This window comes from Oncorhynchus mykiss, chromosome 28 (assembly GCF_057628025.1).
Source record: "Oncorhynchus mykiss isolate SJ-2025 chromosome 28, ASM5762802v1, whole genome shotgun sequence".
Taxonomy (NCBI): Eukaryota; Metazoa; Chordata; class Actinopteri; order Salmoniformes; family Salmonidae; genus Oncorhynchus; species Oncorhynchus mykiss.
In genome coordinates, this window is record NC_143049.1 from 33,693,572 (window position 1) to 33,837,750 (window position 144,179).

The following is a 144,179-nucleotide window of genomic DNA, read 5'->3' on the forward strand; positions in this document are numbered from 1 at the left end:
CTCCACTATGAACGCTAAAGAGGGGTCCGGATGCGCCAACACTGGCGCATTGGTGAACAGCTCCTTCAGACGACTGAAAGCTCTACCCGCCTCTGCTGACCAACGCAAGCACATCCTTCTTCTTCACAAAAAAGAAGCTTGAGGAGATGGGTGATGCGGAGGGCCAAATGTACCCCTGTCCCAGCGATTCAGCAACTTATATATCTCCATAGCTACTGTCTCCTCCTGGGACAATGAATACACGTGACTCCTAGGAAGTGCAGTGTTCTCCAAGAGGTCTATCGCCAGTCCCCTCGACGATGGGGTGGTAATTGGGTCGCCCTCTTTTTACTGACGGCGATAGCCAAATCGGCATATTCAGAGGGAATGCGCACGGTGGAAACCTGGTCTGGACTCTCCACCGTAGTCGCACCAACGGCAACTCCTATACACCTGCCTGAACACTCCTCCAACCACCCATTAAGAGCCCCCTGTCACCAGGAAATCACCGGGTTGTGCTGAGCTAGATAGGGAATTATCAAAGCCACTGGAAATGCAGGTGACTCGATAAGGAACAGACTAATCTGCTCCTTATGACTCCCCTGCGTTACCATGTCCAGTGGCACCGTGGCCTCCCTTACCACTCCCGACCCTAATGGTCGGCTATCTAAGGAGTGCACGGGGAAAGGTAGGTCTAACGACACAAGGGGAATCCCTAGCTTTAACGTGAGCCCCCGATCCATGAAATTCCCAGCTGCGCTTGAATCGACTAGCGCCTTAAGCTGTAGAGAGGGAGAAAACCCAGGGAAAGAGGTTAACACATACATATGACCGACAGGAAGCTCTGGGTGAGTCTGGTGCTGACTCACCTGGGGTGATCGAGTAGTGCTCCGCCTGCCCTACCGACTCCCAGACGAGTTCCTCCAGCACCGGTCGGCCGTGTATCCGACCACAACTGGTGCAGGAGGACACTCCTCCTCCGGTCCCCCTCGAAGCCGCCCCTCCTAACTCCATAGGGATAGGAGCAGGTGGGCTGGGAGGTGAAAACGACAGGACCTGTTCCGAACGCCCACGGGCAGCCAGCAGGTTGTCGAGACGGATGGCCATCTTGATGAGCTCCTCCAGCATAAGGGTGGTGTCCCGACACGCTAGCTCCCTGCGGACGTCCTCCCTGAGGCTGCCTCAGAAATGGTCTATCAAGGCCCTGTAGTTCCACCCTGCTCCTGCGGCCAAGGTCCTGAACTCCAGGGCAAAGTCCTGCGCGCTCCTCGTCTCTTGACGCAGGTGGAACAGCCGTTGACCCACCGCACGACCCTCTGGTGGATGGTCAAACACAGCTCGGAATCGGCGGGTGAACTCGGGGTAATGATCCCTCGCCGAGTCTGGACCATTCCACACTGCGTTGGCCCACTCTAGGGCTCATCCAGTCAGACGAGGGCGCTCACGCTCTCCTCTCCGGAGGGAGTAGGACGAACGGTCGCCAGGTAAAGTTCCAGTTGTAGGAGGAAACCCTGACACCGTTCCATCATACTCCCGTGGGAGCGCCAGCCGAAGAGCCCCGAAGCCGGATGCGGTAGCAGGAACAGGAGTGCTGGAGATGAGGTGGGAAGGCCACTCCTCTCCCATCGATCCATCCTCTCCATCATTTGATCCATTGCAGAACCAATCCTGTGGAGAACACTGGTATGATGGAGGACCCTTTTCTCCATCGATGGGAGAGGAGGTGCGGCTGCTCCTGCTGATTCCATACAGGGTGCGGGATTCTCTCACGCGAGACTAGGTGGGTGAAGGAATCAGACGCAGAGAGTTCCACTGGGGAAAAGTGCTCTTTACTTCGGCACACAAAATGATAAGCCCAACAATACAGGGCGCAGACATACAACGTGACAACCCAAAAACACAGGGTGCCAAGTTAAGAAAATAAATCCACCTCTACCTAAAATGCACACACGTAACATAAAGACAATCCCGCACAAAACAAGGGCAGGTCTACCTACTAAATATAGGGAAGCTCATTAAACCAAACAACAGAAACACAGGTGAAACTAATATGACAAAACAAACAGACAAACAAAAAAGGGATCGGTGGTGGCTAGTAGGACGGTTAAGACGACCGCCGAGCACCGCCCGAACAGGCAGGGGAGCCAACTTTAGCGGAAGTTGTGACAAAAAAGCTAAATTTTAGTCTCATCCATGACCATATGTTTGGGGAGTCTCCCACATGCCTTGTGTTTGCTTATTTTGTTCGGGCCAGTCTTCCATAAAGCCCAGCTCTGTGGAGTGTACGGCTTAAGGAGCTTTGCAGCTCCTTCAGATTTATCTTTGGTCTCTTTGTTTCCTCTCCTTGCCTGGTCCGTGAGTTTTTGTGGGCAGCCCTCTCTTAGCAGGTTTGTTGTGGTGCCATATTCTTTCCATGTTTAAATAATGGATATATTAGGATATGTTTTTATTTACTTTATTTAACTAGGCAAGTCAGTTAAGAACACATTCTTATTTTCAATGACGGCCTAGGAACAAAGGCCTGCCTTGTTCAGGGGCAGAACGACAGATTTGTACCTTGTCAGCTCTGGGGTTTGAACTTGCAACCTTCCGGTTACTAGTCCAACGCTCTAACCACTAGGCTAACCCAACTCTGATCATTACTTCTCCACAACTTTGTCCCTGACCTGTTTGTAGAGCTCCTTGGTCTTCATGGTGCCACTTGCTTGGTGGTGTTGCAGACTCTGGGGCCTTTCAGAACAGGTGTATATATACTGAGATCATGTGACAGATCATGTGACACTTAGATTGCACACAGGTGGCTTTATTTAACTAATTATGTGACTTCTGAAGGTAATTGGTTGCACCAGATCTTATTCAGGGGTTTCACAGCAAAGGGGGTGAATACATATGTACGTACCACATTTCCATTTTTTATGTGTTATAAGTTTTTTAAACAAGTCATTTTTTTCCATTTCACTTCACCAATTTGGACTATTTTGTGTATGTCCATTACACGACGTCCAAATAAAATCCATTTAAATTACAGGTTGAAATCCAACAAAATATGAAAAACACCAAGGGGAATGAATACTTTTGCAAGGCACTGTATTTCTGATCAATTTGATGTTATTTTAATGGACAAAAAAAAAAGTGCTTTTCTTTCAAAAACAAGGACATTTCTAAGTGACCTCAAACTTTTGAACGGTAGTGTATATATTTTGAACAATGTGCGGGATGTGGTATCCACTCGGCTCACTTCCTCTCAGATGGGTCCAATCTGCTTCGTTCATGGAGTGTGGTCTCCCTGAGATCCCAAGTTTGAGGGATCCCTCATGTACTACTTACCCAGGTCATCAGGAGCGGTCACCAAGTGAAGATTCATATCCCATCCTCGTCGCCAAATATGGTGGTTATTTCTTTATTATCAAATGACGAGAGACAGACTTATCACACAAGTCAGAGTTATACTTAAACTAAATCTTTATTAACTTATTAATAAAGAAAGCAGGTCACAATACACACACAAGTGAATGATGTGAGTGCTCTGCAATAACAAGGCTGGTCAACTCAACACTCTTACTGTTGGGTTGAGAGCCTCAACACAAAGAATACAAAGATATTTTATAGCAAAGATACATGAGTCTACATGACAAACAACAGATGTATGGAATGGGTCACAAAGTGAGACTTGATATATAAGAAAGGAGTATCCCCCAGCCAGATAGCATTTGCTATGAAGACTGCTCTTATTGTACAGAGTTTGGCCCCTAAGACAAGGCTCTCATCTCATCCCTGGTATCTCACAGTACAGAAACACTAACTCATTCTATTGCATAAATCAATTGTCAGCTCCAGATAACCATATCTTAAGCAAAATCCATGTGCTTGACCACACACCTAGACTAGCTGCAGGGAGCTGGAGTAGAACCCATCCCTTTGCAAAAACACAGCCTTAGTAATGTTTTACTGTTTGTTATGTATATATAATTGTTAACTATTATTATTAAACAAATCAGGTAAATACATGATTTGCCTCTCACAGAGCTCAATGAGGGGAGTGAGCCTCTGGGCCATGCACTATCCCAGGATAGGTGCAACATCAGAGATGATGTACAATGGTTCCAGACACTACCCCACACATCCTGTCTCAGACCTTATCTCCCCCAAGGTCGAAGGAGGGAGTGACTGGAGCACAGACATTGTGGAGACAAGTAATTGGTTCCCCATTAATCACACCATCCCTTCACATGGTTTAGAATAGGTAAAGACACATTGACATATGAAGACAATTGTTCCCTCCTGTCCTCTTCCCTTTCTGATATTCTGCATAGCAAAAGGGACATGTGATGGACAAGCCTGACTTCTCCCCTCTCTGGGCCCCAGTGGGGCCCATATGAGGGAGGAAGTGCAACTGCAAACACCAGAGTCTGAAGGGATACATTCTAATAACAAGAGTTCAACAGTTCAATCACACAAGTATGTTATGCAGATAAGACATCTTAATTATCTATGTTACCGAGCTAATTCTGATTCTTCCGCCACACACTTGCTGACAGAGTGAGGGGTTGGAGGTAATTAGTGCTCCTCCGTATATAAGCCCTGGAGTCCAAGTCCCGAATTTCCATTGATTTCACCCCTATCTATTTTACACACAGAAATTTGTTACAATCTCATTCCTGGTCCTTTTTGATTGACGGGGAAGCTCAATTGCCTCTCCATCAATTCCTGCTTCAGCTCCTCTTCCATCGTTGTTTTCCCTCAGCTGATGATGATGCAGTACCCTCCCAAACTGGCTTGGTAATACACAAGCTGATGAAGGCTATGATTCAAACAATGGTGCTGTTCCAATACTCCAGAAACACATCCGTCCTTCCTACCCAAGTAATAGGGTGGTTACCATGCTTACAGCTATCAAATCCATGTTAGACCTGTGATTACCTTAAGAAAACAAGGACGGACAGATGCATTTTGAACACGGACAATATGTGGTGCCTGTCTGGGGAGGAAATGTGTTGGGAGCTGGATTTAATTTGTCTTTATCACTGGGTAGTAGTGATGTGGAAAATGTACCATCCTTAGAAATCGACAGATAGAGATATTATTTATTTGGTTGTCTTATATAATTTATCCTCCCATCTGATTGTTTACTGCGATCTGTTCATTTGAAATTAAAGATGTCTGTTAGATTCCCCTCCAAATGTGATCTTCCTTGCCTCCCCATATGATGTTCTCATGAAAAGCCAGACAAAAATGAAGTGGGTTTTAGAAATGAGAGTGTATGAGCTCAGCAGACAAACAAGCATTACCTCGTAAGTAAATATGCAACGGGATGTGATTCTACGATTCAATGTTATGTTGTTCGTGATTTTGAAAAAAGGAAGAGCACAAAAGTGAATTGAAGAGAGTGACACCAGTTTTCATAATATATATTCATAAATAAAAGGCCAGGGTGTCGTACCCTGACCTTAGAGAGCCCTTTTATTTCTCTATTTGGTTAGGTCGGGGTGTGATTTGGGTGGGCATTCTAGTTTTTCTATTTCTTTGTTGGCCGGGTATGGTTCCCAATCAGAGGCAGCTGTCTATCGTGGTCTCTGATTAGGGATCATACTTAGGTAGCCATTTTTCCCACTTCAGATTGTGGGATCTTGTTTTTGCATAGTTGCTGTTTAGCCCTGCTGAACTTTACGTTCGGTTTTGTATCTACACATAATAACAACAACAGATGGACTACAACTAATAACAACAGATAAGACTACAACTAACAACAACAGATGGACTACAACTAATAACAACAGATGGACTACAACTAATAACAGATACTACAACTAATAACAACAGATAAGACTACAACTAATAACAACAGATGGACTACAACTAATAACAACAGATGGACTACAACTAATAACAGATACTACAACTAATAACAACAGATAAGACTACAACTAATGACAACAGATGGACTACAACTAATAACAACAACAGATGGGCTACAACTAATAACAGATAAGACTACAACTAATAACAGATGGACTACAATTAATAACAACAACAGATGGACTACAACTAATAACAACAACAGATGGACCACAACTAATAACGATTGCTCAGTTTGGCCAGGCGGCCAACTCTAAGAAGAGTCTTGATGGTTCCAAACTTCTTCCATTTAAGAATGATGGAGGCCACTGTGTTTTTGGGGACTGCAGATATTTTTTGGTACCCTTCCCCAGATCTGTGCCTCGATACAATCCTGTCTCGGAGCTTTACTGACAATTCCTTCAACCTCATGGCTTGGATTTTGCTCTGACATGCACTGTCAACTGTGGGACCATATATAGACAGGTGTGTTCTTTTCCAAATCATGTCCAATCAATTGAATTTGCCACAGCTGAACTCCAATCAAATTGTAGAAACATCTCAAGGATGATCAATGGAAACAGGATGCACCTGAGCACAATTTCGAGTGTCATAGCATAGGGTCTGAATAATTCTATAAGTAAGCTATTTATGTTTTTTTTTTTTTTTATGCATTTGCTAAAATTCTATAAGCTTGTTTTTACTTTGTCATTTTGGGGAATTGTGTGTAAATTGATGAGGATTTTAAAAAATGTAATCCTTCAGAGTAAGGCTGCAACGTAACAAAATGTGGAAAAAGGGAAGGGGTCTGAATACTTTCTGAATGCTCTGTATCTCACCACGGATCCAAAAGACTTCAGTCTAATTTGTTGTGTTGATTCTGACTGATGGTTGTGACGAGTGCTGTGTCTGTGACCTCCAGTGAGCCAAGCTGTGACGTGAACGGTGTATCCCCCTGGCCCTGTCTGGAGCCCCGGAGCCTGGGAACCAGAGGAGGGGCCATGGGAACATCCTATCTGCCTGAATATCTGCATTTCTACCTGGGGAAATGACATGAACACAGCAGCACCTCCGGGACAAATACTTCCTCTGACTGAAACACTAAAGCCACGGATTTGGAGAAAGCGCATCCAATTAACCCTGAGACGGACCTGAGGATGATACCACGGAGAACGACTCGTACGTGCCTATCAAAGCTGAAAGCCCATTGTGCCGTGCCCAATGGCACCCTATCTCTACATAGTGCACTACTGTGGGCCATGGTGAAAAGTAGTGCACTATATAGGGAATAGGGCTCTGGTCTAAAGTAGTGCACTATATAGGGAATAGGGCTCTGGTCTAAAGTAGTGCTCTATATAGGGAATAGGGTGCCATTTGGGATGCATGCCATCTATGAAGAATGGGGAAGGGGAGATAAAGCTTTTCACCACTCTCAAAGCCTTATTGTACAAAATTCTTCTTTCCACAGATATTTCGAAATGTAAGATACACCACAACAATTACTCTTGGAGGATTAGATTTCTGTTAGATTTCTGTCTATCGTACGTGATACAAATGAGATGTTATGAGATGTTATGAGATGCTATGAGATGTTATGAGATGTTATTCTCAGCCTCTGTATGAGTACATTAGAATGCTGCATTAGCAGCCATACTATACAAATATTCCTGATCTCCCTCTGTAGAGGTGGGTGATGGGACCCTGTAGAGGTGGGTGATGGGACTCTGTAGAGGTGAGTGATGGGACCCTGTAGAGGTGGGTGATGGGACCCTGTAGAGGTGGGTGATGGGACTCTGTAGAGGTGGGTGATGGGACTCTGTAGAGGTGGGTGATGGGACTCTGTAGAGGTGGGTGATGGGACTCTGTAGAGGTGGGTGATGGGACTCTGTAGAGGTGGGTGATGGGACCCTGTAGAGGTGGGTGATGGGACTCTGTAGAGGTGGGTGATGGGACTCTGTAGAGGTGGGTGATGGGACCCTGTAGAGGTGGGTGATGGGACCCTGTAGAGGTGGGTGATGGGACTCTGTAGAGGTGGGTGATGGGACCCTGTAGAGGTGGGTGATGGGACTCTGTAGAGGTGGGTGATGGGACCCTGTAGAGGTGGGTGATGGGACCCTGTAGAGGTGGGTGATGGGACTCTGTAGAGGTGGGTGATGGGACCCTGTAGAGGTGGGTGATGGGACTCTGTAGAGGTGGGTGATGGGAGAGGGAATGGGACTCTGTAGAGGTGGGTGATGGGAGGGAGAATGGGACCCTGTAGAGGTGGGTGATGGGACTCTGTAGAGGTGGGTGATGGGACTCTGTAGAGGTGGGTGATGGGACTCTGTAGAGGTGGGTGATGGGACTCTGTAGAGGTGGGTGATGGGACCCTGTAGAGGTGGGTGATGGGACCCTGTAGAGGTGGGTGATGGGACTCTGTAGAGGTGGGTGATGGGACTCTGTAGAGGTGGGTGATGGGACTCTGTAGAGGTGGGTGATGGGACTCTGTAGAGGTGGGTGATGGGACTCTGTAGAGGTGGGTGATGGGACCCTGTAGAGGTGGGTGATGGGACCCTGTAGAGGTGGGTGATGGGACTCTGTAGAGGTGGGTGATGGGACTCTGTAGAGGTGGGTGATGGGACCCTGTAGAGGTGGGTGATGGGACCCTGTAGAGGTGGGTGATGGGACTCTGTAGAGGTGGGTGATGGGACCCTGTAGAGGTGGGTGATGGGACCCTGTAGAGGTGGGTGATGGGACCCTGTAGAGGTGGGTGATGGGACCCTGTAGAGGTGGGTGATGGGACTCTGTAGAGGTGGGTGATGGGAGGGAGAATGGGACCCTGTAGAGGTGGGTGATGGGACTCTGTAGAGGTGGGTGATGGGAGGGAGAATGGGACCCTGTAGAGGTGGGTGATGGGACTCTGTAGAGGTGGGTGATGGGAGGGAGAATGGGACCCTGTAGAGGTGGGTGATGGGACCCTGTAGAGGTGGGTGATGGGACCCTGTAGAGGTGGGTGATGGGACCCTGTAGAGGTGGGTGATGGGACTCTGTAGAGGTGGGTGATGGGACTGTAGACGTGGGGGTGAGGGAATGGGACTCTGTAGAGGTGGGTGAAGGGACTCCGTAGAGGTGGGTGATGGGACCCTGTAGAGGTGGATGATGGGACCCTGTAGAGGTGGGTGATGGGACCCTGTAGAGGTGGGTGATGGGACTGTAGACGTGGGGGTGAGGAAATGGGACCTAGAGGTGGATGATTGGAGAGGGAATGGGACTCTACAGGTCCCATCACCCATGTCTACAGAGTCCCATCACCCACCTCTACAGGGTCCCATCACCCACTTCTACAGGGTCCCATCACCCACTTCTACAGGGTCCCATCACCCACCTCTACAGAGTCCCATTCCCTCTCCCATCACCCACCTGCCTCTACGATCGTTCATGGCTCAAAGGTCAAAGCTATCTAATCAATTGTGGAGGGAGAACGGTCCTGAAACTGTCAGTCTGGTTATGTGTTTGATATTCATCATAGGTTTGATGTACCCTACAAACACAAGCGAGGAGGATTTTTCACACCAGAAGCGCACATGATCCCACTATTGAAACAAGGTGACAGTTGGAGTGGAATAGGTGAGCCATTCTTTTTTTTTTTTTCCCGTAACAAAATGAATATGCAGACTATGCAGTCGAGCAAGGAACAGGAAGGATGTCCTCCTGTTGAGGAGGGAATTTTTAATACCAGCAACTGTACGATTGTGTGCGTAACCATAACTACCAACCATGTGGAATAGATGGAGCAGAGATATACTGGAGATAACGGATGGTGTGACTATAGTCAGTTTACTGTGCATAGCAAATGGGTGCCTGTTGCCGTTGACAGGCATTCTCCTCTACAGTGTACCTTAATGATTCTCCCGCATTCTCAAACAAAGTTACATCAGATGTCAAATGACACGCTCAAACGTGATAAAAACCACGGCAGATTAATTTTAATACGTTCATCTGGAGAAAAAACCCAGTAAACAAGTGACATTTCCCGTGTGTCACGTATCAGGCTGAGCAGTAGGGTCTCTACCCATGAGAATAGCTGCCAATAACATGCCTACTTGAATCTTAATTCAACATGATAAGACACAGCATCAACATACAGAGTAGCATTACATACACAATCCTTAGTTTGTTTCATGACAGAAACGACAGACCCACCACTTGGTTCGGTAAAAAGCTGAGAAATTGTGCTGGGGAATTGAAACTACTCTCAAAATGTATAGATGGAGCTAATCAACGGAGTACCTTGTATTTTGGGGTATGATAGGGGAAGAAACATTTCTAAGCCCATGAGGCATTAACCTATATTATTCAAGAAGCAATGGGTATAAATCATTAATATCCCAGATTGTGCCTTTAAAACTGTCACTCCATCCTAACTGGAAAAAAGCAATTCTCCATGGACCAATTACAATGTGCTGCAGGAACCTTTCTGGGTCACGGCTCATAGATATCCTGTTCCTTTTCTTTAAAGGGACACCGGGCTTTAGCTTTTGTGTTTGCCCCGATCCCAGCAGCTTCATTAATTTGAGTCGTAAATCCGACTCGGAGCCCATTAAAACAGTGTCTGTGAACTAGAGGGAGAGCATACACATGTTAAACGTTAGATAAACACACCAGGGACCTCTTTAAAGGAAGCAGGCACCAGCTGGCTCCTTCTCTTGTTTTTCTGTTTTACGTTGTTGGCTTCTAACTAGAAATATACTTATTCCTGTCACTATATAAAATAACTTGTTGATGACTTATTTCACCTTTTATTTAAACTAGGCAAGTCAGTTACGTTACACATATGATAACGGTTTATGTTCTGTGTCAATGAAGGTTCAATAAGGAATGCGTACGGAGAGTTACTAAGGAAGGCGAAGGGCAACAGTTAGTCTCTGATAAGGCAGGCCAGCAGCGGAACTACGGAGGAGCGAGGAATTCAACAGTCTAGATAGTCTCTGATAAGGCAGGCCAGCTGAGGAACTAGGGAGGAGTGAGGAATTCAACAGTCTAGATAGTCTCTGATAAGGCAGGCCAGCTGAGGAACTAGGGAGGAGCGAGGAATTCAACAGTCTAGTTAGTCTCTGATAAGGCAGGCCAGCTGAGGAACTAGGGAGGAGTGAGGAATTCAACAGTCTAGTTAGTCTCTGATAAGGCAGGCCAGCTGAGGAACTAGGGAGGAGTGAGGAATTCAACAGTCTAGTTAGTCTCTGATAAGGCAGGCCAGCTGAGGAACTAGGGAGGAGTGAGGAATTCAACAGTCTAGTTAGTCTCTGATAAGGCAGGCCAGCTGAGGAACTAGGGAGGAGTGAGGAATTCAACAGTCTAGTTAGTCTCTGATAAGGCAGGCCAGCTGAGGAACTAGGGAGGAGTCTAGTTAGTCTCTGATAAGGCAGGCCAGCTGAGGAACTACGGAGGAGCGAGGAATTTGGCTTGAGGTCAAGTCAAAAGTTGAAGTGAGAAGAAACCTCTGGGAGGGGGGCCAGAGGGGCCCACCCCAAAGACCCTACTACTACAGTCCTCTCACACAGAGGGGCCCACCCCAAAGACCCTCCTACTACAGTCCTATCTCACACACACTTCCACGCCCACGAAAGTTCTAGAATCAGGAAGGGCCATGACTTCACCAGTGAGAGGAGCCAACTATGTTCCTGCCTAGCAACAGAGATGTATTGGCTGTCTAAATGTGTAAGGAATTGACCCTGCCTAGTAGGTTATAAATAAACAGACTGTTCAAAAGTTTGGGGTCACTTAAAAAGCACATTTTTTGTCCATTAAAATAAGAAATATAGTGTAGACTTTGTTAATGCTGTAAATGATTATTGTAGCTGGAAACTGCAGATTTATTATGAAATATCTACATAGGCGTATAGAGGCCCATTATCAGCAACCATCTCTCCTGTGTTCCAATGGCACGTTGTGTTAGCTAATCCAAGTTTATCATTTTAAAAGGATAATTAATCATTAGAAAACCCTTTTGCAATTATGTTAGCACAGCTGAAAACTGATTTAAAGAAGAAATAAAACTGGCCTTCTTTTGACTAGTTGAGTATCTGGAGCATCAGCATTTGAGGGTTTGATTACAGGCTCAAAATGGCCAGAAACAAAGACCTTTGACACCATTAAAGACATGACACCATTAAAACACCCCTTTGACAGTCATGTACCTGCAGTTTTAAGGCTTACCACATGCTGGTCAAATTAACCGCCTTGAAAGCTAATCAAGTCTTGCTAATCAGTCCAGAGGGGTATTGGTATTCCTGGCCCTTCACTGTTGACATTGACAACATTAGGAAATCAGAAACTCCTGTGATGGGTCTGTTTCAGTAGACAAATAAACATACAATAAAATCATGACTGATATCCTTAAAAGGTCAGCTCAGCTAAATTACAAGTTGATGGCTTTGGGGGCCATAAAGAAAATGGAGTTGATCATGAGGGGGCACAGTGGTCCTGGGACTGTACCCACATCCATACCCCCCCCCCCCCCCCCCCCCGCCCCACACACACATTTTGCTATGGGGTAGATTTAGCAGTTTTATAACTAATTTCCTGCAATTCAACACATTTTGCCGTAGGGTGGAATCAAATGTTTTTAATAGGATAACTGATGACCATGTCGGTAATTTGAGTCCCCCAACCCAACAATTTTTTAAAATATATTTATTTTGTATTATATATATTTTTTAAATCAGGCCTAGAAGTTCCGGCTTCAGTTGGGACAGAGAGGAGGAGTCAGATATGAGACACCACTCAACAGTGTCATCATTGCTGTATCCGCCTCTTCCCCAGCTAAATATCAGCACAATTCCAGATCATATTTCATGCCCCGCCTACCAAAACACGTGATTTGTTGGGGAGTGTTGTCTGTTTTTCCTTTTTGAAATGTCCAAGAGAATCTGACATCCATTCCTCTGTCCAAGAGAATCTGACATCCATTCCTCTGTCCAAGAGAATCTGACATCCATTTCTCTGTCCAAGAGAATCTGACATCCATTCCTCTGTCCAAGAGATTCTGACATCCATTCCTCTGTCCAAGAGAATCTGACATCCATTCCTCTGTCCAAGAGAATCTGACATCCATTTCTCTGTCCAAGAGAATCTGACATCCATTCCTCTGTCCAAGAGATTCTGACATCCATTCCTCTGTCCAAGAGAATCTGACATCCATTCCTCTGTCCAAGAGAATCTGACATCCATTCCTCTGTCCAAGAGAATCTGACATCCATTCCTCTGTCCAAGAGAATCTGACATCCATTCCTCTGTCCAAGAGATTCTGACATCCATTCCTCTGTCCAAGAGAATCTGACATCCATTCCTCTGTCCAAGATAATCTGACATCCATTCCTCTGTCCAAGAGAATCTGACATCCATTCCTCTGTCCAAGAGAATCTGACATCCATTGCCGTAGCTCCATCATTGCTCCAAGGTGTGTTACATTTTACATGTAACATCTTGAACAATGTAATGTGGGCATTTTGCATGCCAAGTAGGGTCATCATCATCATATTGGAGGGACATATGGTGCCCAGTTAACATAAATGTCACACGCACACAAAGACACACTAAATCAAATCGTATTGGTCACACACATATTTAGCAGATGTTATTGCGGGTGTAGAGAAACGCTTGTGTTCCTAGCTCCAACAGTGCAGTAGTATATAACAATTCAAAACAATACACACAAATCTAAAAGTAAAATAATGGAATTAAGAAATATGTAAATATTAGGACTAGCAATGTCGGAGTGGCATTGACTAAAATACAGTAGAATAGAAAACAGTGTGTATATATATATATATGGGATGAGTAAAGCAGTATGTAAACGTTATTAAAGTGACTAGTGTTCCATTATTAAAGTGGCCAGTGATTCCATGTGTATATACAGTATATAGGGCAGCAGCCTCTAAAAGCTAGTGATGGCTAATTAACAGTCTGATGGCCTTGAGATAGAAGCTGTTTTTCAGTCTCTCGGGTCCCAGCTTTGATGCACCTGTACTGACCTCGCCTTCTGGACGATAATAGGGTGAACAGGCAGTGGCTCGGGCGGTTGATGTCCTTAATGATCTTTTTGGCCTTCCTGTGACATCGGGTGCTGTAAGTGTCCTGAAGGGCAGTGTGCCCAGGTGATGCGTTGGGCAGACCGCACCACCCTCTGGAGAGCCCTGTGATTGCGGGCGGTGATAGGGATGCCGTCTAGGCCAAGGAGGAGGTATAAAAACAAGAAGGGAGAGAGAAGAGGATTTACATATGACTATGGCCACACTCAGACGCATGAACACGGATTAAATCGTGTTTGACAAGTAAAAAGACGGACGACTGTTTGTGCGTGCGCTGTCGAACAATCATCATCCATCACCATCCATTGTCATTCATCTGGCAACGGATGACTCCCATTGAAAGGGAAGACATCCAGGGGAGTATTCACTAGGAGTCAAATCAAAGGAAATTGTAGAAACGAGGCGGGATTAACCTCAACTTGTCCAATAAGAAATGCTTATTTTTATGGCAAAACTGTTTCCTGATAAACGGTTTGCTACGGTATGCACTAATGAATACACCCCTGCTTTAGTGGGTAGCACAGCCCTTTATAAAGCCAACACCTTCCTTCACCTGCTCAACTCCTACAATCCAAGCACAAAGCCACAACGACAAATCCAAGCTTGATGGATGGATAGTAAAGAGCTATCCATCCAGGACCAAGACACCTACTACTACACACCTGGTACCACTGTTAGTTCTATCTAAGCCTATATCAGTTGGGTATGCACGGGTATACCCTAGCTCAAGACCAACGATGTGAAGTAGGCCACAACAAGAGAAATAGACTCAAAGCATTCCAATCCCTTTTAGGCAGCAGTGTGCCGATTGCTTTGAATTTGATGACTGCATTTGAACTTGGTCTTGTAAACCTTGTTGTAGTCTGATAGGGGTTAATTCCTTGGGAATTGGGAGGTAGCGAGCCCTCCTTTTTGGTGACCATTCAAAGCCAAAAGCTGTTTTATTGCTATTACAAATATATGTTGTAATAGCTGTAAGCTTAATTGTTATTTTCATGTATTCGTCCCAGTAGGCTAGTGTAATGTTGGTTTCATGTAGGCCTATTGGTATGAAAATAAACAACTTGCCATTTAGAGCATTTCCCACAAGTACATGTCCTGTTTTTGGCTTCAAAGACAATAACAATTGTAGGCTATAACAAATGTGCATTGTCATGCAGTGACCGAATGATAATTGAGATAATGCAAATCATTAATGATTACTTAGTTGGGCCTTTTTACTTCTTGCTGTTAAAACTGTTTTGTTAATTTAAAAAAAATGTAACCTTTATTAAACTAAGCAAGTCAGTTCAAATTCTTATTTTCAATGACGGCCTAGGAACAGTGGGTTAACTGCCTTGTTCAGGGGTAGAACGACAGATTTTTACCTTGCCAGCTCAGGGATTCGATCTTGCAACCTTTCAGTTACTAGTACAACGCTCTAACCACTAGGCTACCTACCAGATCTAATGTGTTATATTCACTTTTGTCGGTCCCAAGCCCGGATAAAGGAGGAGGGTTGGAATTGTGACATAAAAAAAAAAAAGAATCGACAGAAGAAAGTTAATTTGTCATTCTAAACATATTTAGGGTGTTTTTTTACTCACTTTTTGTCTCTCCTACGAAGTTATTCCTCTCTCCTTCAGCGTCCATCATGCACATTGCCAATTATGCAAATGTATAGACGTCACTTAGCGACTTTTCAGACAGGCAAAAGCTACTTTCCTTACTGAGGAGTTGGCAACACTGATCTGAATGCAGAGCAACAATTTTGGTGGGAATCACACGAGAGGACACTGTCATAGTACACTGTATGCGCCGTTCCACGAGGGTGGCTTCATACAGCCAATAGCAGGCGGTGGGTAACCTTTTCCATGTGAGTGCCAATTTACAATTGAATTTTTACATTTTTTATTTCACCTTTATTTAACCAGGTAGGCAAGTTGAGAACAAGTATTCATTTACAACTGCGACCTGGCCAAGATAAAGCAAAGCAGTTCGACACATACAACGACACAGAGTTACACATGGAGTAAAACAAACAGTCAATAATACAGTATAAACAAGTCTATATACGATGTGAGCAAAGTTTACCATGGTGGCAAAGTAAATACAATATAGCAAGTAAAACACTGGAATGGTAGATTTGCAATGGAAGAATGTGCAAAGTAGAAATACAAATAATTGATCCTAACATCTCTAAAGATCTGCGTGCCGGTTATGACTTGCATATAAGCATTGTAGGCTACTTACTCAACCGTGCCCCAAAAATGTCTAACTGGCCACAAACTGAATAATTGTAGCTACTAGACATAGACGCTGTCCATTCAGCCACACGCCACGGAGCTCCTCTAATGTCTACCTGTACGGAGGCAGCACGCGAGGCCTTAATGTGTAGATTTTCCTTTTGTATTTTACGATTTTCTCAATTCTTTGGTCGTTTGTGTCTTCATACGTCCTTGTCAATTGTAGGCCTAAGTAAATCCTTTAATGTATGCCTGTTATTTCAATGCATGTGTTGTAGTTATCTAGCATAGTTTATATTCGCAGTCCACGGTTTAATGCTCTGGTTACTTTCACATTGATATCGGTTTTTGAATTCGGCCTTGAGACGTGATAACATATGTATTATATGCGTCCATTTCATGTTGCACTGCTCGCGCAGTTTCACAAGTAAAGTAGTATGTTTAAGGTTCAGTAGTACATTGTACACGACATTCCAGACATTTAAACCTAATATTGCGGTGATAATTCACGTGTGGGGTCATTTGTTTATTGCTGTTCTCCAAAATAGCGTTTTAGAGTTTGTAAAATGATGTAGGCTAGAGCTACATTAAAGCTCTGGGTGTGGTAAACACCCCCACTTTACCACACCCAGAGTTTAGCTGACTGACGTCACTGATCTGCTGCATCCGCACCACCCTTCAGGTGAGCAAGACATCTTGTCTGGCCAGCTCCACTCCTGGACTTTACCTGGCCAATGTTATGCGTTAATGTTGTAACTTACCTCTGTGCTGCTGGGGGTTGTTTTTGAAACTTGTTTCTAAATTATGACTCAACATTCCTACCTATTTATAAAAATGTATCATCTGACCAAAGATGGTCACAAACTGTGGCACTGCCAGTGATGAGATCAGATATTCAATTTCAACAACTCCACCCCCCCCTCCCAGTCAATCAATCTTGATTTGGTCAGTTCACCTTCACGTCCCATAATAACATAACCACAGTGTGTGGCTGGTCATTTATTACACCAGTGTCATCTACATTCTTGCACATGGAAGCTCTTAGAATGGTGCTGCAATGTATAGCAGCCATTTTACGGGCTCCAGACCAATTCGGCAATTGTTTTTAGTTTTTTTTCTCTCAATGTTCTCTGTATTGTTGGGAAGGCCCTGTAAGTAAACATTTCACTGTTCGTCTACCTACGCCTGTTGTTTTTACCAAGCATGTGACTAACACAATTCGAGTTGACGGAAGACTAGCGTTTCATTTTGGACAACTGCATGACGCCCCTTAAAGTTTGTCTGCTTTCTTCCGTTTGGCATCTAATGAATAGGACCCAGAGACATGGTTCTGAATTTACAGGAAGTCTGATCTGCTCAGTTCTCCTTCGTCGACACTACTACCTGGATGTGTTCCAGTATAAGTGGGCAAGGTTCCCTTTCAGGGTGCTGTACATTTTGGGGCGGCAGGTAGTCTAGTGGTTAGATCATTGGGCCAGTAACCGAAATGTTGCTAGATCGAATCCCTGAACTGACAAGGTAAAAATCTGTCATTCTGCCCCTGAACAAGGCAGTTAACCCACTGTTCCTAGGCCGTCATTGTAAATGAGAATGTCCTTAACTGACTTGCCTAGTTACAAAAAAAAGTAGTCTGACTCATTGGGCAACAATTGGTTGACTCACCATGTCTTTTTCACACCACATTTTAGACACTGGCACAGGAGTTGTTGTTGTTCTAAAGTAGCTGATATGCTGAGGTATTTTATTTTACAAAGCTAGCTGATTACACACCCATTTTTAATAAACTTAAGACTATTCTTCAAATCCACTGTTCCATTTACCAACAGTAAATGTCAGTAAGACAGGTAATATTATGTTACTACTGTATTGTGTTAAGTTCAGTTTTCATAACTATATGTAGCCAGGACAAAAATGGGCCCTAGTGGGGTTCAGATCATGTGGGCAGGAAAAACCCATCTCTGCATGGTAAAGGTAGAAGTAAACAGCAACACAATCAAGACGTTCCTCTACCAGCTTTATGATCTATTTGCACTGTGAACACATAACATAACGCAATGTTCGTCATCATTCCTTTCATTTGCACAGCACAAAAAAAAACACTTTTGAGCCAAGGCTGGAATTGACACATCAATCCCACTGAATCATAAAGATCTTTGATATGCATCAATAAGAGAATAGCTTTTTTGATTTTCTTCAAAGTCTGTTTTCGGAAAGTTTGGCTCTTATATCATATATACATTTGGATCGCATGGGACATCAGTCAGATGCTATAGGGCTGCATCATAGTGCCCCAAAAGAAGAGCCATTGAGGACCTCCACCATTTTCAAGTAGTCAACTTGGTGGGACTTCCTATGTCTTAAGGATTGCAAAATCCATCCAGGTCACCAGAAGGGATCAGCAAATTAATTTAGCTGGTGAGCAAACATTCCATAACTGCAGGTGGCAGTAAATCAACCTTCGCCTTGTTCAAACATCAGACTCCAGGTGACACGGCGTACCCTTTGTTTCCCAACTCAGAAGTAGTAGATGAAGAAAATTCACGACTTCAAAAATGGAGATGTCATCAATGGCGCTGCCTGTGCACTTTGACACCATAACAACAGAAACAAAGAGAGCCCTCTATAATTCTCTATGGGCTGCCTACCTACACTTTGTCAAACTGGGTTTCTGTCACAAATGGCACCATATTCCATTCGTAGTGCACTACCTTTGACTGGGGCCCTGTGTTTAGACACTGGGTAGACAAAGTAGTGTGCTGTATATGGAGTAGGGTGCCATTTGAGAGGCAGCTTGGGGGGTTCCTTTAAGAAAATAAAAACACAGGAAAATGAATCTGACAGAGGTCTCATATCCTTTATGGTTAGCAATGATTTTAATTTGCACCACCCAGATTTTCCGAAGGGCTTCTTAGCCAGCTCATGTTTCACATGGAATGTACAGGATTCATTTCACAAAGGAAATAGTAGGAGAAGAGGTTTCTTCTCTCACCTCCATCTATCCATCCCCCCTCGTCCACTCTCTCTCTCCATCTCGCTCTCTCTTCAACCTCGGTCTCCACAGTAAGATGCTCTGATGTTAGAAAATAGTTTTGATATAGTTGTTTTTCATTTTTTTACATTAGAACTTGAAAAAACATTGGAAGCTCCAACTTCCCCTCCCCATGTCCAGAGTGACATACTGCATCTGCTGCTTGTAACTATGGAGACCAGGTAGAAGGTATTTTCCTGAAGGACTATCTGAACACGGGGCTTTTTCTTGGAGCCCAAAGTGCTAGTAGGGTACCCAGTCTCTTCTAGAGGTAGTCCTGGCAGGGAGGAGGAAGGGGGGGCTAGGTTTGCGGCAGGGGGTTTATAAATGCCTTGACGGGACCTGTGGAGGAAGGAGGCCACGGTCCAGGCTCAGAACCTCAGGTGGGACTTGTGTTTCACCATGTATCTGTAGGTGGTAACAGGACGAGAACACCTGGTCAGTAGGAGCTCATGCATTCTACAATGTCATCTTATTCAAATATACTGTACATCCCAACCGTGTCAGAGAACAGAGAACATTTACAGAGATTATTTAGCTCCATGTACACGAGTGCTAACATGTACAATAACCCATCTACACAGAAACCTTCCACTTTTTCCCCCCTCTTAAATAATTTTCCACAGACATTTTATTGAAAATACATCCCAGATTAGAGGGAGCGGAGGGTACATGACAGAGGTGGGTTTAATATCAACCCCATTGTGTCACGAGCATACATGTGCACAAATGTGCTTTCAAGAACACACCTGTCGAGGGTCTCCCAAAACTTCAGAAACATGGGCCGGTCGAGATGGCGCTTGTGGTGGCTCAGCTCCAACACGGTGACATCCCACTTCTGAACGTTGGGATCCATCTTCTGCTCGTCATACTTCAGATGAAAGGCTCTTACTGCAGGCGACCACAACCACACAGTCGATTAGGTAGGACCAATACTAGTTGAGACTTGGGTTGTACAGGTTAGCTTGCAAATATGCATTCACCTAAGTCCAATTCATTCAACAGGTATAACAGGTTAGGAGCCAAAGACCCGTATGAGTGGCAATTTAACTGGGTAACCATACTAATTACCAGTAGTTACCTGCAACAAGAAATTCAATTACCTTGTCAAAAATGCTACCCATGTGTATAACAGCAAGAGAAATGGGAGGAAACTCACTTTTAGCAAAAATGTCCACAGGAGATCCGTCAGGCAACAGCCAAGGCCAACCTTTGAACTGCCAGGCAGGGCCCTGCACGAACACAGCCACCACACGATCCCTGCACAACACAAAGTTAATATCAACTTTCTAGCCCTGGCAGAAATTCTGATTGCAGATTGCGGGTGAATTTTTCATGGGCGGTGGACAGCCAGTGACCGCAAGGTTGCAGGTTCGCAGACCCGAGCTGACTAGGTGAAAAATCTGTCGATGGGCTCGAGCAAGGCACTTAAACCATAATTGATCCAGGGTCGTAGTTGGTAACGGCAGACCCTGGCCATGACCCAACTCTCCAAAAAGGCGACTCAGAGGGAGTTGAAATATGCAAAACAAACTAAAAACATATCCAATTCACACATGCGAAGTAACACACATTTTAAACTAAAATTAAACTGTGGTTTGAGTCCTGAATACTGATCGGCTGACAGCCATGGTATATCAGACCGTATACCATGGGCATGAAAAAAAACATTTATTTTTACTGCTCTAATTACATTGATATCCAGTTAATTATAGCAATAAGGCACCTCTGGGTTATATTTAATCAATAAGGCCTGGGGAGGTGTAATATATGGCCAATATACCACGGCTAAGGGCCATGTTCAGGCACTCTGCGTTGCATCGTGCGTAAGAATAGCCCTTGGCCGTGGTATATTGGCCATATACCACACCTCTTCGGGCCTTATTGCTTAATTAAACACAAACCCAATAGACAAATAATACAACATGTCACTGTACTGAATGTGTATAGTCCAGTAAAATGGCAGTATGCATTGTAAGCCAGATTTAGATAGTCATTTTGTAAACTTTTGAGGGGCTGGTTGCTAAAGTGGGGTAGCAGTATGTGGATGTAGGGTACTTTCATGTACAGCCAAGAATTACAACAATATTGTCAGGTACTGTCGATCATATAAACTCCCTTTTCAGGACCCTGTCTTTCAAAGATAATTCATAAAAATCCAATTAACTTCACAGATCTTCATTGTAAAACACTGTTTCCCATACTTGTTCAATTAACCATAAACAATTCATGAACATGCACCTGTGGAACGGTCATTAATAAGACTAACAGCTTACAGACGGTAGGCAATTAAGGTCACAGTTATGAAAACGTAGGACACTAAAGAGACCTTTCTACAGACTCTGAAAAACACCAAAAGAAAGATGCCCAGGGTCCCTGCTCATCTGTGTGAACGTGCCTTAGGCATGCTGCAAGGAGGCATGAGGACTGCAGATGTGGCCAGGGCAATAAATTGCAATGTCCGTACTATGAGACGGCTAAGACAGCGCTACAGGGAGACAGGAAAGACAGCTGAACTTCCTCGCAGTGGCCGATCACACGTAACACCTGCACAGGATCGGTACAGCTGAACATCACACCTGCGGGACAGGTACAGGATGGCAACCACTGCCCGAGTCACACCAGGAACGTACAATCCCTCCATCAGTGCTCAAACTGTCCGCAATAGGCTGAGAGATGTTGGACTGAGGGCTTGTTGGCCTGTTGTAAGGCAGGTCCTCACCAGACATCACCGGCAACAACGTCGCCTATGGGCAGAAATCCACCGTTGCTGGACCAGACAGGACTAGCAAAAAGTGCTCTTCACTGACGAGTCGCGGTTGTGTCTCACCAGGGGTGATGGTCGGATTCGCGTTTATCATCGAAGGAATGAGCGTTACACCGAGGCCTGTACTCTGGAGCGGGATCGATTTGGAATTGGAGGGTCCGTCACGGTCTGTGGCGGTGTGTCACAGCATCATCGGACTGAGCTTGTCATTGCAGGCAATCTAAACACTGTGCATTAAAGGGAAGACATCCTCCTCCCTCATGTGGTACCCTTCCTGCAGGCTCATCCTGACATGACCCTCCAGCATGACAATGCCACCAGCCATACTGATCTTTCTGTGCGTGATTTCCTGCAAGACAGGAATGTCAGTGTTCTGCCATGGCCAGCAAAGAGCCCAGATCAATGCCATTGAGCACGTCTGGGATCTGCTGGATCGGAGGGTGAGGGCTAGGGCCATTCCCCCCAGAAATGTCCGGGAACTTGCAGGCGCCTTGGTGGAAGAGTGGGCTAACATCTCAAAGCAAGAACAGGCAAATCTGGTGCAGTCCACGAGAAGGAGATGCACTGCAGTACTTTTGATTTTTGGGGGACTAAGACAACCATGGGTCGCATTAAAATTGGCACAGGCCACATCTGGCCCAGGGGTCTTAGGTTTGAGACTCCCGGTGCACGGCTACTCAAACAAGACAGGCTGCCTACCGCGGCTGCTTGCTTCCAGTTCCTGGACCAGAAGACACCAAGCCCCTCAAGCAGCACAGCACACAGCTCGTCCATGCTGTTTATTTTCTCAGCATGCTGTCGAATTCATGCACTCAACATATTCTTCCAAAAACAAAAAACGATGCTGCTTTCCACGTTGCTTCTAAATATAAGTCAACATGTTCTCTATTATAGTATTAGTTTGTGCATCTTGCTCTATGCAAAACCCAGGTTAGTTAACGGAAGCTGGTATGTGCCTAAAATAATGTTAAATCGCTAACTAAATGCCATTTAGCTAGGGCAAAGCAAACTTTAGCTCTAATACAGGTTGGTACCAGTGGTGTAGATGAGCATGTTTATGCAACGGCAGTTCTGAATCTTTTATTCAAATGTGATTAGGGTCCCCTGGGAAACACTGACCAACACTTTGGTTCCTACCCTGACATAACTCCTACCTGGCTTTTTCCATTTCTTGTCATGCCAAATACCAACCATAGAAATATAATGATTATTCTATGACTCAAACAGTTCACAAGTCAAAAAGCAATATTTGGTAGAAAAATTGCAATTAGATTTTTTGCTCAAATCGTGCAACCCTACTAACAACCTGGTATCATTACCAGTATATGCAAACATTTGGTGGGTATGGCACAGAAAGTAAAAGTAAAATGGATACCTTCTTCAAAATATGTGCTTTAAAACTAAGTATGATTCATATAGGCCCAAAGTAGGCAATATCTCAATCAACTAGAAACATGTATTTTTCTGGTGCTCCTACATTTGTGTGGTGCTCACAGATTTTATTTTTAGCCCAGTCTGAATGGTTTCCACTTGGCCGTCATGTCCTGGTGACGATACAGAGTGGAACATATATATGGAAGATGACAAATGATCATGTCTGGTGGTGGTGACTCACCAGTCCTGCGGTGCTAGTTTGAGGGGCTGGTCAATAACCCTGTAGGGCACGGTGACGCTGAGCGTTGCCCCCCCGGGCTGAATCTGGTCCTTACGTCTCTGGAGCAGCACCTCGTTGTCCCGCTGGATGCCCTGCTTCTTCTTCTCCTCTGACGTCACAAACCTGACAGACGGCGGGAGAGCAAGAAAAAAATAAACACGTTGGTTAATATCAATTCAGTATGAGAGGACGCCAGAAAGCAGGAATCACGGATTCCTGAGAATTCTTATCACTGACGCATTACGGTTATCAACGGTTCTTCAGAAAGGGGGGCAAAGCTAAAAATACGTTTTTTTGGGACGATGAAGGTGACTTATAGCTTTATGGATATATGCAAATCTCAAAGGCATTATAAATCTAATAATGAGGTTTGGATTTTGGAATTTATTTTATACATATGAATAATTGGTAGTAGTGGTCCCAAGAGGACAAATGTTGACAACTTGGGTGTGATAAGATCAAGTTACTAAGTAATGAAGTCTTATTATTCATTTCCAGCACAGATTTTATTTTTAGCCCAGTCTGAATGGTTTCCACTTGGCCGTCATTTGTTCCAGCCTCTGCCTTCAAAGCCCTCCATTGTCTCCCTAGTACGCCAACTACAAAAAAACAAGTCCCATCTTCTCCCAGTCACACTAAAAAGACATCCCCCATAGGGTTTAGTTTTTTGTCTGTTAAAACTTAGCAACTGCTAGCCTCTCCATACACAAAACAAGGTGTATTGTGAGGTCCCTGGCAATTCGCAGCCCTAGTAGTTAATGTATAAAAAATGTCAGTAAGTAATTTGACCAAATGGGCAGCTCCCGCTCTTACGTTTTGTAGGACAGTATTGGAGAACCAGTTTCTTGACCTAATTATGTTTATTCTCTTTGACAATAAAGGCCAATAATAAGCACTCATTTTCTTTTACCAAAAGTAATTCCCGACCCCTATTAAAACACCCTGTTTTTAAATGTACCCGGACACTATGACCTCAGGCAACAGGCTGGCTTAGGAGCCAACAGCTATGTGCAGCTATGGTAGCAATATTTAGAAGGAGCTGTCATGTATTCGCAGAGCAGGGGGCGTTAATAAAGAGCTGTCATGTATTCACAGAGCAGGGGGTGGGTAGTTAGACCCTGTGTTCTGCCATCAGGGCTCTCCCTGGTTATAGCTCTACCTCCATGCTGCTCATCCACACAGCCGGAGCCACCGCCATCTTATGACGTCCAGTGATTTATGACGCCAATTAAACTGCAAAATAGCAATTACTCCACTCATGTGCGTCTGTGTGTGTGTGTGTACGCACCTTCAATGAACACGCCGGTGTATTTCACCTTCGTGAGGTGTGGAGGTGGCGAACAATGGCATTGCAGAGGGTTTTCATTGTTTAAGCCTCAGTCGTGAAGTACTGTTATTAATCAAATAAGAATGTGTATTTTTCTTGGATAAAACTAGACTTAAATGTCATGTACCTTACACTTTTACCACTTAAGACAAATGCTTGTGCACATTTCAACGGATAGGGGTTTGGCTCAGTCAAACACCGGCTTCCTATTTAGCACTTTATGCTCAATGTTATTTGCAGAAGCAGAAGACAATTAAAATGGGTGATAATTACCAACACCCAGCACCACAAATAGTGGCATAAATACTGTGCGTGTATTGATGACGATGACTTACCAGGGTTGAACACCAAAAGGATTTATCAACGTTTTTTCCCCTGTAGACACACACACAATACTTACTTGAGGTCCTGCAGGAGGTCCTTGGCATTGAGCATGGTGATGAGGGACGTGGTGGCCGCTGGGATGATGACGATGGGAGTCCTAGAGCCTGCAATGAAACAGGACCACAATATGCATTAGTTCATATATTCCCATCAAACACACACACACACACACACACAGCAGTACTTACCCTTCTTTTGATTTGGTGGGGGTCTGGCTTGGGAAACTGCAGGGAGAAGGAGACAACATATGAAACGTGTTAAGAGGCCACAGCTCTGGCTTCTATTCAGCTTTCAACAGAAAGCCATAGACCAGGTAAAGCCAATGCACTGTTTGTGATCCAATTTCTAAAAGAAAATGTAAAAAAACTTAATGAGTTGGCTTACTGAAGACACGTATTATCAAACCAACGTACTGCTGTTCCGTTTACCGATTTCAGTTTCACTTGTTCGTTCCGAGACACGACCTATAGATATTGTCTCCATGTGTCTAGAGGCTTGGATACAATGAGTAGCGGGCAGCTTTAGTATGCTTCCTGTATTTCACTATAGTAAAGCAGCTCTTACTATGGTTTATTTTATAGTTAAAGGGCCCGTATTCACAAAGAGTCTCAGATTATGAGTGCTGATCTAGGATCAGGTCACCACTGTTCATATAATTAAATTCATTATTCTCCGAAAAGGCTAAACTGATCCTATATAAGTGCTCCAACTCAGACTCTGAATATAGGCCCAGATCTCATCCAACAGAGCCATGTGTGTCATCGGAGGCTTCCAAAAATAGATTGTTCACTTAGGTTTTAAAAGCTTGCATCTCTTTTCCACCAAGAACAGACAAAACAGCATTGATTCTGCCCGAGATACATTTATGCTGGTTATTGCCTTGATTATTAATATTTTGTGACAGGAGAGATGACACTGTTGCATTAATGCAAAAAAAAAAAGCAAAAAAAGGGCATTGAAATGTGGGGTTCAGAGGTCAAATTAAAAGTCAAGTTGTCATTAAAAAGGGACATAACACTCAAGTCAACATGTTTCCGATCATTAGACTGTACAGTCACATTGAATTCCGTCCTGTTTTCAGACCAGAAAAAGTAACAACCCTTTTAAACTAATGTGTTGTGTACTGTGTGTGGCGAGTTCCTTAAAGCTGAATTTCAGCATTCCTTCCTCCTGGCCAGTGTTTGTGACATCTGCTACTTTATCAAACTGAGCTCATCTATTAATCTACATCAGCGGTACGGTTGAAAATGTGTCACATTCTGGCTGTCAGGCTATCGCTCACAACGTGGACGGATGTCACACACCGAACGTGACTTTTCCTCTACACAGCCACGCCGAATGTCAGAACTGGATAACAGAACAAACTTGCGATTCAAGGGCCTGAGCGGTGACCTCCAGCTTCGGACCTCACGTCCGCTCTGCACTTCCCCGATAAATGATTTGGGTGGAAACAATGACGGACGCTCGATGACAGCTGCCAAACACTGATCTGACGGCGCAACCTTGAAGCAATTGACAGTTTTTTTTGAAAAGGTTTTGAAAAGAGTATGCAGAGACAGGATTTATTTTGATTTAACCACTAAGACTGAAACTTATGTTGATCTCAGATCGATTGTCTGGGGCCCAAGTTAACCTCCCCTTTCATGTAAGAAAGTCATGACCATCATGCTTTTAGGGAAAGAGGATCATTTTGTACATGTATTAAACTGCAAGTTTGACCAATTTCAGTCCCCTTGTTTAGGGGTTCAGGTCCGGGGTCCTTACCCGGGATAATTTTTACATAGGAGGACTGGTGACTTTTTATAAAGGACATTCTACTCTAATTAAATTAAAATTATGCTGACAATTTCCAGCCAACAGAAATGGGCCAAATAACATCAGTAAAAAAAGTTTACATTATTTTTAACATACTGGAAATAGCCTACCCATGGTCTAAATGATCAGATGTGATATTAGCAATAAGCATCAACACCTGTATCCCAACTGATTAAGCAGTGGCTATAAAATGTACAAAACCCCATTGGACACAATTGTTATGATTTTCAAATGATTAGTATATAAATCAATGATCCACTCAAACATGTATTTCAAAGTCAAATATTTTGTAGAACAGACATTTGTATTAGGCTATGCCCCCCGCCCGCCACCGCCAATTGATTTGCTCTCTGGGCCCACCGGGAAGGCGGCGGTTGTACCTTCAGACATTAAATGGTTCAAATAGTAACAGCTGGCTTACTCGGCACGCAAGGCAGCTGCCAGAGACCCCCAAAAAAATGAAAACGGCTTTATCGTTATTTATTTTTTTTTATGTTTGGCAATCGACTAGGAATGCAATCGACCGGTTTGTGACCACTACTCTAGAAAGTTGAGAAACTCGTGTTTCTCTCCGTGGGCTGATATATTTCTTCTGCGAGGCAGTCCCAGGGGAGGCTACTGCTTAGAGGGAACATTGAGTACAGGGCATGCAGTCCAGCCCATTAACAACGTTCTCCATTCAACCAATAAAGAGAGGGCCTTGAATCACACACCATGTTACGAGTCCAGCATGACACGGTGTGCAGGGTTTCATTCCAGCCCAGCACCAAAACGAACTTTCTGTACCAGGGTTGGTGGTGACCACTGATATAGGAGTTTTAAAATGACTTGTAAAGCCGTCTCTACGAAGGCCTACTTTAAACACGTCGTTTCCATTTGATCTACTTTGGTGCTGCTAGATACAGACCTGGTCTGGGGACGGGCTGCAGGGCTGGTGTCTGGGCCTTCCTGGCAGACGCTCCCTCCTGAAACACAAACACACTGGTCAAGCTGCAGCTAGGGCTGGCACAGTATAACCAACGGTTACGGATGAAGACCGTCATGAAAATAAAATAAACATGAAATCTGTCCCGGTACCCCCTGTATATAGCCTCGTTATGGTTATTAAATTGTGTAACAAAAACTAGATAAAGTTTTTTTTGCAACATACCCAAATCTAACTACCTGTAGCTCAGGACCTGAAGCAAGGATATGCATATTATTGATACTATTTGAAAAGGAAACACTGAAGTTTGTGGAAATCTGAAATTAATGTAGGAAAATATAACACAGATGTGGTAAAAGATAAAACAAAAAAAACATGCATTCTTTATTTTTTATTCCATTATCTTTGAAATGCAAGAAAAGCCATACTTTCAGATAGGAGTCTAGGTGTCCTATAGATTTTGGCCAACAGATGGCAGCAGTGTGTGCAAAGTTTCAGACTGATCCAGTGAAGAATTACATTACTGCACAATATTTTGTATCAAGTCTGCCAGGAGTTTTTCCAAATGTGCATACTTGTTCAATTGATACAATTAAGTACATAACTATGGAGAAAATACTAAAATGATATGGTAATAAAAAATGTAAGTAGACACACTCCCAGGAATGTCATACATGATGGATCATTAGTTTATACACTAACTTTCACACATCTAGAAAACTATGCTACATTTTATCTCTGGGACCCTCAGGATGACAAATCAGAGCAAAATTACTAAATGTAAGTACATTATTTACCTTCAGAGGTGAATGTATCAAATCAAATTATTAGTCACATGCGCCAAATACAACTGGTGTAGACCTTAGTGAAAGCCTTACTTATGAGCCCCTAACCAAAAATACAGTAAAAAATAATAATATGGACAGCAATAAGAAATATAAGTAACAAGTAAATAAAAGAGCAGCAGTAAAATAACAAAAGCGAGACTATATACATGGGGGGGGGGGTACCGGTACAGAGTCAGTGTGGGGCACCGGTTAGTTGAGGTAATATGCAGGTAGAGTTATTAAGGTGACTATGCATAGATAACAGAGCAGCAGTGGTGTAAAAGAGGAGGGGGCAAGGCAAATAGTCTGGATAGCCATTTGATTAGATGTTCAGGATTCTTATGGCTTGGGGGTAGAAGCTGTTTAGAAACCTCTTGGACATAGACTTGGTGCTCAGGTACCACTTGCCATGCGGTAGCAGAGAGATCAGTCTATGACTAGGGTGGCTGGAGTCTGGCAATTCTTAAGTCCTTCCTCTGACACCGCCTGGTATCGAGGTCCTGGATGGCAGGAAGCTTGCCCCAGTGATGTACTGGGCCGTTCGCACTACCCTCTGTAGTGCCGTGCGGTCGGAGGCCGAGCAGTTGCCATACCAGGCAGTGATGCAACCAGTCAGGATGCACTCGATGGTGTAGCTGTAGAAACTTTTGATGATCTGAGGACCCATGCCAAATCTTCAGTCTTCTGGGGAAAAGGCTTTGTCGTGCCCTTTTCAAGACTGTCTTGGTGTGCTTGGACCATGTTTGCTTGTTGGTGATGTGGACACCAAGGAATTTGAAGCTCTCAACCTGCTCCACTACAGCCCCGTCAATAAGAATGGGGGCATTCTTGGTCCTTCTCCTGTAGTCCACAATCATCTCCTTTGTCTTGATCACGTTGAGGGAGAAGTTGTTGTCCTGGCACAACACGGTAAGGTTTCTGACCTCCCTATAGGCGGTCTCATCGTTGTCGGTGATCAGGCCTAGCACCATTGTGTCATCTGCAAACTTAATGGTGAACAGGGAGTACAAGAGGGGACTGAACACGCACCCCTGAGAGGCCTCTGTGTTGAGGATCAGCGTGGTGGATGTGTTGTTACCTACCCTTACCACCTGGGGGCAGCCCGTCAGGAAGTCCAAGATCCAGTTGCAGAGGGAGGTGTTTAGACCCAGGATCCTCAGCTTATTGATGAGCTTGGAGGGCACTATGGTGTTGAATGCTGAGCTGTACTCAATAAAATAGCATTCTCACATAGGTGTTCCTTTTGTCCAGGTGGAAAAGGGCAGTGTGGAGTACAATATAGATTGCATCTGTGGATCTGTTGGGGCGGTATGCAAATTTGAGTGGGTCTAGGATTTCTAGGATAATGGTGTTGATGTGAGTCATGCCCAGCCTTGGTAGTCATTTAGGCAGGTTACCTTAGTGTCCTTGGGCACAGGCACTATGTTGGTATTACAGACTCGGACGGGTTGAAAATGTCAGACACTTGCCAACTGGTCGGCACATGCTCGCATTACACATCCTGGTAATCCATCTGGCCCTGCGGCCTAGTGAATGTTAACCTGTTTAAAGGTCTTACTCACATCGGCTGCAGAGAGTGATCACAGTCTTCTGAAACAGCTGGTGCTCTCATGCATGTTTCAGTGTTCTTTGCCTCCAAGCGAGAATAAAATAAGTTTAGCTTGTCTGGTAGGCTCATGTCACTGGGCAGCTCTCAGCTGTACTTCCCTTTGCAGTCTAATGGTTTGCCAGCCCTGCCACATCCGACGAGCGTCAGAGCCGGTGTAGTACAATTCGATCTTAGTGCTGTATTGACGCTTTTCCTGTTTGATGGTTCGTCGGAGGGCATAGCGGGATTCCTTATAAGCTTCTGGGTTAGAGTCCCGCTCCTTGAAAGCGGCAGCTCTAGCCTTTAGCTTAGTGAGGATGTTGCCTGTAATCCATGGCTTCTGGTTGGGGTATGTACGTACAGTCACTGTGGGAACAACGTCATCAATGCACTTATTGATGAAGCCAAAAACTGATGTGGTGTACTCCTCAATGCGGTCTGAGAAATCCTGGAACATATTCCAATCTGTGCTGGCAAAACGGTCCTGCAGCTTAGTGTCTGCTTCATCTGACCACTTTCTTATTGACCCGAGTCACTGGTGCTTCCTGCTTTAATTTTGGCTTGTAAGCAGGAATCAGAAGGATATAATTATGGTCAGATTTGCCAAATGGAGGGTGAGCTTTGTTTGCGTGGAGTAAAGGTGTTCCAGAGTCCCCCCCCCCCCCCCCCCCCCAGTTGCACAGGTGACATGCTGATAGAAATTTGGTAAAACAGATTTAAGTTTCCATGCATTAACCTCTGATGATCTTCAGATGGCACTCATAGGACTTCATGTTACACAATACATGTATGTTTTGTTCGAGAAAGTTCATATTTATATCCAAAAATGTAAGTTTACATTGGCGCGTTATGGTCAGAAATGCATCTCAAACAAACATCCGGTGAAAGTGCAGGGAGCCACATCAAATAACAGAAATACTCATGAACGATACAAGTGTTAGCAAAAAAAAAAAAAAACAGGGAAAATGCAGCACGGAAAATAAAATAAAAATGATATAAAAATCTAACTTTCATTAAATCACACATGTAAGATACTCAATTAAAGCTACACTCATTGTGAATCCAGCCAACATGTCAGATTTTAAAAAGGCTTTTCCGCAAAAGCATAAGAAGCTACTATCTGAAGATAACACAAGTGTCAACAAAGAGGGTAGCATATTTCAACCCTGCAGGCGCTACACAAAAACGCAAAACATGCATTACCTTTGACGAGCTTCTTTTGTTGGCACTCCAATATGTCCCATAAACATCACAATTGGTCCTTTTGTTCGATTAATTCCGTCCATATATATCCAAATGTCAATTTATAAAGCGCGTTTGATCCAGAAAAAAAAGCTTCCAAAATGCCCAACGTGACTACAAAATATTTCAAAGGTTGCCTATAAACTTTGCCAAAATATTTCAAACTACTTTTGTAATACAACTTTAGGTATTTTTAAACGTTAATAATCGATCAAATTGTAGACGGGTCTGTGTTCAATACAGGAAGACAACAAACCAAGCTACTTTTCACATCTTGCGCACTCTCAACAGTGTTACCCAGTTCCAAGATGGCCGTACTTCTTCATTGCACAAATGAATAACCTCAACCAAATTCCAAAGACTGTTGAAATCCAGTGGAAGTGGTAAGAACTGAAACCAGTTCCTAAGAAATATCATTTGCCAACGAGAACTCACTGAACAGACAGACCTAAAAAAAAACTCACAGACATGATTCAAACAGTTTTAGAAACTTCAGTGTTTTCTATCCAAATCTACTAATAATTTGCATATCTGATATATTCTTGGCATGAGTAGCAGGAAGTTGAAATTGAGCACGCTATTTATCCAAAAGTGAAAATGCTGCCCCCTATCCCAAAGAGGTTAATAACCTCTATGGGATGGGTGTCCCTAAACCAGGATGGTTGTTGCTAACGTGCGCTAATGTGACTAGAACGGTGTTATATACAACAGCCAACTTTCCGGGACCAAGACATGTCTTATATGGACAGAAAGCGTAAATTCTTGTTAATCTATCTGCAGTTTCCAATTAACAGTAGCTATTACAGTGGAAAAAATGCCATACAATTGTTTGATTGCACAACAAACTTATCACAGCAACTGGTTTGATAACAGCTCACCCAGAGGCGGCGCTCATAGTAGCCGGGGACTAACTTCCCTAGGGTAGGGGGCAGTTTTCTGAATTTTGGATGAAAAGCGGGCCCAAATTAAACTGCCTGCTACTCAGGCCCAGAATATAGGATATGCGTATAATTAGTAGATTTGGATTGAAAACACTAAAGTTTCCAAAACTGTTAAAATAATGTCTGTGAATATAACAGAACTGATATGGCAGGCGAAAACCTGAGGAAAATCCAACCCGGAAGTACTATTATTTTTGAAAGGCTGTTTTTCCATTGAAAGCCTATCCACCATACAAGACTTAGGACCCAGTTCACAAGCTCTGTGGCTTCCTCAACATGTGACCAGTCTTTAGGCATTGTTTCAGGCGTTTACTCTGAAAAATTAGGGAGATGCAGCACTTTAAATCAGTGGCTAGTGGAAATTTCAATTCATCAGCCATGCGCCCTGATCGTGAATGCGCCTCGTTTCTCCTTTCCTATCGACAAAGCTTTTGTCCGGTTGAAATATTGATTATTACATCAACCAAAGGATTGATTTTAAACATTGTTTGGCATGTTCCTACTGACTTTTATTGTACTTTTAAAAAACTTTGTCTGGAATTAGTGAAAGTGTGCTTTCGCTGTAAAACATTTTTGAAATCTGACTCAGCGGTTGTATTAAGGAGAAGTTTATCTATAATTGCATGCTTAAGGGCTTGTAAGTAAGCATTTCACATGAAGGTCTCCACCGGTTGTATTCGGGGCATGTGACAAAAAAAAAAAAGAAGTTAAAAACAGTTGACTGATGGGATGGCCTGACATTCCTGCAGTTGAGTGTTTCTGCAGTTATATGGACCATTAACACCCCCCCCCCCCCCTCACAACATGATGTCTTGGAGCTCAGCCAAGACTCGACAGAAACGGACCGGTCCTTCTTAAGATAACTGGAGACAGAGTAAAGGTTATATCCTGCACAACAGTGATAAAGCTGCTGTTCTGTTCGGAGAAAAGGTTCATCCTGTGTGTGTGTGTGTGTGTGTGTGTGTGTGTGGGGCCAGTAGAACCATACAGCATCTGAGCCGACAATCAAAAGCACTTTTGATTTGACCAACTTCGGGGAACCGTTGAGCTACTGATAGAGGAAGTGTGAAGTTTGCGACAGACTGAGGCAACCTTTTCTCCCCTCACACAAACATACTTAGGGTCACGTGTTTTGCAGATGCTTGCATGGGGTAGCCTGACTATATAAATTATCCTGTACTCTTTGTACAGCAGGCTCTTGCTCCACCTGCGTGCTCTCGCTCCACCTGCGTAAAATATGACCAGCCTCATTGTAATCATTTTTTACAATTAAGGTAATACATTGATTGAATATTTCTCTTCATTATTAGTTAAGGTAGAATTTCCACCACACTTCCGTCCTGCTTCCTATTGGGTATCAAGGGCGTGTTGCTGGCGGTAGCTAACGTGGCAATTTTTTCCACTTCTCATATGATTTTATTTAAATTAGGACAGCAGCCTAAACAAATAAATAATATTGATAACCATCTAGATGTCACCTTGATACATACAGTCTACTAGTCATGGGCATGAACGGCAACACCAGGACACAGTGCCCTTCGCTCCCGCTTGACAAGCACTTACTGTCCAGCAACTACGTGGGAAGTAGCTACCTAGTAGCCAATAGTCAGTTAGTAGACGCATACGATGCATAAAGCAACAGTACACCCAATTATGTGTAAAACTAAGGCCGGACAAAGTCGAATTACGGTTTAACGGATGCCCCGCCTTAACTCCACACCCCGCAAAATAAATATAGATTTTTTAAAATATTTATGCGGTGGCAATATATGCAGAGCTTTGTTTATAATGCACTGTCCGCTCACCCTTGAGGCTTTCCCCAAGTTGATGCGCAAGAGACCAAAACAGCCTCAGTTCATGTTCCAGCCTCGGATTGGACAGTGAAACACACACGTTCACACCTGCAGGAGAAAAAAAAAAAAACTATAGTTTTTTAACCTCTTGAAACTAGGGGGCACCTTTTTAATTTTTTGAAAAATAACGTTCCCAAAGTAAACGGGCTATTTTTCAGGACCAGATAATAGAATATGCATATAATTGACAGCTTAGGATAGAAAACACTCAAGTTTCCAAAACTGTAAAAATATTGTCTGTGAGTATAACAGAACTGATATTGCAGGCGAAAGCCTGAGAAAAATTAAATCAGGAAGTGACTCTTATGTAGAAACCTCTGCGTTCCTATGCATCCCTATTGAGCAGTGAAAGGGATATCAACCAGATTCCTTTTTCTATGGCTTCCCTAATGTGTCACAAGACAGTTTCAGGCTTTTATTTTGAAAAATGAGCGTGAGCGACAACATTGCGTAAATGGTCACCTGGTGGCTCCCAGAGTGATTTGTGCGTAATAGACAAATGCGGCCATTGTTTCTCTCGCTCCTTACTAAGAAGCCAACTGACCCGGTTGATATATTATCGAATAGATATTTGAAAAACACCTTGAGGATTGATTATAAAAAACGTTTTCCATGTTTGTCGATATTATGGATCTAATTTGGAATATTTTTCGGCGTTGTCGTGACCACAATTTCTGGTCGATTTCTCAGCCAAAAATAATCTTTATGGAAAAAAGTTACATTTGCTATCTAACTGGGAGTCTCGTGAGTGAAAAGATCCGAAGCTCAAAGGTAAACAATTTAATTTGATTGCTTTTCGTGACCAAGCTGCCTGCTGCTAGCTAGGCATACTGCTATGCTATCGATAAATTTACACAAATGCTTGTCTTGCTTTGGCTGTAAAGCATAATTTCAAAATCTGAGATGACAGGGTGATTAACAAAAGGCTAAGCTGTTTCAATACATTTCACTTGTGATTTCATGAATATTTTTTAGTAATATTTTTTGTCCGTTGCGTTATGCTAATTCGTGTCAGTTGATGACAATTCTCCCAGATCCCGGAGCGGTAGTTCCAAGATTAACAAACTTGTGGAGGGGTTGAAAAAACAAGTTCTAATGACTCCAACCTAAGTGTATGTAAAATTACGACTTCAACTGTACATATACATAATTTTGCTCGCTCGCTTCACTTTTCTGGGGGGGGGGGAAATCCATCAAACAGTGAATCAATTTTGTCTGGCCTAACACGGTTGTGCTAGGTAGTTGAGTCAGTCTGACTGCAAAGTAATAAACGAAAGGGAAACAGCACTTGAAAACCCATCCTGTTTGCCATATTGGGCTGCAGCTATACACTTCTCCAAACAATGGCTGTCTGGTATTGTGATGCAGTAATTTCCATGGTAATATGGTTCATTCAAATGATAACAAATAAGGCTCATGCAATGAAATGTAATTTTTTGTAATGTTAGTCGAGTTGAAAATCAACTAAAAACATTGGACAGACTTCCTGCTTTGCTCCTATGGGTACAAGATCCAACTCGACATACTGGCAGAAAGTTAAGTTCCATCCAACTCATGGTCTCTAACATATTCATTAGGGATGTGCAGCTTTCCCATTCAAGAAGATTGAATTACCCATCTAGATACATGGGCTCCAATACCTTTAAATTTGAAACGATTCAGTTTGAGGAAAGAATCAATGCACTAACATTTGTTGCATAAAACCATTCATTTTCCATTCTAAATTCAAATCTGCTGCTGGGCTTCTACGAGCTGGATCTGTTTGAGCTGACGTGTGTGCTATTTTAATAGTGCTATTTTAGCCTCTCAACACCACAACCGGACCCTCCAAATTCCACCCCACTAGAAGCTTCTCACATCCCTCTCGCACACAAAAAGCTGAAGGGGAAAGAATTGAGAGATAAAGCCAGGATGGCAGGGTGACATAGCATTTTGTTGTGCTCCAGCGAGAACACGCTACAGTTACACTCTGGTAAAGGGAAAAAAAGGCATTTAGCTTAAGGTTTGGAGTCCCTGCAAATGCTCTGGAGAAGATCAGCTATTGAGAGATTGACTACATTTTATGTAACTAGGCAAGTCAGTTAAGAACATATTTACGACGAGAGACACCACAACACTATAGAAAACATGCCTTGGGAGTGGAGCACTAACCCTCCCCTCAAATTCTTTCGTCCTCCATCGGGGTGTGAGAATTAATAGTTCAGAAACCCTCCCCCTCTTAGAGCCATGGGTAGTGTGTGAGATGTGGAGCATATTAATCACCAAGCCTGCAGCTGTCTATCAGACCGTACAGAGAAAATAGCCCTGCCCCCTCAGTACCACCCACCAGAGAGAGAGGGAAAGCGGAAGCGTGAGGGCAGGAAAGATAAGAGCAGATGCAGAGTGCCTGAGAGAACCAGAGACGTACAGAGGAAAGAACACGCAAGGGAGCGACTGGAGTGGAGTGCACGGGACAACTTTGCCCCGCTCAACAGCAGTACCGGTGATCTGCTGGATCTGTTAGCAGCAGCACTGAGCAGCATGAGACTGCATTGCTGGTGTGCCAACAGTGTTCCCCATGTGAGTAATATTGAACTGAAACCAAGGGAGGGACGGTTCTGCGTGTGGTGAAAACATAGCAGAGGAACGACGGCGTTCCAAACCTGAAGACCGGATCCATAGACAGTGGCCGCGTGATTCAGCCAACCACCCAGTGGGAGAAGAGCAGCGTGAAGTGTAACTGTGCGACGGAGATGAGAGCCAAGGTGTGTTGTGGGAAGGGAGAAGAGGATATACCTTTCAATCTAGGGGCAGCACTGGGCAGAGGCATGGGGAGGTTGTTTTACTCAGAGATGTGCAGAGCAATCCCTCCGTCCTCCTCCGAAACGACTTGCACTGGGAATAGGTATGTCTTCCTTTCCGGCGTGCTCAATTCCAGCACCAACACAGCTGAGATATATTTTTTTACCTTTATTTAACTAGGCAAGTCAGAACAAATTCTTATTTTCAATGACGGCCTAGGAACAGTGGGGTTAACTGCCTGGGCAGAACGACAGACCGTGTCAGCTCGGGGGTTTGAACTTGCGACCTTCCAGTTACTAGTCCAACGCTTTAACCACTAGGCTACCCTGCTGCCGATATACTCTCACACGTCACTCTTCAACATCATAGTTGTAGTAAAAACTGCCAAGTACACAGTTTCTGGCTTGTTTTTGTTTAGAACATATTGGTGTGTAAGTGTTTCTTTGTGTTCCTGAGGATGTGTCCATGAGGGCTTAACATTGGGCTTTTCAGCACCTCTTGTGCACGCACAAAACAACCCTTTGTCTGTGTCTGAAGAGGGCGGCATGTACTCCAGTCGAATCGGAGAGAACCCACACCACTCCTGGGGGCTACTGGCACAAAAAGGGCAAATGGAGCATTGCTTTTACAGCAATCTAAACCAAACCTACTTAATGCCGGAGCAAAGTTTTCCTAAAAATGTCAGTCAGCTTGAGTTGTGCCAAATGTGACCACTTCCCATCTCAGTATGAATTCCTCCAATTGTCAGAGAAGCTCACCATCTAGTCCACCCACCTATGTGTTCACCTTTAAAAAAAAGTTTTTTTAAATAAGATGTTTCACAAGGAGATACGCAAATAACCCTAAATGACACGTAAATGTATACAAAGCAATATAAAAAATGAGTCCTTTTCTCCTCATCTCCAAACAAACAAATACTTTTCCTAAGCAGCTTTATCAATGCCTCCAGTGTACATGGTATACAGCAGATCAGAATAGTCTCTAAGGGAATAGTCGTTGACTGGTCTGACTCAAATGACAGATGAGTTCTTTACACGAAAGTCGTTAGTCATCTCTGACCTGACCAGAGCTCTGCTCAGAATGATAAACACGTAGCCATCTCCCCACTGCTCTTTTCTTCATCACTAAAAATGATTGATGCCAACTTGTCAGTAAGTGACAAAAATCAGTCGCAGTGTAGAGTTTCATACAATATACAATTCAACCACAGCAGGAGGTGGAAAAACAACTGTAATGGATCTCCAACTCGGTCAAAGACCCGACAGTGTTAGCGCCACACCCAGCCCGTTTGACACTTGGCCAGTTTTACATAGTGTGAAAGACATTTCCCTGCTTTCTGAGAGAGCTGTTGGTGAGACTCATTAGCCAGTCTAATCTCTAAAATGACATGCTGAAGAGCCGATTACACTTCTCACAATTCATAATTCAGTATTAGATTAATAGTGTTTTGGTCGAGACACACCAATACAAATCGCTCAGGTCACCCCACACCAAGCGTTTGATGGTTTCAGCTTGGGTGTTAACAATCAGTTACAATTATACAGCAAATAGAAATCAGAAGTAGAGGATGGCCAGGTCTAAAAACAAAATATAAACTGAAGTCAAATACATTGTGTATGTAAAATGTATATAGTATGTCAAATGTATATAGCATGTAAAATGTATATAGTATGTATAAGCTGGAAGTAGAAGCCTAAGTGTTGTTAGTTTACTCCAATTAGGGGAGAGGTGGTAGTGTTTGCGGGAAATTATAAAAGGAAAATATATTTTAAATTAACGTACACTACCGTTCAAAAGTTTGGGGTCACTTAGAAATGTCCTTGTTTACCATGAAAAACGCATGAAATGAGTTGCAAAATGAATAGGAAATAGTCAAGATGTTGACAGGGTTACAAATAATGATTTTTATTCAAATAAATGGGTCCTTCAAACTTGGCTTTCGGCGAAGAACCCTCCATTTGCAGCAATTACAGCTTTGTAGACCTTTAGCATTCTAGTTGTCAATTTGTTGAGGTAATCTGAAGAGATTTCACCCCATGCTTCCTGAAGCACCTCCCATAAATTGGATTGGCTTGATGGGCACTTCTTACGTACCATACGGTCAAGCTGCTCCCACAACAGCGCAATAGGGTTGAGATCCGGTGACTAATGGGGTGACCAGCACATAGACCGTATGGTAAATAGTTCTTGCATAGTTTGGAGCTGTGCTTTGGGTCATTGTACTGTTGTAGGAGGAAATTGGCTCCAATTAAGCGCCGTCCGCAGGGTACTGGATGGAGTTGCAAAATTAAGTGATAGCCTTCCTTCACCAAGATCCCTTTTACCCTGTACAAATCTCCCACTTTACCACCACCAAAGCACCCCCAGACCATCACATTGCCTCCACCATGCTTGACAGATGGCGTTAAGCACTCCTCCAGCAAATTTTCAGTTTTTCTGCATCTCACGAATGTTCTTCTTTGTGATTCGAAGACAAACTTAGATTTATCTGTCCATAACTTTTTTTATTTTATACAATCTTCCTCTGTCCAGTGTCTGTTCTTTTGCACATCTTAATATTTTCTTTATATTGGCCGGTCAATTTGCAACTCTGCCTAGAAGGCCAGCATCCTGGAGTCGCCTCTTCACTGTTGACGTTGAGACTGGTATTTTGCAGGTACTACATAATAAAGCTGCCAGTTGAGGACTGGTTTGAGAAACAGATGCCTCACAAGACACTAATGTACGTGTCCTCTTGCTCAGTTGTGCTGGTTAGAGCCAGTTAGAGCTGTTCTGTGAAGGGGATAGTACACAGCGTTGTACGAGATGTTCAGTTTCTCGCATGGAATAGCCTTAATTTCGCAGAACATGAATCTTCTGAAACTCGTCAGTCTAAAGTACTTTATTTCTGTCCATTTTGAGCCTGTAATCAAACCCCCAAATGCTGATGCTCCAGATACTCAACTAGTCTAAAAAAGGTACGTTTTAACAGTTTTCAGCTGTTCTAACAATTGCGAAAGGGGTTTCTAATGATCAGTTGGCCTTTTAAAATGTAAACTTGGATTAGCTAACAACGTGCCATTGGAACACAGGAGTGATGGTTGCTCATAATGGGCCTCTTGACTTCAACTGTACAGTTTACATACACCTTAGTCAAATACATTTAAACTCAGTATCACAATTCCTGACGTTTAATCCAAGTAAAAATTCCCTGTCTTAGGTCAGTTAAAGATCACCACTTTATTTTAAGAACTTAAAATGTCAGAATAGTAGAGAGAATGATTTATTTAATATTTTATTTATTTCCCAGTGGGTCAGAAGTTTACATACACTCAATTAGTATTTGGTAGCATTGCCTTTAAATTGTTTAACTTGGGTCAAACGTTTTGGGTAGCTTCCCACAATAAGTTGTGTGAACGTTGCCCATTCCTCCTGACAGAGTTGGTGTAACTGAGTCAGGTTTGTAGGCCTCCTTGCTCGCACACGCAAAGTACATTCATCTCTAGGAGACGGAACGCATCTCCTTCCTGAGTAGTATGACAGCTGCGTGGTCCCGCGATGTTTATACTTGCGTACTATTGTTTGTACAGATGAATGTGGTACCTTCAGGCGTTTGGAAATTGCTCCCAAGGATGAACCAGACTTGTGGAGGTGTACAAATAGAGGTTTTGGCTGATTTCTTTTGATTTTCCCATGTCATCAAGCAAAGAGGCACTGAGTTTGAAGGTAGGCCTTGAAATACATTCACAGGTACACCTCCAATTGTCAATGAGCCTATCAGAAGCTTCTAAAACCATGACAACCTTTTCTGGAAATTGCCAAGCTGTTTAAAAGGCACAGTCAACTTAGTGTATGTAAACTTCTGACCCACTGGAATTGTGATACAGTGAATTAAGTGAAATGATCTGTCTGTAAACGATTGTTGGAAAAATGACTTGTGTTATGCACAAAGTAGATGTCCTAACCAACTTGCCAAAACTATAGTTTGTTAACTAGAAATAAGTGTATGTAAACTTCCGACTTCAACTGTAGATATACCATTAAAAAAAAAATCAGCCGTTTCCAGCTACAATAGTCATTTACAGCATTAACAACTTCTACGCTGTATTTCTGATCAATTTGATGTTATTTTAAAATGGACAAAAAGTGCATTTCTTTCAAAAACAAGGACATTTCTAACTGAATCCAAACTTTTGAACGGTAGTGTATGTATAAAAATATATTTATTTACCAGAAAAATTATATGGGGGATTGGAATTGCTGACAATTACATTGATGAAGCTACAATCTGCAATATTAAAGCTGATCTACCTAATATAGAGATATATTTAGATAGATAGATATCTATCTATCTCTATATATATATATATATTTATTTATTTATTTATATATAAATAACTTGTTTTTCTCCTAGATAAAGCCTCTGTTGAAGACTGCACTTCGTCTCAGAGCATGAAGCTGGTTGTAACATAGAGGCAGGACTGACATCTGACCAGCAATTTAAAGTGACTTGAATGGAAGTACAGCATGCACCAGCCCAGGTGTAGTTCCCTCAGGAACTCCCGACACGTCGCCACTGTCATTGGCAATAAAGGTTTGTTCGCACACGACAAGCACCTGACCAGGTGTCACCGCTGCCCAAGTGAGGTGGTGCACACAGCCACCATGCAGTGGAGGAGGCGCTACTGCTGCACGCACGTCGCCAGGCTCCTGTCTCTCCTCTCCTTGCTGGTGGTCCTGGTCATCTTGCGTCATCAGGACTGGCTGCCGGGCATCAAGGGCCCAACATTGCGGAGGGAGAACCCAGTGGCTTACACAGAGGGAGGACTACACTCCATAGACAAAGGAAATCACAGCTCCTCACAGATTCAATTGAGGGATGCACCGGTTCCCCCTGCACCTCCGAAAATGAATGCCAACCTCAGTTCCCCTCAGGCGGACTCCTCTCCGCAGCGGGTTACGGGACTGGAGAGCTCGCTGGCGACTAACGCTAGCTTGAGCGGAGAGGTCGGGCTAGGGGGCCTGCTGACATTGGAACCCTACACTTACATCATCAACGAGCCCAACAAGTGCCGGGAGGACGACCCAGAACCCTTACTGGTGCTGCTGATAGCCACGGAGGCCCAGCAGGTGGAGGCCAGGGAGGCCATCCGGCAAACATGGGGAAACGAGAGCGTGGTCCCAGGCCTTGTCCGGCTTTTCTTGCTGGGTGTGAAGGAGGGCGAGGTGGGCCGCCTGCAGCAGAGCAGCCTGGAGGCAGAGAGCAGGAGGCACCATGACATCCTCCAGCAGGACTTCATGGACACGTACAACAACCTGACCATCAAAACCCTGATGGGCATGCACTGGGTGGCCGCGCACTGCTCGGGCGCCAATTACGTCATGAAGACAGACAGTGACATGTTTGTCAACACCGAGTATCTCGTCCACAAGCTGCTCCAGCCCAAAAATCAGCCAAAACGTGACTATTTCACAGGCTACCTGATGAAGGGCTATGCGCCCAACAGGAATAAGAACAGCAAGTGGTACATGTCCCATGAGCTGTATCCCAGCGAGAGGTACCCCACCTTCTGCTCAGGAACTGGTTACGTGTTCTCGGGGGACCTGGCGGGGAAGATCTACAGGGCCTCTCTAGGCATTCGCAGGCTGCATCTGGAGGACGTCTACACGGGCATCTGCCTGGCAAAGCTGCGGATCGAACCCACACCGCCACCCAATGAGTTCCTGTTCAACCACTGGCGGGTGTCCTACTCCAGCTGCAAGTACAGCCACCTTATCACCTCCCACCAGTTTCACCCCAACGAACTGCTCAAGTACTGGCACCACCTGCAGCGCAACAAGCACAACGCCTGCATCAACACATTCAACGACTAGATGGGCAGGTTTCACCAGAGGAGACTGCATGGGTACAGCCTATTTGGTGACAGAGGATCAAGGGTGATGTTAGATCATGGCCTGTGCAGAGTCACTGGCTAGATGTAACCGAGTAAAGCACGTTTTTGGACAAACTAATGGTTGAGGACAGCCATTTTTTTTTACTGGCTCTCCAGTTCATATTTTTTTTGTTTAATATATTAATTGGGGGAAAAATGTATGCATCGGTAGAGAGGAAGACCTGAATTAAAGCCGCTACACAAACAGCGCAATGGAACGTCACATACAGGCCGTTCCAACATTTAAGCCACACAAAAGTACAATGAACAACATTGTGAAAATAATGCTCCATCGCCGTGTTTGCGTGAAGGGCCCATTATATTTCAACAATGGATACTGATAAATGTTAGACTGTATTGGTGGACTGTCAAGGTCTGGTATCCATTTTTCTCAACTTGGATTTAAATCATGTCCCGTTTTTTATATATATTTTTTTTTAAATGTTGGGGCAGCAGGGTAGCCTAGTGGTTAGAGCGTTGGGACTCGTAACCGGAAGGTTGCAAGTTCAAATCTGTCATTCTGCCCCTGAACAGGAAGTTACCCCACTGTTCCTAGGCCGTCATTGAAAATAAGAATTTGTTCTTAACTGACTTGCCTAGTTAAATAAAGGTTTACAAAAAAAAATAAGAAAAGGAGCCTTCAAGGGTACTTCAATTATTCACCAAAAAGATCTTTGGGCATACTTGAGCATATAAACCACTTCTAGTGCCATATAAAAAATGTGAAGTATCAAAAACCAAAAGGAACATTGAATGACAAGTAGCAGTTGACATGGAGGAAGAATGAAAGACCGGATATATGCAAGAGTAGAGAATGTGGTTGAGAGAGGAAACAGATCTGGGTGGAACACAGAGCATAAAATGAACACCTGTCAAATGAGAGTAGATTGAGGTATTGGCAGGTAAGAATGTCTTTCACCAGCCACATTAGTAGGTGGTCAATTTGCTGGGCTCTACAGTGCGAGCATTACATATGCGAACAACAAGTATAAGCACATGTGCAAGTTAGAAAAAAATACTGCAGTATCTGTTTACAAAGTATTTCTGGTGTTTTGTTTGATAGCTACTAATAGATAATGCTACACCCCACCTCACACAGCAACATCGTCTGGCAGGGGAGCTGAGCTCACAGTGAAATACTGAAATTCATTTTTGGAGGTGCTGCGAACAGGCATTTACTTAAAATTCTACAAAGTGAGACTTTGTCCTTGTGTTTCTTCACTATTTACATTGTTTTGTTTACAAGCTTGGTTGTTTTTCCAACATTAGTTCGAGTCTGCTGCGTCAACAAAGCGAAGAGCCGTTGGTCAGATCCCAAATCTAACAGAAACACGTGACAGGAGTCGAGTGTCCCCGTTACCACGGTAACCTCTGGTCTCTGATCATTTGAATTAAATTGAGCAATATACCACATTACTTCTTACTAATTCATGTATTGTTTTAGAAACATTACAAAGCATGGTCATCCATATTTTTTAAATTGTATTTTTATGTAATTACGGCCCCCCCAATAAAATTAAAATTAATTTTAAAAGAGACATTATTTTATGTGGAGGTGCTGACTAACAGAGAATAAACTATAAAAATAGAGTCACACACTATATAAACTCCCAGTAATTTATTGGGTAAATCACCAATGTTTCGGCATCACTGTGCCTGCTTCAGGGTCACCCTTCAACGATGGGGTTGTTCGATTCATGCATGGACGAAACATCCTGAATATATGTTCAACTACAAACCGACTAGGGTAGCAGAAGACGAAAGGATGATCTTACCGTCACAGACTTCAGGGTCATGCCGTGGTATGTTCCCATGGTGTCAATCTTGAAACCCTCCGTTTCTAAGGACACAATTAGTTAATCAATAATGTATCTTACTTTTCATTAAAAAAAATGTGTTTGTTTTTTGTGCATCTTCATTTGTTCATTACTGTGTAAGGAACTGAAATGGATAACACTAAAATATATATTTACTTTACAAAGTAAAGCACCGTCTATGAACATACAGTGGGGCAAAAAAGTATTTAGTCAGCCACCAATAAGTTCTCCCACTTAAAAAGATGAGGCCTGTAATTTCGATCATAGGTACACTTCAACTATGACAGACAAAATTAGAAAAAAAAATCCAGAAAATCACATTGTAGGATTTTGTATGAATTACATTACATGCGTACGTGACTAGAGACAAACTTTAATTCAGGTCGGCTGAAACTAATGCACACACACACCAAATGTTACTATTCATGGCCATATTTACAAAGCAGCACACGTCACATGACAATATGTGCCCTGGTCCCACTCACTAGAGCTGGGAGGATATGGGCAAAAATCCATATCACGATAAATGGCCTGCATTGATGCAACAACAATAAATAGAAATTTCAATTTTATAACATTCACGTGCACCAAACTTCTCTTGAAGCGACTAACTAGTTTGATTGTAGCCATCAATTGTCCCATTAACAATCACCTATAGTAGCAAACTTACTTAATTTAAAAACATCACATTTCTCTAGTATAGGCTACTTATCATAATGAACGATAATCAGCAAAATGCCTGCGATAAGTGATAATTTTCATTTTATCACCCCAGCTCTACCACTCACCCTCTTTTCCTTTGAATCTCTCCTGATCGTATCGGTTATAAGCAGCTGGGACAGGCTGTTTGTTCCTTATGGACTGGTCCTTGAGGGGAGATAAGAGGTTACACTTAAAACACAGGTCATTTCCAATGAATGATCTAAAGAGAGACGACTATAAACAGAGAGTTCAGTGGTAATACTACGATCAACCCTGCTTCGACAGGTTAAATACTCATTGATCTTTTTCTGGAGAAACTCCCAGTTCATTTCAAGCTCCATTTCTTAAGACAAATTAGAACAGGGAGGTATTTATTTTTATGGAACTCCTGAGCAAGAGCCTTTACTGATTATGGAAGTCATTCTCAATTATGCATTTATTACATCACAATGGCAAAAATTAAATCACACGGCTGGATTCCTAGGATGCAAAAGTGTGTATCCAAAATAAAAAATAAATTAAAAAAAAGGTACATTACATCAGTTTATATCCAAAATCAAACATGGGCTGTTCCTTACCACCTGAGTGGTGTTCTGTGCTGGTCTCTGCTCAGGGGCGCGTCCCTCTTCCCTGGCCTTCACCGACTGCAGGATGGCAAAGATGTTTTTGGAGAAGTTCTGCAAGAGCATAAGATTTATCAGCACAGTGTAAAAAAAAAAAAAAAAAAGGTAGACGAGATTTCTACTGTTCTGTTGAATAAGAGAACAGCAGATATCACCACCAAACCAATACATTTCCCCTTGAGGTGATGCTGCCACCTGCAGGCATTAAAAGAACACTGACGTGTGAAAACAGAAAAGCCAAAGATTGTTGATCTGCTACGGATATGGACCATCGCCGCCACCCTTCAAGGCTAGGACTGGGGAAGCTGATCCGAACACGGTAATATCTACATGGAGTGAATACATGCGTGTTCTTCCCATGTGGCCAGGTTCCTCCTAATAATAATGTTCAGATGGACTAAGGTAATGAGATGGACATCTCATTACCATAACCCATCACAGTCTAAGCCGGGAGGAGGAGCTATATGGAATTGTTTTAAGGTCATTCCAAGGATCATTTATCTATTTGATTGAAACATTTTTACAACCCCTTGAAGTATATATAAAAAATTATATGAAAAGGTATTTTTGGCCTTACTGCTATTAGCCCATACAAATGCATTGAATAACAGAGCCACTACATAGAACAGATAGTCCCCCAAAAATATCAAAAGGAAGTTTGTTCTGAAGTCTCCTCTATATAGTATATTTCTAAACATGCATTTAACCCCATATTTTTTTGCATTAAAAACAGTGTATAACTACATGTTTTCAACCGGTACCGGGAGACCTTCAGACAAGTCTTGTGAGGCCCGTGGGTGTCCCAGAGCAAAACAGACATGTACAGTACCAGTACCATATATATATTATTTTTACATTGTAGAATAATAGTGAACAGGGACGCAAACTGGTGAGGGACCAAAAAGGTGACACTAGGGGGAAATGCAGGTTAACTAATTAAACAAAGAATATGATCTACATGATCAGTCTCTGTGTGTAAAATACATTTTAAGTGGTTCATGTCAACCTAACGCATTCTATTTTTGCTCTATTATAGTGGCCACTAAAGTAGACGTCGATCGAGTGCACAAGGCTACATGTGTGCAAAAACGTTCAATGTGTAAAAAATTAAATAATCCCAACTCACTCACACGTGTTACTGTCAAGTTCAACGCAACTAAAGCAATATCTTTGGGCTACACTGCACATAACTACATTGTACACTTTCTGCCTGTTCTACAATATGCCAGCAGAACATGATATCAATTATGCCAACCAAGGGTCTATTTCAGGCAGAGAGTACACCTGGAATATCCATTTTAATCTACTGTATTGAAAACATGAGAAAGTGTGTGGTGTTCCTTTCACCTCAATAGTGGATTCCAACTTAAACCAGGCCCAGCTCCACTTCATTCCTGAATCCACTTGTTTAACAAGCAATGCCTCATTTTCACTTAATTCTCTCATTCTGAATATTAACCACATACTGTACATGCTGCATTCTGTTATGTGAACGACTGGCTAAGCCTTGGATACAGCCAGTATTGCTCCAAATGCCATCACTCGTTTGCATACAGCCAGTAGTCATCCAAAGCCCCCACCCAAACTTTTCTCATAGGATCAACACTTATCAATCTATTTTAGATTAAAAACAGCGATTTTCACCGAAAGGTGACTAGTTTGAGTCGGAGTGAAAACATCAAAACTATGAAATAACACATTTGGGATCACGTAGTAACCAAAAAAGTGTTAAACAAATAAAAATGCATTAGAGATTCTTCAAAGTAGCCACCATTTGCCTTGATGACAGCTTTGCAATCTTGGCATTCTCTCAACCAACTTCATGGGGTAGTCACCTGGAACGCATTTCAATTAACAGGTGTGCTTTTTGTGGAATTGATTTCCTTCTTAATGCATTTGAGACAATCAGTTGTGACACGGTAGGGGTGGTATACAGAAGATAGCCCTATTTGGTAAAAGACCAAGTCCATATTATGGCAAGAACAGTTCAAATAAGCAAAGAGAAACAACAGTCCATCATTACTTTAAAAACACTGAAAAAGTTTATTCAAGTGCAGTTGCAAAATCCATCAAGCGCTATGATGAAACTGGCTCTCATGAGGACCGCCACAGGAAAGGAAGACCCAGAGTTACCTCTGCTGCAGAGGATAAGTTCATTAGAGTTACCAGCCTCAGAAATGGGCAATTAACTGCACCTCAGATTGCAGCCCAAATAAATGATTTCGAGTTCAAGTAACAGACACTGAAGCAGACTGAAGCAGACCTTCATGGTCTAATTGCTGCAAAGAAACCACTACTAAAAGGATACCAATAAGACTTATAATAATATGACTTGCTTGATCCAAGAAACACAAGCAATGAACATTAGACCGGTGACAATCTGTCCTTTGGTCTGATAAATCCACAAATCCCCTGTGTCTTTATGAGACGCAGAGTAGGTGAACGGATGATCGCCACATGTGTGGTTCCCATCGTGACTACCTCGAAGCTGGTTGAGAGAATGCCAAGAGTGTGCAAAGCCGTCATCAAGGCAAAGGGTGGCTAGTTTGAAGAATCTCAAATATATTTTGATGTGTAACACTTCATTGGTTACTACACGATTTCACGTGTTATTTCATAGTTTTTGATGACTTCACTATTATTCTACAATGTAGAAAATAGTTAAAATAAAGAAAAACCCTTGAATGAGTAGGTGTCCAAACTTTGACTGGTATTGTACATGTTCGTGAGACAGTCACCATTGCACAGGGGGGTTCTGGTAGAGTGTAGCTCAAATGGGGCCGACGCTATAGACAGAAGTTGGCAGATCAGTTGTACCAACTTCAGGCGAGTCTCCTGACACTTGAGATCATAGAGCCTCAGAGGGCTCAATAGTTTGTAGGCCAAACCGTTTGAACGCTACATACGATTTTGTGAAAACACCCATTTTTGGGATGTCTCATTGTCTGACAAACACTGCTCTAGTAGCGCTGTCACCTTTCAAGTTCAACATAGGCGGATGAGGTGGATTGTGACGCATCCACAGGAGCATGGAAATTAACCTTAGGGGGTTAATGACAGCATGACCCTCGCACCCTCCAGTCAGACACTCTAGTCTAGGGGGTGACCTCTGACCTTTCCAGTGCTCTGTAGGATGGTGGTCCTGGTCCTCCACACCCGCTCCCTGCTGACTATGTCCCTGGTCACGTCCACCTCGGCGTCCACAAAGCTCCTCTGCTTCAGTGTGATATCCTCATCCAGGTCTGTCTTGATGGTGGAGCGCTTCTTGGCCATAATCTTGGCTTTGATGGCGGCGATCTTCTCCACGGACATGGCCTCGGACAGTGACCTGGGGGCAGAGGTGATCTCCATTATCCCTTATTCCACCAGCTACGCTGACAGAACACATGAATAATTAGATGGGTGCCTACATTTGTCCTATTTTACACATGTACAAGTGTATATTATATGCATGTGTGATTTGGAAATGTTTTGTTTTTTTTGCATTTCCCACTCCCCTGAGATGATAATTTAGTGGGGAGGGGAAAAAAATATAGAATAAAAACTAATTAAAAAACTACGCTGCCTGGAGTAGAAATTAATGTTCGGGGTTGATTGAGAAGCGAATTTAAATAATGCAGTGTTTAGTGAATAAGGCAAGGTTCCTGGTTTTTATTTATGTCAGCCTGCTCTCATTGGGATACCTTAGCATCTTAAAACCTGTGTAGCAACGGTGAATGGCTTCATGATAATGGCCTACATTTTGTAACATGGTACTGTCATTGAACGTCCTTTCATACCCATCCTAACGCTAGTCATAAGACTGCTCTGCTCAAGGCGACAGCAGATTAAACATTACTAGGTACTTTCATCCATTGCTTAGGACCTATATTTTTGGTTTATTGTGTTTTGGTATTTTTTAACAAATCTATACTCTCAATTCAGCTTGATGCTGCCAGTTGCATTATGTTGTTGAACCGTAAAAATAAATAATAAAAGCGACTGGATGATGGAAGGGTGTAGGCACCTCATACCTGATCTGGTCAGTTTGCACTATGCCCTCTTTGTGGCCCTCCAGTCTAGCAGCCAGACGCTCCTTGTCCAGTCGCACTCGTTCCTCATCCTAGATAACAGAATGTGTTAGAATGGTAAAATGCTCCATATGATGAAAGATAATCATGTATTCAATTTCTGCAGGGATCATATTCTCAAAATGTATGAATTCACTGTACTGTAAATTGCTTTGGATAAAATTGTCTTTAACAGGCAAGTTATCTGGCATCTTGTTAAACAGGATACCTATAGAGAATTCCTTTAGAGCTGAGGAGAACGTTCTATAAAGAACTGAGGAGAACGTTCGATAAAGAACTGAGCTGAGGAGAACGTTCTATAAAGAACTGAGCTGAGGAGAACGTTCTATAAAGAACTGAGCTGAGGAGTCTGAATGGCGCCGGTCAAAGATATTACGTACCTCAATCCTGGGTTTTTTGGCTTCAGATGACACCTCATCTGCTGCTCGTTTGACTGATGCAATAAAGGATTAATTAGCCAACTTGTGCAATACCTTTCCAATCTGCACAATATCTAAAATGACTCTCACCAAGCTGATTGCATGTGCAACACAGGCCAATGGTGAACAAAATAGTATATTAGGCCTTACAGCATGGACTGTTGATATATCTGTTTCAAGGGAACACATTTTCTAATATATATGAATTAAATCATTCAAATCAATGGAAGAGTTGTCATATTCAAAATGCTAAAACTACCTTGCGTTGGCCTTTGCAAACCAATCTCTATGGGGGCACTTCTGTCGATACTTGTCGAAGTAGCTGTGAAGAGAAATCAAAATGGAAATTGCTTTAGTACAATAATTTCAATGGAATCAACGCGTGTGCATTAATTTCACGGTGTTAAATCTGATTTGGTTTCAATTAATACTTACAACTTTCCCCATTGAGATAGGACAGCAAGCCCTTTCTATCAGGTCTTCTGACAACCGGAATGTTCTCTGTCTTAGGGGGTGATCAGAATACTTATGTAAATCACAATGAAATACAACACAATTTACCAAGGTCACAACAACGCCTCTGGCAATGACAATCAATAGACCACTGGCAACACTAAGACAGAACATCCATGACACATGGCAGCTGTATTCAACTAACTCTATACAACTCTCACTTGCAGTGAGGACATTAAGTCTACTTACTGCAGCCCTTCGCACGTAGGATGGATGAGGGAGATGCACATTGTTGAGCAGGAACAAAATGGAGTCCAGGGTGTAGTACTCCTTGGGCTGACCCTCCTTTCCAGTTCTGAAAATCATTACATTCAGCTTTAGCGTTGCAAAATTCAACTAACTTTCCCAAAATTCCTAGGTTTTCCAGAAATGTTTGTTAGAAGATTCACGGAATAAACATGAATTCGGAATCCTTCAACCAGGATTTCTGGAAAAGCAGGGAATGTTGGGAAAGTTAAAAGAATTTTGCAACACTAGTCAGCGTTGACTAGTAGTTTTGCCCATTGTCTACAGTTCTTTCAGTAAAATCCAGATGCCCTCTTGTGGAACTAATCTGGAATTTAGTCACACTGCATGCATTAATAGTGAAGGCTTAGATAAATAGTTTAAATCCTGTATTTTGTTAATTACGTTACACACAAACAGTGACCAGCTGTGACGACTATGTCACGGCTTTTCAATGACACGTCCAACTGGTCCAACTTGTCGGGTTAAAATGAGATTGTCCAACTATTTCATGTCATACGGCCTGAACGACTGCTTGTTCTGCAAAAAACAGGAAATACTTAGCTAGCTAGCTGACACAGAACATCAAAGTAATGTCTAGCTGTCAAGCTAGAAATGTAAAAACATGGTGACAGGTACGGTCACCTGAGGAAATCAATAATAGCTAACGTTAGTTGCAATACTGTAACTTAACTACCGCGGGTTTGCAAGCATGACAGCTGGCTTATGACAACGTTACCTGGGTAGTGGCTTTTAAACAAAGCAATTAACGTTAGATAGTTAGCTAGCGTACTAGTTAAACCCCCCCAAACTAACAATAAAATGATAACTGTATTTGCTATCATTCGGTGCAAATAGTAGCTAGCACCTTTTAAACGCGGCAAGAAAAGTTTGGGCATCAACAACCTTATCTCGCTAACATTAACGTTAGCTATTAACGTTACTAGCTAGCCTAGCTACAACAGGCCGATTGAAGCGAGTAATTTACCCATTTATAAGCAAATTTAACATACCCCCAAATGACATAGTTAGTCTTGACATTTTTGGGCCAAGAGAACTCTCCAAAGATAACTTCGTCTCCTTTGGCGACGATTTCTTTTTTCTGGATGTTGTATTGGCGAAGAACACTCAACACGTCCGCCATCTTCACTTGTCTTCATGAAACTAGCGAGCGTGAGTGCAAGGCCCCCAGTCACCTATCAACAGAATGCAATGTGGTCTCACAGAATGCCTGATCCCAATTTCCAGTTGTATTTGTGTTCAGTGTGTCAATGGATAGGTCTATTCTGAACACAAATGGCAGTACATGTCAGTTTTTATTTGATTATAATCTCTGTTCTCCATATATAAAATGCATACATGTATCATGATTCATTCATGGCCATTATGACTCAAAACAATTTGAATTCCCTTCTATAGCCATAAAATACTTGCTTGCCTTCTCTGTAAAAGGTTCATTTTGTAAAGTAAATACACACATAAAGAAATGTCCATGAAACACTTTATTAAGGTTTGTATTGACACTATGGCTAACGTAAATGGCATGCAACATGAACTGAAATCACCTTTCAGTTGAAAGAGAAAATGGATTAGTCATGGGACAGTAAGGCCTACATTTATAATTGATTCAGTTCAACTTTCTCTATCAATATGGACTGTGGCCATTCTATCTCCACCTGTCAATGTGCCCCACTGTATTCTCTACTATAGCAACTGACTCCAAAGTATTGTTACCTCAGAATGTATGCATTATTAGAGTCTAGAGCATTTTCAAATGTAGCATGTTTTGTTAACTACGTTCGAACCGATGTCCTCAAAGATGGTCTTCTATCTCAACTCATGGGGTTGGGACCAACTCGAGAACTGGTGGGGCCTTTTAATAGACTGACATATTTTGTGCCATACTTTTATATTGGATCAGATGAAATCAACACAAAGTAAAAAGGTTTTTAGAAATCAGTTACCAGGTCTGAATTTGTTTTGTCTAAATTAGGGTTGATCTGAAATGACAGAAGACAGAAAATAACAATTCAATAAACCAGTTAATACTTTCCACTTCCTCTATTTCAGCGTCAGCCATCATTCCCCCATTGAATTGACTGCTAAAAGGTAAAGCATCTTCAGTATTATCCCATTTTATTTATTCAATATTTGAAGAATAAAGCATTTTAAAAATCTACAGTGTTACACAAGTATGACAAAAAGGTACATTCAGTGGGATCTATTACAAAGGAAAAGTAGCTGGTGAGTTTCTATGGAACATTAGTGAGTATTTGTATAACTGACATTCTATCATTAGTGCTTGTTTATCACAAACCTCCGACACTGGAATACTTTAAATGTGCGTCTAGCAGCTTCAGTCTTCACACTACTAAATGGCCTTGTTTTGACCTTCAACAACATGATACAGCAATAGAAAAAAACCATTGGTAATGCATAAAATCAATAGATTCCAGGGTCGTGATCATTACGTAACAAATAGAAAAGCAATTGAAACGTTCATTTTTAATTTTCCATTGTACAAGATTTTAAAACCTTTTCGAACGTCTGCCCTAATGAACATGACCCAGGGAATAAACCAATTTTGCAGGTTTGCCAAAAACTACCAGTGACAATGACGACAGTCACTCCCTTATCTCTTGGCGTCAAATACTTCCTTGTTTTGACTTGTGACAAAGCAAAATAAACTAAATGGATTCGCATGTTACATGTTTAAGTGCACCAAGTCTATTCTATTATGAGTTTGACCTAATAAAAAAAACAAAAAAATATATACTGCAATCAAACAAAATAAGTTGGTTAGTCTTCTATATAGTGATTAGACCAAATGAAGAAGACAAAAGGGACAAGGGGAGGCAGGTTGCCTAGCGGTTAAGCACATTGGGCTAGTAACCAAAAAGTCACTGGTTTGAATCCCTGAACAGACTAAGAGAAATATCTGTTGATTTGCTCCTGTAAGTCACACAGGATAAGTGAGTTTGCTAAATGATGAAAAATGGACAGATTATAAAAAGGGCTCCATGTTCACATCAAACTTGCTATAACATAGCAAAGGAGATTGGTGGCACCTTCATTGGGGTGGACAGGCGTGTAGTAATAACTGGAGTGTAAACAGTGAAATGGTATCAAACGGTGTTCCAGCCATTATTTTTGAGCCATCCTCCAGTGGTAATTGTGTACAGGGATTCCTTCTTACATAAGCTAAAACTTTGAATTTTGTCTCAATACTCCAGTATTTTGGATTTGAGCTCAAATGTTAGATATGAGGTGTGAGTATTTATTTGATTTATTTAACTGGGTAAGTCAGTTAAGAACAAATTCTTATTTGCAACGAGGGCCTACACCGGCCAAACTCTAACCCAGACGACGCTGGGACAATTGTGTACCGCCCTATGGGACTCGCAATCACAGCCGATTGTGATACAGCCTGGAATCTAACCAGGGTCTGTAGTGACACCTCTAGCACGGAGAGGCTGTGCCACTCGGGAGCCTAAAAAGTACAGATGTCACTTTTTATTTTAGAGTATTTTCCTCTGTTTTACTGGTTAGAAATGAAAGCACATTATGCATCAGACCCCCAAGATATGCTAACCTCTCAACATGACCAATAGGGAGACCGTATCATTTTTGTTGTGGTCCTGATATTTATGATAAATTGAAGAAATCGTTATTGTAAATATCAACTTTAAAAAATAAAATTAAAATCCGCTCTCTGCGTCGTTTCAAGCCACATCCATTTCAAGGTATTTCCACCAATTCTCTCCATATTTTTCTTTCTCGTCTTTGCACTGTCCAGAATCTGTTCTCAGATCAGGTCCAGGGCTAGGTTACGGATGACCTCTATGGCTCCCAGGTCAAAGCCGCAGAGGTCCAGCATGCCCCTGTCCTCGGCGGGGTCAGCGATGGATAGGCCGTTGGAGGTCAACCCACACACCATAAGTTTGGAGAAGATACCCATTTTCTAGCAAAAACAAAACAAAACACAATCGAGACTCTTTTATATTCATATACTGTGCATACTGTCTATTCAAACCATTATATATACACACAGTGTCTTTGGAAAGTATTCAGACCCCTTGGCTTTTTCCACATTTTGATACGTTACAGCCTTATACTAAAATGTATTAAATTAAATATTTTCCTCAATCTACACGGCACTCCATAATGACAAAGCAAAAACAGATTTAGAAATGTATTACACACACAAAAAAACACTGTGTTTACATAAGTATTCAGACATTTTGCTATGAGACTCAAAATTGAGCTCAGGTGCATCCAGTTTCCATTGATCATCCTTGAGATGGACTCCAATCAAGTTGAAGAAACACATGTGGTAAATTCACACCTGCATATACAGTGCCTTGCAAAAGTATTCACCCCCTTGGCGTTTTTCCTATTTTGTAATTTAAATGGATTTTTATTTGTATTTCATGTAATGGACATACACAAAATACCTGTGGATAAATTTCAAGACATAGCATCAAAATAGCTGTGAAGACTTAAGGCTGTAATCAGTGCCAGAGGTGCGTCAACAAAGTACTGAGTAAAGGGTCTGAATACTTAGGTAAATATGATATTTAGAATAAATTAGCAAACATTCCTACAAACATGTTTTGCTTTGTCATTATGGGGTATTATGTGTAGATTGAGGGCAAAAAAAACAATTTAATCAATTTTAGATTACCGCAAGGCTGTGACTTAACAAAATGTGGAAAAAGTCTAATAATATTGAACATCAAAACTATGAAATAACAAACATGGAATCGTGTAGTAACCAAAAAAAAAAAAGGTGTTAAACAAATCAAAATATATTGTAGATTCTTCAAAGTAGCCACCCTTTGACTTGATGACAGCTTTGCACACTCTTAACTAGCTTCATGAGTTCGCCACCTGGAATGCATTTAACAGGTGTGCAAGGTTAAATGTTAATTTGTGGAATTTCTATCCTTCTTAACGCATTTGAGCCAATCAGCTGTGTTGTGACAAGGTATGGTTGGTATACAGAAGATATAACCTACTTGGCAAAAGACCAAGTCCTTATTATGGCAAGAACAGCTCAAATAAACTAAGAGAAATGACAGTCCATCATTACTTTAAGACATGAAGGTCAGTCAAAATGGAACATTTCAAGAACTTTGAAAGTTTCTTCAAGTGCAGTCGCAAAAACCATCAAGCGCTATGATGAAACTGTCTCTCATGAGGACCGCCACAGGAAAGGAAGACCCAGAGTTACATCTGCTGCAGAGGATAAGTTCATTAGAATTTGCAGCCCAAATAAATGCTTCAGCGTTCAAGTAACAGACACATCTCAACTTCAACTGTTCAGAGGAAACTGCGTGAATTAGGCCTTCATGGTCGAATTGCTGCAAAGAAACCATTACTAAAGGACACCAATAAAAAGAAGAGACTTGCCTGGGCCAAGAAACACGAGCAATGGACATTAGATCGGTGAAAATCTGTCCTTTCGTCTGACAAGTCCAAAATTTAGATTTTTGGTTCCAACTGCCGTGTCTTTCTGAGATGCAGAGGAGGTGAACGCATGATCTCCGCATGTGTGGTTCCCACCGGGAAGCATGGAGGTGGTGGTGTGATGGTGCTTTGCTGGTGACACGGTCTGATTTATTTAGAATTCAAGGCACACTTAACCAGCATGGCTACCACAGCATTCTGCAGCGATATGCCATCCCATCTGGTTTGCACTTAGTGGGACTATAATTTGTTTTTCAACAGGACAATAATGCAAAACACAACTCCAGGCTGTGTAAGAGCTATCGCACCAGAAGGAGAGTGATGGAGCGCGGCATCAGATGACCTGGCCTCCACAATCACCCGACCTCAACCCAATTGAGATGATTTGGGATGAGTTGGACTGCAGAGTGAAGGAAAAGTAGCCAACAAGTGCTCAGCATACGTGGGAACTCCTTCAAGACTGTTGGATTAGCATTCCAGGTGAAGCTGGTTGAGCGAATGCCAAGAGTGTGAAAAAGCTGTTAACAAGGCAAAGGGTGGCTACTTTGAAGAATCTAAAATATACTTAGATTTGTTTAACACTTTTTTGTTTATTTCATAGTTTGTCTTCACTATTTTTCTACAATGTAGAAAATAGTAAAAATAAAAACCCTTGAATGAGTAGGTGTCCAAACTTTTGACTGGTACATATATTTACATTCCAGACTCTGACTAGGCTTGGGCAATATACCATTCATGTTATTTTTTATTTCACCTTTTTTTAACCAGGTAGCCTAGTTGAGAACAAGTTCTCATTTACAAATGCAACCTGGCCAAGATAAAAACAAAGCAGTTCAACACATACAACAACAAAGAGTTACACATGGAATAAACAAACATAGTCAATAATACAATAGAAAAAGTCTATTTACAGTGTGTGCAAATGAGGTATGATAAGGGAGGTAAGGCAATAAATAGGCCATGGTGGCGAAGTAATTACAATATAGCAATTAAACACTGGAATGGTAGATGTGCAGAAGATGAATGTGCAAGTAGAGTTACTGGGGTGCAAAGGAGCAAGATAAATAAATAAATATAGTATGGGGATGAGGTAGTTGGATGGGCTATGTACAGGTGCAGTGATCTGTGAGCTGCTCTGACAGCTGGTGCTTAAAGCTAGTGAGAGAGATATGAGTCTCCAGCTTCAGTGATTTTCGTTCCAGTCATTGGCAGCAGAGAACTGGAAGGAAAGGCGGCCAAAGGAAGAATTAGCTTTGGGGGTGACCAGTGAGATATACCTGCTGCTACGGGTGGGTGCTGCTATGGTGACCAGTGAGCTGAGATAAGGCGGGGCTTTACCTAGCAGAGACTTGTAGATGACTTGGAGCCAGTGGGTTTGGCGGCGAGTGTGAAGCAAGGGCCAGCCAACGAGAGCGTACAGGTTGTAGTGGTGGGTAGTATATGGGGCTTTGGTGACAAAACGGATTACACTGTGATAGACTACATCCAGTTTGCTGAGTAGTGTTGGAGGTTATGACATTGCCGAAGCCGATTCTAGATTTCATTTTGGATTGGAGATGCTTAATGTGAGTCTGGAAGGAGAGTTTACAGTCTAACCAGACACCTAGGTATTTGTAGTTGTCCACACATTCTAAGTCAGAACCGTCCAGAATAGTGATGCTGGACGGCCGGGCAGGTGCGGGCAGCGATCGGTTGAAGAGCATGCATTTAGTTTTACTTGCATTTAAGAGCAGTTGGAGGTCACGGAAGGAGAGTTGTATGGCATTGAAGCTTGTCTGGAGGTTAGTTAACACAGTGTCCAAAGAAGGGCCAGAGGTCCGGACAACAGGCCCTCCAATTTGACACACTGAACTCTGTCTGAGAAGTAGTTGGTGAACCAGGCGAGGCAGTCATTTGAGAAACCAAGGCTGTTGAGTCTGCCGATAAGAATGTGGTGATTGACAGAGTTGAAGCCCTTGGCCAGGTCGATGAATACGGCTGCACAGTAATGTCTCATATCGATGGCGGTTATGATATCGTTTAGGACCTTGAGAGTGGCTGAGGTGCACCCATGACCAGCTCGGAAACCAGATTGCATAGCGGAGAAGGTACGGTGGGATTCGAAATGGTCTGTAATCTGTTTGTTAAATTGGCTTTCGAAGACCTTAGAAAGGCAGAGTAGGATAGATATAGGTCTGTAGCAGTTTGGGTCTAGAGTCTCTCCCCCTTTGAAGAGGGGGATGACCGCGGCAGCTTTCCAATCTTTGGGAATCTCAGACGATACAAAAGATAGGTTGAACAGGCTACTTAATTTGACATGATTAAGAACGATCAGAGCATACAATATTTGCGGATGTGTCATGCCATGTTCGCCACTACAGTGTTGTAGTTCCACGTAACGACATACAATATAATGATGTAATAATGAGTCTGTATATCTATGCAACCAAACAAATAAGGAGTTAAGAGGGGAGGGACAGTGGTACACTACAGAAGTGTCTTACATGTCTGTACATCCTCAGACACTCCGTTGGATTGGCCTCGCCGTGCCAGCAGGCACTGTTGGTGAATATGATGAACATGTCCACAGTGATCCTCTTCTCCGAGGCCCACAGGATGGGGAGAGCGCAGTCTGTATAACCACTGGGGATCTGTGAACAGGTGGTTGACACAGGGGGTCAGCTATGAACACGACACACAGTCATTAAAATTTTACAACCTCATATTTTATCTGAGAAATTGATCATGTTCAGTAGGGCCCAGCGTAACAAAACGGAAATGAGCTTTTCTTATTGCCTTTCAGTGAACTTTTTGAACTTTGGCAAGATAATACATTTTTTCCCAAGTAAGGTTTCTGTTAAAAAAAAGTTTATCATTCAGAGGTGCATAGTTTGCAGAGCGACACTTCTTGTTTCCATACCTTGACCAGCTCGGTTGCTACTTGTCGAAGAGACATGCCTTCAGTGATGGTGCAAGGAACTATAGCTCCTTCAGAGTAGGCCATAACCTGTGTCTCTGCCTCCGTCCGCGCAAAAACCTGTAACATAGATACAACTAACTTAGAACACAATGCTGAAATAGTCCCTCTCTAAGATGCCAGGAATTATTATCATTCAAATGTAAAAATGACAAGTCCTCATTACAAAGCACGCATGCAATGCCTGTGCTCTCTTGAGATGGGGGGAAACATGGCCGGAATCCATAGAACCTGTCAACAGACCCTTTTCCTTGACTATACCTTCCTCCAGAGACCCGTCTTCCAATTGTTAGAGACACCGCTTTGAAACACAGCTGCAAACTACTACCGTAGTCATTTAGCCTTGTGTAGGAGTACCCGCTCATAGTGTGTTGACTCACCATGGTCATGGCTGCAGCCGCTACAGCTGTGCTGACGGAGGTCCCCTTAACGATGCTGCTCAGTGATGTGCTAATGTCCACCGCCACCACAAAGCGCTTCCCCGCCGGCTCCACGTTCTCAGGAAAGGAACACAAGTAAAGTGGCAGGTTGATTAACGCTTAACAGTGCTGGTCCAGTAACCCGAAAAAGGTTGCTGGTTCAATCCAGAGCCGGCTAGGTGAAAAATCTGTTAATGTGCCCTTGAGCAAGGCACTTAACCCTAATTACTTCTGTAAGTCGCTCTGGATAAGAGCATCTGCTAAATGACTAAAATGTAATGAAAAAAACAAAACATGCAACAGTAAACATGTCGTCCCTCAAGAATGATGCATCCCAATTAAGATATTGTGTGTCACTAACACGTTTCAGTTCATTACTATAGCTCCCACCTTGGGCCAATCAGTGTCATTTTGAAAAACACGGATCTCTATGGCACTACGCATCGTTCACCCAAGTTTCGTAAAAATTGGGCCAGTGCCGTCAGATATCGTGTGCGACAAACGTATCCATTTCATCGTGGGGGACAATTAACGTTTCGCATTTGTGAACACGACTCAGAACAGTGGGATGCTCTGTGAGTAGTGCTGTTACGGTGACCGTTTTACAGCCACACCGTCGGTGACGAGTAACGACCGCAGTCAAATTCCATGTGACCATTTAGTCACGGTAACTAAGGTTCTCCAAGCTCTGATGCTGTTAATGGTCATTAGTAGCCGACTCAGCACTCTATTGTCCCTCTAATCACTGTGACATCAATGCAAAAGTGATCGAAAATCAAACACTTCATGAGACCCCATAGCCCCATAGGCAATTGCATGAGAAAACAGTTGATGGCCTCTAATAAAAAGAGGAGGATCCCATCAGCTTTCTAAAGGCTAGGCCTACTATATTTATTTCTCAACTTTCCTAACACTAAACACATCGTTTCGCTTTACAACAAGAGTATAGCATACCTGGCTGGCATTGAAAATTAAACACTGGAAAAACGTCCACCGTTTGCAAATTAAGTGCATAGATGACACATTTCCCCCCCCCCCCCCCCCAGCATCTGTTACCGAGACAGGTGCATGATAACGGTCACTTCTAAAACGAAACAATTTTCACACAGAGTGCATTCGAAAGTATTCAGACCCCTTGACTTTTTCATATTTCGTTATGTTACGGCCTTATTCTAATATTGATTAAATTGTTTACCCTCCTTAAAACTACACACAATACCCCATAATGACAAAGCACATTTTATTTTATTTTTCTGCAAAAATATAAATGTACATACAGTTGAAGTCGAACGTTTACATACACCTTAGCCAAAGACATTTAAACTCAGTTTTTCACAATTCCTGACATTTGATCAGAGTAAAAAGTCCCTGTCTTAGGTCAGTTAGGATCACCACTTTAATTTAAGAATGTGAAATGTCAGAATAATAGTAGGGAGAATAATTTATTTCAGCTTTAATTTCTTTCATCACATTCCCAGTGGGTCAGAGTTTTACATATACTCAATTAGTATTTGGTAGAATTGCCTTTAAATTGTTTAACTTGGGTCAAACATTTTGGGTAGCCTTCCACAAGCTTCACACAATAAGTTGGGTGAATTTTGGCCCATTCCTCCTGACAGAGCTGGTGTAACTGAGTCATGTTTGTAGGCCTCCTTGCTCTCACACGCTTTTTCAGTTCTGCCCACAAATATTCTATGGGATTGAGGTCAGGGCTTTGTGATGGCCACCAATACCTTGACTTTGTTGTCCTTAAGCCATTTTGCCACAACTTTGGAAGTATGCTTGGGGTCATTATCCATTTGGAAGACCCATTTGCGACCAAGCTTTAACTTCCTGACTGATGTGTTGAGATGTTGCTTCAATATATCCACATAATTCTCCTCCCTCATGATGCCATCTATTTTGTGAAGTGCATGATGCTGCCACCCCCGTGCTTCACGGTTGGGATGGTGTTCTTCGGCTTGCAAGCCTCCCCCTTTTTCCTCCAAACATAAAGATGGTCATTATGGCCAAACAGTTCCATTTCTGTTTCATCAGAACAGAGGACATTTCTCCAAAAAGTACTATCTTTGTCCCTATGTGCAGTTGCATGCCATAGTTTGGCTTTTTTAATGGCGGTTTTTGGAGCAGTGGATTCTTCCTTGCTGAGCAGCCTTTCAGGTTATGTCGAAATAGGATTCGTTTTACTGCAGATTTTAGATGCTTTTGTACCCGTTTCCTCCAGCATCTTCACACGGTCCTTTGCTGTTGTTCTGAGCTCAAATTCGAGTCTCATAGCAAAGGGTCTGAATGCTTATGTAAATAAGGTATTGTTTTTTTATTTGTAATACATTTGCAAAAATTTCTAAAAACCTGTTCTCGCTTTGTCATTATGGGGTATTGTGTGTAGATTGAGGAATTGTTTTGAAATAAATATTTGAATAAGGCTGTAATGAAACAAAATGTGGAAAAAGTCAAGGGGTCACGCAGCTGGGAATTATTATTATATTCCCACACAAGGGGGATGCCGCTGGGAAATTCCAGGCACTATAAAGTCCTTGTAAAATTGTGAAAGAGAGACTGATGAAGTGTTATGCTACATATGTTTATGTTAATTAACAATTGCTTGACAATGACTGGCTGACAACATTTCATGACCGCCCATAGCCCTCCCTATCTGTGAGTATCTGTATATGCGACGCTCGACTTACTGTGAAACATTTGTAGAAAGCAGAGTCCAGCGCTTTTATGATGTCAACGTTTGGTTCCCATTTCACTTTTCCCCGGTTGCCTTGGCCCCTTTTGTAGTTTTCCGAGGCTGTCAAGACGCTGAAAGGGTGGAGTTTTGCCTAAGACAACAATAAAACAGTTAGATAGATCCCTGGGAAAGCAGTATGTGAATGAATTCCAGTTGTCAGAAGGTGAGAGGTAGGTAGGTACACCTCACCTTCTTTAAAGCCGCCTCACTCTGGATCCTCTCGCACACCTCTGCCACGTCTGAGCTTCCTGGTTCCAGGACTTGGTCTGCGGTCATCTTACCCAGGGTCCTTAGCATTGACTCCATGGGCATCTCCTTTAACAATGCCTTCCATACCTGCAGTGGAGAAAAGGCATCATACATGACCAAAAAACAACCTACTAAAGTAATAAGGTTGTCTTAAGACCCTACACATGAAAAAGTGATAATTCCATTATGATAATTATATGGTGCTAATATTTCCCATTAATATGGCATTGAGACATAGAGCTGGATGTAAAAAAAAACGCTAGGAGTGTGGCTTAGAGTAGGCTAGTGGTCTAAGAGTAGGCTAGTGGTCTAAGAGTAGGCTAGTGGTCTAAGAGTAGGCTAGTGGGCTTAGAGTAGGCCTGTGGGCTTAGAGTAGACTAGTGGTCTAAGAGTAGGCTAGTGGTCTAAGAGTAGGCTAGTGGTCTAAGAGTAGTCTAGTGGGCTTAGAGTAGGCTAGTGGTCTAAGAGTAGGCTAGTGGGCTTAGAGTAGGCTAGTGGTCTAAGAGTAGGCTAGTGGGCTTAGAGTAGGCTAGTGGTCTTAGAGTAGGCTAGTGGTCTAAGAGTAGGCTAGTGGTCTAAGAGTAGGCTAGTGGTCTAAGAGTAGGCTAGTGGGCTTAGAGTAGGCTAGTGGTCTAAGAGTAGGCTAGTGGTCTAAGAGTAGGCTAGTGGTCTAAGAGTAGGCTAGTGGGCTTAGAGTAGACTAGTGGTCTAAGAGTAGGCTAGTGGTCTAAGAGTAGGCTAGTGTTCTAAGCCGCAGGTCCCAGCCTACATATACTCCCGCGCAATGGATTTGAATCTGTCACACTGCTATATTTCAGCACACACTCTCCTCTATCTATCCTATCTATCACAGTTAATAAACCAAAAATGTGAGGAGTGGGACTACACTCTTTAAAATAAAAAGCTAGCAGTGGCGAGGACATCTCAACATCTGACCAACTTTAATTTGAGCGAAGTACACCTTTAAAAGAGTTGGTTAAAAACACAAGTTGGTCGCTGCTCACCACTTTGGACCTCAGGTGGTCTGTCAGAAGTTGTTCCCGCTCCAGACTATGCTCCTCTATTAGATGGCTGACCTCCATCTCGTCTGCACTGTGTTTGACCTTCTCAACCGCTTCCAGGTATGAGAGGACTTTGATCACCTCCTCCGAGTTCTCCTTGTCGGCGTACGCCCCCTGGACCTCCTTCCATCCTTTCATAACGTATTTACTGATCAACACGATCGCTGCAAGCACAGCAGAGTTGTCAGAGCATAATTCAGACAGAAAAAAAAAAGCATTCAACCACGTCTCCTGATACCACCAATCACTTGTTACTTTAAAGGCTTTACTGAGATACTATTTTATTACTGATTTCATCCATGAGGATAACCCTTTTATTAAAAAAATGTCATCAACACACAAAAAAAAACATTCTCCGTAGTCTAAATCTTGCACCATGTCCCTTGTATATTCATAATAGTGTTTGAGAGTGTGTACATTGTAAACCTCTTGCAGCTCACCTTCATTAGCAGGCTTGGCATGGGAGAGTCTGAGTAGATCCTGATGCGACCAGCCCTCTCTCGTTTTATACTTGGTCACCGCCAGAGCCAGACCCATGGCGTCCTGTTTGTTGTACCAATCCGACACCGCTTTCCTCAGGGCCCGTCCCCATATCCCGCACCGCATCCTCTCTTTCACCTCCTTCTTGTATTGGATGAAGGTGAAGAGGTGCTCGGGGGCCCGGCACACGTCACTCAGGGCTCGGAACGCCCCCTGTCTGGTTTTCAGGTCCAAATGTTGGGAGCACACAGCTAAGGCAAACAGGGAAGGGTTGGCCCTGACTGGCCTGCCCTCCAGAGCCAGCCTTTTGACCTCCTCCACCACCTCGCAACCCCTGCCCTCCTGTAGCAGGGAGAGCAGAGCCAGGGCACTCTCCATGCCCAGCCGGTGCTCCTTGGTGTCATAGATGGCCATTTCTGAGCCGTAGCAGATGAAGCGGCGGAGCCTGGTCATGTCTGTTACCTCCCATGGGTGCTCACCGTCGCCAACTGAGTTTTGGCCGTGGTCGTTGGCATCCTGTCCCGATGGCTCCATGTGATAGCTCCTCTAAACTGTCAGATGAATGGACAGGTAGAGACACAGATGTTTCAGCTGAAAGTAACACACTTTTTTTGAATGAACAATTGCACTGGTTTGATAGGGTGATCAGCAAACCAAGGTGAAGTTGATTTTATATTCACACAGACATTCGCCAAAGCCATTTAAAAATCTATAACTAATTCACCATTTGTCACAGAATCATCAACCTAGATATGATTAATTCTATAAATGTCTAGCATACTTTTACAACCTATTGTTTTGCAGACAAATTCCAGTTTTGATTTGATAGAAATAATTACATTTGAAATATTGCATTTAAAGATGATTAAATCAGTGATTGTCACAGAAAAAAGTGAAAATATGCATTTATTTGCAAGAAATTTTCATTTCAAGTGCAATTTGTTCTGTATGAAGTTACACAATGTTTACATAAAGTTGTATGTTTACAATCTTCAATTGTATGCCAAATCAATGTTGCATTTTTAGTGCAACAGTTCCACATTTTAAAGTAGTTACAAGGCACAACAGTCATTTATTTACATGTCTCTAATTTAACAGCAAATAGGCCCCTTCCAATCATTTCCTATTTTGGCTTTGTTAAAAGTCCTCCTTTGTCATCCCCAGACAAGCTGAATGGTACCATCTCCTGGGGGTAATAGATTGAACTGTTCAACACTTACAGCCAAATGTTTAATACCCCGGGTATTCTCAGAACACATTCTGGAAATTCTATAGATACAGTGGTCATTTTATTAGGTACAACGAATTTAAAACTGTTGATGAAACTGGGGAAGGAGATAAGACTGTTCCAAGTTTATAAGTCCATTTGGAGTTTATTACAGTCAGTACAAGAAAACCAGTTTTGAAACTTTTCTGAGTTACAAAAGACCATCAGACTGTGCTGTCATTTTGCACATTCTAAAGTTCAACCAAACAGTAACAGAATACCTGAATACTTCTCTGCAAGCTTTAGTGTCTAGCAAGCCAAGACCACGGGACTTGGTGTATGTAGGAGCAGTTTATTTTTGTGAATAGGGTGGTGAACCTAATAAAGTGGCAACTGATCGTCGATATCACAAACAACTCATTTTTGAGCAGTGTCTGTCTGTTATATGTTTCATCAATGAGTATAATGGTCAATCTGATCCCCAAGGACCTCATAAGCTCACTTGGATATATAGAGTTGGAGGAAAAGACAAAAATATGAAACTAGGACATTTAAAAACACTGGCAGAATTATTTCATCCACATCCATTCACATACAATATGTATTTTAAAGTATAAATACCACTGTCTTTCTGGACAGTTCTTTCTGCAAGGAATGTGAGTTGAAAGGGATATGGTAATACTTATGTAGGTGACGTAGTTTCTCCACTGGTATAATGGGTATAATGTGGGGTAGTTGCATACCTCCCTGCTGAATTATGTAGAGCTGATTTGAGTCAGTTGATATTTTTTTGTTATAAACCACATATTCACGTAAGCTTTGTGATAGCAGTTTGAGAGAGAAAGAGACCAAATAGCCTGTTGAAGTACTAGGTTTTAATGGTTCGTGCCAGTAGATTGCAGAGGGGTTCACATACAGTTCTGAGGCAAATCATAACGTAAACATTTAGCCTAAAAACAAAACGTGTACCGTCCACTTCTTACACTAGCGTTTTATATTGTTATCCACCCTCTGGTATATACATACACTACCGTTCAAAAGATTGGGGTCACTTAGAAATGTCCATGTTTTTTTAAGAAAAGCACATCGTTGTTCATTAAAATAACATCAATGATCCTTCATCAATGACTATTGTAGCTGGAAACGACTGATTTGTAATATCTACATTGGCCCATTATCAACAACCATCACTCCTGTGTTCCAATGGCACGTTGTGTTAGCTAATCCAAGTTTATCATTTTAAAAGGCTAATTGATCATTAGAAAACTATTTTGCAATTATGTTAGCACAGCTGAAAACTGTTGTCCTGATTAAAGAAGCAATAAAACTGGCCTTCTTTAAACTAGTTGAGTATCTGGAGCATCAGCATCTGTGGGTTCGATTACAGGATCAAAATAGCCAGAAACAAAGACCTTTCTTCTGAAACTCGTCAGTCTATTCTTGTTCTGAGAAATTAAGGCTATTCCATGCAAGAAATTGCCAAAAAACTGAAGATCTCGTACAACGCTGTGTACTACTCCCTTCACAGAACAGCGCAAACTGGCTCTAACCAGAATAGAAAGAGGAGTGGGAGGCCCCGGTGCACAACTGAGCAAGAGGACAAGTACATTAGAGTGTCTAGTTTTAATCCTCAACTGGCAGCTTCAATAAATAGTGCCTGCAAAACACCAGTCTCAACATCAACAGTGAATGGACGACTCCGGGATGCTGGCCTTCTAGGCAGAGTTGCAAAGAATAAGCCATATCTCTGTCCAGTGTCTGTTCTTTGCCCATCTTAATATTTTATTTTTATTGGCCAGTCTGAGAAATGGCTTTTTCTTTGCAACTCTGTGTAGAAGGCCAGCATCCAGGAATCACTTCTTCACTGTTGAAAACAAGGACATTTCTAAGTGACCCCAAACTTTTGAACAGTAGTGGTGTTTGTTTTGGTTCACTCTTAGTTTTCCTTATCTCCACTGTGGAATGCCCATGTTGATCCTCTTGGTTGTCTTGGTCCTCTTGATCCATCCACCTGTCTTCTTTGTTAGTCAGGCCTGACCCCTTCATCCCGTCCTTTTTCCTGTAATCTAATTTAATATGACTGAAGATGCAGAATGTTATACCAGGCCCCTTCTAATAGGGTAGAAGACTCGTTAGAACTTTGACCACAAATCAAAAACTGTTTTTTTTTACTCAAAACAAAAAGGTTGTAAAAGTATGCTAGACATTTATAGAATAAATCATATCTAGGTTGATGATTCGGTGACAAATGGTGAATTAGTTATTGATTAAAAAAATAAAAATGTAAATGGATTTTGGCGAATGTCTGTTGCACGCCATTGTTTGTTGTTACTACGCAAAAGCCTATTAGCTGACTTAGTGTAGACCTTGTATGGCTAGTCAGCTAATAACAGTCATACCGCTGTGAAACTAGCTACTGTAGACAACAACCAAATGCTATGCACGGCAGCTGCTTAATTTGGTCATGTCAGCTTATGTTGGCTAACACGTTAGTCAGTTACTACACTGTAGCCAGCCAGCTAACAATCATCACACCAACTAGCTGGCTGGCCACATTCCTAATAGATAACTACAAGCATCCATGGGGCATGACAACGATTTAAATGATCATTACAAAACAAAAAACCATAAAAGCACTGCCGATCCAACTCGAGTCCCAGTCAGAGCGGTTCTGGATTAGTTTTGCTACTCTTCTTGTAGCGCTGGTCCAGACGCTGGCCAGCAGATCCGACAACACTTTCATGTTTATATTATTAAATCACTGCAGACACCGCGCAAATTATGGCTTCGGGAAACGTACCTCAAACCAGGGGTGAGAAATGAGTTGTACTCCCCAGTTGTACCATTACTGTTAAACCAATAGGTTTAAAATAAATTCCCGTAATTGTTTTAACTTCTAGTTTTAACAGTGGAGATAACGGGACAATTCGGAGTACAACACATTTCTCATCCCTGGATGGAGGTAGTTTCCGAGCCGAGACACCGGCTCCGCGGGTCTTAACGAGCAACAGTCTGGAGGAAAACAAAATGCTCAATAACGTTTACCGGTATTTCTGGGGAAACGACAAAAAAAAAGTTGTCAGCACTCCAGTAACATAGCTAGTGACTTTGGTGAGTAACGAAAAGAAAAATGTATGCCAGTCACTAAACAAAATTGGGGAAAATAGAAAGAGCAAACCGCACGTAACAACATTGACCAGAGTTAGTGATGTGGCTGCGATGATAGCTAGCTGTAGTTAGCCACACTGTTTGCACAGTATTATCTGGCCTAGCGATACGGACACATTTAGAATATTTTTTTTCTTCCGTTTCTATTTTGAAGACAAAAACAACACATAGATTAGTTATTCCACTTACCACACACCCTGTGACTAGTTAATAACGTAGCTAATAGTTGATTTGCAGGTCGTATGGGCGTCACTGGGGGAACCCTACAGACCGATGAATAGTACCGTTCTCCTAGTATCAGGATGTTATGCAGGCAGCAAGGATCCCTTTTTGGGTGCGTTCGTAAATTCACTCTGGATATCTAATCCGAATTTAGAGCGCTGTCGTCTGAGTGTGACAGGGTGCCGAATAACTGATGAATTTCTGAACGCGCAACACCCGTTGAATATGATCCGTGTCAGTAAACGTCGGCAAAAAAAACAAACTATTCAATTGTTGCCAGCTGCACAGTTATAGTCACCAACACTCTATATAACAAGAACACAGCCTAAACAGCGCTGCTAGTGCGAGAACAATGGTCAGAGTGAGGTGTTCTCTCATTTATGTCTGGAAGTAGCTGGCAAGGTAGCCAACTTTAACCAGTTAACTTGGGTGCTTGACTGCCGTTGTGAGGTCAGAACGCTCGGACAAACCCTCCTCCTCGGCCAGAGCGTCCAGTGTGTGCTCTGAATTTATGAACGGACAATGAATGTACACACTCTGGCACGCCAGTGTGAATTTACGAACACACGCTTTATTTTCTCCTTCAAAATAAGAGTCCTTCTGCAAAGACACGCTAAAGTTTTGGAAAATCGTTATTTTTTTCCCACAGCATTGTAATACATGGATAATTTGACTTATATTTATATAAATACGTTTAATAAAATACAAATATATGCTGTTGGAATTACTCAATTTGACAAACTTAAATGCGAGCAGCATCCCACTCTGCATCAATCCAAGATCACAATAATACAAGAGACAACTGTGACATCATTAATAACAATATTATTAACAAAAAACAACATTAACAATTTGATATAATAAGCACAAAAAGCAACAGTAATTTGTTGCTTCTGAAAGCTAAGCAGCGTTGGCCCTGGATGGAAGACCAGATGCTGCTGGAAGTAGTGTTGGAGGGCCAGTAGGAGGCACTCTTTGCTCTAGTCTAAAAAAAATATCACAATGCCCCAGGGCATTAATTGGGAACATTGCCCTGTATAGGGTGCCGTCTTTCGGATGAGAAGTTAAATGGGTGTCCTGACTCTCTGTGGTCTCTAAAAAACCCATGGCATTTATCGTAAAAGTAGGGTTGTCAACCCTGGTGTCCTTGCTAAATTCCTAATCTGGCCTTCATACCATCATGGCCACCTAATCATCCCCAGTTTACAATTGGCTCATTCATCCCCCTCCTCTCCCCTGTAACTATTCCCCAGATCGTTGCTGTAAATGAGAAGGTGTTTTCAGTCAACTTACCTGGTAAAATAAGGGTAAAATAAATAAATGGGTCTCGTGCTGAGCAACGGGTTGAATACAGAATACTGATGACTCCTTACTCCACGCACACTATTCACTGCAATGCAAGACACTGCACATTAATGACATATTAGCTTATAGAGAAACTAACTATATTTGGTTAGTAGAGACCCTACTGAGTATTTCCCAGCCCACTTTAGCTGCGACAGGTAGAAAGGTTTTCGCTCTACAAGCCAATATGTTTCCTTCTTACAATCTATTGTATTGCATTGGGGGCTATGGAGGGGGTGAAGAACAAAGTACTGCTGGGTATGTACGACACAGTCCCCCTCCACAACTACACATATAAGGTTAGTAGAGACCCTACTGAGTATTTCCCACCCCACTTTAGCTGAGACAGGTAGAAATGTTCTCTTTACAGGCCAATATTCTTAACATATCAGTGTCAAACATTATATTTTTTCATTACTGATCTAAAAAAAAATGTTTTTAGAACCATATATTTGTTTTCATAAATTACTGTTCTGTATTTTGTTGTTGGCACCATAAAAGTGGCAATTGATTACACATGAATATTATTTGAATGAGTTAGGCAATGTTTTGAAATGCAGGCTTTTATTTTTGAAGGTTTTATCATTACCATACTAATTGACGTCGTTGTCTGTGCTGCTGGCAGAATACGATTTATTCAAGGCTAGTCTCGGACTACTATTCTGCTAGCGGCACTAACGATGACGTCACCCTTTTTATGTAATGAGAAACCTTCAAAATAAAAGTCCAGATTTCAAGACATTGCAGAGTGAAGACCTTGTTCAAAAGAAATTAAATGGTAATCAATGTCGATTTTAATAGGCTCATAAGCAAATGTAATAATTAATTTATAAAAAATAAAATAAGATGAACATTATTTTGCTTGCTTCAAGGCAAGCAACACTGAGGCATGCACGAGAGCATCAGCTGTTCCGGATGACTGTGTGATCACGCTCTCCGTAGCCGACGTGAGTAAGACCTTTAAACAGGTCAACATACACAAGGCTATGGGGCCAGACGGATTACCAGGACGTGTGCTCCGGGCATGTGCTTACCAACTGGCAGGTGTCTTCACTGACATTTTCAACATGTCCCTGATTGAGTCTGTAATACCAACATGTTTCAAGCAGACCAACATAGTTCCTGTGCCCAAGAACACAAAGGCAACCTGCCTAAATGACTACAGACCCATAGCACTCATGTCCGTAGCCATTAAGTGCTTTGAAAAGTTGGTAATGGCTCACATCAACACCATTGTCCCAGAAACCCTAGACCCCGCCCAAACAGATCCACAGATGATGCAATCTCTATTGCACTCCACACTTTAACACCTGGACAAAAGGAACACTTATGTGAGAATGCTATTCATTGACTACAGCTCAGCGTTCAACACCATAATACCCTCAAAGCTCATCACTAAGCTAAGGGTCCTGGGACTAAACACCTCCCTCTGCAACTGGATCCTGGACTTCCTGATGGGCCGCCGCCAGGTGGTGAGGGTAGGTAGCAACACATCTGCCACGCTGATCCTCAACACTGGAGCTCCCTAGGGGTGCGTGCTCAGTCCCCTCCTGTACTCCCTGTTCACCCGCTACTGCATGGCCAGGCACGACTCCAACACCATCATTAAGTTTGCCGATGACACAACAGTGGTAGGCCTGAACACCGACAACAATGAGACAGCCTATAGGGAGGAGGTCAGAGACCTGACCGTGTGATGCATGGACAACAACCTCTCCCTCAACATGATCAAAGACAAAGGAGATTATTGTGGACTACAGGAAAAGGAGGACCGAGCACGCCATGAGGTCGAAGGAATTGTCCGTAGAGCTCTGAGACAGGATTGTGTCGAGGCCAGATCTGGGGAAGGGTACTCAAAAATGTCTGCAACGTTGAAGGTCCCCAAGAACACAGTGGCCTCCATCATCCTTAAATGGAAGAAGTTTGGAACCACCAAGACTATTCCTAGAGCTGGCCGCCCGGCCAAACTGAACAATCGAGGGAGAAGATCCTCGGTCAGGGAGGTGACCAAGAACCTGATTGTCACTCTGACAGAGCTCCAGAGTTCCTCTGTGGAGATGGGAGAACCTTCCAGAAGGACAACCATCTCTGCAGCCCTCCACCAATCAATTCTTTATGGTACAATGGACTGTCGGAAGCCACTCCTCAGTAAAAGGCACATGACAGTCCGCTCCTAAAGGACTCTCAGACCATGAGAAAGAAGAATCTCTAGCCTGAAGAAACCAAGAATGAACTCTTTGGCCTGAATGCCAAGGAGGCAACCTGGCACAATCCCTACAGTGAAGAATGGTGGTGGCAGCATCATAACCTTTGCGCAGTCAGTCTATGGTTTTAGCCGTTTGTTCCTGCTTAGATCCTGTTTATTGTTGTGCCTGTTTTCCTCTCCGCTACAGTTCTGTCCACTCTGACTCTATCTCCAGTCCCATGTCTCATCAGTCCTGCTACCCTGTCCTGGACCGCCCACTCTACTGCTTCCTTGGATTCCTCTCCGGACCTGCATACCCAGCCCCAACTCCCCTCGCTCCAGCCTCAGCACCTGGCTCCATGCAACCTGCCCAAGCTTTCCCTGCCCTGCACCCCATCTTCCCCCTGTTTTTCAATAAATACCTTGGTTACCTTATCCCAGTCTCCTCGTCTGAGTCTGCTCTTGGGTTCACCCGCTCTGCGTAACAGGGTTAAATGCATGTATAATAATAAAAAATCCTGATATTTCTTACTGTATATCTCTCAGCCATAGGACAGACATTTCAGAAGAATTTCTTTTGAAAAAATTTAGGGGGACTATCTGTTCCATGTAATGAATCTGTTATTCAATGTGATTGTATCGGCTAATAGCAGTAAGCCCCCCCCCCCCCCCCCCCCCCCACACAAAAACCGTGTTCTTTTTTTTATACTTCAAGGGGTCTTTAAATTCTAAATCAAATAGCAAAAGGATCCTTGGTTTGACCTTCTTAAAACAATTCCATATAGCTTAGTAGAACCCCTCTTATGGGTCAATTTCGCATACCACCAGAGGACAATGTTGACTAAAATATGGAAGGCAAACTGATTACCTGAACAACGTGTTGTTATCTTCAAACTGCCATCAGGCCTACTATATTCTTATAAATTTGATGTTTTAAGGAGAGTGGATTTTCCTCTCTCCTTACACAATGGGTTTTAAAGACAGGAAGAGGAAACAGGAAGAGGACACACAGAGAGGACAGTTTTAGGACCGAAGGGGGACAATTACTTTTTTTTTTTGTGCAAATGTTCTTACTTTTTAACTCTGCATTGTTGGGAAAGGGCTAGTAAGTAAGCATTTCACGGTAAAGTCTACCCCTATGTATTCACCGCATGTGACAAATAAAATTATATTTGATTTCAGACTGCAACCGGACTGCAAATTGTTGTATATTTCATACATAGGCTACTACTTACAAATATACTGTACAAAACCTCTTGGTCCTTAAACAATGATTATTTAGCACAGTGATCTGATTATTATCTGCTGCTTGATTTAAAATGTGTGCAATTAAAATGAATTGATACTGTAATGACTACTTAGTCAGCAAGCATGAATTGGTATTCGGTACTGCTAATACATACAAGAATAATACCATGGCATTTGCTTCATAATCAATAATCATTGTTTAAGGACCAAGAGGTTTTGTACAGTACATTTGTATGTAGTAGCCTATGGTAACACAATAAAATATATGTGGTATGTCCTCTTGTGATATTCCTCTATAAATTATCTTTGATCCAAAAGCATTTACATATGCCGACTGGGAAGGTTGCAATTTAGTTATCAGTAATGGTCTTATGTCACTTTTGGGTGTGATAAATCTCTGAATAAGCCATGCTTTTGTCACTTCAAGATTAGACAACTGCAACTCTCTACTCTCCAGCTACCCGGATAAAGCACTAAATAAACTTGCGCTAGTGCTAAATCCGTCTGCTAGAATCTTGACTAGAACCCAAACATTTGATCCTACTACTCCAGTGTTAGCCTTTCCATCTAGCTTCCTGTTAAGGCAAGGGCTGATTTCAAGCTTTTACTGTTAACCTACAAAGCATTACATAAACTTGCTCCTACCTATCTTTACGATGTGGTCCTGCCTTACACACCTACACGTACGCTACAGTCACAAGACGCAGGCCTTCTCATTGTGCCTATAATTTCTAAGCAAACAGCTGAAGGCAGGGCTTTCTCCTATAGAGCTCAATTTTTAGGGAATGGTCTGCCGATCCATGTGAGAGACGCAGACTCGCTCTCAACCTTTAAGTCTTCACTGAATACTCATCTCTTCAGTAGGTCCTATGGTTGAGTGTAGTCTGGAACAAGGGGTGTGAAGATGAACGGCAAGGCAGTGGAGTGACCCCTCCACTGGGATTCTCTGCCTCTGACCCTATTACGGGGGCTGAGTCACTGGCTTGTTAGTGCTCTCTCATGTTGTCCCTAGGAGGTGTGCATCACATCTTGCAAGGCTTTTTCTCTCGCTATACTCGTCTTGAGTGGGTTGAGACACTGACGTGATCTTCCTGTCTGGTTTGGTGCCCCCTTGGGCTCGTGCAGTGGGGGAGATCTTTGTGGGCTAGGCTCCGCCTTGTCTCAGGCTAGTAAGTTGGTGAGCTGTTCAAATCAAATCAAATTGTATTGGTCACATACAAATATTTAGCAGATGTTATTGCGGGTGGAGCAAAATGCTTGTGTTTCTAGCTCAAACAGTGCAGTAGTATTTAACAACTCACACCAATACACACAAATCTAAAAGTAAAAAAAATGCAATTAAGGAATATATACATTTTAGGATGAGCATTGTCGGAAAGGCATTGACTAAAATACAGTAGAATACAGTATATACATATATGTAAATATAGTGTATATACACAGTATATACAGTATGTAAACATTACAGTGACTAGTGTTCCATTATTAAATTGACCAGTGATTCCATGTCCATGTACATAAGGCAACAGCCTCTAAAGTGCAGGGTTGAGTAACCGGGTGGTAGCCGGCTAGTGATGGCTAATTAACAGTCTGATGGCCCTGAGATAGAAGCTGTTTTTCAGTCTCTCCGTCCCAGCTTTGATGCACATGTACTGACCTCGCCTTCTGGATGATAGCATGGTGAACAGGCCGTGGCTCAGGTGGTTGATGTCATTGATGATCTTTTTTGGCCTTCTTGTGACATTGGGTATTGTAAGTGTCCTGGAGGGCAGATAGTGTGCCCCCGGTGATGTGTTGGGCAGACCGCACCACCCTCTGGAGAGCCCTGGGGTTGTGGGCAGTGCACTTGCCGTACCAGGCCCAATAGGATGCTTTTAATTGTGCATCTGTAAAAGTTTGGGGGCCAAGCCTAATTTCTTCAGCTTCTTGAGGTTTAAGAGGCTCTGTTGCGCCTTCTTCATCACACTGTGTGGGTGGACCATTTCAGATTGTCAGTGATGTGTCCAAGGAAGCTTTTCACATTCTCCACTGCAGTCCGGTCGATGTGGATAGGGGCGTGCTCCCTCTGCTGTCTCCTGAAGTCCACGATCAGCTCCTTGATTTTGTTGACGTTGAGGTTATATTCCTGGCACCACTCCGCCAGGGCCTCACCTGCTTCCTGTAGGCTGTCTCCCTCTGGTGGTGTGGGGGCTGTGCTTTTGCAAAGTGGATGGGGTTATATCCTGCCTGGTTGGCCCTATCTGGGGGTATAGTCGGACGGGCCCACAGTTTCCCCCTCCCGCCGCTCTCCAGTATCTATGCTGCAATATTCTAGGTGGCAGGGTGTGGAGGGGGGGGGGGGGGGAGAGTCTGTCCTGTTTGGTGTAAATTCACCTGTCTTATCTGGCTTCCTGTGTGATCTTAAATATGCGCCCTCTAATTTTCCCATTTCTCTCTCTCTCTCTAGGACCATGCCTCAGGACTACCTGGCCTTACTACTCCTCGCTTTCCCCATCTCCAGTCCACCTGGTTGTGCTGCTGATCCAGTTTCTACTGTTCTGCCTGCGGCTACGGAACCCTAACCTGTTCACCGGACGTGCTACCTTGTCCCGGATCTGCTGTTTCGACCTTCTCTATCCCTCTCTCGCTCTCTGGACTGCACCTCTCGACCTCTGAATGATCGGCTATGAAAAGCCAACTGACATTTACTCCTGAGGTGCTGACCTGTTTCACCCTCTATAACCACTTTGATTATTATTTGACCGTGCTGGTCATCTATGAAGGTTTGAACATCTTGAAAAACAATCTGGCCTTAATGGCCACGTACTCTTATAATCTCCACCCAGCACAGGTTTCTTCCTAGGTTTCTGCCTTTCAAGGGAGTTTTTCCAAGCCCCTTTGCTTCTGCATCGCTTGCTCTTTGGTGTTTTAGTCTGGGTTTCTGTATAAGCACTTTGACATCTGCTGATGTTAAAAGGGCTCTATAAATACATTTGATGGATTGAATCTCGGCTGCAATATCTGGCTATGATTGTGTTATCAGATGAGACCTTGCTGCAATGTTCAGTGTAGGTGGTCGATGCCCTAACGCGTCACAGGGGGATGAAGAGGACTAAGGCCGCACCCTGATTCTCTCCTCTCCTCCAGAAGGGTACTTGTACTTACACATGGGATTGATGTAATCATTGGCTGGAGGAATTCACATCGCTAAATCCATGAATATGTTTATTTTTTATTTTTAAATGTACAATAAATCGTTATAGCAACAAGCTGAATTACAAGTACAACTTACAATGGAATTATTAAATATGAAATATTACAAGTTTACAAATATACATCACCATCAATATATACAAATAACACAGACACTTGAAGTCAGTAGCGTTCGTCGGTTGTTTATCAGGTGAACCATTCCATGTGAGGGAGTGTTCAAGTCAAGTGCACACTTCAAGAGAAGAGCAGAGAATTGGATTGCCAGAGTACATTTTTGTGGAGTCTGAGTCAGTCAGTCTCAAGTTACTTTATGTTTTCCTAAGCCCCTGCCACCAGCACACAGGTCCTTGTAGTAGTCAGACTGAATGAACCGAGGATACGCATCGTTCTCCATAAGGCTACAGACCTTCCTCTGGGCAACGTCAAAACAAGATGGGGTTGGCTTGTGGAGACTCTGAGCAATCGTGTCTCTTGTGTGGTAATCGACGTTGACCTGATTTGAGAAAAAAATGCAATAATCACACTCGACACAACCTTAAATAACCCTATTTATACACTAATATCATACATGTCAGTCGTTCTTCATCTAATTTGGTTTTAGAAGTAGGTTACTTTTAAATCTTTTATAGTTTTCCTTCATGTCATCCTGGAAAGTTTAAAGATTATATTCTCCCACTTTGCAGCAGGTACAGAGTTACTCGTGGAGAATTTCTAAATATATATATTTTTTTAAATCTGTATAACTTGCAAAGAAAGTCACTCATTTATTATCACTATAAGGAACATGAAGTGATATACATGATGGTACTGTGATAATGATAATATAATGTGTTTCTACCTCCATAGGGGAGTCACTTTGGATGAATTCTTCATAAATGCTAGTAGCTTTCCAGGCAAGCTTCTCTGGACTGGTGATGGACTTGAACTCTTCACAGGCAAGCCAAAACTCCAGGTTCTCCTCACAGAACTCAGATTTCAGGAATACCCGAAATGCCACTTGGCCACCTAGAAGCAAAATGGAGAGAAAATATTTGGGTTGATTTAGGCGTAATCTGCAGTCTAGTAGTGTGTTTTATATATTTACAAAAATATGCTGTATATATTTACTGTGTATATATATATAAAACAAAAATTACATTTATGATTGAGTAGTTTCTCTAAGGATTGTCCCCACTGTTTCGCCTCATTAACAGATTGTCTGCAAATAAAACAAAAACAAAAAGAGGTTGAAATATGGGAATAGTGTAATTGAATTGGTGTTGCAAGGTATACTGGTAGACCAGTAACATAATCAAAACGTCACGATACCAACATTTTAGATTAACATACAGTTTCATATAATACTACAAACATTTTCGTCCCTACCGATCTAAAGAACCCGCTATCGCCTGTTATGAAATGTTTACAATGTCAGTTGTTTACAAGTTCAGTAAATGTTTTAAGCAACAGCAATTATTAGTCTCTTGTATGCACCGGTCCAATAATGTCCACTTCACTTTCATGCGTTTATCATGTGTGGCAGCTGTGATCAGCAAGCCGTAACCCCTGCCAGCCCGCACTCACCTGCTTCTCACTGCATATCTATTCCTCCATCAGTTTTTAAAATATAATTGAGCCTTGATGGCGAGCAGGGATGGAGACCCTGATCAATCTTCTGTTATTACATTTATATGTTTGATACACTGGAGCAGTGCACAGAACGAGCAGAATTGATACATTGTATATCATTCAATCCCTGATATAATCAAGAGCACAGGCCAATCTGGGTATAGTCTTTGCACATTCGCTGTCACACAGCAGTGCCAGAGAGGAAAAATCGCTTCGCGACAGAGACATGCTTGCAGCTTTAGACCAAAGAAAACGGCTTGTAGCTCAAACGGTTTAAGAAAATATTACTCCTATAAACGGAGCTACCCTTTTATCTTCCTGCGCGATTTCTGTGATATTTCACAAACCATGTCGCGGGCGGTTTTAAACTAATCCCGGTCCGTTAATTATTGGTTTAATAACAAACAACGTTATTCAGTCATGTTACCTATCTAGCTAACAACCTGCTAACTTGACAGTAGGTCTAGGCCAGACCTATCTAGCTAACAACCTGCTAACTTGACAGTAGGTCTAGGCCAGACCTATCTAGCTAACAACCTGCTAACTTGACAGTAGGTCTAGGCCAGACCTATCTAGCCAACGACCTGCTAACTTGACAGTAGGTCTAGGCCAGACCTATCTAGCTAACAACCTGCTAACTTGACAGTAGGTCTAGGCCAGACCTATCTAGCTAACAACCTGCTAACTTGACAGTAGGTCTAGGCCAGACCTATCTAGCCAACGACCTGCTAACTTGACAGTAGGTCTAGGCCAGACCTATCTAGCTAACAACCTGCTAACTTGACAGTAGGTCTAGGCCAGACCTATCTAGCTAACAACCTGCTAACTTGACAGTAGGTCTAGGCCAGACCTATCTAGCTAACGACCTGCTAACTTGACAGTAGGTCTAGGCCAGACCTATCTAGCTAACAACCTGCTAACTTGACAGTAGGTCTAGGCCAGACCTATCTAGCTAACGACCTGCTAACTTGACAGTAGGTCTAGGCCAGACCTATCTAGCTAACGACCTGCTAACTTGACAGTAGGTCTAGGCCAGACCTATCTAGCTAACGACCTGCTAACTTGACAGTAGGTCTAGGCCAGACCTATCTAGCTAACAACCTGCTAACTTGACAGTAGGTCTAGGCCAGACCTATCTAGCTAACAACCTGCTAACTTGACAGTAGGTCTAGGCCAGACCTATCTAGCTAACGACCTGCTAACTTGACAGTAGGTCTAGGCCAGACCTATCTAGCTAACGACCTGCTAACTTGACAGTAGGTCTAGGCCAATTTGATTGCCACAGGGAGAAATTAGAAGGGTCTGCAACTCATGAGATGTGCTTCAAAGGCAGGTTTGATTCATATATAGCGTTTTCTCCTTACTGCTACAATGACATGTATATTCCTTTCTCCCATTCCTCCAGCCAAATCATAGGTAGGCATTTGCACATTTTGGAGCGGCAGGTAGGTAGCCTCGTGGTTAGAGCGTTGGATCAAGTCCCGGAGCTGACAAGGTAAAAACCGGTCGTTCTGCCCCTGAACAAGGCAGTTAACCCACTGTTCCCCGGTTGGCCGTCATTGTAAATAAGAATTTGTTCTTAAACTGACCTGCCTAGTTAAATAAAGGTAAAATAAAATAGCCATTCTATGCAGTATTGTATTATACAGTGAACAGTGTGAAGTTAATGTGTTGTATTGAGTAAAAGTGTGAATGTCTGTGACGGGTTTGTTTTGTAGCACATGCACATAACGTTTAGAAAACGGGAACAAGCGTCAGGAGGACGGGGTGAACAGGACGCTCGGCCACAGAGCCCCCCCTCACCATACTACTCGGTATCGTGATACTTGGACTGGTATCATATATTTCGTAAAATCATGGTATAGTGACAACATATTTTTTTTAATTATAAAAAATTATATAGATATTTTTTTCAGTTTCACATACCTGTGTAGTTTTTTCCTTGAATGAGGTGAGGGACTATTGAGGAAGTTGTGGAATCTCGATTTCCAGGGTTTATGCCTGTAGAATAAATGATAAGAACACAGAAATAATGTTCAGTGGTCTTTTTAGAAATGTATTATAGTACACTTATTTATAGGCCAGTCACATTACGATGTTTCATATGTGATGAAATTATGCAAATGTAATACAATACAAATATGGCTCATAACGCCTATAACAACTTTTATTTAAAATAATAATAATAATAATTACAAAACCAAATTACATCAACAACTTACAAAAGCCTTTTGGTCTTGTCAAGGTCTTCTGAGGCCGTCTCACAGCAAATATCCATTTTTTTGTAATTATTATTTGTGTTCAATGGCTAAATACTGTGTACACATCACCCTCTCAACCCTGTTCGTTGAGTTTCCAGACCCAATTCTCAAGGAAGCTCGGTGGATTCTTTATGCTCTCTGACAAAGCCAAGAATACCCAAGCTCCACCGGCATCTCAATCCTGATTGGCTCTTCTCCATAATCACGGGGAAATCTACACTCAACAACCAGCGATGTCGAGTCACTGAGCATTGTCCCAAGCAAACAATAGCTCAACGGAGTCCCAGCCAGCACATTTGGTTCCTTTGAAATTCTGCTAATGTATAATACCAGTTAAAAGTTTGGACACACCTACTCATTCGAGGGTTTTTCTTTATTAAAAAAAACCAACTATTTTCTACATTGTAGAATAATAGTGAAGACATTAAAACTATGAAAAACACATATGGAACCATGTAGTAACCAACTCTGGTTCCTTGATTGTTCTAGGAGGTTTAATTAACACTCTGAGGTTTATTTGGGGGTTTTCGAATAACTTCCTTAAAACTTTGACAGAATAATTTTTCAATAAGACTGCTAGCTTATTTTGGGTAATCATTTTTTGAACTCCCAAGCACCTATTGGACACATGGAAATTAATTTCCATACGCATTAATCATACAAACACATTTATTTGTTATTGTTACACAGCATCAGTTAGATTAAAACCTATAATCATATGCTCTCTAACCATGAATTTAGTCCACTGCGCCACCAGGATGGAGCTAGCATGTTATGTTTTTTTAGGCATACAAAGCTGTTCATTTTAGCCTATTTCAAAGGAAACAATCACTCATTAAGATCAGGTGTGGCCAATTAGCGGGCACGGCCAACACAATTAACAAGATAGAGGATAGAGAGAGTTTTGTTAATGCTGAAAACGGAATGTATGTTTTAAAATAACATTCTTGTAACATTCTCTGAACGTTGCTAATGTTTTCGTGTGGTTTTTATGGAAAGTTTTCATCTTGTTCCCCGAATAATTTGAGAATATTACTTTACATAGAGCCATGAGGAAACCTGTAGAAAACTTTATGCTGAATTACTGAAATTCCCACAGAAGAACGTTGTTAATTAATATCCTTGGAACAATTTGAGAACATTTTGAGAACAAACTTTTACAGATGCACAATCGAGAGCATCCTGTCGGGCTGTATCACAGCAACCGTATGGCTCTCCAGAGGGTGGTGCAGTCTGCACAACGCATCACTGGGGGCAAACTTCCTGCCCTCCAGGACACCTACAGCACCCGATATCATCAAAATATCATCAAGGACATCAACCGCCCGAGCTACTGCATGTTCACACCACTACCATCCAGAAGGCGAGGTCAGTACAGGTGCATCAAAGCTGAGACCGAGAGACTGAAAAACAGCTTCTATCTCAAGGCCATCAAACTGCTAAACAGCCAACTCAGAGAGGCTGCTGCCTACATTGAGACCCAATCACTGGCCACTTTAATAAATGGATCACTAGTCAATTTATACAATACACTCTAAATAATGCCACTTTAATAATGTTTACATATCTTACATTACTCATAGCACATGTATATACTGTATTTTATACCATCTATTGCACCTTGCCTATGCCGCTCGGCCATCACTCATCCATATACTTATATGTACGTATTCTCATTCACCCCTTTAGATTTGTGTGTATTAGGTAGTTGTTGGGAGTATTGTTAGATTACTTGTTAAATATTACTGCACTGTCGGAACTAGAAGCACAAGCATTTTGCTACACTCGCATTAACATCTGCTAACCATATGTATGTGATAAATAAAATTGGGTTGGATTTTGATTTGAATTAGAACCACGAGGAAGACTGTAGGAAACGTTATGCTGAAGTACTGAAATTCCCAGAGAAGAATGTTATAAAAAATTTTTTTACATCTTTTAGAACATTCTTAATGTCAAACTTTACCAGTCCGAGAACGTTCCTAGAACATTACCAACATTGAAATTAAATGTAACTATGTTTGAACTTTTAGTAAAAGTGTTGTTAAATTAATGAAATACTGAGAAACTATCCTGCACCATTCCCAGAAAGTTGTGGGACGGTTGTATGCAAAAATAACCATAGGACAACCATGGTCTCACCATGCTCTAAGAGACACATGGGTCTCAGAATGTTATGGGTCAGCTGGGCATGCTTTTATCTGACAAGTGTCACTCCAATTCCTCACATTTCCTTTCCAGGCCTTTTGTGGAATAATAGATGAGGACACATGAGAGCAACGACATTCAGACCTCATGCTCCCCTTTATTATTGGCTAATTACAGATGTAGGATCTTAATTTGCAGAGAATTTTCCTGCACTACAGGAAATGCAAACGTGTAGTGTATTTGAGTTTTCAAAATGCTCCTAAAGTCTGTAATTACCATTTAGAAATTTCAGGCTTGATTTATCCTAATACAAAATGTATCAACCCCTACATAAATGTCCATTCATTATAATCCACAAAATAATTCACATTTCCTGTTGCTGCAGGATTATTTTCCTGTTGTAGCAATCTGGCTCAAATTAAGATCCTACATCTGTACATAACAATGCATTACAAGGTATGTCTAGTTCTTGAATGGAATCACATTCTTGTCTTTAGAAGGTGTAATCATTGGATATCAGCTGACGTGTTCATCATTGATCAAACTGATCTCGAAGCGACAACACAACGCTTCATTAAAATAAAAACTGAGGTAACAGGAGGGAATGACAGGAGTTGTTGTGTTTATGTCACCATTTTATTTGTGACTTAGATCAATCCAAATGTTTTTTTTTGTGTGTGTGTGTGACTTCATAAGAAAGATACATTGGAGAAAGATAGAATATAAGTGGATGGACATGCTTTAAAGTTGCAGATGGGGGAATTAAAATCTCCATAGCAGAGGGCAATGCATGGTCCAGTGTCGGTTTTAGACCACCATGCCAAACTCCAGCACATCCAAGGATCGTTAAAAGCACTTTAAAATACATGTTCTGTAAGAAATGTGCTACATAAAATTGATTAATTGATTGTTTGGAGAATAAGTGTGTATCTGCATGTTCCCTTTAGGATTGCAAGTGCTTTGAGTTGTCTAACTTTGTAAGCGAGACAAAATGTAGAGTTCAGGGGGTCCTAATTTACAAAGCATTTGCACCTGTTTTTTTTTGTTTTTGTGAGACATAAAAAGTGTGGATAAGGGCAGAAACATTGATAGAAGTCAGGAAAGATTAAAACTGTAAAATTAAGTAACAAGTAGACTAGACTGCTGCTGGTAGACTACTGCTATGCTATTAGCTGTTCAATAGGAAGAATGAAATCTATGAGTTACTTGGGTTTGTGGCCTTTACCCAAGATGTTATCTCAGGCTATTCCATCATCAGGTTGAGGATCCTGTTCAATCAGGTCAAGAATGTTCTTTAAATAGACTGTTTGAGGAGTTAAAAATACACCTCAGTGGATGAAGGTGTGGTGAGGAATGACTGGAATGTTCTCTGACAGGTGGTAGTCTATTTATAAGTTGTAGCCAACCAACAGGAAGTGTATTCAGCCCAGGAATAGTCTAACACCAGGACCCATATTCACAAAGAGTCTCAGAGTAGGAGAGCTGATTTATTTTATTTTAAAGTTTAACCTTTATTTAACTAGGCAAGTCAGTTAATTAAGAACAAATTCTTGTTTACAATGACGGCCTAGGAACAGTGGGTTAACAGCCTTGATCAGAGGCAGAACGACAGATTTTTACCTTGCCGGTTCATGGATTCAATCCAGCAACCTTTTCGATTACTGCCCCAAACGCTCTAACCACTAGGTTACCTGCTACCCCGTGATCTAGGATCAGGTCTTCTCTTTTATTCATTATGGTTTAAAAGGCAAAACCGATCCTACTTCAACACTACTCTGAGACGCTTTGTGAATACAGGCCCAAACATAGACATACTTAATTTGTGGTCATGTTCCGAAGGGCCTAACCTTTCTTTGTTACCACAAACGTGGAACATGAAGTAGGTTACTATGCACATAGGTAGATAGGTATGTAGACAATGTTATTTTAAGAAAAATTATTTTTCATGTGACGACCCAATTGACTCCGACGCAGAGGAAGTGAGAACCTGCTGATCGAAACAATCAGTGGAAATTCTGGCAGACACCGCAGGGGGTCAAACTGTAGAACCCAGTTCCTACATTTGAATATAAAAAATGATTTTATCAAACAAAACTATGCTTCAGTTTATCTCTGGGACCCATAGGATGACAAATCAGAGCAAGTAATGTAAGTACATTATTTACCTTCAGAGGTAAATGTATCAAACCAATTGCCGTGATAAATGTTTTGCTGTTGTTGTGCACTCTCTTCAAACAATAGCATGGTATTTATTCACTGTAATAGCTACTGTAAATTGGACACTGCAGTTAGATTAAAAATCATTTAAGCTTTCTGCCCATATGAGACATGTCTATGTCCTGGAAAGTTTGCTGTTACTTACAAACGTCATGCTAATCACATTAACACACTGTTACGTCCAGACCTTAGTTCCTTTTTTATGTCTCTATTTTAGTTTGGTCAGGGCGTGTGTTGGGGTTGGGCATTCTATGTTTTTGTTCTATGTTTTTGTATTTCTGTGTTTGGCCTGGTGTGGTTCTCAATCAGGGACAGCTGTCTATCGTTGTCTCTGATTGAGAACCATACTTAGGTAGCTCTTGCCCACATGGGTTTTGTGGGTAGTTATTTTCTGTTTAGTGTGTTCTGTCCACAACTCCTCCCTCGTAGGTGACTCATTACAATGATTTATTGCTGTTTCCTGCCTGTAGCTCACTAGTCCCTATGAGGTGCTTAGTGATACAAGTTATGGGTTCTATAGGCAATTGGTTTAATTCCTGGAAATTAGATTAAATTAAGAATTTGCCTCTGTCTGTTACCACAGAAGGGGTGTTTTTTTATTTATTTATTTTTTTTTTTCAGAGCTTCTTCCAGCTGGATTGTAAAGGTGCTATGGCACTGGTACCTGTGGCGGGTGTGATAACCTTCATTATAGCGTTTTTTTTCTTCCCCTGGGTCTATTTTTTTAATGTGTGTGGTTCAGTGCTGGGTGCAAGCTGGTTACCAGTGCGCATCTTACCGCCTGTTGTGACAGAAGTGCCACTGCCAATCGGGGTACCATTTGTTACAGGAGCCCCCAAACCCAGAGTAGAATGAGCTATCATGCAAACCTTAGCACATAAACAGTTGTGTCGAAACAAGGTGTCAACCCAAGCAATTTGATAAAATTGACCAAATAAATAAAATGGCGTTCGTTTTAAATTGCATTGGTTTTCCATAAATGGCTACTGCGTTGGACCTGAAACCGTTCCTGAGAGTATTCCTTGGGCCAAATTATACCCAAGACGGTCTACCTTCACACATACTGTAGGCCGAAGGCAGTGTTTCCAACAGTCCTCCAGGATCCCCAACGGCAGACAGTTTTGTTGTAGCCCCGGACAGTTTTGATGTTAGTTGACAAGTGTAATCAGGTTTGCTTGTCCTGGGCTACAACACAATTGTGTGATGTTGGCGGTCCTGGAGGACTGTTGGGAAACACTGCCTTAGGCCTACAGTATGTGTGAAGATAACCCGTCTTGGGTATAATTTAAAAGAAGGGAAGTGTGGCTTAGATGCACAAGGTGTGTCTCTCTCCAGAATGCACTCTCTCCTGCCAATTTGTGTGTATTTATTGTTTCATAACTTCATTGTGTAAATTGTTTGCCCTCTGATAGTTAGCGTCTATCAATTCCCCCTTACATACAATATATCACCAGTAGTACATTTACCATTAATCCCAATAATTTGTTTAGTTACGGTAATTGCTGATAATGCATTCAATATATTCTTATTAGTCATTAGAGGGAACACGTTGTTTTCAGAGCTCACAACCTTTGCTACACTTGTGAGAAACAAGTTATGTGTTTCTGTGCCTGATAAGCAGGATTTTCAACTTGCAGTTTTTTGTCAATGATATGTCTGTGCTATATCTCTCTCCGTCAGAACACAGCGCAAAAAAAACTTCCACACATCCTGTTCTTCTGACGAGATAGAAAGTCTGCTAACCCGACCGTTCTGAGGCTTCTGACTGTCACATGACCCAGTTAAATGAGTAGAAACTGGTTACTAATACACAGTGTTGTCTAAACAAGGAAATTATGACGATTTGTCATGATGTGTTTTTTTTTTTTGTCTCACTACCTCAATCAACAACCAAACACATCTGAAACAGAGAACTGGTACAGGAAGCGACAAACTGCCACGTAAAGTTAGATTCTCTCCCGCCAAAACCTTCTCATGGTAACACTTTACCTAAACTAAAGCATCCTGGTGTAATGCTTTATAAGTTGTTATTAGCCTGTAGGAGCCTTTATGATGTCTTATAAAAAGGCTTGTAATATGTTGTATCTTTCTATGCATTAACTGTTAAACTATCTGGCTGTTATTTTGTTCAGATGCATAATGCATAATTTACCCAAATGCTTGAAGTAAAAAGTGACCTTTTCAGTAAAATGTGTGAAGCTTCTTCAACAAAACTGGTCTTTAATAAACCTTAGAATGTGCTAAGTAAATTCTCAGTGTTTTGAAGGTTTGAAGCAGTAATTGTTGTGTGTGTGTGTGAATGTATGTGTTTTTATTGAATTTATATTCAGTAATATCCTAATTTAGCAAACAAATACATTCATTACGTTGGAAATTTTTACATATATACAGTGCAACAACAACATGTTTACATTGTCATTCCTTCACATATTAATTCTCCAACATGTTACAATGTTTTTCAGCTTACATGCCTCATGGCGTGGTGTCAGAGTAAAAACATATCCTATTCTAAACTTGTATTGGTTTTAAAATACACACTTAGTAGATAATCCCATCTAATGTCTCATCAAATAACTCCACTGATCAACTGCAGTTACCTGCTCATGCAGTTGCTGCTCTGGCTGTTAACATGCTACATAATATGCATCCTTGAAAACATCCCCCAAGACACAGAAAGTCCCTAACTGTCACATACTCTGCCAGGTAATCCCCCAGCACCCCATCTCTGTCATAGAAATACAATCTATTTCTATGTTCTATGTAATCCTTTTCTATGTATCATATGTTTAACTTACATTTGTATTAATTTAGCTGACTCTCTTACCCAGAGCGACTCACAGGAGCAATTAGGGTTAAGCACCTTGCTTAAGGGCACATCACCTAGTCAACTCAGGGATTCAAACCAGCGACTTTTTAGTTACTGTCGCAATGCTCTTAACCACTAGCTGCTGCTGCCCCTGTTGTGTTTATCTTTCAAGTGGAAGCACATAGACTACTAGACACAAATGTCAACAAGGATTCAAAGTCGCTTCTGTACGTTCTGTTTCCCTTTGGCCTGTTATCTCTGTACCCAGTAGAATTCACATTTGGAAACATCTTCTTAAGAATCCCATTTGCAAACCCTTCTTGGCTGTCTAATATTGCGGTCCATTGTTGGAAGCCTCGGTCCAGTTTCTACCGTTGGTATTCATTTACACCTTAATGTAGTCTGATGCAGAGTCCAGTAAGGTCCTGTAGATGTTGGATCTGAGGAACCTGGGGTAGGAGTCTTTCTCCATCAATCTGTACACAATCCTCTGGGCCTCGTCGAAGCAAACTGTGGTGGGCGTCTTCACATTCCGCCTGATGAGATCTCTGGTCTTGTGGTCAATGTTGATCTGACGAGAGATAGAGTAAACTGATGAGACTTGGTGGATACAAGCAGATGTGTCCATATATAGTAAATAGTAAATATAGTATAGTAAATACATGATCAAAGATCTACATGCTTTTCGTAAAGTATTATAAACTGGGTGGTTTGAGCCCTGAATGCTGATTGGCTGAAAGCCATGATATATCAGACCGTATACCACAGGTATGACAAAACATTTTTTTTTACTGTTCTAATTAAGTTTGTTACCAGTTTATAATAGCAATAAGGCACCTTGGGGGTTTGTGGTATATGGCCAATATACCACGGTTAATGGCTGTATCCAGGCACTCCACGTTGAATCGTTTGTAAAAACAGCCCTCTGACTACAACATACCTCTTTTGGAGCCTCGGCTTCAATATATGTCTTGTAGATTTTCTTGGCCCTGGAGGAAAGCCTGAAGGACGACTTGATCTTCTTGTAGTCTTGACAGATCAGCCAGAACTCAATGTTCTCGTCACTGAACTCCGACTTCAGGAAGGCTTGAAATGTTGTCATGCCATCTAAAGGGGGAGGGGAGGGGGGGACACACACACACACACACAGACAGACTTAGCTAGGCTGAACAACCTGCAAACCTATGAAAATGGACATATGACGATTTATATCATCAACCTCCTGTTGTATGTTTAAATGTTGTTTTGAAGTACATGAAATGCTTACATTTCGATGCGAGAAGTCTCTCCAAAGACTGGGACCACAGGATAATTTCCTCGGGGCTAAGTCTGTAAAAGTAGAGGACATTTAGTTTCAGATCAAAACCCTGGATGGAGATGTGGCTCCTGGATGTGTCCTGACAGAGTCTACCCTATTTACCGTTCAGTGTTGGGGGTTTGGGAAGATCTGCGCTGTAGTCGGGATTTCAAGTCGCTTCCCCTGAAACATGAAGTAAATAGGTGAATACATTGTAAAACACAAAAAAGTGCACATGCACAATAAACCCAAAAGATATCTGGTTCCTAAGTGCAAAGGAAACCAGCAACGTCATTCAAAACAATTACATCTGCACAAGTGCCGAATGACCAATAAACCGACTTTGAATGTAAAATGTATCAACAATACTGCAAAAACTCACCTCGTCTGATTTCTCCTCTTGTCGTCCATGTCCATGTTGTGTGAATGCAGTTCCCTTGATGGTGACGTGACTGAGATAGGCATGTTTGGGGGAATAATAGTTGGGTTCTGTGTATGTAGCACTCAGTGTTGTGGTTCTCTGTTAGTTGTCAAAGTGTATCTATTTTGACAGTCTCGTCAACACCCCTCTTTATACAGAATATGACTGCTGTGAGCGTCACGCGTTTCGTTCGTTACAGACCGCAAAAAATAGAGGAAGTAAGGTATGACGCTCGTTTGTTCAAACCAGCTCAATGCAGTTGCTTGTCTGCACGTTCAGAAACCTGCACAGGGCACAGGCCTGTCGAGAGCAAGGCCAGGAGATGCAAATATGACAGTGGAAATTTAAACAACAGATAAGCAGATATTTACCTTTACTCTGCTAGTTGGCATAGGTATAAAAAAAAAATCCAATTGTTAAAGTTTTCAAACATTTGTCAGGTGGACGTTGTACTTTCATAAGAAGGCCTTTTGATTTCAGGTCCCATGATTCTGGAACTTCTGTTTCCACCACTCTAAATGTGACTCTATATCTATTTTTTTTTAAATACAGTTTATCCTCTGTTAGTTAACACATTTACAAGCATTTTTGGGTGTGCGTCAATGCCTGCTTTTTATTTTACTAGACTTTCTACCAACATAAACTTTTGCCTTTTGAAGAGTATAACCTTTTGTATGAGACAGTACAGTACAATATTTCGGTGTAGGTGTCAGTAGAGTTGGTATCATGACACCTGGATGCATTATTTCCCCATTAATCATCTTATCTGGAGTTTTTGGCAGACGTTAGTGGTCCTATGTAAGCTCAGATGGTAGAGCTTTGCGCTTACAACGGCAGGACAAGTGGGTTAGATTCCCGGGACCACCCATATGTAAAATGTATGCATGCATGACTGTAAGCATCTGCTAAATGGCATATATTACAAATGAAATAGGGTGCAGGCAGAAGGGAAAATACAGTACCTCAAAGATTTGCCTGGATTCATCACTGTAAACCCCCACTGCTCATCTTTTAGTCTCCCAGTAGTGGCCTCTGACATTTCCTTTTCTGTCACAGAGAACCAATCATATACCGTATGTTATATACACAGATACATTGATCACAATAGTTAAAATAAAAAAATAAAAAAGTTAGTCTTGACTATAGGTTTAGACATCATGCTGTCAAAGACACTTAAAGTGGTTCTCCAGAGCTTTAAAAAAATATAGATATTTTAGCCGGTAGTTTTGAAAGGGGTCCCCGAAAGTTGTGAACAATTGTGTACTACATCCTCCATTTCCTATGACATGTTACGTCCTGTAAATTTGTACGATATGTTCCAAATTTGTAAGTGCTTTAATATCCCAGACTGTATCTTCAAGTTAAAAAAGAAAGGCAGATCTTTAGCATATGACAACTGAGCTGACAAAACCAGTAGTCAGTGTTGCTTTTACATCAGTGATGCTAACAGTTAGTGCCACTGGGAAGAATCAGTCAGGATAACTGTGTGATGGTCACATGGTAGCAGAGAACATAATGCTTCAGATACAGTCCTCAGGAATACATGACCGTTTCATGATGTGTCCTGTAAAGATTGTAGATCAACATAAAACAAATGATATTCAAATAGTATATTGACCACAGCAATGCAGGTTCAATGCAGCAGTATTTCTCATCACTTTGAAGCATTCCTGTCAGCTTTGTATCTGTTAATCTCTCTCTCTCTCTCTCTCTCTCTCTCTCTCTCTCTGTGTGCATCTGAGTGTTTGTGTGCACGCCTTGTAGATTTGTACTGTACAGTAGGTCTACCACCATCAGAGGTAAATAAGAGCAGAGAAAACGCAGAGGAAGTTGTGGTGTTCACAACTCAACCCCACCCCTGCCATGTAGTTTACATAGCACCTCTGAAAATAACCTGAACATTCAAAAACCAAACAGAACAAAACGTCCCACTTTCGGTTGGCAGATCACATGTGACTGACCAAACCACCTACTTCCTCTGTCCTACGCAGCCAACTGAAATGTGTAATGTCATATGAGGACCTGAAAATAAATAAATAAAACATCCCATAAATTAAATATATGGGAGGCAGTGTATTTGACATGAGCTATAGTCAGTCCACTGACATATAATTGTTCTATGTTCCACTGACATAGAACAATTCTATGTTCCAATGACATAGAACAATCCTATGTCATTGGAACATAGAACACTTCTATGTCATTGGAACATAGAACAATCCTGTGTTCCAATGACATAGAACAATCCTATGTTCCAATGACATAGAATTGTCATATTGACATATTAGTTACAGTGCATTATTTTGAAACCTAACGGACTACTGAATGCACTGTGACAGTATTGTATACCTCCTAACATACCTGCTAACTGCAGCCCACACAGAGCATTCAGATTGGATTATTTAGAATTTTGTGCATGATAACATATTTTATATATTTTTTTACATTTAAAAGTAACCTTTATTTTAACTAGACAAGTCAGTTAAGAACAAATTCTTATTTACAACAACGGCCTACCCCGGCCAAACCCTAACCCAGACAAGGCTGGGCCAATTGTGCGCCGCCCTATGGGATACAGTTATATTATATATAACTAGAAAAATGAAATTTCATGAAGAAAATGTGTGTGCTATTTTCAGCTATTTTAAGAGGCCAATATAGAATTCAAGCCCGACAGACATTGGAGACTTTCAATGAAACCACGTGTATTCTGGGAAACATGTACTGTATACCTAGGCTCACTTTGCATGCCCTCGCCATGGTTACGTAAAGTATGCAAAGGGCCTCTATCAGGCCATCGCACAGCAATGCACCTTTGACCCCAGTACGCACATTAAACTCACTTTTCAGAGCATCTAAACACTGTGGTTTAAAGCTCTATTTGATCAGTCTTGAAAATCTGAAAAAGGTATTCTCGTTGTACTGTCCTTCAGTGATGAGAAAGTTCCTCCAGAAATGTCCACACGTTGTCTGTAACATAATATGGTGGTGGTTCATAACGGTCGATGTGAAACTTGTGCAGCGTCTGTTTTCTGTGCTAAATGTACACACCATTCACTGTAGGAGGAAGTTTCTCCTCATCTTCTGGTGCAGGGCCAGTTTCATTTGATTAAGTTAAAGCCTCCATACTACAATAACGTAAGTTAACTTGAGAGCTTTGCTGCCATCTGGAGTTGGAAACCTCCACGCACTTCAGGGACCATATCCCTCCAAAAACCCTTCTAACCATTAAACAAATATGTAATTGTAATTTTAATTGAACCTTTATTTAACTAGGCAAGTCATTTAAGAACAAAATCTTATTTATAATTACGTCCTACACCGGCCAAACCCGGATGACACTGGGCCAATTGTGCGCCGCCCTATGGGACTCCCATCACGGCCAGTTGTGATACAGCCTGGATTCTTGAAGTGTGTCGACTTGCTCACGCCCCCCTCATGGATTTTGAAGTATTGGATTGATGCCAGCTCGGGCAAGAGGGAGTTTGCATCGTATTTCTTATTTCCATTCATATTTATCCTCGATGGGGAGTGAATGTGTGCTCTCTTCAGGGAAAAGGGAAGTTAATCGGACCACAAATCATGGTCAATCAAAACAATTGGGATGTTTTGCATCAAATTCAAAATGAAAGCGATACATTGTGAAAGAAAAGGCCTTCTCTTCGTCTCCCTGGTTGACTGGGAACTTTAAAGGCCTGAATACCTATTGCACCTGTCTCTCCACACAGAAGGACAGGAGTTTGGAAACTCATTTGCATAGTTTATTTTATTTTGAATATAATGCTTGATTCATTCAGATAATTTTGAGACAGTATCTGATTACATGAAATTACAAAAGTGATAATACTATTGATACAAATTAAGAGCTTATTTTGTCATTTCATTTATGGTCAAAAGGGGTACCTTTTAGTCTCTAACAGCAACTTTTAGTCTCTAACAGTGAAATACAACAACATTTCACACATTATAATATATACAGTAATTCCTCTTCTATTTTAAGTGAGAATGGAATCAACCCATGAAATGTAGTCACAAGTTTAAGAAAAGCTATCTCTGAAATCAGCCTATAGCCGTGGTATATTGGCCATATACCACAAACCCCCGAGGTGCCTTATTGCTGTTATAAACTGGTTACCAACGTAATTAGAGCAGTAAAAATAAATGTTTTGTCATACCCGTGCAATACGGTCTGATATACCACAGCTGTCAGACAATCAGCATTCAGGGCTGGAACCAACCAGTTTATACTTCATGTTTTAGAGTAGTGTTTCTCAACCTCTGGACCAGTTAGATGATTTCTGGTTAGATGGTTAGCTGACTGCCATTTAGTCTGTTCTCAAGTGCTAGTTTTAATGGGGCAATCTGCAGTTGCGAAATCCATTTTTGGAGGTATAGATTAATGATATGTACCCATTGAGTCTTGACAAATATAACTCACGAGTATAGTTCAACTGCCAAAACCCATCAGAACCCCAAATATTAGCTTATTTTACTCCAATGTTGTAAATGTTGTTACATTTCTTCAGGCCCATTCCTCAGCTTTTTACCAAAACAGAGGAGAGGTTTCCCACTTTGTTATTTCAATTAAGGATTGCCACACATTAAAGGGATAGTTCGCTATTTTAAATCACTATGATACAATACGTTTCCACTTGCATTGCTACATGTAGCCTTTTCCTGCAATCAATGACCAAAAGCTCCGTCTTTGGCCTCATGGGTGGAATGTTATTCATATATTTAATAATTTCATCATTAATAAAGATAATTAAAAAAGCCCAACAAAAATCTGGTATTTCAGTTTTGTTATATTTCAGTCTTCTGGGATGTATATCAAGTGTAATATTGGGATGCAAACTCAAAATGGAATTACATTTCAACTCTATATCTGACATGGTACATGTGTCTTCTTTTTTGTAAGCCCATAACCATGTGTGTGAGGTGTATACTTTTGTTTCAAAGTAGATTTGTTTAAGACTACCAAGAGTCACTCCGTGTGACCCTGATTTAGCCCACTGCCGTAAAAGGTTAAAACGTTCTAGCCAGGATATTCTGGACATCGCTAAACTACATCCCAGGTAACAAAACCCTAGGTAAATTGAAAATAAGATAACACCTCCAAAAAGTGAACTACCCCTTTAATCTAAGTGGTCCTCCATGGATGGAGGGACTATATATATCTTGCCAATCTGTGGTACATAAAAGGTTGAGAAACACTTTTAGAGTGTTTGTCGTTTGAGAGAGTCACCTTGCTCCCCTCAGCATATCCTGGTAGACGTCTGACTTGAGGAATCGTGGGTAACAATCCCTGGCCATCAGACTGTAGATCAACTTCTGTGCCGTGTCGAAAGAGGTCAGGCTCGGCTGAGAGATGTTCTTGGTGATATTTTCTCTGGTCCCACAATCAATATTGATCTTTAAACAAAACACAATGTACAGTAATATGCATTTCTTTGGTCTTTCTTTTTTCATTATATTGATTTCTGGATTTAGATCTTATGTCTACTGACTACACAGCTCATACCGATTAAATATCTCTGTAAGAAATCTCTGCATATGTGCAATGAAAAGCATTACCAGGTGTAGATCCAACCAGGTCCTTTAAGGAATTTGTTAATTTTCAGAGAAGTTTGTTATATCAAATAGTGTTGAAATGTGGAGTTTTATACTGTTTTACCAGATTGTGATAACATATGTGTCAAGCATGTCAGAGTAGGAGTGCTGATCTAGGATCAGTTCTCTCATGGCCCATTTCATCTTATTCATTATGATCTAAAAGGATAAACTGATCCTAGTTCAGAATCAGCCCTGGGTAGGTTACTTTCTAAATGTAATCTGTTACAGTTACTCGTTACCTGTCCAAAATTGTAATCAGTAATGCCACTTTTGTATTACCCAAAACTCAGTAACGTAATCATATTATTTTCAGTTACTTCTGGATTACTTTCCCCTTAAGAGGCATTAGAGGAAGACATAAATGATCCATCAAAAGCATTTGGTGTGTCATCATAGTGGTCTCTGACTTGTGGCCAGACTCGCTCAGGTGGAACAAACTTAAACTTGCATCTTTTTTCAACACTGAATTGAATGTCATTGAGAAAACGGAAATGTGTCATAATGTATATTTTTTCTTTGCAACATCCTTCCTAAATGTAAAAGTAATCCAAGAAGTAATCATCTAGTTTTCCAAAAGTATCTGTAATCCGATTACAATAGTTTTGCAGGTCACATGACTGATTACAGTTACAGTTTCTTTGTAATCGGATTACATGTAATCAGTTCCTCCCCAATCCTGTTCAGCACCATGATACATAGTCCCAGATGGTTACTTACCTGTCTCGGTGCTTCACATTCCACAAACTCTGAGTAGATCCTGTTTGCAGATGAGATCATCTCTGGAAGAGACGTGATGTTCTTGTACTCCTCACAGGCCAGCCAAAACAGAATATTCTCCTCACTATACTCTGATTTAAGGAATTCTCTGAAAGCCGCCTGCCCGGCTGGAAATAGAGAGGAATATGAAAAGGAAAAACGTAAGATTTATTGGAAATAGGAATTTCTCATTGTTTGTTATTGTTAGAAAGTATATGAACATGAGTTCTGATAAAGTCAGAAATACTAACTTGATACATTTTAGTTACTGGCAGTAATACTAACTTGATATATATAGTTACTGGTAACAGACAATAATAATTTCCTATATCCGATATCCTCCGTAACTTGTTTAGCAGGCTTGGTGATGCCTTTCAGACAGGCGATATAGTAAAAAGATATAACTTCGTCCTCACGTTTACAACCCAGGAGTTTGTCCACAGACTCTCCCCAAGTCTCAGCCTCTTCAAGCGGGTCCTTGGGAAAGCAACAAAATCTACCCTTGAAAAGAGTGTTGAGATCCATCACTAGCGCAGTAATCAGTGGTTCTCAAAACACAACATCAAATCTACCTCACACCTGGAGAGAAAATAGATTAATATCGTTTTCATCAATTCGTTTTTTTTTTTTTTTGTCCAGTCAACAGAGCATCAAAAATTCAAATGACCTGTTATCCAATACATTATATATTTATATCGACTTAAATCCCAAAATGGACATACGACACTTCACATTTCTGTAGCAAGTTGTAATTTACGTTGAAAAATGGAGTCATTCATTTACAGAATCAGACATAAAGAAACTCACTTTATTGCCATGGCTGCGTTGTCTGTCTGGGAGAGAGAAAATAGTTCCTGCCAGTGTGAAGCTCAGATTGGGATTGTTTTGAGGTGAAGGAGTTAAGTTGCATGGACTGATCTAAACAAGGCTCCCCTTGGAACACATGAAAATCAGTATGCAAAGGTGATGTTTGGAGAGAAGGTATATATATAAATATTTGGTGAGAGAGTATACACCTGTGATTCAAGGAGTGGCCCTCATGCCTTCTGTTATATCCTGTCCACCTCAATATCATTTATAGATATGAGGATGAAAGGCAGAGTACATAATCCCAATACAACCCTAATGTCAAAAGAGCGTACAATGAACCGTTTCACCACATTATTTCTCGGTGGATAAATACTGCACAGTAAAACAAAGTGCTACCAAAATCTCTTTTAGATAGTCATCCATAGGCAGTTAAAACAAGATTCATAAAATAAACATACACATGGCTATATATTATTACAGAAGAATAGTCAGCCAGTGCAGGGTTCCCCAAGACATACATTTTATTTCACCTTTATTTCACCTTTATTTAACCTTTTATTTCACCTTTATTTAACCAGGCAGGCTAGTTGAGAACTGCGACCTGTCTGATGAAGCCAGTCGACGGGAGACTGGCTGTAAACGAATAGAGCATAAAGGGAAATGCCCTGCGTCCTGTGTATTACACTGGATTTGCATATCCGTTGTGGACTATCACGTTCATCTCAAGGACACATGGACAACAATATGGTATGCTATGCACTGGGCTGCACTCTGTGCATACTGCATACGATATATGTCTGCCCAATCTAACTCTACAATACAACTAGGCTTCGTTGGCTTTTGTGCGAATCAGAGCATGTACATTGGAGTTACTAGATGATTTGTGTGCTTTTGAGTGGTGCTAAGTATTTAACATCTGGTGGAGATGCAGGGTCAAAGGTCATCATCAACAGTTGCAATCAGTGCAAGGTCTACCCTTTCTGCCTATAGGAAACCCAAACCCCATGTGTGTCAGACACGTGATGTATTGTCTAATGAAGATAAACGATGGTGTGTCATGGTATATGAAGGCAGTCTTCATGGTGTACGAGGACAGTGCTGCCTGTGTCGCTATCCTGACCCCCATATTGTCATCCAACCCAAGACCTAATGTGCTTCCAAAACAAAACCAGGAATGTAAATCTCACCAGGTGATGGAAAACACCACAGGGATCCCGATTTGCATCCGTGTGGACAAACCAAGACTAGGACATTTGATTTTCAAAAGAGGTGCCTGTCTCACACAGTGCTTAGAAGTGTTGTCATCGGTGCACTTCAGACTCTGAGACAATGTTTATTGCTGATTTGGTTGTTATTTATTTAGGTGGGTAGATACTATGCCTCCTAACAATACATAGCTGGTTTATTCTGTGGTTGTTATTTATTTAGGTGGGTAGATACTATGCCTCCTAACAATACATAGCTGGTTAATTCTGTGGTTGTTATTTATTTAGGTGGGTAGATACTATGCCTCCTAACAATACATAGCTGGATGTTTCTCATTGAAGTTAAGCCAAAATAGTTGGCTTTGAAAGCATCCCACACAAAAACAGAAATAGCTTCCATGTAGATATGACATTGTGAAATGTTTATTATACCAATACTGTTCAGGTTTTACTAGTGTCTTCCTCTTCCAACACCATATCACCTAGCTGCCATACCTAGCACCAGGAGTTTTCCCTAGTAAGCAGATCACACGGTCAGGTAAAACTCCAGGCCCTAATCATGAATCGTAACAAGGGCCAAGAGTTTTTGCCCAAGAAATACTCCTGTCCCACACTGTGGTTAGGGAGCCTTCTCTACTAAGCCACAGTGAGGCGCTGTGTGTCCTTGTCGGCCCCTAACCAAGTTTATTTTCCCAATGTGCTGCAACAATGCCTGCCCGTCTGTCTGTGTGAAAGAAATATGAATGTCTATTTAAAAAAAGTCAAGTAAAGGATTTGAATCCTACAGTGTCCGTCTTCATCCACTCCTGGCACTGTATGCCTCCTCCACTATAAGTCAGTCGTAGTGTCACAGTCCCGAGTGGCACAACAGTCTAAAGCACTGCATCTCAGTGCTGGAGGTGTCACTACAGTCCCTGGTTTGAATCCAGGCTGTATCACAACTGGCCGTGATTGGGAGTCCCGTTGGGTGGCGCACAATTGGCCCAGCGTCATCTGGGTTATGGTTTGGCCCGGGGTAGGCCGTCATTGTAAATAAGAATTTGTTCTTAACTGACTTGCCTAGTTAAATGAAATAAAAATAGGTTAGAATCAGTGAGGGTTAAGGAAACCTAGGCCATGGTTAGCATTCATGTATTAAATCAATGTTACTTGGATCTAAATATTTTATCATGTTTTTTTTGTCTGAGGGGCATATGTATGCCTTAGGGATGTTACCTCGTTATTTCCTAAGGCAAGTCAAGTGTTGCGCTTATTGATTTCTCTATTCGAAGGATTCAACATTGTTGTGAACTGTCTAGGAATTTTAACTAATAACAGTCCTTGATTTTTTAATGTCCAGGCAATGCAGTTTTTTAAACAGACTGACCAAACTTCCTTGATGAAGATGCCATGGAGTCGGTCCTGGACGTCATTTAACTCCTACAGGAAGGGAAACAAGTTAATCACTTTGCTGTGATGAATTTAACAACAGCATTGTATTAAAGAGATTGAACGGAATCTTAAGCGCTTACAAATTCGCAACCTATTGTGCAAATTGGAATCATATTACACGAATTGCAACAGATTTTTTATTACGTTTTTTTGCAGGACGTAACATATCATAGGAAATGGATGACGTAGAGCACACTTTTGACCAGAACCCTACGTAGTGCCCACTTTTGACCAGAACCTTACGTAGTGCACACTTTTGACCAGAACCCTACGTAGTGCCCACTTTTGACCAGAACCCTACGTAGTGCACACTTTTGACCAGAACCTTACGTAGGGCACACTTTTGACCAGAACCCTACGTAGTGCCCACTTTTGACCAGAACCCTACGTAGTGCCCACTTTTGACCAGAACCCTACGTAGTGCACACTTTTGACCAGAACCTTACGTAGTGCACACTTTTGACCAGAACCCCACGTAGTGCCCACTTTTGACCAGAACCCCACGTAGTGCCCACTTTTGACCAGAACCTTACGTAGTGCACACTTTTGACCAGAACCCTACGTAGTGCCCACTTTTGACCAGAACCCTACGTAGTGCACACTTTTGACCAGAACCCTACGTAGTGCACACTTTTGACCAGAACCCTACGTAGTGCACACTTTTGACCAGAACCCTACGTAGTGCACACTTTTGACCAGAACCCTACGTAGTGCACACTTTTGACCAGAACCCTACGTAGTGCCCACTTTTGACCAGAACCCTACGTAGTGCACACTTTTGGGGGACCTGTTTTGGCCCGTGAACGTTACTTTTAAAACTACTGGCTGAAATGATACTTTTAGAACACATCTTTCACCACACATTTTATTCTATTCTATTCTATTCTTATTTTTTTCCACCATTTCAATGAATACAAGTCAGAGCATTATGCATTCCAACGCCCTTTACATGCATGCATAAAGATATTCATTTACGAGGCATTCTGGTCATGCTGGAATGACAGTAACTCAGCAGGAGACAACTGTATTGCTCCAAAGGCTAAAGGAGACCCTGACATGTGTTAATGACAGAGAATAAGCCCACTAAACCCAGGGACTATGTGAATTATGCGTACGCTTCCTCCCACCGCATACACATTTGAAAGGGAAAGGTTGCGTGCCAAACGATACTCTGTTCCCTACAAAGTGCACTACTTTTGACCAGAACCGTACGTAGTGCACTATATATGAAATAGGGTGTAATTTGGAACGCTGCCATGGACTCAGTTGGATCACTGGCAAGCTTGGAATGATTACATATTTGTCTTTGGAAGGAATACTGTATGCATACCAATGACGTGAATAATTCCAATCCTAGAGTGGTTACTCACTTGCTTGGTGAGGTCTATAAATGTTTCAGTGATCTGGGTTCCTTCCAGATCCTTCTATCAACCCTTCTGACTGTGTAATGCACTACCATTACGTTTGTCTCTTTTGACATGATTGAACCGTTTGTAAAAAAAAAAAAAAAATTAAAAAATTAAAAACATTTTTATAATATGTTGTTTATTCCAATAATTACTCTCCAGACAATATATACAAGTTACAACTAAAAGCCAACATAACATATTATTATAATAAATTATTGAATTAATACAAGCAGTGGCAAGACATTTAACGGTAAACAAGATGAATATTGCATATTAGTATTCTTACACGGTCTGTTCATGTTTGCTGTCTAGATGGGGAACATTTTAATTGATAGCTGTAAAGTCAAATCTCTTCAGAAAGTCTCTCATTAAAAAGGTACAGCTTTCCACAATCACACAACTAGTCAGCGACAGGCATTGCACTGCAAGGGAATTTGGAAGGGTGCGTGTGTGTCTGTGTGTGTGTCTGTGTGTCTGTGTGTGTGTGTGAGTGTGTGTATTGTGCTACTCTCGGCTTACGATGCTACAACCAGTCAGAGGAGTCGCTGGTGGCCTCCCCTCGCGGCTCATTGAAAACGCAGGACCGTGACCTCCGGCGGTACATGGTGGTCCCGGGGCCTTTTCTCTTGGTGAGGTGCAGGTAGATGTCTGACGTGAGGAACCTTGGGTAGCAGTCTTTTTTCATCAGGCTGTAGACTTTGCTCTGCGCCGCATCGAAGCAGGTATTCGTCGGCGAAGCCATGGTCTTCTGGATGGCCACCTTGGAGGCATAGTCGATGTTGACCTAAAAGACAAGTGACACTATTATGAGTATGTTGAGTGGATGGGGCTAATCAACCCTTAGATATGGTGATATGGTAATAGCACCACCTTTCCTTCTGATTGGCTAGGTGGAAGTTTCACTATATTGTTTTAAACCAATCAAATCTACTCTGATCTCTACAAGCGCATAGGACGTCAGATCTAGTGGTACATTGAGATTGGGCCAGTGTGTGCCCAAAGTATGTGTCACTTTACACTCAGTTTAGTACCAAATGCATTCTATTGGCAAGTTGAACTTCTTTCAGGTCAGTCAGTGGAAGAGAGGTCAAAATACAGTCGTGGAAGGTGAAGAGCTACAGTTTATGGCTGGCCCAAGTCTCACTAAGGCACTGTTTTGAGTTGACTTTACTCAGAGCCTCCCTGAGGCATTGTTTTGAGTTGACTTTACTCAGAGCCTCCCTGAGGCATTGGTTTGAGTTGACTTTACTCAGAGCCTCCCTGAGGCATTGTTTTGAGTTGACTTTACTCAGAGCCTCCCTGAGGCATTGGTTTGAGTTGACTTTACTCAGAGTCCTCCATATAAGTAGAATGTGGTGTCCATGTGACACTTTTCAGTCTTCACATGTCACTGTCCTTGCAGCACATTGAACACCAGACTGAAAAGGTGTGTGGTTTTGAAGTCCTGCTTGCTTATTATCTGACTGAGCGAATGTCTTGATCTCAAACTGAAAGTGCGTGGGTGTTTATATCACTGGTTCAGTTGCTGCTAGTCGCAGAGAAAGAAGACCACACGGTCACATCAGTCTTCATCCAATGCTTCCTGTGGGTATAAAGTCTCTAAACTACATGGTTCTGCAATGGTCATGTCTGTCTCACTAGGGGATTAGAGCCATTTCTAAATCACATGGTTCTCAGGGCTCTTGTTCTAGCATCTTACTCATTGTAACTTCTGCATAGTTCCTGTGCATAGTTTATAAAGGTCACCGTATGTATACCAGTGAATGCTGATGCATCTAATCAGCCATTCTTCAAACTAGATCAAGATCATAGAAGTGCAAAGAAGATCAAGTTGTATCTTTCGTTGAATAGTTTAATAAGTCCCATTGACCAAGCATCAGCTTCAGGGAATTTATATTGATAGGGCCCACAGTTTTTCCATTGCCACTGATAAAAATCCCCCAGCAAAGCCTATTTGGTTTCATTTCTCGAGCACTATATATATATATATATATATATATATATATACCTCTTTTGGGGCCTCGGCTTCAATGAAGACAGAATACATGTGCTTGGCTTTGGAGATGAGCCGGATTTCCGAGTCGATGGTCTTGTACTCCTCACAGGCCAACCAGAACTCAATGTTCTCCTCACTGAACTCTGTCCTGAGGAACTGAGAGAACGACTCCACTCCGTCTGCATCGGGGGGAGAAGAACATCCTCTTTAATGATCTATTGGATTCAACGAGGAGGTCTATGTGAAAGAAAATTAGCATGTACTGTTACCAGAGTAATGGCCACAAAGGGATCTGCATTATGCCCACTTGAGGCTAATGCTGTAGATGTGTTACTGTGTAAGCACCCGATTGATTGAATTCCAGACTATATTCACTGAAAGACATGCCTTATATTTGTTTAGGCTACTTGTTTATTATTTATTATTTATTTGTTTCTTGTTTATTCATATTCATAATATAAATTCCAATGCTCTATAGATTCCAAACCTGCTCTCAATGAAAAGTGGGAAAGATAATATTAAACATTCAACCACTGATCTCTGTGGCACTCTAGACCAAAATGATTTATAGCTGTAAGAAAACACTCTTCAATAGACATATCAGGAAGTTAGACAGGTTTGAACATCTTACCAAACACTGAAAACATCTAGTCAAATTCCATTGTTCTTCTCTAACCTTTAATTTCCCAAAAGACACTGTTTCTTCCCATTAAAGTTGTGCTTTGAACAAAAATGGTTTAGACTCGCAATTTGTGAATAAATGAGATATCGCTGACTTCCATCTAACCTGAATGTCTGATCAGATCTTCAAAGGAGTCGCTCCATCTCAACGCTGCCTCTGGTGAGATGCTGAAGAAAACAGTCAGAGATATAATTTAAGTCCTCTGCTAATGATGATGCATTCATTTGTTTATATATATTTCGGGTTTGATCCTTTTGAAAGCTGACGGTGGGCCATGTTTAGATCCTGTTGTTTCCCTCTTGTATTTGGATTGAGGAAAAGTAACTGCATATTGCACAAATTTAAAGGGATAATTCAGCTAAATTTCATATTTAGCTTCATATTCGTTTCCTTGAAGTAGTATTTGGGCGATGCTGCTTTCAAGGTAAGGTAACAATTATCTAAACATGTGAAATATACCTTTACAATTGAAAATGCTCTTCAATACAAATTGGGCATCTGGGGCAATTAAACATGTTAGGTTATTCTGCGGGGCAATCTCTTTCCATTGCTTTGCCTTTATCCTTGACTGATGTCTTACTTGTTGTTGGTGGTGGCTGTCTTTTTTCCTGGACTGATGTTTTCATGGGAGCCTGACTTGGTCAGCAGAAGGCTCAGTCGGCTCTTCTTGTCTTTCAATCTGCAACCAGAAGGAATGAACACCGGTGACTCTCAGAAGACACATACTGTAACTGGACATAATGATAGTACATTCCGGGTTATTCCACAGCTGTTGAATCATAATGCACAAAATCACTAGCCTGGTCCCAGATCTGTTTGTGCTATCTTGCCAACTCCTACGGTTATTGTCACGCCAAACATTGTTTGAGTCGACAAGACGCCACCAACATACAGTAAATGGGAACCAGGCTACAGAATCACAACAACAGAGGAGTGAACCAGACATTTTGTTACTCGTGCTGAGGACCTTTAACACGGATGTTCACATGACAACTGAAAAAAATAGTCCCTGTTCTTTCTTTTCACCTTAGGTCACATGACATAAAGGTCAACAGATCATGCAGTGTTTCCCTGAAGGCAGCAGTGGCATCTCATTTATGGATTGCCCTTGAGAATACTAGCAAAGCAAGACGGCATCAGTGAGCTAACCAACATTCTGAAACTAGAAACCAACCACCAAATAATGTCCAGAAACACAGAACAAAGGGAAACACCAAGGGGAAATGTACTTCTGCACCTCAACTCAGACAGCCACAGGAAGAGCAGCACTCACTCACAGGAAGAGCAGCACTCACTCACAGGAAGAGCAGCACTTTCAAGAGAATTTGCATAGACAGGAATTCACGGCGACAGCCACTGAAACTGTGTCGCGAAACTATCATTCACAACAACTTCTATTTCCCTGTCTCTAATTCCTTTCTAGGTTGTATTATTCAACTGTTTGAATAGTTCATAGATGGATTTAACAGTGTCACAATTTACCCCCATCGCGTAGAGTCATTTAATTTGCCTCACTGTTCTACATCAAAAGTATCAACAAGAGACAGCTACAAACTGAGACAGCTACAAATGACTCATTAACGCCTACTGTAAGGCTCCAGTTGTCTTGGCAAATACTCTGACGCAAATAAAATGAACCAAGGTACAAAACTCAGAACTGTTCATTCTAAGGTGTCACCTTAATGAAGAAATGTTTGTTTTCTCATCTCCAGCTATTTGAGGCCATGGAAATGGCTTTCAGGTACACATGTACAGTCTCTGTAGAAACAAGTCAAGCATGGTGCTTTGGCCAACCCTTTACATCATGAAGTTGACAGCAACACTTAAAGAGTGGAAGAATAAGTCACACTTAAAGAGTGGAGGTCACAATATCAGATTGCATATTCATATTAAAGGTATACTTTGTCTGTCTTTCTCCAATTCTTGTTGCGCAATGCAAATATAGGAAGTGGCATTCTTACAAAATGTAATGAAAGAAGGACTTAGAAGCTTCATAGAATTGTTCAAAGACACAAAAAATCAATTGCTGCTTTCAATAAAATAAAAAGGATCAGAAGATTTCAAGTGAGAAATAAAATGACCTACCTGAAATTACTAGCTTTCATTCTCGGTGCCAACAAGTCCTCAGGACAGAGCATTTTGAAATATGCTTCCTCTTTTGGGGCAAAAAAGTTCAATTGAGGAAACAGAAAAACAAGTGTTTCCATTCTAGCTTCCTTCTAACTTTAGCATATATGAAAGCAGAGCACAATCAGTTCTTAGTGCTCCTTTAACCCTATGGTTTGGCCCACATCTCTTTTTAAAGCTACAACATAGCCCAAACATTTCCCCAGTACCTTCCACGCTACTTCCTGACCTAGGTAAACTACTCAGTTTACCGCATCATCAGTGACAGAGAAAATCCCCCCCACGCTCAACATCCTGCTTTAAACCGAGCAACTATGAACTTCACAGAATACAATAGCTTCCTATTAGCAGATAAACCCTGTCACTGTTATGACCACCCCAGATATCTGGATAGTTGTCTGACAATGCATGATCTAACAGTGACTGATTGTGGTACTCTGATTATGTTGTCGCATAATATACTGTAGATGTCATATCAGGCCATGTGTCTGTAAACTGCTAAAATGAACAGTGTTGCATCATTAAAAAAAACAACACACAACTAACATTCCAAATTAGCATTATCACCCAATGAAGCCAGAGGCTTTAATACTTCACAAATGAAAAAAACACACCCCCTCATATTGGGATAATACTAAGGATGCTAATACTAAGGATGGTGACTTTTCAACCTCTCAAAGTGCAAAGCACTGTCATTCCCTTAGACAGAGTAATTCTGTGATTCTGGTATATGAGATGGAATGAATAGTTAAAGGAGTATGCATAGAGGAAAGGCTGGGTATAGGCCCGGCGGTTTCCAGGGCAACAGGCACCTTAATATAGATAGACAAACTCACTGTGACATGGCGGAGAGCAACAGGGAGTAGGTGCCCTAGCAGGTAAACAGAGACAAATGTGATGTCTTTGTTTAAAGGCAAAGAAGAGGAACAATAACAACCAAAGAACAATATAGTTGTATGCAGCAAACACAGACCTCGGACCTGGTTCATAGTACAGTATGACACCACACCAACAACCTTATGGTACTGTAACGCACCATCAGTCCTCTGCTCACAGTATACCAGATCAGTTATACTCATGCCATCTTAATAATCACAAGACAACACAAGTTGAAAATGGCAACTTGCGGTTGTTGACATTACTGGACTTCAGCATTTATTAAATGCTCATGTACTTCTTATGAATGGTATATGTATGGGTTATGAATGAGTTATATATAGGGGCACTTCAAATAAAGTTGTACCTAGAATACTAGCTAGCTCACATACTTCACTGCTTGTATAAGTAGCTACTTTATTGCACTTAAGGTGTATGGGGGCATAGCCTTTTGTTTTGTTTAAGTCTGCTGGACTGCGGCAACACTCAAGAGCGCCGTCCCATAGAGGCAAGTTAATTACTACCAGTTGAATCATTACAACCAATTAAAATGAAAGTCTATCAAATTAGTTTGTAAGCCCGGGTGTGGTTGACTCATTAAGTATTCTGGGCCGAATGACTGGAGGATCGATGGCTCTGCAGAACCGAATGAATGCCCCCAGCTGGTCACCAATGACTTGATTTGTTTCATTATTCAAAATAATATTCAGATAACCATTACAGTTTAATTACCTTGCAACCGGCTCCTGCAATTAATTCCAAAAGCAATATAGCTACACGTCGTTAGCTTGAACACTGTAGAGGAAAAGGCCGTTTTTCTGTCTTTATGGATTTTCAGGAGGTTTTAAAATGTTGATTTACTTGGAGTGTAGTTGCTGAGGTGGGTGGATGAGTAGATTCAGTGTAGCTAACACACTAGGGGAAAGGAAGGCTCTATTTGTTTTAAACTGTGGGTTAAATGTAACTGACACCATACATTACCACTGTGAATGACACACAGAGAACAACACATCGGAGTCAGGGCGACAGGTGCGGTGGTTTGTGGTTGTCTCGCCTACGTTGGTTGAATGCCCTTATTGTAAATCAGTCTGGATTAGGCTGTCTGTTAAAATGACTACCAAAACTCCATCCTGGTAAAGAGTGAGTCTGGGTAAGGCCTGTAGAAAAAGGGAAATGAACGTTGAAACTGAAAAGTGCTGACTTGTGGTGCGGGGGAGCAAAGAGGGAGGTGCTTCCTGTCTGATGTTCTTCCAAATAAACAACTGTTACCATAGTTCAGGTCGGGTCTGTTCTGGTTGGGTCTGTTCTGGTCTGGACTGGTCTGTTCTGGTCAAATCTGTTCTGGTCTGGTCTGGTCTGGACTGGTTTGGTTTGGTTTGGTCTGTTCTGTTCTGGTCAGGTCTGGTCTGTTCTGGTCTGTTCTGGTTGGGTCTGTTCTGGTCTGGACTGTTCTGTTCTGTTCTGGTTGGGTCTGTTCTGGTCAGATCTGTTCTGGTCTGGACTGTTCTGTTCTGTTCTGGTTGGGTCTGTTCTGGTCAGATCTGTTCTGGTCTGGACTGTTCTGTTCTGTTCTGGTTGGGTCTGTTCTGGTCAGATCTGTTCTGGTCTGGACTGGTCTGGTCTGGTTTGGTCTGTTCTGTTCTGGTCAGGTCTGTTCTGTTCTGTTCTGGTCAGATCTGTTCTGGTCTGGTCTGGACTGGTTTGGTTTGGTTTGGTCTGTTCTGTTCTGGTCAGGTCTGTTCTGTTCTGTTCTGGTCAGATCTGTTCTGGACTGGTCTGGTCTGTTCTGGTCTGGACTGTTCTGTTCTGGTTGGGTCTGTTCTGGTCAGATCTGTTCTGGTCTGGTCTGGACTGTTCTGTTCTGTTCTGGTTGGGTCTGTTCTGGTCAGATCTGTTCTGGTCTGGACTGTTCTGTTCTGTTCTGGTTGGGTCTGTTCTGGTCAGATCTGTTCTGGTCTGGTCTGGTTTGGTTTTGGTTTGGTCTGTTCTGTTCTGTTCTGGTTGGGTCTGTTCTGGTCAGATCTGTTCTGGTCTGGACTGTTCTGTTCTGTTCTGGTTGGGTCTGTTCTGGTCAGATCTGTTCTGGTCTGCTCTGGACTGGTCTGGTTTGGTCTGTTCTGTTCTGTTCTGGTCAGATCTGTTCTGGTTGGGTCTGTTCTGGTCAGATCTGGTCGGGTCTGTTCTGGTCTGGTCTGTTCTTGCCTGGTCTGGTAAGGTCTGGTCTGGCTAGGTCTGGTCAGGTTTGGTCAGCTCAGTTCTGGTCTGGACAGCTCAGTTCTGGTTTGTTCTGGTCTGTTCTGGTCAGCTCAGTTCTGGTCTGGTCTATGTTGGTCTGGTCAGGTGTAGATTTCAGATAATGTCTCAGTCTTGCCCGAGTGCCAGTATGTTTGTGCTATCATGCTACCTCCGATCGAGGACCGGCCCAGTCTTAGACATATACTTAAAACAGGGACTCTATGTTCATTTACTGGTCACAAACATCACCACGTTGTCCCAAAGGTAATGCCAATAACAAAGGTAGAACAGTATGTAGAAAGCTAGCTAGTCACCCTGATACTGCATTAAGCATCAGGCCCTAGGGCCCTCATCCTGATTGTAACGATCGTCGCTGGAATGAGACCAAAGCGCAGCGTGGAAATTGTTCATATTTAATGTTCACAAAAAAACACTCAAACAAAATGACAAACGGAGAAAACGAAAGCGCACAGTTCTGTCAGGGAAACAACCTAAACAGAAAAATAATCACCCACAAAACACAGGTGGGAAAAGGCTACCTAAGTATGATTCTCAATCAGAGACAACGAACGACACCTGCCTCTGATTGAGAACCATACTCTGCCAAACACATAGGAAAAAGAACATAGACTACCCACCACAACTCACGCCCTGACCAACCTAAAACAAAGACATAACAAAGGAACTAAGGTCAGAACGTGACACTGATATTGCATTAAGCATCAGGCCCTAGGGCCCTCGTTCTCACAAAGGGGGTACAACAGTAAGAACATCAGGCCCTAGGGCCCTCGTTCTCACAAAGGGGGTAGAGCAGTAAAAACATCAGGCCCTAGGGCCCTCGTTCTCACAAAGGGGGGTATAGCAGTAAAAACATCAGGCCCTAGGGCCCTCGTTCTCACAAAGGGGGTACAGCAGTAAGACACAGACCCTCTACATATGCCTTTTCATCATTCTCCCTATTGGGTATTCTGTTAACGAACAACATGCTGCTTGGTGCCTTTGTACCAGTTTAGTTTCCGTCCCTCTCCTTGCCCCTACCTGGGCTCGAACCAGGGACCCTCTGCACACATCAACAACTGCCTCCCACGAAGCATCGCTCCACAAAAGCCGCAGCCCTTGCAGGGCAAGGGGAACAACTACTTCAAGGTCTCAGAGCAAGTGACATCATCGATTGAAACGCTATTAGCGTGCACCACCGCTAACTAGCTAGCCATTTCACATCGGTTACACCTTCCCCAAACTGGGTTATAATCATTTAACAAGTGACATTAGCAAATATAGGGAAAATAAAAAACATGACATTTTATTAAGCTTATCAATTTCAGCAACCTCGTCGTTAACCCTGTTACAGTATATTGATAATGTCTTCCTAGAAAGAAGAACATATTTTGGTTTCTGCGCTTTGACTTGATTTCCAATCATCCACCAAATACATTGGAATTGACATTTCTCGTCTGTGGGGAGCTGGTTTCAGCTGCTGTTTACATAGTATATCAACTCTGGGATCTCCCTTACTATGTTAGACCCTTACCAGAAAGCTACAGGCTTCCAGGAAGAGAAGCTCTCTCAGCTTTCAACTCGTCGAGCCTGACAGAGGCAGGCAATGACACCTGCATACCAATATCTCAAGTGACATCATTTCCTTTGAGAAACCACACGGTTAGCTCTAAACGCAGAGAGCTAACCACAGCTCAGAGACATTTGCATACTGTGTACTGTAGGTCTCAAAGCAGGGCAGCAGGAACTGCAGCCAGTGTGTGTTTACATAGATCCAGAATAGCAAATGGGGGATGTACATGGAGGAAGACTAGAAGAAGAAAACCATATATATTATATTTACAGAACCTGGTATAATGAGCAAATGGCTGTGGAAGAGAAATGTATCAAGGTCTCTCTAGCAGTAACAGTATCTCAGAAGCTGTATCTCCGTAGCTGTATCTCAGTAGCAGAATCTCAGTAGCACTATATCTAGCAGTATCTCAGTAGCAGTATCTCTGTATCAGAATCTCTGTATCAGTATCTTGGTATCAGTATCTCAGTAGCAGTGTCTCTGTATCAGTATCTCAGTAGCAGTATCTCTAGCAGTATCTCAGTAGCTGTATCCCTGTATCAGTATCTCTGTATCAATATCTCTAGCAGTATATCAGTAGCAGTATCTCAGTAGCAATATCTCAGTAGCTGTATCCCTGTATCAGTATCTCTGTATCAGTATCTCTAGCAGTATCTCAGTAGCAGTATCTCTGTATCAGTATCTCTAGCAGTATCTCAGTAGCAGTATCTCAGTAGCAGTATCTCAGTAGCAGTATCTCAGTAGCAGTATCTCTGTATCAGTATCTCTAGCAGTATCTCAGTAGCAGTATCTCAGTAGCTGTATCCCTGTATCAGTATATCTGTATCAGTATCTCTAGCAGTATCTCAGTAGCAGTATCTCTGTATCAGTATCTCTAGCAGTATCTCAGTAGCAGTATCTCTGTATCAGTATCTCTAGCAGTAGCTAGTAGCTGTATCTCTGTATCAGTATCTCTAGCAGTAGCTGGTAGCTGTATCTCTGTATCAGTATCTCTAGCAGTAGCTAGTAGCTGTATCTCTGTATCAGTATCTCTAGCAGTATCTCAGTAGCAGTATCTCTGTATCAGTATCTCAGTAGCAGTATCTCAGTAGCAGTATCTCAGTAGCAGTATCTCAGTAGCAGTATCTCTGTATCAGTATCTCTGTATCAGTATCTCTAGCAGTAGCTAGTAGCTGTATCTCTGTATCAGTATCTCTAGCAGTATCTCAGTAGCAGTATCTCAGTAGCAGTATCTCAGTAGCAGTATCTCAGTAGCAGTATCTCAGTAGCAGTATCTCAGTAGCAGTATCTCAGTAGCAGTATCTCTGTATCAGTATATCTGTATCAGTATCTCTAGCAGTAGCTAGTAGCTGTATCTCTGTATCAGTATCTCTAGCAGTATCTCAGTAGCAGTATCTCTGTATCAGTATCTCAGTAGCAGTATCTCAGTAGCAGTATCTCAGTAGCAGTATCTCAGTAGCAGTATCTCTGTATCAGTATCTCTAGCAGTAGCTAGTAGCTGTATCTCTGTATCAGTATCTCTAGCAGTATCTCAGTAGCAGTATCTCAGTATCAGTATCTCAGTAGCTGTATCTCAGTAGCAGTATCTCTGTATCAGTATCTCTAGCAGTATCTCAGTAGCAGTATCTCTGTATCAGTATCTCTAGCAGTAGCTAGTAGCTGTATCTCTCAAGTTTTTTTAAATTTGTAATTTTACCAGAAACCATGTTTCGTTATCTGATGTGCATGTTTTATCGGCAACCAAGTCTGGCTTAGTCAGGCTCCAAAAAGTCAGGCTTACCATGCCCATCAATATATTTTCAATTGGGCATTTGTTGAAACTTGAAAGTGTCAGACTCTGCAGGAGGGCTTTGTCCTTTTGTTATCCTGTTATAGTCATACCAGCACACAGACTCGATGCTGCCACCTACTGCTGTGTAAAACACTGAAGCTTTCTACCCCAAGCACAATATAGCCAGGGTATAGCCAGGGTATAGCCAGCCACAACTGTCATTTGTGATCTAAAGATGCAACCTTATGATCACAAGTCCATTTCCTTGACTTCATCTCAAACTCCTATCTTTAAGAAAACTTTACTTTTCTTAAAAATACATATAGTGGCTTTGTTCCCCCCCATATTGAATTACAGACATTAAAGGATTTCCTTTCGGCCTTTGTAGGCCCAGGACCCAGGCTGTAGTGGCTCAATGGGGGTTAGTCTAAGTTAAGGTGACTGCAGAGAGCAGGGTGTTTTGTAGCGATGCACTGTCCCATTGTACAGACACTCTGAGTGATGCGATAGTAAAGAGGGCCGGACAGAGTTCTTTATCATAGGTCTATGAGAGTTTCAGCGTCTGTTGTAATCAGGTCCAGTAGCCAATAGGGATGAAGTCCCCACTCCCCATTGCCCAGTGCTGGACAGACAGCACGACACGTATAAATAAGGATTTACATGGCAAGTCGCCTTGATCAATAAACATATTCTCCTTAAGAGAGATTTCTGTCTTCTCTCTCAGTGTTGGAAAATCAAATAAAGGTTTCAGATTAATTGTGGTCTTAACTGGGGATTGTGAAACTCATAAATACAATGTAAGTATCTGAGCTGTCGTAATCAATACAAAATGCCTATAACTATTCGCAGTGCATCATTTCCCCATTAACACATCAGAAAGTTTAGTCTTAGCGTGTTTTTTTTTTACATCAACAGAGCAGCACCACAGAGAATGATGAAATCATTATAAAGCTTGAGACCCTGGGTCTCGACCCCGCCCTGTGCAACTGGGTCCTGGACTTTCTGACGGGCCGCCCCCAGGTGGTGAAGGTAGGAAAAACACCTCCAATCTGCTGATCCTCAACACTGGGGCCCCACAAGGGTGCGTTCTCAGCCCTCTCCTGTACTCCCTGTTCACCCATGACTGTGTGGCCATGCACGCCTCCAACTCAATCATCAAGTTTGCAGACGACACTACAGTGGTAGGCTTGATTACCAACAACGACGAGACAGCCTACAGGGAGGAGGTGAGGGCCCTCGGAGTGTGATTTCAGGAAAATAACCTCTCACTCAATGTCAGCAAAACAAAATAAATGATTGTGGACTTTAGGAAACAGCAGAGGGAGCACTCCCCTCTCCACATTGATGGGACAGCAGTGGAGATGGTGGAAAGTTTTAAGTTCCTCGGTGTACATATCACTGACAAACTGAAATTGTCCACGCAACAGCACCTCTTCAACCTCAGGAGGCTGAAAAAATGTATCCCCGCCTGGTACGGCAACTGCACCGCCCACAACCGCAGGGCTCTCTAGAGGGTGGTGCGGGCTGCACAACGCATCACCGGGGGCAAACTACCTGCCCTCCAGGACACCTACAACACTCGATGTCACAGGAAGGCAAAAAAGATCATCAAGGTCAATTACCACCCGAGCCACTGCCTGTTCACTCCGCTTCCATACAGAAGGCGAGGTCAGTACAGGTGCATCAAAGATGGGACAGAGAGATTGAAAAGGCCATCAGATTGTTAAACAGCCATCACTAGCACAGAGAGGCGGCTGCCTACCTTGACATCATTGGCCACTTTATTAATAAATGGAACCCAAGTCACTTTAATAATGCCGCTTTAAGAATGTTTACATATCTCACATTACTCATCTCATATGTTTATACTGTATCCTTCACTATCTATTCTTACCATCTATGGCATCTTAGCCGCTCGGTCACTGCTCATCCATATATTTTATACTTCTATATTCTCATCCCATTCCTTCACTAGGTTGTGTGTATTAGGTTTGGTTGTCGAATTGTTAGATATTAACTGTTAGATATTGCTGCACTGTCAGATCTAGAATCATAAGCATTTCAATACACTCACAATAACATCTGCTGACCATGTGCATGTGACCAATATAATTTGAATAACACAAAAAAAAAAGATTTGTGAAGCATTTCATGTCTATGCGTATTGAGCACACTATTGAAAACTCAATGCTGTTTTTCCTCCGTCTCTTTCTCTCGCATAAGATACGAGTACAATGACAACATGTTACACTGGGCACAGGTGTTGGGGCTTATCACTTAGCCTAGGTCCACCAACCATTTGACGAATCCAGGGAGAGAATCGAACACACCCCATAGCGCTGGCAGGGTCATAAAGGAGAAGTGTATGTAGTCAATGTTTAACAAATTCTTGGAGAAAAAAGAAAGAAATGTCAGGCCAACCACAGTGACAGGCATTCCAGCTCCAGTGACGTCTGGACAGGATGGGTGGCTTGGCAGAGGAATCGCTCAGATGATGTACCGATCACTTTCATCTAAACAATACCTTTCTGTGATTCCTCCTCAGGGACAGCAGGCTTGTTTATGACGAAAAGCAATATGTACTATACTCAATTTGTACACCACTTTCTAGTAAATTATTCATCATCTATTTCAATGGTGTTGTATGCTTAGAAATACAGTGCCTTCTGAAAGCATTCATACCCCTTGACTTATTCCACATTTTGTTGTGTTACAGCCTGAATTCAAAATAGATTAAATTGATTTTTTTCTCTCTCACCTTTCTACACACAACACAGCATAATGACAAAGTAAAAACATGTTTTTAGAATTTTTTGCAAATATATTGAAAATGAAATACAGAAATATCTCATTTAGATAAGTATTCACACCCCTGAGTGTCAATACATGTATACCTTTGGCAGTGATTACAGATGTGAGTCTTTCTCGGTAAGACCTTTGCACACCTGGATTGTACAATATTGCCCATTATTCTTTACAAAATTATTCAAGCTCTGTCAAATTGGTTGTTGATCATTGCTAGACAACCATTTTCATGTCTTGCCATACATTTTCAATCAGATTTAATTCCAAACTGTAACTAGGCCACCCAGGAACATTCACTGTCTTCTTCACACCTGTATCTTGGTAGTGACTGGTTGTATTGATACACCATCCAACGTGTAATTAATAACTTCATCACGCTCAAAGGGATATTCAATGTCAGCTTTGTTTTTTATTTTTTTTTACACATCTACCATTGGAAAACCTCCCTGCAACCTCCATGCAACTTATTATATAACTTATTACATTTGTACTCTTAAACTTATTTAGGTTTGCCATAAGAAAGTGGATGAATACTTATTGACTTGAATACTTAAAAGACATTTCAGCTTTAAATGTTTTATTAATTTGTAAGCATTTCTAAAAACATAATTCCACTTTGACATTATGTGACAAAAAAAAAAAAAAAATCTAAATTGAATCCATTTTGAAGTGGACAAAGTCAAGGCGTGTGAATACTCTCTCAAGGCGCTGTATATCACACACGGTCAATAAAAGGCGGAATTTCAAAAGACTCGGATACATTTGCAGATAGAAAATGTGTTTCTGTGAACATTAAAAAAGTAGCATACTTCCATGGTCGTTTCGTGATTCAACTGTGAGGATTATTGAAAATGGCTTGATTGAAGCTACAGGCAGTACATCTTTAAACAGAAGACATTAGGAAGAAAACGAACATTACTCGTCTGTTATGTATTTTCCTAAACATAATTGTTCCCTGATGAGGCAATACAGGGAACGTAAAGTCCTCCACGAGAGTCCATGAAGGTATCTCACATAGGAGTGTGTGGGAGCATGTTAGTGTTGTACCACACTGCGATTAAAACCCCCACTAACATTTGGTCCACTTACGTGAGTTTTACCAGTAATTGCATGTGAGATATAATTAGGTGGTATTACCATTCAGAATGTGCATTGGATTTAGACTGGGTGTACTTTACTCTGTGTAGGAGCAAGTGAGTCATATTTAGCAATGAGATACTCCGTCTCAGATTTTTGGAGCTGCTGTAGTTTTAGGCATTTTCATATATTTAAAAAAAACATTTTGTAGTATATACAGTAGACACACATGTAAATATATATATATATATATATATATATATATATATATATATATATATAATTGACTTTATACTATATATATATATAAACATATACAGACACACACACAGTTGAAGTCGGAGGTTTACATACACCTTAGCCAAATACATTTAAACTCAGTTTTTCACAATTCCTGACATTTAATCCAAGTAAAGATGTCCTGTCTTAGGTCAGTTAAGATCACCACTTTTATTTTAAGAATGTGAAATGTCAGAATAATAGTAGAGAGAATGATTTATTTCAGCTTTTATTTCTTTCATCACATTCCCAGTGGGTCAGAAGTTTACATACACTCAATTAGTATTTGGTAGCATTGCCTTTAAATTGTTTAACTTGGGTCAAACGTTTCTGGTAGCCTTCCACAAGCTTCCCACAATAAATTGGGTGAATTTTGGGTTATTCTTCCTGACAGAGCTGGTGTAACTGAGCCAGGTTTCTGAGCCAGGTTTCCAGTGCTTCATGGTTGGGATGGTGTTCTTCGGCTTGCAAGCATTCCCCTTTTTCAACCAAACATAATGACGGTCATTATGGCCAAACAGTTCTGTTTTTGTTTAATCAGAACAGAGGACATTTCTCCAAAAAGTACGATCTTTATACTCATTTCCAGTTGAAAACCGTAGTCTGGCTTTTATATGGCGGTTTTGGAGCAGTGGCATCTTCCTTGCTGAGCAGCCTTTCAGGTTAAGTCGATTTAGGTCTCGTTTTACTGTGGATATTGATACTTTTGTACCTCTTTCCGCCAGCATCTTCACAAGGTCCTTCGCTGTTGTTTTGGGATTAATTTGCACTTTTTGCACCAAAGTACGTTCATCTCTAGGAGACAGAACGCGTCTCCTTCCTGAGAGGTACGACAGCTGCGTGGTCCCATGGTGTTTATACTTGCATACTATTGTTTGTACAGATGAACGTGGTACCTTCAGGTGTTTGGAAATTGCTCCCAAGGATCCCAGATTTGTGGAGGTCTACAATTTTTTTAGAAGGTCTTGGCTGATTTCTTTTGATTTTCCCATGATGTCAAGCAAAGAGGCACTGAGTTTGAAGGTAGGCCTTGGAATACATCCACAGGTACACCTCCAATTGACTCAAATTATGTCAATTAACCTATCAGAAGCTTCTAAAGCCATGACATCATTTTATGGAATTTTCCAAGCTGTTAAGTTTGGACACACCTACTCATTCCAGTTTTTACAATTTTTTATATATATATTTGTACTATTTTCTACATTGTAGAATAATAGTGAGGATATCAAAACTAAGAAATAACACACATGGAATCAAGTAGTAACCACAAAAAAGTTAAACAAATCAAACTATATATTTAATATTTGAGATTCTTCAAATTAGCCACCCTTTCACTTCATGCTTTATGCACTTGGCATTCTCTCAACCAGCTTCATGAGGAATGCTATTCTAACACTCTTGAAGGAATTCCTACATATGCTGAGCACACGTTGGCTGCTTTTCCATCACTCTGCAGTCCAACTCATCCTAAACCATCTCAACCCAAACCATCAATTTCCTTGGTCAAATAGCCCTTACACAGCCTGGTGGTGTGTTTTGGGTCATTGTCCTGTTGAAAAGTGTGCCTTGAATTCTAAATAAATCACACAGTGTCACCAGCAAAGCACCCCCACACCATCACACCTCCTCTTCCATGCTTCACGGTGGGAACCACACATGCAGAGAGCATCCGTTCACCTACTCTGCGTCTCAGAAAGACACTGTGGTTGGAACCAAAAATCTCGAATTTGGACTCATCAGACCAAAGGACAGATTTCCATAACTATAATGAACTTAACCTCTGCAGCAGAGGATACACTATTTTCGTGCTTTTATGGACCACAATGCAATTCTTCAGAAAATGGGCGTGGCTTCAGAATGTTTTCTGATTTGAATAAATGGCAGAAAATATGCAATCGAAGTCCGACAAGAGCAGATACAAATTCATTGCTTTAACTAATAATGACACATATTTAAAAAATGTTGAACAATGTAATAAAGTCATGACTTTTCAAATAAGTTACGTATCCTTATGAACAGCATAGCATTACAGCAGCATGTTCGCTACTTACCTCACATTAGTTGGCAACTAATACATCGAACTTGCCAGGCAGTATATTAACTATCTGCAATCTAACTAACTACCCAATGTTTATTGACTTGATGTTTCACATCATACTTAGCTTCGAGGTATGGTCGTTGTGCATTTCAATGGTCATGGTTTATTTCAGAGAGCTCTCGTCTTAGTCTGCCAGAGTGCAGAATAAATTACTCATTTACTTACGCTCAACAACCGTTGAATATGGCCGGTGTCAGTAAACTTAGGCAAAAAAAGCCTAATTAAATTGTTGCTTGCAGCACAGTTACAGTCAACAACGCTCCGGATAACATGACAATAGCTCAACCAGCTCTGCTAGGGCAAGTAAAATGATTAGAGTGAGGTGTTCTCTCAATTTGTGTCGGGAAGTAGCTAGCCAGCGTTAGCCAATTAGCTTGGGTGCATGATTGTCGTTGAACACTTGGATCAACCCTTCTCCTCGGCCAGGGTGTCCGGTGTGCGCTCCAAGAGCGAAACACTCTAAATATATGAGCGGACAATCTGACAACGCTCTGGATTTACGGACACACAGAGTGCACTCTGGCACTCCAGATTGAATTTATGAACACACTCGAAATTATAAAATGTCTAGCTAGTCATTAGTTACGCTAACAAGCTAGCAAGAGGTTGCATAGCAACAGCATCTACTTCCAGTAGACAGGCGAAGCGCTAGTACGCTCAACTGAAACGATACCATGAACTAAAATGAACTGATAGTATATAGTATGTAGTATATACAGTGGCTTGCGAAAGTATTCACCCCCTTGGCAATTTTCCAATTTTGTTGCCTTACAACCTGGAATTAAAATATATGTTTTTGGGTTTGTATAATTTGATTTACACATCATGCCTATGTAACAGTTTAAATTTTAGACCGTCCCTCGCCCATACCCGGGCGCGAACCAGGGACCTTCTGCACACATCAACAACTGACACCTACGAAGCGTCGTTACCCATCGCTCCACAAAAGCTGCGGCCCTTGCAGAGCAAGGGGAACTACTACTTCAAGGTCTCAGAGCAAGTGACGTCACTGATTGAAACGCTATTTAGCGCCCACGCTAACTAAGCTAGCCGTTTCACATCCGTTACACTCACCCCCCTTTTGACCTTCCTCCTTTTTCCGCAGCAACCAGTAATCCGGGTCAACAGCATCAATGTAACAGTATAAATTTAGACCGTCCCCTCGCCCATACCCGGGCGCGAACCAGGGACCTTCTGCACACATCAACAGTCACCCTCGAAGCATCGTTACCCATCGCTCCACAAAAGCCGCGGCCCTTGCAGAGCAAGGGGAACTACTACTTCAAGGTCTCAGAGCAAGTGACGTCACTGATTGAAACGCTATTTAGCGCCCACGCTAACTAAGCTAGCCGTTTCACATCCGTTACACCTACTACTTTGAAGATGCAAAATTATTTTTATTGTGAAACAAACAAGAAATAAGACAAAGAAACAGAAAACTTGAGCATGCATAACTATTCACCCCCCCCCCCCCCCCCCCCCAAAGTCAATACTTTGTAGAGCCACCTTTTGCAGCAATTACAGCTGCAAGTCTCTTGGTGTATGTCTCTATAAGCTTGGCACATCTAGCCACTGGGATTTTTTCCCATTCTTTAAGGCAAAACTGCTCCAGCATCTTCAAGTTGGATGGGTTCGTTGATGTACAGCAATCTTTAAGTCATACCACAGATTCTCAATTGGATTTAGGTCTGGGCTTTGACTAGGCCATTCCAAGACATTTAAATGTTTCCAAGATCGCATAGCAGTTCAGACGTCTTTTCTCCTCGTCTTGTCGTGTCCTGTATATATATATATTTACAACTTTTTTCACATACATTTTATTTTTATTTTCCATCAACTCATCTTCTAAACACTCTCCTGCAACCAGCCTCACCAATTTATATTTATAAAAAAGTATTATTTACCTCAGATCTGCAATCCTTCAGGAAGCTAGCCAGAAACTCCAGGAGGCTGGCCAGAAACTAGCCAGAAGCTAGCCAGGAGCTAGCCCAGAAGCTAATCAGAAGCTAACCACGGTTTGTGGTCATCGGCTGTCCTTTAGTTCGAAAATCTATCGAAAATCTATCGCCAGTTTTGTACGGCGCAGCGCGGCTCGGAACGGAACATACCGGACCAATTTTTCTCTCCATGTCCCTGGATTTCAACTGCTCTCTGGACATTCATACCCGGATCTCACAGCTAGCTAGCTGCTATCCGTGTGACAGTCGGCTTTCGTCGATTCCGGAGCAAACATCGATTGTTCCGGTGCTAGCCAGCTCCGTCAATCACGCCTGAGTTCCATCATTCACTCCTGGGCTGCAGTCACCTATCCGGACCCGTTTCACTGCCTACGCGGAGCCCCACCGGGCCTTCACAACCGGACTGCCGACGTTATCTACCTGAAGGAGATCCGGCTGGCTCCTCTGTCGCGACGTTACCGGAACGCCCATCTGCGGCCCGCTAACCGTTAGCTGTCTTTCCGGCTGCTATCTGAATAGACAATCGGACAATTTATTTATTTGAATTATTATGTTTTCTTCTCGGGCCTCTATAACTATATCTATTGTTCTTATTTTTGTTGTTGTGTGATTTGGGTTAATCCCCTCTACCACACGGAACCCCACTAATCTACTGACCGAACGCAAGAGGTGGCTAACAACAGACTCCATCCTATGCTAGTTTGCTACCGGTTGGCTTGGCTAGCTGTCTAAATCGCCGTGACCCTAAACCAACCTCTCCACTCACTGGACCCTTTTGATCACTCGACTAAGCATGCCTCTCCTTAATGTCAATATGTCTTGTCCATTGCTGTTCTGGTTAGTGTTTATTGGCTTATTTCACTGTAGAGCCTCTAGTCCTGCTCACTATACCTTATCCAACCTATTAGTTCCACCACCCACACATGCAATGACATCTCCTGGTTTCAATGATGTTTCTAGAGACAATATCTCTCTCTTCATCACTCAATACCTAGGTTTACCTCCACTGTATTCACATCCTACCTTACCTTTGTCTGTACATTATACCTTGATGCTATTTTATCGCCCCCAGAAACCTCCTTTTACTCTCTGTTCCAGACGTTCTAGACGACCAATTCTTATTGCTTTTAGTCGCACCCTTATTCTACTCCTCCTATGTTCCTCTGGCGATGTAGAGGTGAATCCAGGCCCTGCAGTGCCTAGCTCCACTCCTATTCCCCAGGCGCTCTCTTTTGACGACTTCTGTAACCGTAATAGCCTTGGTTTCATGCATGTTAACATTAGAAGCCTCCTCCCTAAGTTTGTTCTATTCACTGCTTTAGCACACTCTGCCAACCCGGATGTTCTAGCTGTGTCTGAATCCTGGCTTAGGAAGACCACCAAAAATTCAGACATTTTAATTCCAAACTACAACATTTTCAGACAAGATAGAACTGCCAAAGGGGGCGGTGTTGCAATTTACTGCAAAGATAGCCTGCAGAGTTCTGTCCTACTATCCAGGTCTGTACCCAAACAATTTGAACTTCTACTTTTAAAAATCCACCTTTCTAAAAACAAGTCTCTCACCGTTGCCGCCTGCTATAGACCACCCTCTGCCCCCAGCTGTGCTCTGGACACCATATGTGAACTGATTGCCCCCCATCTATCTTCAGAGCTCGTGCTGCTAGGCGACCTAAACTGGAACATGCTTAACACCCCAGCCATCCTACAATCTAAACTTGATGCCCTCAATCTCACACAAATTATCAATGAACCTACCAGGTACCTCCCCAAAGCCTTAAACACGGGCACCCTCATAGATATCATCCTAACCAACTTCCCCTCTAAATACACCTCTGCTGTCTTCAACCAAGATCTCAGCGATCACTGCCTCATTGCCTGCATCCGTAATGGGTCAGCGGTCAAACGACCTCCTCTCATCACTGTAAAACGCTCCCTGAAACACTTCAGCGAGCAGGCCTTTCTAATCGACCTGGCCGGGGTATCCTGGAAGGATATTGACCTCATCCCGTCAGTAGAGGATGCCTGGATATTTTTTAAAAATGCCTTCCTAACCATCTTAAATAAACATGCCCCATTCAAGAAATTTAGAACCAGGAACAGATATAGCCCTTGGTTCTCCCCAGACCTGACTGCCCTTAATCAACACAAAAACGTCCTATGGCGTTCTGCATTAGCATCGAACAGCCCCCGTGATATGCAGCTTTTCAGGGAAGCTAGAAACCATTATACACAGGCAGTTAGAAAAGCCAAGGCTAGCTTTTTCAAGCAGAAATTTGCTTCTTGCAACACTAACTCAAAAAAGTTCTGGGACACTGTAAAGTCCATGGAGAATAAGAACACCTCCTCCCAGCTGCCCAGTGCACTGAAGATAGGAAACACTGTCACCACTGATAAATCCACCATAATTGAAAATTTCAATAAGCATTTTTCTACTGCTGGCCATGCTTTCCACCTGGCTACTCCTACCCCTGTCAACAGCACTGCACCCCCAACAGCAACTCGCCCAAGCCTTCCCCATTTCTCCTTCTCCCAAATCCATTCAGCTGATGTTCTGAAAGAGCTGCAAAATCTGGACCCCTACAAATCAGCCGGGCTAGACAATCTGGACCCTTTCTTTCTAAAATTATCTGCCGAAATTGTTGCCACCCCTATTACTAGCCTGTTCAACCTCTCTTTCGTGTCGTCTGAGATTCCCAAAGATTGGAAAGCAGCTGCGGTCATCCCCCTCTTCAAAGGGGGGGACACTCTTGACCCAAACTGCTACAGACCTATATCTATCCTACCATGCCTTTCTAAGGTCTTCGAAAGCCAAGTCAACAAACAGATTACCGACCATTTTGAATCTCACCATACCTTCTCTGCTATGCAATCTGGTTTCAGAGCTGGTCATGGGTGCACCTCAGCCACGCTCAAGGTCCTAAACGATATCTTAACCGCCATCGATAAGAAACATTACTGTGCAGCCGTATTCATTGATCTGGCCAAGGCTTTCGACTCTGTCAATCACCACATCCTCATCGGCAGACTCAACAGCCTTGGTTTCTCAAATGATTGCCTCGCCTGGTTCACCAACTACTTCTCTGATAGAGTTCAGTGTGTCAAATCTGAGGGTCTGTTGTCCGGACCTCTGGCAGTCTCTATGGGGGTGCCACAGGGTTCAATTCTTGGACCGACTCTCTTCTCTGTATACATCAATGAGGTCGCTCTTGCTGCTGGTGAGTCTCTGATCCACCTCTACGCAGACGACACCATTCTGTATACTTCCGGCCCTTCTTTGGACACTGTGTTAACAACCCTCCAGGCAAGCTTCAATGCCATACAACTCTCCTTCCGTGGCCTCCAACTGCTCTTAAATACAAGTAAAACTAAATGCATGCTCTTCAACCGATCACTACCTGCACCTACCCGCCTGTCCAACATCACTACTCTGGACGGCTCTGACTTAGAATACGTGGACAACTACAAATACTTAGGTGTCTGGTTAGACTGTAAACTCTCCTTCCAGACCCATATCAAACATCTCCAATCCAAAGTTAAATCTAGAATTGGCTTCCTATTTCGCAACAAAGCATCCTTCACTCATGCTGCCAAACATACCCTTGTAAAACTGACCATCCTACCAATCCTCGACTTTGGCGATGTAATTTACAAAATAGCCTCCAATACCCTACTCAACAAACTGGATGCAGTCTATCACAGTGCAATCCGTTTTGTCACCAAAGCCCCATACACTACCCACCATTGCGACCTGTACGCTCTCGTTGGCTGGCCCTCGCTTCATACTCGTCGCCAAACCCACTGGCTCCATGTCATCTACAAGACCCTGCTAGGTAAAGTCCCCCCTTATCTCAGCTCGCTGGTCACCATAGCATCTCCCACCTGTAGCACACGCTCCAGCAGGTATATCTCTCTAGTCACCCCCAAAACCAATTCTTTCTTTGGCCGCCTCTCTTTCCAGTTCTCTGCTGCCAATGACTGGAACGAACTACAAAAATCTCTGAAACTGGAAACACTTATCTCCCTCACTAGCTTTAAGCACCAACTGTCAGAGCAGCTCACAGATTACTGCACCTGTACATAGCCCACATATAATTTAGCCCTATCAACTACCTCTTTCCCAACTGTATTTAATTTATTTATTTATTTTGCTCCTTTGCACCCCATTATTTTTATTTCTACTTTGCACATTCTTCCATTGCAAAACTACCATCCCAGTGTTTTACTTGCTATATTGTATTTACCTTGCCACCAAGGCCTTTTTTTGCCTTTACCTCCCTTCTCACCTCATTTGCTCACATTGTATATAGACTTGTTTATACTTTATTATTGACTGTATGTTTGTTTTACTCCATGTGTAACTCTGTGTTGTTGTATCTGTCGAACTGCTTTGCTTTATCTTGGCCAGGTCGCAATTGTAAATGAGAACTTGTTCTCAACTTGCCTACCTGGTTAAATAAAGGTAAAATAAAATAAAAATAAAAAAATGTTTCCCCTTAAACCACTCGAGTGTTGCTTCAGCAGTATTAATAGGGTCATTGTCCTGTTGGAAGGCGAACCTCCGTCCCAGTCTCAAATCCCTGGAAGACTGAAACAGGTTTCCCTCAATAATTTCCCTATATTTAGCGCCATCCATCATTACTTAAATTCTGACCAGTTTTCCAGTCCCTGCCAATGAAAAATATCCCCACAGCATCATGCAGCATCATTTTAGTCTCATCTGACCAGAGTACCTTCTTCCATATGTTTGGGGAGTCTCCCACATGCCTTTTGGTGAATACCAAACATGTTTGCTTATTTTTTTCTGGCCACTCTATCGTGAAGCCCAGCTCTGTGGAGTGTACGGCTTAAAGTGGTCCTATGGACAGATACTCCAATCTCCGCTGTAGAGCTTTGCAGCTCCTTCCGGGTTATCTTTGGTCTCTTTGTTGCCTCTCTGATTAATGCCATCCTTGCCTGGTCCTTGAGTTTTGGTGGGCTGCCCTCTCTTGGCAGGTTTGTTGTGGTGCCATATTCTTTGCATTTTTTAATAATGGATTTAATGGTGCTCCGTGGGATGTTCCAAGTTTCTGATATCTTTTTATAACCCAACCCTGATCTGTACTTCTCCACAACTTTGTCCCTGACCTGTTTTGAGAGCTCCTTGGTCTTCATAGTACCGCTTGCTAGGTGGGGCCCCTTGCTTAGTGGTGTTGCAGACTCTGGGGCCTTTCAGAACAGGTGTATATATACTGAGATCATGTGACCGATCATGTGACACTTCGATTGCACACAGGTGGACTTTATTTAACTAATTATGTGACTTCTGAAGGTAATTGGGTGCACCAGATCTTATTTAGGGGCTTCATAGCAAAGGGGGTGAATACATATGCAAGTACCACTTTTCTGTTTTGTATTTTTTTGAATTTTTTGAAACAAGTTGTTATTTTCATTTCACTTCACCAATTTGGACTATTTTGTGTATGTCCATTACAAATAAAAATCAATTTAAATAACAGGTTGTACTGCCACAAAATAGTAAAAATGTGGTGAATACTTGTGCCAGACACTGTACTCATTAAGTCTGTAGTATACAGTATGTTAGTATGGGTATTAGAACACAGCTTGGGTCTTCCTTTCTGTGGCGGTCCTCATAAGAGCCAGTTTCATCATAGCGCTTGATGGTTTTTGCCAATGCACTTGAAGAAACTTTCTTGAAATGTTCCGGATTGACTGACCTTCATGTCTTAAAGTAATGATGGACTGTCATTTCTCTTTGCTTATTTGAGCTGTTCTTGCCATAATATGGACTCGGTATTTTACCAAATACGGCTATCTTCTGTATACCACCCCTACCTTGTCACAACACAACTGATTGGCTAAAATGCATTAAGAAGGAAATCAATTCCACAAATGAACTTTTAACAAGGCAAGCCTGTTAATTGAAATGCATTCCAGGTGATTACCTCATGAAGCTGGTTGAGAGAATGCCAAGAGTGTGCAAAGCTTTCATCAAGGCAAAGAGTGGCTACTTTGAAGATTCTCAAATTTAAAATATATTTAGATTTGTTAATCACTTTTTTGATTCCATATGAGTTACATGATTCCATATGAGTTATTTCATAGTTTTGATGTCTTCACTATAATTTTATAATGTAGAAAATAGTACAAATAAAGAAAAACCCTTGAATGAGTAGGTCTTCTAAAACTTTTGACTGGTATATATATATATATATATATATTTGGGGGGGGGGTTCTATGTTGGTGATTTATATATTAAAGGGTGTCACGTTGTTTGTAATAATGATCGGACCAAGGCGCAGCGTACTTTGAGTTCCACATACAAAACAAATAAAGAATAAACTAACCGTGACGACAATGCAGTGTGAACAGGCAACTAAACATAAACAATATCCATAACCCACAGGTGGAAAAAAAATGCTACACAGGTATGATCCCCAATTAGAGACAACGATAACCCGCTGCCTCTAATTGGGAATCATACAAATCACCAACACAGAAAATCAAACCTAGAACCCCACATAGAAAATATAAACTAGAACAAAAACCCCTAGTCATGCCCGGACCTACTCTACCATAGAAAATACAGGTTTTCTATGGTCAGGACATGACAGTAACCCCCCCCCCCCCCCAAAAAAAGGTGCGGACTCCGACCGCAAAACCTGAAACAAAAAGGGAGGGTTGGGGGGGGGGGGGTGTCTAGTGTCGGTGGCGGCTCTGGTGTGAGACGAAGTACCTGCTCTTCGCAAGCATCGGGGGCGGCTCTGGTGTGGGACAAAGTACCCGCTCATCCTGCACATCCAACCATGAACCTTGAAGTTCTGGACTGTTTACAGTCGCAAGAGGTTCCGGACAGTGGACGTCTCAGGTAGTTCCGGACTGTGGACTGTCTCAGGAGGTTCCGGAACATGGACCGTCTCAGGAGGTTCCAGACCGTGGACCGTCCCAGGAGGTTCTGGACCGTGGACCGTCTCAGGAGGTTCCGGACCGTGGAACTGTCGCCGGAAGCTCTGGACTGGGAACTGTCGCTGGAAGCTCTGGACTGGGAACTGTCGCCGGAAGCTCTGGACTGGGAACTGTCGCCGGAAGCTCTGGACTGGGAACTGTCGCCGGAAGCTCTGGACTGGGAACTATCGCCAGAAGCGCTGGACTGAGGACTGTCACCGAAAGCCTAGTGCGTGGGGCCGGCACTGGTGGTACTGGGCTGGTGACACGCACCTCAGGGCGAGTGTGGGGAGCAGGCACAAGACTACTGGACTGGGGAAGCGCACTAGAGGCCTGATACATGGGGCTGGTACAGGTGGCACCAGACTAGTGACACGCACTTCAGGGCGAGTGTGGGGAGGAGGCACAGGACATACTGGACTGGGGACACGCACTTCAGGGAAAGTGCGAGGAGCAGGCACAGGAAGCACCTGACTGGGAAAGCGCACTTGAGGAAGAGTGCGAGGAGCAGGCACAGGACGTACTTGACTGGGAACACGCACTCCAAGGAGAGTGCGAGGAGCAGGCACAGGACGTACCTGACTGGGAAAGCGCACTTGAGGGAGAGTGCGAGGAGCAGGCACAGGACGTACTGGTCTGTGAAGGTGCACTGGAGACCTGGTGCGTATAGCCGGCATTGATTGTTCCGGAACTTTAACACACTTCTCAGGACGAGTACGGGGAGCTGACTCAGGTAGCACCAAACGGACAACACGTTCCTTAGGGAAAATACCGTGCATCCTCCACCAACTCAACAACTCTCCCATTTCTCTCTTCTCCAAATTCTCCTTCTCCCAAACTGGCTCTGGTTCACCCCCCAAATTTTTTTCTTGGGGTTTCTGTGGCCTTGGTCCCCGACTTCGTTGCTATAACCAGCTGCCTCTAATTGGGAATCATACAAATCACCAACATAGAAAATCAAACCTAGAACCCCACATAGAAAATATAAACTAGAACAAAACCCCCTAGTCATGCCCTGACCTACTCTACCATAGAAAATACAGGTTTTCTATGGTCAGTACGTGACAAAGGGGTAATCTGGGATTACTACATCCATTTTTTGGACATTTAATTGAATGATACATAGCCATTGATTCTTGATGAATATAACTTATGAATAAAGAGTTATATAAATAGTTGTTGTGATTCTTAGTTTAACTCACTGCTGTTTGCAAAATTACTTTTTAAACCTCAGTTTGTAAATCTGGCTGTTGAATCTAAAATGTATTCTGTATTAACACATAACATACAGGATACAAGGATATGTCATCTATCCCCCTCTCCTTCTGCCTGTCTCGCCCTCTCTTCTTTCTCTCTCCTCTTTTTCTCCTTCCCTCCTTCCTTCCTTCTCTCTCCATTCCATCCCATTCAGTCATGAGACTCCTTCACCATCATCTTCAATCTGTTTGAACAGATCCTCTCCATCTTTGGAGGATGCAACACTCAGACTTGGCCTCTATTGGTTGTCTTGTCTAGCTATATACTCATGATTGGATATATTGCTTTTGAAGCTCTTTGAGATTTCTTTCTGTTACGAAAAGCGCAATAGAAGTGTAATACCATATTATTATTCTCTTCGTTCTCCCTCTTTCTCCCCTTCTCTTCTTCCTCTCTCATTCCTGACTGCTCTACTCTTTCTCTCTCCCTACAGCTTTGCTCTCTCCCTCACCCCCTCTCTCTCCATCTCTCCCTGCTCTCTCCCTCACCCTATCTCTTCTCATCTTTACTCTCTCTCTTCATCTCTCCCTGCCTTCCATCACTCCTATCGCCTTCTATTCATTCCGGCAGGTTCTGTTCAACGTCTACCGCTGGTTTCTCTCAGTGTGTGTAAATTAAAGGGAGCTGTTTGCAGTCTGGCCTTTGAAACACATTCCAGTGATTATCTGTGTGCAGTGGTGGTCTGTGCCATCTAAGATGAAGGAGCACAATAAAAAAATAAAATAATGAGCATGGCCTTATTTCTATAACAGCATATTAGATGACTGTCATGTAACATCGATAGGTTTAGGCTACGACATGATACTCACATTTTCCCTTATACCCATCATGAAGTTGCTACAACCCAACTCTTGAATGACAAGGGTGGGTGCGGACAGGTCGAAAGAAAAATGTAACGCCTTGCACACTCTTGCCGTCATCTAGCTGATCTAGGGTGTAATTATTAGTTTCAAACAAGAGAGTTTCTAATGGACAAATTCAGGTATGTCTATCCCCGTTTTGTTCCGTTTGCTTCCGTTTAAGAAACATTTTTCAACAGAATCGGAGGAATGAATGCACCCCTGATCATGCGTAAACACAGTTCACTTTCATAGCAGCCACCTTGTATTCCTTCTCGCATCTACGCGCTCTCCTCCTCTCACCTTTTCCCTACGCTTGTGGACTTCAATGCACCACACATCAGCTGTAGGAGACCAGATGAAAAAAACATTCCAAGCCAAACCATATCATAACCGCTACACACAGCCTACATCATTGTCAGCATATTAGCTAAAGTAGCATCATAGTCAACATACAGTAGCTAATATAACTAATATGTTAGAAAACCTCCTACAATCATGCAACAACGTTACAGTGTACAGTCAGTCACTAAGCAGTTTATCAGTTACACTGGCAAGCCCCAGTGGCAATAAATTAGTCAAACCAAAAGCTTACCTTGGCTTGGAAGAGTTCCAGTGTTGTGTTGCATAGTCATAGTCAGCCAGCTAACATAGCATCCCTCTGTTTGAGCTGGTGTTTGAGTAGGCTAAACTAGCTAGCTGCATTTGCTAGCTAAGTAAGCGAAAATGAAAGTTTAAAGAAATTAAGATATCTCTCTCTGTTGATTATCCATAATTTTTGAAGAAATGCATTTGTTCAACTATTGTTTTCCTCTCTCTTTGAGTCAACTACACATTTTACGCACCGCAGTTCTAGAGAGATGTAGCTTATGCTTTCAGTACTAGATTCACTATCTGATCCTTTGATTGGTTGGACAACATGTCAGTTCATGGAACAAGAGCTCTGATGTGTTCCTTCTATGTGTCAGCATGGTCTAATAAAAAAACCTCTAAATAGTGACATTTAACTGCAGTTATACTGTATGTCACTTTTGTTGACATGTGCTCATTTTCTGTTGGTCTCGAGTAAAACAACGGAATAGTTTAGATCAAATAAAGTAATTCTGTATTGAGTATGAATAGGACCAGAAGGTTTTCCTTTCCATGCCCTGGAGTTTTCCCTGTCCTGGTCACACGGGTCAGTAAAAAAACAAAAAACATCCTGGCCCTAAACATGAATTCTGTGCCCATCAAAGAGTTGTCAATTTCCTTTCTGCCTTTCAACAATAACTGTCTGCTGACCTCTCCCATAAGGATTGCCCAACTGATTGCCTTGATAAATTACACAGTTTTTCATCACACACAGTGCAAATGTTTTCTAACATGAACTGGACCCAGCTTCCTTACACAACTTGCTAGTTATTCCCATTGATATAAGCCAACACTCGGTTTTGCCTAATTCATTAGGGTCTCATCAAAGCGCATTTATTAAATAAAGAATACACTTAATTTGCCCCATGCAGTGACCTGTGCAATAATTTCAAGCATCATTAGATACCAACTCATTAAAGAAGCACGTGAGTAAGAGATGGGTGAGCGTGACCATTTTCAGAGACACTACAAAAACATAATTAGCATTTTCTGCCCTATATTCCCCACATTTCTGGTGTTTCAGCTAAAGCCACAAATTAATGATATACAGTAGGTAATTTTGTGGGTCAACTTTGTAACAAGAGTGGAGTATAGTATAGACCAGTGGAGGCTGTTAAGGGGAGGACGGCTCATAATAATGGATGAAACAAAATAAATGGAAACGTATCAAATACATTGTTTTCATGTCTTTGATAAGATTCCATCCACTCCAGCCGTTATTATATATGTATACTTTAATGCAAACTTTTTAAAACCAGGCAAGTCAGCGAAGAACAAATTCTTATTTACAATGACGACCTACCCCAGCCAAACCCGGACGACGCTGGGCCAATTGTGCGCCGCCCTATGGGACTCCCAATCACAGTCGGATGTGATACAGCCTGGATTCGAACCAGGGGCTGTAGTGAAACATCCTGCACTGATATCACTGCGCCACTCCTCCCATCAGCAGCATCCACTGGTGCAGACCAGGGTTTGATTTATACATTGAGTCCTAAGGGGGGCCCTAAAACTAAGAGCTGGACCATTGCTGATATGTACGAGGGTGCCCACTTTACATTAATACTTTTGTTGCTTATGAAGGTGCCCAGGTGCAGCCCCGTAATTCGATCACTGGTCCAAAAAATTCAGAAGGGCACCACAGTTATATCTCATTATTATTGATGTATAATGAGGTGTTATCAACTCCAATACTTACGAGTCACTTTTGGTTACACTTTTACAAAGGTGACTTGTTAAATGACCACTAAGTAGCCAATTACTCGTTAAGGTGTGTCTGTCAGCAGCTTATTAACAATTCAATCATTATGTACACAAATCCAATTATCAAAAATAGTCTTTCACTCACCGTGTATTTTAATATCATCAGCTGTGATTTCATTTAAAGTACAGTTTGATCTTTAATATGGGCTATATCGTCAGATGACACTAGAAAAACACCAAGTAACCTGCATCAAAATTCTAGTCAAGGAAAAGAGATGGAAAATAGATTTCAGTCCAAGTAAATTTGAGGTCATTTTTCAGGTCAAAGCAACAACAAAAAAATACATTTTGAATATAAAATATATTTATTTAAGATGAATTATTCCAGTGCTGTGAGAGCGTGTTTGTATGACTATTTAATATAGTCTTTTTTCACCTAGGAAACATTGTTTTATTGATTAAATGATCATGCATAAATGTATCTACTTAACTCACAAAGTCAAGTGTGTTTTTCCCCATGTTGCAGTTAACCATGTACTGCATTTCATAACATCTGGTTGTGAGTGAATAGATAACTGAATCTAGCCCCCTGTAAGTGTCAACCCACTGGGCACACACTGGTTGAATCAACGTTGTTTCCAACATTTCAATGACATTACGTTGAACCAACTTGGAATAGTCGTTGAGTTGATGTCTGTGCCCACTGGAAGTAGTCAACGATATGTTGTATCTTATTTTTACAACAGAAATCATCAACGTTTGTACAGGCAATGACAATTGGGAAAAAAACTTGAGAGCCATTAAAGCGATTGTGATTTTTGTTTTTACACTTTGTGAATCTTTGTATTATTATACCTTGTGTAGCATAAATTCTGTGCCCATCAATATAAATATGGTTTTGAGCTGCTGTTGTCTTTGGTTGTCATCTGCAGCATGTGAAACACAAGCTGGAATGGCAAGGTGAACTCTTCGCATTGATGTTTTTAAAACAACCCTAATCGAGAACTTTGGAGTGCCTCTACGAATCGTCCCCTGATAACCCAGGAAAGTCCAAACTGCACTGTTGATGTGCCAAACTAGCATCTTCCCGCGGGTGTGAGGGCTGGCATTGTGCCCCAAATTAACCCACTTAGATTGTATTGCAAGGGCGAGATTAAATGCCACCTTTCATTCTCTGCAAGCAGTCATCCTCATGTATCTCTGGGGTAGTTGTCTCTGGTTTACTTAAAGGGTAAAACACACTTTCTGGGTGGTTTAGCAACAATACCAACTATGAATATGGAAGACAGAGATGGGCAAAGTGAACTGCAGGTGATGGCTTGTGGAGTTGCTCTACTGTAACAGTGCTGAACTCCTACTGCCACAGCTCTACATTACAGGTCCTCTTGAGACAAAAAGCATAACAGAAGCGGATATTTCACTTTATTGGTTGGCGACTGATATTTGTATGATATTTTGGGTCGAAACTCCCTTTGAATGTCTTTGAAAAGAGAAAATTGCCAACACAAAAGGAGGCAAATGAGAAAAACGGAAGCATAATTCTGATCCAACTCTTTTTCGGTATTCACGTGAACCTTTGGAGGAGTCAGTCAAGGTAACTCTCCCTCCTAATGGTTTAGGGATTAGTTCTAGGTGTGATAGCGAATACACTGCCTCTCCCCGATTTCCATTATGGCATGTAATTAAAGGGAGAGAAAACACTTTAGTTTTTCTTTCAGCCTCGAGCCTTTATCTCACTTCTATTCAAAGGCCTGATTAGCAGGGGTACTCGTCTTAAAATCTCAAGTTGTGACAAATCGTTTTTTTGGTAGAGCGTGTCAATCAGTATTTCACACGGCAGAATGCAGCCTTTATTTGCACATCTGTATTTGTATTATTATGGATCCCCATTAGTTCCTGCCAAGGCAGCAGCTACTCTTCCAGGGGTCTATTATGGATCCCCATTAGTTCCTGCCAAGACAGCAGCTACTCTTCCTGGGGTTTATTATGGATCCCAATTAGTTCCTGCCAAGGCAGCAGCTACTCTTCCAGGGGTTTATTATGGATCCCAATTAGTTCCTGCCAAGGGAGCAGCTACTCTTCCTGGGGTTTATTATGGATCCCCATTAGTTCCTGTCAAGGCAGCAGCTACTCTTCCTGGGGTTTATTATGGATCCCCATTAGTTCCTGTCAAGGCAGCAGCTACTCTTCCAGGGGTTTATTATGGATCCCCATTAGTTCCTGCCAAGGCAGCAGCTACTCTTCCAGGGGTTTATTATGGATCCCCATTAGTTCCTGCCAAGACAGCAGCTACTCTTCCAGGGGTTTATTATGGATCCCAATTAGTTCCTGCCAAGGGAGCAGCTACTCTTCCTGGGGTTTATTATGGATCCCCATTAGTTCCTGTCAAGGCAGCAGCTACTCTTCCTGGGGTTTATTATGGATCCCCATTAGTTCCTGTCAAGGCAGCAGCTACTCTTCCAGGGGTTTATTATGGATCCCCATTAGTTCCTGCCAAGACAGCAGCTACTCTTCCAGGGGTTTATTATGGATCCCCATTAGTTCCTGCCAAGGCAGCAGCTACTCTTCCAGGGGTTTATTATGGATTCCCATTAGTTCCTGCCAAGACAGCAGCTACTCTTCCTGGGGTTTATTATGGATCCCCATTAGTTCCTGCCAAGGAAGCAGCTACTCTTCCAGGGGTTTATTATGGATTCCCATTAGTTCCTGCCAAGACAGCAGCTACTCTTCCAGGGGTTTATTATGGATCCCCATTAGTTCCTGCCAAGGCAGCAGCTACTCTTCCTGGGGTTTATTATGGATCCCCATTAGTTTCTGTCAAGGCAGTAGCTACTCTTCCAGGGGTTTATAATGGATCCCCATTAGTTCCTGCCAAGGCAGCAGCTACTCTTCCAGGGGTTTATTATGGATCCCCATTAGTTCCTGCCAAGGCAGCAGCTACTCTTCCTGGGGTCCAGCAAAATTAAGGCAGTTATACAATTTAAAAACATTACAATACATTCATAACAGATTTCCAAACATATTAAATGTCCAGACCGGTTCAGTTTTCTCAGATGGTCCAAGCACTGCTTTTTTGAGTTAATCAAGTATTTATTGTCTGAAAGGACAAAATAGGATATTGATTTCTATATAGTTTTCTTTCTCTTCTAGGTCCTAAGACAAAAACACCAGAAGTAGAAACACCCGCAGTCCTATGACTCAAAGCTGTACTTTAACAGTCAAGTATATGTTTTCAGGCAAGGATATGAAATAAGTGCTATCTTTTGTCAGTCTGTGACTGAATTCGTGGACCTTCTGTCAAAAATCAATGTTTCATGTGACTGATACCTGCACACTAAGTTTTCAAATGGACTACTTACTGCCAGCTCGTCAACTTATTTCTGTATGATGTGGACAAATGGTAGATTCAACCACTCAAACGAACTAATGATACTCATTAACCCTGGCAGAGGTGTATTGAAAATAAACGACAGAAGGGTAGTAACAGTACTTACACTAATTGAAATTGTAGTGTTGTAGCACCTAGGAGTATGTTAGCTCCTTCGTTAGTCTAAATTCCTTAAGAAATAATAACAGACTGTCTTTTCAATCTATATATTCTCTTTACACGGTCAAATACCATCCATTATGTTAATAAATTATCATAATGGTTCACATTGTTGTGTTTCAGAGCTGTATAAGGATCATTACGGCATGCATGAAAAATAAATTGGTTTGCCTTAAAACACATTTGTCATTTTTAAATATTCATAAGAGTGAATATTCAGGAAAGATCTTTCACATAGGCAAGGGAACTCATTTCAAATCTACGCTTGAATCTTCACAGCAGTATATCTCAATGGCTTTTCATGGTTCACACCACACAGCAAATATGTGAGTTGTGTTGCAGCTTTGATTGAAACCAAACCGCCATCACCAAAGACCGATAAAGCTGTGTTCAAAATTGTGACGTCCAAATGAGGAATTGTCTGCTGCTTACGCTAGCATAAGAGGCCATCTACCCGTTGACAGTTCCAGTGGTACAACAAACACTCACATCCAAGCTCATCACATTGCAAGAAAGTGGGGGCTCGTCCAGGATAGAATGACATCTTGTAACAGCTGCCAACTACAGAACAGGGAGATGAACAGTCGTTCTCTAACTGTCCAGAATGAATCACATTTACTGTGCCTTCGGAAAGTATTCAGGCCTCTTGACTTTTTCCACATTTTGTTACGTTACAGCCTTATTCTAAAATGTATTAAATGAAAATAAAAGGCACACAGTTGACAGGGCATGTCAGAGCAAAAACTAAGCCATGAGGTTGATGGAATTGTCCGTAGAGCGCCGAGACAGGATTATATCGAGGCACAGATCTGGGGAAGGGAACCAAAAAATATCTGCAGCATCGAAGGTCCCCAAGAACACAGTGGCCTCCATCATTCTTAAATGGAAGAAGTTTGCAACCACTAAGACTCTTCCTCGAGCTGGCTGCCCGGCCAAACTGAGCAATTGGAGGAGAAGGGCCTTGGTCAGGGAGGTGACCAAGAACCGGATGGCCACTCTGACAGAGCTCTAGAGTGCCTCTCTGGAGATAGGAGAACTTTCCAGAAGGACATCCATCTGTGTAGCACTCCACCAATTAGGCCTTCATGGTAGAGTGGTCAGATGAAAGCCACTCCTCAATAAAAGGCACATGACAGCATGCCTTGAATTTGCCAAAATGCACCTAAGGACTCTCAGACCATGATAAACAAGATTCTCTGATCTGATGAAACCAAGATTGAACTCTTTGGCCTGAATGCCAAGCGTCACATCTGGAGGAAACCTGGCACCATCCCTACGGTGAAGCATAATGGTGACAGCATCTTGCTGTTGGGATGTTTTTCAGTGGCAGGGACTGTGAGTGTAGTCAGAATCGGAGCAAAGTACAGAGAGATCCTTGATGAAAACCTGCTCCAGAGCGCTCAGGACCTCAGACTGGGATGAAGGTTTACCTTCCAACAGGACAATGACCCTAAGCACACAGCCAAGACAACGCATGAGTGGCTTCGGGTGTCACGACTTCTGCCGAAGTCGGTCCCTCTCCTTGTTCTGGCGGCGTTTGGCGGTCGACGTCACCGGCCTTCTAGCCATCACCGATCCACTTTTCATTTTCCATTTGTTTTGTCTTTGTCTTACACACCTGGTTTCAATTCCCCAATTACTTGTTCATTATTTAACCCTCTGTTCCCCCATGTTTGTTTGTGAGTGATTGTTTATTGTATTGCGGTCCGTATGTGCAGCCTTGTCTTTTTCCAGTGTGTATTGTTCTTATTTGAGTAAAATTGCTTTCATTACCATTTTAGAATAAGGCTGTAACGTAGCAAAATTTGGAAAAGTCAAGGGGTCTGAATACTTTCCGAATGCACTGTATGCAAACCAGTGGTCAAAGTCATCAAGACATAAAACTGTTAACCTTATTATATGAGGATTAATCAACAAAATATTTCCTTACCGTGATTGCATTCAAAGCAATTGGCATAGCGGTTTACGTAGACTCCCTGCTCACCCACGACTGCGTGGCCGTACACAACTCCAACACCATCAAGTTTCCTGATCACCGACGATGATGAGACAGCCTCTAGGGAGGATTTCAGTGACCTGGGAGTGTGGTGCCAGGACAACAACCTCTCTCTCAATGTCAGCAAGACAAAGGAGCTGACTGTGGACTACAATGAAACGGAGGGCCGAGCCCATCCACATCAACGGGGCCTTAGCGGAGCGGGTTGAGAGCTTCCTGTTCCTTGTCTATGAACCCATCTTCAGTTTCCCAGAGTCACTGGCCTCGCTCGCAAGCCATCGGTGCATCACATCAACGACTGGAGTGTTGTAGACGTTAGAGTAGAGGAATCAATTTGCACTTCTCTCAAAGGCCCCCTCATTCACGCAAAGGGCGAGTCGGCCGTTTACCATCAAAGGACGTCAAATCTTCAAATGTTCCCAAGATACGCTTATCTCAACTCTGGATAGATATGAAAACCGTAACATAAACCATTTACGTAAGGAGACAAGAACCCAACTTGAGCAGAAATATTCTAGCTAACTGATCCCTACATGAATTATGAATCATTTTTTTTGGGGGGCTCTTCTTATCTTTACTTTGCCTCATTCTGCAATTTTACTTTCTAGTTTTAATGAGATATTGCTTGTATAAAGGAAATGTATCATGAAGTTTATATCATCATTTTTGACAAGGAGTTCTATTTCACACTGTAACTTTTGAAAATACATCATATCAACGTAACACAACAACACAAAGTCTGTTTTTTGTTAAGCTCCGTTTACATTTTTTATTTTTTTAAATTAAATGTTCAATGATCATTATAAGAATAATGAAAGGGAAGAACATAATTACTTAGCAACAGCAACACGTTTCCACATCATGCGAGACATACGGTAAAAGTACACAAACATTTTGCACATATGGCACTACTGCCAATACTGGTACTACATTAAATAAACCAAACACTGCATCTGGAACACATCTAGTGCGCTATATGAGGGTTCAATCATGATACTATTTCTCAAATCAACACTATTACAGTGAGCCATTGTCTAAATGTAATATCCGGATGGCATATATAAAGCGTGTGTCACTCTGTTGTCAGACCTTTATCTCCAATGGACTAATGTGGCACACGTTAATCATACACAAATCCTCCTCATTATTCATCAGTTGAGGAGCAGCGTAACCAACTGTAAAAAGGGAGGAGGTTCACCATAGTAGTAGTAGATTACATTACACAGCCTTTTCCCAAATGGGAGTGATTGACTTGGAGTGATCTGACATTCAAAAGAGCTATTACGACAAGAACACTTCATGGCCGGTACGCTGCGATATTTTGGCCGAGAACTGATGTAATACGTCCTTTTGACAATACCGTGTACTTTCCAAAAGCCCTATTTCGAGTTCGCAGTCATTTCCTTCAAATTAAATCACCTTGTGTTACACGTTTCAGTTAGAGAAGTTGGGGATAAAATTCACAACCATATCAAAGGATGAGCCTTCTGGAGTCAAGCAGCGTACACTGTCACAAAGAAACCAGATGTCCACGAAAAGCCTCTCTTTCATTTCCCCGTTCCTTTTATCTCTCCCGGTATGTTTTTTCTTTTTCTTTTTCCCTCTCTCACCTTTTCAAAATGGCGGAGAAAGCTGAAGAACACAGGCGCCTGGGAGGCCTTGAAGGTACGCTTTCATCTGATTGGTCGGACATAATCATGACGGAAAGAGTCGAGTGATTCAAGCTACAATGTGAGTATCAGTAACCTATATATACTACCGTTCAAAAGTTTGGGGTCACTTAGAAATGTCTTGTTTTTTAAAGAAAAGCTACATTTTTTGTCCATTAAAATAACATCAAATTGATCAGAAATACACTGTAGACATTGTTAATGTTGTAAATGACTATTGTAGCTGGAATATCTATTTAATGGAATATCTACATAGGCGTACAGAGGCCCATTTTTCAGCAACCATCACTCCTGTGATGCAAAACACTAGTCTCAACGTCAACAGTGAAGAGGTGACTCCAGGATGCTGGCCTTCTAGGCAGAGTTCCTCTGTTCAGTGTCTGTGTTCTTTTGCCCATCTTAATATTGTATTTTTATTGGACAGTCTGATATAGGGATTTTTATTTGCAACTCTGTCTAAAAGGCCAGCTTCCCAGAGTCGCCTCTTCACTGTTGACGTTAAGACTGGTGTTTTGCGGGTACTATTTCATGAAGCTGCCAGTTGAGGACTTGTGAGGCGTCTGTTTCTCAAACTAGACCCTCTAATGTATTTGTCTTCTTGCTATCTTTCTATTCTGTTTAGAGACAGTTTGCGATGCTCTGTGAAGGGTTGTACGAGATCTTCAGTTTCTTGGCAATTTCTCGCATGGAATAGCCTTAATTTCTCAGAACAAGAATAGACTGACGAGTTTCAGAAGAAAGCTCTTTGTTTCTGGCCATTTTGAGCCCATAATCAAACCCACAAATGCTGATGCTCCAGATATTCAACTAGTCTAAAGAAAGCAAGTTTTATTGCTTCTCTAATCTGGACAACAGTTTTCAGCTGTGTTAACATAATTGCAAAAGGGTATTCTAATGATCAATTAGCCTTTAACAATTATAAACTTGGATTAGCTAACACAGCATGCCATTGGAACACAGGAGTGATGGTTGCTGATAATGGGCCTCTGTATGCCTATGTAGATATTCCATAAGAAAATCAGCCGTTTCCAGCTACAACAGTCATTTACTACATTGACAATGTCTACACTGTATTTCTGATCAATTTGATGTTATTTTAATGGACAAAATAATGTGATTTTCTTTCAAAAACAAGGACATTTCTAAGTGACCCCAAACTTTTGAACGGTAGTGTATATTTGGACAAAAGATTGGACAAAAAAAGGGTGTTGGCAAGTCAAGCCAGACCCCACAGCGCAGGCAGAGTTTCTTCACGGTGCTGGGTACTGTACAGCTTCAAGTGCCTCTGACACTAAGCATACCTACGTCCCTGTGAGTCAGCCAGACCACACAGCGCAGGCAGAGTTCCTTCACTGTGCTGGGTACTGTACAGCTTCAAGTGCCTCTGACACTAAGCATACCTACGTCCCTGTGAGTCAGCCAGACCACACAGCGCAGGCAGAGTTCCTTCACGGTGCTGGGTACTGTACAGCTTCAAGTGCCTCTGACACTAAGCATACCTACGTCCCTGTGAGTCAGCCAGACCACACAGCGCAGGCAGAGTTCCTTCACGGTGCTGGGTACTGTACAGCTTCAAGTGCCTCTGACACTAAGCATACCTACGTCCCTGTGAGTCAGCCAGAACACACAGCGCAGGCAGAGTTCCTTCACGGTGCTGGGTACTGTACAGCTTCAAGTGCCTCTGACACTAAGCATACCTACGTCCCTGTGAGTCAGCCAGACCACACAGCGCAGGCAGAGTTCCTTCACGGTGATGGGTACTGTACAGCTTCAAGTGCCTCTGACACTAAACATACCTACGTCCCTGTGAGTCAGCCAGACAGAGAGTGCCTCTGACACTAAGCATACTTACGGCCCTGTGAGTCAACCGGACAGAGAGTGCCTCTGACACTAAGCATACCTACGGCCCTGTGAGTCAACCGGACAGACAGTGCCTCTGACACTAAGCATACCTACGGCCTTGTGAGTCAACCGGACAGACAGTGCCTATGCCACTAAGCATACCTACGGCCCTGTGAGTCAACCGGACAGACAGTGCCTCTGACACTAAGCATACCTACGGCCCTGTGAGTCAGCCAGACAGAGAGTGCCTCTGACACTAAGCATACCTACGGCCCTGTGAGTCAGCCAGACAGAGAGTGCCTCTGACACTAAGCATACCTACGGCCCTGTGAGTCAACCAGACAGACAGTAGAATGAGTGGTAGGGGAAATATAAATGCACATCTTATCATCCTCTGCTGATCTGAAATGACTTTGGAGTTCCAGAACATTATCTCCTTCCCTTCCAACGGCAACACACAGGCATTCATTATAAACCCATTTAAAGAGACGATTGGTCAGGAACACAGCCATTATCATTATTTGTTTCCCTTGTTGCCAAGCAGCAGCCATTCCTTTTGGGTTTATAAGAACAAATATCACATCTGTTTGGGGATGCTTTGGGATGCACGGTGCATTCTGAGCAGGGTGTTGAGCCTCTTGGATCAATGTATTTCATCATTGGTTGATGACAAGTGACATTGATTTCTTCTGTTTTTTCTTCCAAAAAATGCATGCATTTTAATTGTCAAAATAAGTATTTTAAGATTTTTTTTAAAACATCAATTTTTCCAAACAAATTCAAACAAATGCATTAAAATGAATGAGAGAAAATAAAAATACAAAAGGAATATCTTTGGTTGTGACTTGTTGTGACATGCAGAGCATTTTATGATATTCTGACTCTGAATGGCCTCTTTCTTTCAGATGGAGCTAAAAGTCATTTCCATGTTGCTTCCTTCATTTCTACTTTCCCCTCACAGAGCTCTCAGGTTTTGTCCATTAAAAGTTCCTGTGTTACCGTGACAACCTCAGCTGTACTCACATTGGTTACGCACACAAAATGAAGAAAATGGAGACTCCAATGTAAGTCTGATCGAGTGAGAAATGGAACATATGTACAGTTGTGTTGTTTAGGCATGGATCAGGCGCAGTCTTTTGATTTTCAATTTGACATGTTATGTTCTGGCTTTATGAGCTATTCAAAGGGGATTGCTCCCGAGCTCGAGCATGCTACCATGGGAAATAATGGGGGTTTGTCTGCGAGCATCGTGTTATTAATAATGATAGAGGTTTCCCTTTACAAAGTAAATATCTTTCTGGGTTTCCTACCGTGCGGACTTGAAATAGACAACATTCGCTAACTAAAAGTAATAGAAAATGTCTCATTTAGCTGTCATAATGCTGTGGGATAATGAACCAAGTCTAGAATTTCTTATGGAAATTACAAACTTTAGAAGGCTTTTTAAACCTCGAATACACTACAAGTTTGCATTTCCTGCTGTGCAGGACAATTCTCAGCAACAAAAGAGTGAACAAATTAAGATCCTAAATCTGTAGAGTGAATAGTTCGCTAGCACTATGAGCATCCTAAATCTGTAGAGTGAATAGTTCGCTAGCACTATGAGCATCCTAAATCTGTAGAGTGAATAATTCGCTAGCACTATGAGCATCCTAAATCTGTAGAGTGAATAGTTCGCTAGCACTATGAGCATCCTAAATCTGTAGAGTGAATAATTCGCTAGCACTATGCGCATCCTAAATCTGTAGAGTGAATAGTTCGCTAGCACTATGCGCATGGTCACCTGAAATGAAGTGTTGTCGGAAACTGAAGAAGCATTAAAAAACTACACAAGTCTCCAGTTGAGAATTATTCAATGCAGTGAATAAAAGCAGAATATACTTGATACATAAAATAGAATACTTTGATACATCACCGATAAAGATCCCACTAACCACCGGTGAGATTACACTAACCACATGATAGAACATAACACCGCCAGTATTGACATCTCTCTCTTTCTCTCTCCTGAAGACACTGGATGTCATGATTTCATGGTGTGAATCATCTTTAACTTCTCTTTGACCTCTTCAGACACTTCACATAATAGATGGATCAGTAAGATGTGTTGTTTGTACCACTGATACCTGTGTAAAATACAGTTGAAGTCGGAAGTTTACAAAAAAATGACGGAGTCATTAAAACTCGTTTTTCAACCACTCTACAAATTTCTTGTTAACAAACTATAGATTTGGCAAGTCGGTTAGGACATCTACTTTGTGCATGACACAAGTAATGTTTCCAACAATTATTTACAGACAGATTATTTCACTTATAATTCACTGTATCACAATTCCAGTGGGTCAGAAGTTTACATACACTAAGTTGACTGTGCCTTTAAACAGCATGGAAAATTCCAGAAAATGATGTCATGGCTTTAGAAGCTTCTGATAGGCTAATTGACATAATTTGAGTCAATTGGAGGTGTACCTGTGGATGTATTTCAAGGCATACCTTCAAACTCAGTGCCTCTTTGCTTGACATCATGGAAAAATCTAAATAAATCAGCCAAGACCTGGTTATCCTTGAGAGCAATTTCCAAACGCATGAAGGTACCACGTTCATTTGTACAAACAATAGTATGCAAGCATAAACACCATGGGACCACACAGCCACCATACCGCTCAGGAAGGAGACATGTTCTGTCTCCTAGAGATGAACGTACTTTTGTGCGAAAAGTGCAAGTCAATCCCCAGAACAACTGCAAAGGATCTTGTGAAGATGCTGGAGGAAACAGGTACAAAAGTATTTATATCCACAGTAAAATGAGTCCTATATCGACATAACCTGAAA

General features: G+C 42.1%; 7 protein-coding genes and 1 long non-coding RNA gene across 12 annotated transcripts; 1 reads left to right on the forward strand and 7 right to left on the reverse strand.

Annotated features, from left to right (window-relative positions):
• Positions 1-12,469: 12,469 nt before the first annotated feature.
• LOC149970837 (uncharacterized) lies at positions 12,470-15,645 on the reverse strand. The gene is made up of 2 exons (XR_016492782.1): positions 15,470-15,645; positions 12,470-14,019 (listed from the first exon to the last, which is right to left on the reverse strand). It is a non-coding gene; the product is annotated as an uncharacterized LOC149970837 (long non-coding RNA).
• LOC110509022 (beta-1,3-galactosyltransferase 2) lies at positions 15,436-44,350 on the forward strand. 3 transcript variants are annotated; one of them, XM_036966380.2, is made up of 2 exons: positions 15,436-15,738; positions 41,634-44,350. In XM_036966380.2, the coding sequence occupies exon 2, from the start codon at positions 41,747-41,749 to the stop codon at positions 43,091-43,093; it is 1,347 nt and encodes a 448-aa protein (XP_036822275.2). In that variant the 5' UTR covers positions 15,436-15,738; positions 41,634-41,746; the 3' UTR covers positions 43,094-44,350. The 3 variants fall into 3 exon arrangements, with proteins under 3 accessions (XP_036822275.2, XP_036822274.2, XP_021445637.3); XM_036966379.2 differs by lacking the exon at positions 15,436-15,738 and adding an exon at positions 34,934-37,203; XM_021589962.3 differs by lacking the exon at positions 15,436-15,738 and adding an exon at positions 36,357-37,343.
• On the reverse strand, positions 18,106-52,725 carry LOC110509019 (cell division cycle 73, Paf1/RNA polymerase II complex component, homolog (S. cerevisiae)). Of its 2 annotated transcripts, none has more exons than XM_021589960.3 (17): positions 52,535-52,725; positions 51,486-51,591; positions 51,219-51,288; positions 51,043-51,105; positions 50,745-50,797; positions 50,308-50,396; positions 49,409-49,622; positions 46,250-46,348; positions 45,758-45,836; positions 44,928-44,992; positions 27,991-28,048; positions 25,457-25,492; positions 25,285-25,372; positions 23,519-23,680; positions 20,296-20,396; positions 19,886-20,027; positions 18,106-19,544 (listed from the first exon to the last, which is right to left on the reverse strand). In XM_021589960.3, the coding sequence occupies exons 1-17, from the start codon at positions 52,663-52,665 to the stop codon at positions 19,508-19,510; spliced, it is 1,593 nt and encodes a 530-aa protein (XP_021445635.1). In that variant the 5' UTR covers positions 52,666-52,725; the 3' UTR covers positions 18,106-19,507. The 2 variants fall into 2 exon arrangements, with proteins under 2 accessions (XP_021445635.1, XP_090081281.1); XM_090225155.1 differs by having other exon boundaries at positions 46,253-46,348; positions 52,535-52,699.
• Positions 52,726-53,008: 283 nt separating this feature from the next.
• Positions 53,009-69,990, reverse strand: ro60 (Ro60, Y RNA binding protein). Its single transcript, XM_036966376.2, has 9 exons — positions 69,457-69,990; positions 64,853-65,443; positions 64,356-64,576; positions 63,292-63,438; positions 63,056-63,193; positions 60,327-60,443; positions 59,890-60,006; positions 59,474-59,620; positions 53,009-55,482 (listed from the first exon to the last, which is right to left on the reverse strand). The coding sequence occupies exons 2-9, from the start codon at positions 65,424-65,426 to the stop codon at positions 55,327-55,329; spliced, it is 1,617 nt and encodes a 538-aa protein (XP_036822271.2). The 5' UTR covers positions 65,427-65,443; positions 69,457-69,990; the 3' UTR covers positions 53,009-55,326.
• Positions 69,991-77,451: 7,461 nt separating this feature from the next.
• LOC110509023 (regulator of G protein signaling 2) lies at positions 77,452-81,634 on the reverse strand. Its single transcript, XM_021589963.3, has 5 exons — positions 81,289-81,634; positions 80,993-81,067; positions 78,595-78,656; positions 78,297-78,463; positions 77,452-77,951 (listed from the first exon to the last, which is right to left on the reverse strand). Exons 1-5 carry the CDS (start codon positions 81,342-81,344, stop codon positions 77,757-77,759), a joined length of 555 nt encoding a protein of 184 aa, XP_021445638.3. The 5' UTR covers positions 81,345-81,634; the 3' UTR covers positions 77,452-77,756.
• A 6,351-nt stretch (positions 81,635-87,985) lies between these two features.
• rgs1 (regulator of G-protein signaling 1) lies at positions 87,986-90,338 on the reverse strand. The gene is given in 5 exon segments (NM_001165154.2): positions 87,986-89,069; positions 89,439-89,605; positions 89,766-89,827; positions 89,919-89,978; positions 90,178-90,338. Coding segments are annotated over 5 exon segments (558 nt in total). The 5' UTR covers positions 90,261-90,338; the 3' UTR covers positions 87,986-88,883.
• A 4,949-nt stretch (positions 90,339-95,287) lies between these two features.
• On the reverse strand, positions 95,288-97,119 carry LOC110508225 (regulator of G protein signaling 21-like). The gene is made up of 3 exons (XM_021588655.3): positions 97,002-97,119; positions 96,547-96,713; positions 95,288-95,628 (listed from the first exon to the last, which is right to left on the reverse strand). The coding sequence occupies exons 1-3, from the start codon at positions 97,108-97,110 to the stop codon at positions 95,458-95,460; spliced, it is 447 nt and encodes a 148-aa protein (XP_021444330.1). The 5' UTR covers positions 97,111-97,119; the 3' UTR covers positions 95,288-95,457.
• Positions 97,120-101,559: 4,440 nt separating this feature from the next.
• On the reverse strand, positions 101,560-106,561 carry rgs18 (regulator of G-protein signaling 18). Of its 2 annotated transcripts, NM_001124640.1 has the most exon segments (5): positions 101,560-102,224; positions 103,449-103,615; positions 104,224-104,285; positions 104,699-104,797; positions 106,204-106,394. In NM_001124640.1, coding segments are annotated over 5 exon segments (711 nt in total). In that variant the 5' UTR covers positions 106,326-106,394; the 3' UTR covers positions 101,560-101,963.
• Positions 106,562-144,179: the final 37,618 nt, after the last annotated feature.

Bases quoted from the DNA above. Each gene is read 5' to 3' on its own strand.
- LOC110509022 (XM_036966380.2), top strand. From the start codon at position 41,747: ATGCACCAGCCCAGGTGTAGTTCCCTCAGGAACTCCCGACACGTCGCC.
- LOC110508225 (XM_021588655.3), bottom strand. From the start codon at position 97,110: ATGGATCTCAACACTCTTTTCAAGGGTAGATTTTGTTGCTTTCCCAAG. The intron at 96,714-97,001 runs GTGAGGACGAAG...CTCTATTTCCAG, and splicing joins CAAACTCCTGGGTTGTAAAC to CCGGGCAGGCGGCTTTCAGA. The intron at 95,629-96,546 runs GTAAGTAACCAT...TTTTGTTTAAAG, and splicing joins AATGTGAAGCACCGAGACAG to ATCAATATTGATTGTGGGAC.
- LOC110509019 (XM_021589960.3), bottom strand. From the start codon at position 52,665: ATGGCGGACGTGTTGAGTGTTCTTCGCCAATACAACATCCAGAAAAAA. The intron at 50,798-51,042 runs GTAGTTTTAGCA...TTATTGCATCAG, and splicing joins TTTGCAAAGGCCAACGCAAG to TCAAACGAGCAGCAGATGAG. The intron at 45,837-46,249 runs GTAAGGAACAGC...TCTCCCCTCAAG, and splicing joins CACAGAACACCACTCAGGTG to GACCAGTCCATAAGGAACAA.
- LOC110509023 (XM_021589963.3), bottom strand. From the start codon at position 81,344: ATGGATATTTGCTGTGAGACGGCCTCAGAAGACCTTGACAAGACCAAA. The intron at 81,068-81,288 runs GTAAGTTGTTGA...TTTATTCTACAG, and splicing joins GACAAGACCAAAAGGCTTTT to GCATAAACCCTGGAAATCGA. The intron at 78,464-78,594 runs GTAATTTTTGTT...TTTTGCTTCTAG, and splicing joins GAAACTACTCAATCATAAAT to GTGGCCAAGTGGCATTTCGG.
- rgs18 (XM_090224738.1), bottom strand. From the start codon at position 106,325: ATGGAAACACTTGTTTTTCTGTTTCCTCAATTGAACTTTTTTGCCCCA. The intron at 104,798-106,203 runs GTAGGTCATTTT...TTCTGGTTGCAG, and splicing joins ATGAAAGCTAGTAATTTCAG to ATTGAAAGACAAGAAGAGCC. The intron at 102,225-104,223 runs GTTAGATGGAAG...CTTGTCTTTTAG, and splicing joins AGATCTGATCAGACATTCAG to GTCAACATCGACTATGCCTC.
- ro60 (XM_036966376.2), bottom strand. From the start codon at position 65,426: ATGGAGCCATCGGGACAGGATGCCAACGACCACGGCCAAAACTCAGTT. The intron at 63,194-63,291 runs GTGAGGTGTACC...TTGTTGTCTTAG, and splicing joins GTGAGGCGGCTTTAAAGAAG to GCAAAACTCCACCCTTTCAG. The intron at 59,621-59,889 runs GTATGGAAACAA...ACCTGTTCACAG, and splicing joins TAGCAACCGAGCTGGTCAAG to ATCCCCAGTGGTTATACAGA.